Here is a 143,082-nt window from a genome sequence, read left to right on the forward strand (position 1 = left end):
TCTTCATCTGGCCTTGTGAACTCTTGTTTCTACAGTCAGTGGTTACAAAATACTGCTAAGTGTCTTTTGGAGAGAGTTGTGAAGGGACCGCGCATTTAATTAATAGTGGTTGCATATGTCTAAATAAATTCCTGCAAAAAGTGACATTTTTAAGGAGATCTCATGATAAAATTGCTCTGGAGGCAAAGTTAGGGTTTCCCAGTTTCACATTTAATTAACTTAGTCTGACTTTTATAGGGCTTTGTCTTCTGCATTTCGTTCTTCAGTAAACAAATGGCAGAAAATTAAAGCAGAACAACTGCCAATGAACAGCAAATTTAATTGAAAAATAATGAGTTGCCATGGGGTGCTCTAGGGTTCTGCAAAGATAACGTTATTTATCTTGGAAAAGATCCACTTGCGTTTGTCAAAATGTAATATATAAAAGGAACAAAAGGAAAAAATACGACATTAGATAGGAAAGGGCTAAGGCCTTATTCCTCATCCTGAATTTGGGACTGGAGTTTGGTGGAGTGAAAAACTGATTTCCTGCGCTCCGTGGCAGCTCAGAACAATTTCCATCTGATGCATCACTAAGTGAAATGTGTCAGGAAGAGAAGTGACTGGAATTTGTAAGGTCCAGATGAGCAGGAAGGAAGATGAGCATCAATATCACAGGAGGGGAGAAACATGTGAAATGATCTCGGTTCTTTCATGAAGAAACAAAAGACTAGATCTAAATGCTCTCTCTGGTTTTCACATCTATTTCAAGGGAAATTAAATGTCTGGAAAACAGAAGAGTGAGCCCTTGAATAAAGGTGCTGAATTAAGACAGCAACAGAATGTCTTAATCTTGGGTTAAAAAGATACATTTGTATCACCAGGTTTGGTCTTCTTTGTGAAATACTTGAATTTCAATCTGATTGGAAAATTCTTTGGGCAGTGAGCAGCAAGAGCAAATTAAAGTCGTTGACTGACAGTGAACTGTTCATCCAGTTGACAGAGTAAGTGGAGTTACTGTGGATTTTCAACCGAGTAGTAGATCCAAAGCCCAGGGTGCCTGCCTGTGAGTGAAGACAATGTCCTGGGCATCCAAACCTTCCTGTGAAGCTGTGGTCCATGGTGAGACCTCCTTCACCCTGCACACGTTTCTTTGATTGCAAATGCATGAAATGAGATGTGTAGCAGCTCCTTTTTGCAACATCTGTTTTCCAAGTCCATCATTTCCCAGGAGCTCCCACTATGCAGCAAAACCCACCTTATTTACAGCCTTCACATTTGGAGGGCTCAACAGAGCCCAAATTTGGCTGACATTTGCACGGTTCCTGCTTTTCATTTCGACCCATTCTTGCTTTATTTTTAGCTGTTTTAAAATGACACATGTTTCCGTCTTTTAGGTAATGAGATGCTTTCCACTTAATTCAATCACTAGTTAATTTGATCCTCTATTTAATTTGTTCCAAACGTCTGGAAGCAAAGTTCTGTATCTTAAGTATATGTATATATTACATATATAGCTTCTACCCTTTGGTCTGATCATTCTGCTTGCTCTAAACAAGCCTTATAATTCAATCTTAGGCTATTGAAACTTGCCATTTAATTAATAAGAAAAGCCAAAATCGAAGGAAGATAGAAGGAAAAGAAAAGGTTTAAGGAATGAATCCTGGTCATAAAAGATGACTATGACTGAAAGTTGCATCATGGAGTACCTGCTGTTGGCTAATAACTCTGTTACGGGCTATCAAATCTGTGAGGGTGGGGGTGAATTTATGGGTAGCAAAATCTTTTAGGAAAATGTTAAGCATAAATGTGAACAGCCCCTTGCGTGGAACTAGATTCAAGGCTCGTTGTGATATAACGGAACATAAAACCAAAAGTGTTATGTGGCAAAGTTTCATCAGTCACCCCAAGGCCTTTGGAGCTTGGGAATCAGATGGTGAGGAAAAACCACTGCTGCAGCCCGTGCCAAATCCGTGTCGTCTCCAGCGCTGTCAGGAGCGCCCGCCAGCACTCCATAAAGCTTTCACTTCCATCTGCAACAGATCCCTGAAAAACCCTCACCCACCTGGTTTAATCAAACACTCACCTCAGTGCTCAACCTCTGTGCTGACCTTTCTGGCTTTAGTATCAACAGATCGGCCCGTCTCGGTGTCACATCCAGTTGGTATTTGGTGTTTCGGCTTGCAGAGCTGTGTGTGTGTGTGCAGGAGGAGCACGCACGGCCTGGTTCTTTGGCTGCGGCGGCCACAGGATGAGCAGGTTTACATAACGCTTCCCAGTACATTGCTCTTGTGATCATCTAATGGGGTTTGCAAAGGCGAGGGAGAGCAGACGTGATGGGAACCTGGGGCTTTTCAGCCTCTGGGCCACGTGGATTGCTGGCCACGTGGTCAGAGCAGCGTAGCTGTGGGGCAGCAGAAGTCCTTGTCAATGCATCTCCATGTTATTCTGCCAGGAAGTTGCCAAAAATCTCACCATGCAACTCACTCACTTTCATAGTGCTTTGCTTGCTGGAAACACTGAGTGTGTGCCTGGGTGTGAACTTGGCTTGTGTTTCCCGTGTCTGAGCAGTCGCAAGTGTCGGGATGTCCCTGCAAGGTGCCAGTTTGCAGAGTGCCAGGGGACGGAGGCGGTGATGCCCATGTGAGACTCATTATGCCTTGGCAGGGAACCCAACTTTCACTTATTTTCTATTGAGAGGTGAAGGCAAATGAAAGCCAAGTCAGCCAGCAGCTCCAGGAGTACCAGGAGCTGTGCTGCTTCCCCTGCACACGTGCCCTCTCCCTCCTTCTGCTGTGAAAGCACAGAGCGTGCTCTTCGCTGAGGAGGCACGAAGGTTGTGTGGGGTCTGTTGGGGGTTTCGAGGCTGGAGGAATGCTATGGGTATGGCTGTAGCAGGGGTCCTCCTGCACATGCTGCTGCTGGCAAAAGAGGTTTCCCATGGGCAGCTTGGGGTGGCCTCCCCCTGCCCGCGGTCTTGCCCTGCCGTGGGTGGCTGTCCTGGCAGCAGAGGAGCACTGTTGGCAGCAGAGGAGCGTGCTGGCATGGGGTGATTGCAGTGCTGGGACAGGAGAGACTTGGATGTCGCGAGCAGCTGAGAGGCAAACCACTCAAAAGCCGAGGGAAGAAGTGAGGAGGTAATGAAACCACAGATCTGTTTAGTGAGCAGCGACACAGTGTTGGCTGGGTTTCAGTTCCCCCACGAGATGGAGACAGCGCTGCTGGTTTCAGTTACTTTCCAACTGTGGTGCAGGAACAATTTGTCTTAATAAATTGTGAAGAATAATGCAATAGGACCGAGCTCTCAAGAGGGTGTGAGGGTTTTTATGGGAACCATGGGGTGAATATTAACAAACAGATCGTGTCGTTACTGCTTACTCATGGTTTGTGACCTGGGCTCCGCGGCTCTTCATGGCCTCTGTGCCCCAAACTCTAAGCTGATGCCCTCTGATCTCCATGGACCAGTTTATTTTATGGTGTCTGTGGTTTATGTGACAGGGATCCACCACTGTGCTTGCAGCGTGGAGGTGAGCTGATCCCTCCATCTCACCAAGCAGTTACCCAGGGAAGCACACTGTTAGCATGAGCATCAGTGTAATAAAACTTGTGACAGAAGGAAGGGGCTTTTGTCCTCCTTCACAGAAATAAAACCATCATTTATGCTGCTTTCAGCTCTGTTGCTGCTTTCCTGAAGCAAAATGCTTCAGCCTTCCTCCTGTGCCACTGTCCCTAGGGACTGGGATGATAGCTTCAGGACAACTCAGGACATCCTAGGGAGAGCAATCTCAAGAGCCCAGACGTCATTACTGCCTCTGTCACTGCTCTCCTCGGTGGCCTCGGTCATGTCACTTCACCAATGTGATGTGGGGCAGTGCTTTGGTGTGCCACGCACAGACAAGCCTGGGGAAGTTGTTTCTGGCAATTGTAATGCATCTGGCAGGAGACTGGGCTTTGCTGGATGCTTTGCATGCACTTCAGTATAACTAGTAACTGGAGAAGCATAAGAGGCACAGGATCAATGTCAAAGATTGCCAACAGCGAAGGGAAATGTGCTGAGAAAAGCATGTGAATGCCAGCACTTTGGGGCCTTTATTTACAACAGTGGCCAGTCACAGTAACAGGCCAGCTTGCTCTCGTTCTGGCCTGGTTTTACCTCAATTTCAGTAATTTTTTTTTTTTTTTCCCAAACATATGCTGCGTTCCCAAGTAGCACAAATGACCTGCCACTCTTCTGAGCTGCTCTTGCTTCTGCTGTTGCTGTGATGTCGTGCACCTTGGGAGACTGGACACCCCACTGTGTTCTGGGGACTCCTCCTGCATCCACCCTCGCTCTGTGGGGCATTTTAACTGAAAATGCCATAGTGCAAGGAGAGACCCTTCCCAAAGAGCCACTTTCTGTTCATCTCTCCTGTCTTCCACACCTGCCTCATCTGCTTTCACCTGCATCTCAATCTCCCTCCTCTTCCCACCCCAAAAGAAAGCAAACCTAATAGAAAAAGTGGTGCTAATGATCACGACCCAAGTACTATTTTATTTCCAATTGGCAGCTCATGCAAGCAGCCCTATTTTCTGTTCTAATAGGAAACTTTATGATGTACCAAATTACCCTGTAATAGCCTGCGCTGAGTTGCCTCCTGAAAGGTAAACGATTTTGAATTTTTATGATCAGTTATTATTACTTTTTTGCCTATTCCATAAAAAAAGAGGGGGATTGCATTAAAGAGACCCTGAGGTTGCAAACTGGAGCCGCTGGGAGCCAGGTGGTGCCTTAGGCCTGCTGCAGGTGTAGGGCCACGCTGCTGCAGCTGCTGGCGGCACCACGTCCCCTTTTCGCTGCTGGATGTCACCTCCCAGGGGCCAGGTACAGACATGCTGCAGCTCCTGACTCGAGTAGATGCTGATGGGTGGAAGAAACTGCTTGGTAGGCACAAAAGGGAGGTTTTTGGGGCGTGCAAAGCCCAGGTGTTATTCTGCATGTTGTGGAGTGCCATCTCCTGGCTTGATACGAATTAACTGGGACTCCCGCAGCTCCATACAGTCCGTAGGGAGCCCGGGGCAGCTGCTTCTGCTCCCTTTAGGCTGGTGTCCCGGTCAGGAAATTATCCAGAGAGGTTGGCAGCAGCAGGGGATGGGAGCACTTAATCCAGAGCTGCTCTCCTGTGCTAGTTGGGGAGAGCTCATTTCCTGGTAATGGCTTTGTTTTAATTAGAGTAGCTGAGCCCTTGCGCAACCCAACTTGGAAGTGATACGACTCTAGGAAGTCCCGTTAGCATTTTCCACTGCATTTTGCAGTGGAGAAGCAGCAGGGAGGTGTGGGATGTGATCCAGGGAGGGATTAGGCAGGAAACTTCCCATGGGCATCAGGACATCCACTTTATTTTAACTGAAATTAGGTGCCTAAATGTCCTTCTGGCTTTGCATGTGGGTGACTGCAAAGACCACACTCAAATCATCTCAATGTCTGCTTGTATTTGTAAAAATATGTGATTTGGGGTTTTTGTAGCTGGACCTGGCTGATGAACTGGAGACTTAGAAGAACTGGAGCAGGGAAGGTGAAGTCCTACCTGGGAGCAATTTGTCCTGTCCCCCAGTACAGTAAGGGCTGACGTTCCTCTCCAAGGAATTGCTGTCCGTATTGCTCTGTATCAGTGCTTTTAATCATTGCCTGTAGCCATCACATTTCCATCAGTTGGTGTCAATTCTGATAAATCTGACTGCAGAATAGGGAACCATTTATGTGAAAAAGATTTAAACTCGGTCCAGTGAATGCACTTTTCATTTTTTTCATTATGCATATTTTTCCAGTAACTAAAAATTGTTCGAAAAATCTGCTGGATCTATAGAAAAAGGAGATCTGTAATGTTGAAAAAACAGTGTTGATTTTGCGAAGAAATTATCATACACTTTCCACTGAAGTGCTTGGTAAAACCTGTGATTAAAAATACTGTATAGAATTTTGCAGTAACGTTTTATCTTTGGTTGAAAAATTGACATTCAAATATGTCTATCTTTAATATCAAAAGCCATAATTAGAAGGTTGACCATCATTGCCAATTACTGTAGCTGTGTGGATAATAATGTGATTTTGATGATGATGTTTGTTTTGCCTGGTAACAGAGCTCCAGAGCAGGGCGGCCCCATTGGTGACTGCTGCTCTGCTCACTCCCCCCTTGTATATGCATCTGTGAGAGCAAGTGAGCTCAAAGACAGCTCTCCAGTCATTTGAATAACGGGGGGTTTAATGGAGCTGTATATGTATTTATAGTAACTTCTGTTGCTTGCCTGTCTCAATAGACTGTCGCTACTATCTCACAGCAAATCAGATTCCAGGTGCACTGTTTGGCACAGGTGCCAAATGGGCTGGGTGCCTGTTTGCTTACTGGGCACAGACTCCAGAGGATGCTGGGACAGTCCTTGGCTGAGCTGTACTGGGGGTGGTGGTGGCTGGTGCATGGGTGCAGGGTGGGTTGGCAGTTGGACCCTGTGGGTTATCCAGAGACTCTCTGAGGGGTGACTGAGAACAGGCAGCATTCGTTCCCAAGGGTCCCCACGTCTGCTCGGAAAGCTTTTGGGGTGGCCAGTTGGAAGGTGACAAGCTCCTTCTGCCCATCCGTCTGTCTGACTAATCCCAAAATAGCTCAGGGAAACCAGTTCTCCCTGTTGAAGCTGAAGGTCCATTTCAGCATGTCTGGTTTGAAAATCCCTGTCCTGGCTGGAGCCATCAGCCCACATCTGCCTCGGTTTTGGGAGGCTGTTGTCCATGTGGGCGTCCTCCTTCACCTCCTTCAGAGAGAGCTTTCCACGGAGCCGAGGCAAGGTGCTCTCCTCCTCTGGGAGACCAGAGGGACCTCACAGCAGAAAGAAATAGAAAGCAGATCCTTGGCCTTTTAAAATTTAGTGCTGAGGGTGATGAAAGAAAGGGCAATAATTCTCTTGGATTCACTTACTGTCCAACTTTTGGAGACAAGATTACTCACCGTTTCCCCGTGGAGAGGGCAGAAATGAACATCAGGTGCTCTGACACGGCTTAGGCAATCACCCACCCCTGGTCTGGCTGTGTAACACCAGCAAGCATCTTTTTGCAGCTATAGTTATGCAGTTCCTAAGATAGATCTCCTCCTGGTAGGGAGACTGAGTGGCAGAAAGCAGAGCAGGCTGAGAGCCGAGCCTTCCACATTCAGCGATGACTTTGCCCACTTTTAGCTCATCTTTTTCCTTAGTTCTTTACACCTACCAACACCCTGCTTTGGTTTCTTTAAAAGCTGTCTGTTTATTATATGTGGGTGAAATCTGGTTATGCTGTACTGTTTATTAGTCCAAAACTGAGGTCAGGCAGGTTGGATTTCTTTCCCGAGTGCTTTTATAATATTTGTGTTAGCTGGGCAGCTAAGTGCTGTCAGATGTAGCGGCAATGGAGCTTGCTGCTGTTGAAATTTTTATGGTTTCATGCATTTTACAGCATCACCTGTCAGACTCCAGCAATCATGATGTCACCTGTAGTGGAATATATAAATTTGAACAGAGGAGACTGGAGCTAGGGGAGTTCTTCAGTAATCTGGGCTCTCTTCTCCCCTCCTCCTCCGGCGGTGAGGCCGGGAGGTCTTAAGGCATGGCAAAAGAAAAGGAGCAGACCTCTCTTCTCCCCTGGGCTTTGCCTCAGCCGTTCTGCATGATCTGGGCAAAATCCCTGCCTTCACTCCAGCTGTAGTTTCCATACTGCCTCTTTGTTTTGTGTCTCTGGGGATATGGTCTCCCGTACTCATCCTGAGAGATGGGAAAGGCTCAGTTGGTGCTGGGGAGTCTCCAGTGGCTGTGCTGGAGTCTGGTACCTCATGTGTGGAGGATGGAAATGTTGGATCTGGCAGCAGAAGCAGGTGCCGTGGGGGCCGGCAGGGAAGGACAGGAGGAAGGGTGGCTTTACCGGGCAAGTGTTTAAGCATTTATGAAGGGAGTGATGGGAAGGGACTTGTTCTCTGTGAATAAGCAAGGACGGCACGTCTGGGGTACCCTCTGCTTGTGGTCTGTGGCCAGCGCTGGTCTCGCCATGCTCAGCTCTCTCCTCTGCTCTCTGTCTAATTTTAGTGTCATTGCCGTTTTGATTACAGTCAATTTACAACAACAGCACTGACACAGAGACTCGGCGAAGGCCCTCTGGGAGCACGAGGGCTTGTTGAGTACAAGTTGGTCACAGCCGAGCAGAAATTTGAGCCGTGTGGCTGAGGGCAGGAGGACACGCTCTGCCCGTGGCGTCAGGCACTGGGATGGATGCGACTGCGCCTTGTGTATCCTCAGATCAGCTGTGGTCCTCCTGCTGACAGAGGGGTTCAGAGATTAATGAAAAGATTCAGCAACAGGTCAAGCAGCGGCTCTGATTTGTGTTTTTTGGAAGCAGGAAAATGATTGTGTTTTTTCCTGGTTCTCATTGGTTGGTGTAGTTTTTTCCCTGCAAACACTACCTTAATTAAGTATCAAATGAGCATTAAGATGATATTCCATGTGGCTTAACAACCCTAAATGAAGACATGTAGCCCTACTGCTGAGCTATAAACCCTCGGTAAAAATGGCTTAAGAACATACTGATCGGGTTTTAAGAGCTCTGTAACCGATACGCATCTTATGGTATCGTTAGGCCTCAATAAATCTGTTTCTAATAATCGCTATTTACTGAGGTTTCGCAACTATGCCAGAGGTACATATCTGTTACCTTGTGGTCCGGCCTCAATAAATGTGTTTTTAATAATCAATTGGTACTTCAATAATAAACAATAATTGCTTTATTAAATATGAATTTGAACATGTTCTGCATTTCAGTCATACTGAAATCACCATCTTTTTTTTTTTTTTTTTTTACTCTGAAGGAGCGTTTACTGACCAGCTATTGCTACTAGTGCACACCAAGTGTTACTGTTCCTTATAGAGCATCCCTGACTTCGTCTGATTTATAACTCATGATAATATTTCAGTGCTTTGTTTCTAGCCTAGCCTAAGCAGTCTATCAGTTGCTTCCAAGCAATCTTCCTAGGAGAAATGCTGCAGTCCCTCTTATGGATCATTAACTGGAAATGAACTTGGTACCTTCAGATGTAAACACACCACCTGCTGCCATACGACCTAGCAGACCAACACTTTTAGTTGACAGGACAAGTAATAGTGGTATGGGACTCTAATCTTTTACAGAAAAACCAATAATTGAAGAGGAAAGTTGGTTTCTTGCAGTGCCATTGAGAAAGCTTTATTGTTTCTCAGTGTCTCGACCCAGAACTTCAGAGCCAGGTGCTCCCATGACACAGACACCCCAACTCTTCTGCCACTGGCCACCTTCCCGTGGTGAGTGCTCGGCTGGTCTGGGGAGAGGGTTGTGAGGGTGGCCCTGCGCCTCGCAGTGTAGGAGTGCCAAGGTGGTGGCACAGCCCCCAGCTGGGCAGCGACCCCAGGGACCGCTGCTCAGAGCAGCAGGGGAGGTGCTCTTTGGGCTTTGAAGTATGAGGAGGTTTGTCTCCTTCCCATCTGTGTCTAAAGCAAGTTTTCTTCCCAGGGCTGGTTCAGGATTGTGCTGAGCGTGATCGAGTGTGGCAACATATCCCTGGACTTCAAGAGCCCAGTCCTGGACAGGAGGTGAGGAACACAGCAATAGCCATGATTCACATCATTGTCCAAATACCCAGTTGGCTCATCTTGCGTCTTAAATCTTCTCTAATTTGAGATCTTTACAATCTTGTGTACTATCATGCTTGGAAATACTCTGCACTCCCAAGACACAGCAACTGGTTGTTCCTGTACGTGCACAGGACAGAAACGGGCGCTGCCTCTTTGGCAGTTTCTGTTTTCATTTCGCTTGAGGAAAGCTTTGAGTCCCAGTCCCATCCCCACCTTCTCAAATGACCTTTCAGTGTTGAGTCAGACCACACTCCTCTCCCCAAAATGGGACCTTCTGCGGAGTGTCTAGCCACCCAGGGCTGGTAGTGGCGCTGAGGTGGGATGAGTAATTATCCCCCAGTTTTCCACCCCACAGAGCTCACCCCAGCGGGGCGTGTGGAGGAAGCGTGCTGCAGCTGGTACACCCCCGCGAATGCCAAACTCCTTTAAGCAATGAGAACCGTATGTGTGTGTCTGCGTTCCTCACGTATGTCGAATGTCACATTGGATTAAGGCACATCAAGCCATAACGGGTGCAGAGTTTGATGCCTTTAATTAGTCCAGTCAAAGGCAGGAATTCCCTTCTGCCGGGTGAGTCTGCGCCCATGACAAGATGATTAGCGGCCTCAGCTTGTGATTGTCAAACTCAGAGTTTTCTGTCCCACTTTAAGTCATTTGCAATTTTCTGTTCCTCACACTGGTAGTTTTGAGGGGCTGGTTTCATTCCAGGAGGGCAGGGGTCAAAGTATTTTGGTGAATGGCAGGGAGCCCTGTCCCTGGTGTGTGTTTGGACAAGTCTGCTCCCTCCTGGACTCCCTCTGGTTTAGACATTCGTGTGTCTGTCTGCACCTAACAGTGGACCTAGGAGTGTACCAGGACCTCTCTGGGGAATGCTGGCACCAACAGTGGTGTCTGGTGGACACCAACTGGCCCACAGTATTGAGAGGTGCAGTAATGAACACACAGAGGAATAGAAATCCTCCTGCCTGGTAGCATACGCCAACCACGAGCTGCCTGGGAGGAGACGTGTCACCATCCTTCCGCTGTCTGCAGGAGGGTTGCTTGCTAGTAAAGCAGCTGATAGGTGGTTGTGTTTAGCAGTCCCATGTTGCTGTTTGTCCCTGCTCCTGATCGATCCTGTTCAACCACCTCTCTGTCCTCAGGGTTATAAATACCTGGGGGTGCTGCTAAACTCCAGCACTGTGGGACCAGAGACCCACCGAGAGCTACTCTGGGCTCCTGATGGCTGCTGCTGTTGCCTGACAGATAGTACTGGCTGTGGTGAATGTGGATAAGGTCTTGAATACCTGTGATGTGGTCTAAATGGTCTAAAATGTCCATTTCCAGGATGTTACTGAAAATCTCCAACCTCTGTGTCCTTCTAGTTTATTTTTTCTTATGAACATTAAGATTTCTTATGCCATTATATGTCACCCCATTACTGTAGTTAGTATCAATAGAGGGGAAATATCTTAATTCCATATTTTTTCTCCTTTTTCTATCCTTTTGGTTTAAGCTAAGCTCTACAGGAGCTTGAGTTTATTGTTTCTTTGTCAGAGCTGTAGAAAGGCTTTTGTGTCTGACTGCTTGTCCATTTTCTCAGCTGAGCACAATATTCTTCCCTTGACTCTTTGATACCCTGAAATTTTTCTCTTGCCACAGCAAAACTATTAAACTTTTGACTTAAAGTTTTTTAAGTGGATCTTTACTTCGGTAACTTAATGCTGCCTTCTCTGAAAAAGGAGTCCTACGCTTGCAAGCAATTCTACAGTATCTCACGGGTCTACATGGAAGCAGGGCAAAGGTCTGGCTAGCAAAACGTATTCCTGACATCTGCAAATAAGTTGTTTGGGAGTATACTAAATACTGTGGAAACTTCTGAGAACTAGAGATGCTTGGGTTATTGTTGGATTAACTGCAGCAAACTGGTATGTCTGGGTTGAATTCTTTATCGGAGATAAAATGATCACTTGACAGACCAGAAGTCTTAAAATTTAAGAAATTCTTGGAAGTTTGGGACCAGGATCTCAGCTGATAGAAGCGTAAATCACTGAGACCAATAAGATCTTTCTCAAAACCACTCAGGTGAGATAAACACAGGCTGCAGCTTTTAGTGAAGTGGCCGAAAGCGAAATGCTAGGGTTGGTTCTGTACAGAGTGCTAAATGACGCTTTGGGTCAGTTTCTGGAGACTCTTGTTTTGGTTATTTTGGGGCAGTTCATAACCCAAACCCCAGGTTCTCAAGCTGGGGGTTCCCACGTGCCCCTGGGGCCCTGTAGCCACAGGCAGGGAGGGGATATGAACATGGCCATGACTGATGCTTCCTGCCTGCGAAGGCAGCTCCATCTGCACTAGCCAGGATCCAAGATTTAAGGTCAGGCAGGATGAATCATTTTCGGAGGCTGGCAGGTTTCCAAGTCACCCCTATCCTGGATATTACCCCTCATAAAGACCACTGTGGTATGCTGGGTCCTTTGGTTGGAACAGTATTTTCCTAGCAAATTACTCTGTGGTGCACCTGGGATGCAGTGATTTATGAGACAGATTTGCATGAAGGATATACGCTGCATATATAAGGGGAAATCATACACGAGCTGTTTCGCTGTGAGCTGGAAGGGGCTGTACTGGCCACGGAGGAGAGGAGAGCGAGGTGGTGAAATCTTGCTCGAGCCATCCGGCCATCACCGATGGGCCCAGTGTTTAGTCAGGTGCAGCCCAGCTCGTGTGCATTACCCTCATGTTATCTTACCTTAAATAAAACTTTATTGGGACGTGTCAGAAAGAAAGGCCTTGGCTCAGACACCATGAAAGGGAAGTTTATTTAAGTAATTACCAATGAGGCAGTGGGTGCTTCCTGAGAATTAATGACTGGTGGGCTTGATGGCCTTTGCACAATCCTCAGGAAAGGTCCCAAACTGACGGCCTGGTGGTGTGTAGGAAAGTGCAAATGCACGTAAGGGTGTGGTAGGTGGGTGACACTTGTTTTGGTGACTTTGGGAGAGCAGCTCAGCAGAACAGAGTGGAGATTCTTGCACAGCCTTGGGGGAATTCTTTGGCTCATTTAATTGCAGTGACTTTGAGCTGACTTCCCGAAAGGTCTTTGGAGAGCTCAGCTTTAATATCCTCTGCCCTGGTCAGAGGGAAGTGGCCTTGGTTTTCCCCCAGCCCCTGAACTCTAGGGGACCCGCACTGGTTTACTGAAGCAGAGGATTTATTTGGCTTGGTTGTTCCGAGACTGATCTTCTTTGGTTTCCACAGCTTGTTACTGCTTCTGTTACATTCTTGTAGAGGTTGCTTGGTTTTATCCTCTTCCTTTTTCAGTTCTATATGAAAAACCACTGAGCTTTCTAGTACTATAATTGCTATCATTAATAATAATAGCTTTAAATTATTCTGTTCAGCCGTTCTAAAATGTTTTCCTGACCATCATCATCTTTGCTAATTGCCTTCCTTCAGTGTCCTGAGGAAACTTGCATTTTCAAGAAGTTATGCCAAGGAAGGACAGGGGAGTTGGCTCTGATATTTATGCATTTTTCCTAAGCAGCCTTTACCACCTGCTGGAGGAGAGATACAACTTCGATGGGCCTTCTTGTGCCCAGAATGGGGAGATAAAGGCCCCAGAACACTTGTAAGCAAGTCAGGAGATGTCTAGCCTGAGGTGGGAGATTGGAGCGAGCTCCTGCAAAGGGGGTGTAGGTCAGCTCCTGCCTCACATTTGCTCATAGGGAAAGGGGCCAAGTGGAGTAGAAAGTAATGGAGGATTCTCCATGTATTTGCACTTTTCTGTGCTTCCATTGTGCAGAAGGATCTTGGAGCCCAAACTGACAAGACTGGGGTATTGCACAGGCATGTGAGAGGGATGAGACATGCTTTGGGTTTGGGACAGGTGACCCTGCAGGTGTGGTTGGAGGAACACTAGTGGATGCAGGGCAGGGGAGTGGGAGTACAGGAACAGCAAGGGGTGCTCTGGGCTTCATTCTTAGCTGAGATGGAGCAGAAAAATTTGGAGAAGTCCTTTCTTGTAGCCCCCAGAGCTGTATGAATCCCCATTCATCTCTCCACACATGCAGTGGCTGTTCCAGCTGCTCATCCAATGGCTTTTTAACCCCAGACATAAACTGGCTTTAGGAACCCCTTGCTCTTTTGTCCGTCTAATCTGTCCCAGTCACAAGAACTGGCAAATCATTCTGGGCTTTTCAGACCATAAAAGAGGCATCTGCTGTTCCTCCCCTCTCTGATGCTGCTTGAGACTAAGTGGCCTGCCACCAGCTGGGTTAATGATGGTGGCTGAGATGAGGTGTCAATAGCCATGAACTTGAGTGGAGGGAGGGTTGCCACTTGGTTTAAGGTCTGTCTTAACCTCGCATCCTTTAGCAGTGTTTAGGACACCAGCACTATTCAGAAGTCAACTCCAGAGCAGTTTATCAAAAGCCCTGATTTCTAGAAAGTCCAGGGTGCCAGACGTGGACACCTGAGGTGAGGTGGCACACAGGGAGGCAGGTGGGACACGTCTGGGCAGGCAGATCTGGGAGGGGTTTGCTGGTGGACCCCAGCTGATGTTTCACTAGCAGGTGGTTAAAACCAAGGCATTTCTGTGACACTTTGGGTGAGAAATGATAATTTCCTGATGAATTGTAATGAAAATTTCCAACTAACTCTAAACCTAGGCTTTTCTTTCACCTAGACCCTTTCTTCTCAGTCTGTCGCTCCCCTTGGTTTTGCCCGGCCAGCAGCCTGCAGAATGCTGAGCGTCAGAGCTGAGGAATTGTTAGCGATCAGGGTGCCCTAAATGCCAACAGCAGATGCAATAAAGGACTGTTCCTTTCCACTTGAAATGCCTTTTGCGTTTGCCAGGCAGCCAACACTGTAAATTCATTCTGACTATTTAAAAAGACCTTTTAAAGCTTCTGAATGGTTTCTGGCTCATTCTGTAGCAATAAAACTATAGTGCCTGAGAGCCAGACGTTCAGGACCTTACCAAGTAACTAAATACAAGATACTTGGAAGCATTGTTGTGTGCTTAGGAACAAGATAATTATACTGACCCTTACACTGTTGTTTGCATGCTCATAATCACTGTCCTGGGCTGTGTCTAGTGACATCTGGGGTTACTACGAAACAAAGAAATAGGGTAGAGATTTGCAAAATTGGAATCCCACCTGCTGTGGGGTGGTGAAACAATTGTGTGAAGAAAACAGGCAAAGAAGGCAAGTGAGGTGGTGAGTTTTCCTTCTCATCCTGCTGCACAGAGCTAGGAGAGCAAACATTGCTTGTCTTGTCTGGTTTTGTAAGGATAGATTTCATCTTGTCCCTTCAGATGACTCTTCTGAAGGAGACAGCATATTAATACCTATTTTCTCTTCTGTCACAGTTAGGGTGGGACCAGGACTAGGACTTGCTTCCTGCTCTTCCTGCAGCAGTTATTCAGGTCTGAAGGTGTCAAGCTCCTTGCTGTTAGGGGAATCCAGCTCTTTGGAAGGGGAAGTACCATATATGTGCTATGCTGATGTTGTTTTCTCTAGGTATCTGCTCTTCTTTGGGTTGGAAATGGGATAATGAGCTAGATGGACCTTTGGTGTGACAGTTTGGTCATCCTTCTAATCTTAGGTTGAATGGAAATGGTGGATGTTGGATCTCATCCTGGAACAGGATGAGATACTGAGCTTTCCTGTTATTTTGACTGGAAGCTGTGGCTACCCAGCATAGTTGGGCCATCAGGGTGCAGAGTTGCTGCAGGTCCCATGAGATCCACAGGCTTGGTCTGATGCTGCTTGGAACTAGATGCATGGGAGGGGCTATCAGCCCAGGCCACCACAAGACTTCTTGATGCTTGTTTTCCTACCTTGGTGGTAACACCTGGCCTCCACATCTCCCTGTACACAGGAACCCATGATAGTTTGGGCTGCCTCCATCTTTGTTCTGTTGACCTGGGAATGGTGTTTCCTTCCTGAGGAGTCCAGCTATGAGACCCTGAAGAAAGTAGAGCTCAGCAGCTTTAGTTAGAGACTGCAAGACTCAATTTAGGCTCTCAGTCCACAGCATGGTTCTGCCTTTCTCTGACACCCATCATCATGGGAGCCCTGGGGACAGGCTGGTGGTCACAGAAGTCATCAAAGTGACTTGCTGGAAGGTGATTTTCCTCCAAGTGACTGAGCGCACAGTGTGCATGCTTGCCATGGTACCCAGGTTGCCAGATGGCTCTCTGGCATCCAATCCGAGCTCTTCCATGCAGCAGGGAAGAATGTAGTTGAGAAGGCTGATAAATGGTCTGTGAAGATTTCTCTGGTACTGCTTTGGTCTTCTGGGAGCGAGGACCTCATTGCAGATCAAGTGTCTGATCTTTTGCTGGCATAAATCAGCATAACTCTACCAAAGTTAATGGAGTTGTGCTGATTTACACCAGCTGAATTTATGCCATCAAAAATCATTCATTTGCTCTGTCTCTTCTCCACTTTTCCCCCCTCCTCAGATTAGAAACGAAGTCTGTAAAGCTAATATGGTCCCTGCAGCAGCATAACTTCCACAGAGTGTTTGCTTGAAGAGGTTAAAAGCCCTATAAACTGCTTTACATTCTCTAATAATAGAATGCAGATGCAAAGGGGAAGGATTTGATGGTCAATTAATGCAGAAACTATCCAGTGTTTTGCATAGATCCTACTCCCTGGCTTTGAAATACAATGCCCAATTAAAACCTTACCCAGAACTGTACCAAGATTAAAAAAGTAATAATAATCTGCAGCACTCTAGGTAGCATGCTGCATTTTTCAGGGTGCCTCTGAGCTGTTCCTCATAAACTCTTGGATAAGGTTTGTCTGGGTGTTTCCAATTGCAACTGCTCCTGGACAAAAGCCGTGAAGTAGCATTCAGCTGGTGAAGCTGGAGAGAGGGTTATTTTACAGAGGAAAAGAAGAGAGGGAGTAAGGAACGTGTTGATAATCCCTTGTGCATTCTTCTGAAAGGAAAAGAAAATGATAGTTACTGTAAATGTTCTGCCCTTCAGCTGGGTTATCCTGAGGCCTTGCTGCTGTGCTGGGCCAGGCAGTGCCCACAGAGTGGCTCTGGGGATGGGCTGGGCTGACACAGCTTCAGCATATTCCAGTAACTTATTTTGCAGTTGGGTTGAGTATCACTTGCTTCAGCTCTTAGGGGCGGATGGTATTGATGACCTGTCAGGATGTCTCTGCATGCGATAGTGGCTCCAAAGGAACGGTGCAGTTTATGAGCAGACCTTATTTGGCTGAGCGAGAGAGGTTGGGGCTGCAGTAGTGTGGATGGGATCTGGATTTAATAGTCCAGAAGGTGGAATGAAAGCCCTTCTCTTTCAGTAGTCCACACCACAAGTAGGAGCTGAAAGGGGAGAAGGCAGTTTGGGCAGCGAGAAGCACCGGCAGTAATTAATCAGGGTAACAGCCAACCCCTTCTTGGCTCTAGAGCTTACTCACTGGCAAAAGACACCAATGTGGAAATATATCATCTTCTTTTAAGGGCTCTAGTAATTTACTTGCTGTACAGAGTGACAGAAAGGTGGAAAAGCAGGGCTCTGCATCCCTGAGGTATCTGGAGACACTTTCTTCAGGACTGAGCCTAAGATCACGGGCTGCCTTAGCCAGAGAGACCTTCCCCAGGTTTTCTGGACTGAGTCTGCTCCTTGGTCAACTCTGCTGGTTAATGGTTCTCCTCTGCATTAATCAGACAGAAGGGATGGGGATCATGTCACCGACCTTAACCACCTACCCAGTTGGGTAGCTCATACAGCCATTTGTTCATCTGCCTGTGTGGTCAGTGCTCAGAAACTATCTTTTCAAAGAAAGTTAATGCATTTAATACTAGAGACCCAAGGAGGGCCAGTTTCTTTCTCATCAGCATCTCCTTTGATGTGCACAGAGCAAACTGGTGACTGAGCAAAGCCAGTGGCTTGGGCAGGGATACGTGGTGGTGGCTTCCCCTGGGCCTGAGCAGGAGGCATGGCAAGCCCATCTGTGAGACATCAAAACCCTGATGGCAGCCCAGCATGTCTTGTTATTCTCTCTCTGCCTTTCCTTTTCTCCCTTTCATGGTTTTGTACAGAGGACTGGAATATATGAAGTTTTTTTAAAAAGTCTTCAAAACAACTAATAGAAAGTATGAATCTATCACAGATGGACTAGAGCCTATTGGGGATGGGGAGTCTTCCAGGTGGGTCTTCAAGTCCAGTTTAGATTGAAGGTTTCGATGTGTTTCTGTCTGAGCTCACGCACCTTCATCAGCCCCTGATTTTAGTCTCAACTGTGTAAAATCTCAGCACAGATTGCTAAGGTCAAGGGGAATTGCCCGAGTTTGGGAAACTAAAACTAAATGAATGGAGCATGATATGAAAGCATAATGGGGCTGATGTTTTTTATTGCAGGAAGGCCTCTCGACACCATTCTGACAGCATAAAGGGTCATTTACATCTATTTTAAGCAATGTAAAAGCTTGATCCTCATTTACACATGTTGAAAAGAAAATATAATATGTACCAAGACTAAGCCCCTTCCTACTGCCAAAGTGATGGAAAGAGACTTTAGTGTAAATAAGGTTCAGGCCTGTTTTCAGTTTCAGCGCCACGAACGTGCCGGTGCAGACGCAGGAAAGATGCCAAATGTATTTATTTTGGCCCGGCAGGGTGTTTCTTCAGTTTTCTGTCTGCAGAAGAAAGTGAATGCACACGTTTTGGCTCTGCCTTCCACAAGAGCCACTGGAAGTGTCACTTCCCCCCTCTCAGACGGGGACTGGGGACGCCGTCCCGAAGGCCACCACACAGAGGATGCTCTTGTTGGGCAGGACCTGGGGGACCAGCGGCTGCTGAATGGGCACCTTTGTGGCGAGGGTTGCGAATTCTCTGTTTGCAGCTGCTAAGCTGCTCCCAAGGACTCTGCAGCAACTTTGCACCAAGCAGAAACTAAGGATGCACAAGCTGACAAACTCTGTTTGTGTCAACTAAAGAAAAGCAGCTCTCTGCCGGCTGCCGGAAATGGGCTCCAGACCTTCTCCTGGGCTGGAGGAGACTCGGAGTAGCTGCTCAAAGATGTGAGTAGTTCCCTAAACAGGATGATGATGACAATTACAGGCTGATAGGGGCTCAATATTTACATCTTAACTAGTCAGACTTTAAACCTAATCAGAGTCTGGGAGAGCATTGGTCTTCCATGAGAACATTGAAGGAGACTGTGATTTATCATGGGGCACAGGGGCAAGTGGCTGATACTCCACAGAGGTTCCATAATATGGACCATCTGCACGCAGATTGCGATGCAGCCTCTCCCCATCCTTTTTTCTCTCCATGTAGGAGAAAAGGGGCAGCCTAGATCTGAAGGGAGGTGCAATTTTAAGCAGAGCTGACGTGCCTCTGTGCCAGCGTGGGACGGATTAGAATTAGTTTCTGCTAATTTGCTCCACATGGAGCTTTCAGTTTGAATTCTGTCTCCTGAATTAACAGGCAGACCACCCTCTCGGTATCCTGACTGCTGTATTTCCTGTTGTGAGGCAAGAATTTCTCATCCATCCCACTTTTCCTGTGGTTCAATGTTGTACTTGCTGCTCCAAGGGAAGGGGTATTGGTAGCTGTGTGTATTCAGCCTCGTGGGACCCCTCAGCTGATCCAAATCTGGGCAGTCATTTCAGAAAACAGCAAACCTTGAAGCTTGGGAGCAGGAAGGATGCACGGACCAGTGATTATTGCCTCCTGATTTCTTTTGTTCCTGTCTGAATCCCAGCTTGTTTCTGTTCAGGAGGCAGTTGTTAGTAGTCTCACTGCTCTTCTTAGCACAGAAGCCAAAATAAGGCTTGCCAGAAAAGATCCACGGGCTTCGATTTCTTGCAAGTACTCTTGAAACCAACTACTTTTGCAGAGTGGCATAAAAAATTGCAAAAGGTCCTGTGGCAGGTCTCCTTCTGCTAATGAAGACCACAGCTTCTCCAGTTAGGCCAGGCCCACAGGGCTGGAAAAGCTAAAGGCTACAGTGTAGGTTTAGTTAATTTGGTTGAGGGTGATGCACTGCAGAAACACCAAAGCTTTGTAGTGAGACATAGAGAATACCTGCTCAGCCCATCAATTGGTGGGGCCCATCTGCCACCCCGTGCAAAGGGTTGCACAGGGGGTATTTTGTGGGGTTTCACTCAGCCCAAGGAAAATGCCCAAAGTCAGATGGTTCCTTCAGGAGTCTGTTCAATTAGGCTTGCATGGGTGAGGTTCTCCCTAAAGTTCAGCCTCCATGTTCCACTTCTCAGCCCATCCAGCCAAATTATTCATCCCTATGTCACCTGCTGAAATTTTCTGTTGAACGTCACAAGGAAGAGCAAACCGCTGGGCTGGCCTTGGCCAAATCTGGTTTCCTTTTTTTTCTTTCTCAGGATGTATTGACATCCTGTGTGCCTTTGCATGGGTTGTTTCAGTCTCTCTGTAGTTAGGCTCCCACCTGAAAAATGATGTTACTATAATAACAATCCCTCTCACGTCCACAATAGCTTGGGTAATTCTTAGCTACGTCATTTCTCAGCGAAGGTCTGGACATTTCCAGTAGCTTCTGAGCCATTAAGAAGCTCTTTACTTGGAACCATAACTATTCCTGATAACTTATACTGAGATCATGGAGCACTTCTAGGAGCCTTGTAGGTGTTCAGGAGCCCCATACAAGTAACACAGCTCTTGAACCAAAGACTTGCTGCCCATAGCACGAGGCAGAATGAAGCTGAACGTTGAGCTGTGCTGGCTACTTTGAGCCCAGGCAGTTGGGTACACAGTGGTGGTGTGAACCCAAAGTATTGCCACTGAGGGCTGAATTTTGCCCTGAGCCACCCCACCATGTGTAAATCTGGAGCAGCTTCACTGGATGTGAATGAATAAAGCTAAAGATACTTCTATAATATTTTTACATTTGCCTGAGGAACAGTAACATTTCTTTCTGTTTGAACTTTCAGAGGGCTCAATATTTCATCCTTGCTTTTTAAGATTTGTGTTACGTTTTGATCCCAGCCTCAGTGTAAGAGCTAACTTTATGCTCCTGAATTTTGACTATAATGAATGGTGTTTTGTGTGTTAACTGTAGTGATGTGTTTGCAGGCAAAGACTGGGGAAAGGAGGAGGAACAGAGTTTCTCTGTTTGGGCTGTTCCAAGCCGGTGTGTTGCAGAGTCCTTCCTGGTTATGGTCTACATGAAATCTTACCATTGCATCTGCAGGGGTTTTATAAAAACTGTCCACAAATTTATTACATCTTTTCAGCCAAGAAAGACTATCTCTAATGGTTCTAACTCAAAAGGTTTCATTTTGTCATTTCCAAGCTGGCATGCTTCTCTTGGTTATTTCAAAACAGGTGTCTTAGAAATTTACTTACATTTAATTTCTCAAAAGCCTTTTTCACAGCCCCAAAATGAAACTAGACAAGATTGGTGAAATATTTTATTTGATGTCTAAGCATCTTTAAAGCTTGTTTTTATTTCGAGTGAGGTGAATTCATCTCTGTGCCTTTTTGTTCAGGGCAACTTGGAATTATTTACCAGAGAAGCAAAGAAATCATTTATTCACCTAGTTCTGGGGTTTACCTCTTTCCCAGGGCCCAACAGTGAGTCAGTCTAACCTTCAGTGCTTTTACCTCTGTTTGCCCTTCCTACTAATTTTTATTGCATACTCTTGAAGTCAGCAAAATAGACTTGCTCAGTGAGGGAGTATCTGAGCCTGGGTGTTTATTGCTCTTCCATGATGACTGGCAGCAGGCGTTCCCATACAATGGGTCCAGCACGGAGGTGTCTTGGCAGATGACTGTTTCCCCTGTGGTTTTCGCTTTTTCCTGCCTGCTGGCAATAAGATGAAAATACACCTCTCGTGTACTTTGTTCTATATCAATGCAAGGGATGGGAATGCTCCTTGGGAAGAGGAGGAGAGCGAGCAGGTCATCTGCAGAGCACCCATGGTGCATGGGTGTATGCTCAAGGGCTCTGTCAGCACAGTTGTGTTGGACAAAGGCAGGGAGTGAGCCGAGTCCTGGCAGACTGGCACTGGGGAGGGCTCTCACTGGAAATGCAGAAAGCTCAGCAGAACCATGCTTCACCTGGATGTCCTGTTCTCCTCAGACCTCGTGTAAGGAGCAGCTCTGGAGGTGTTACTGGAGGTGTTCCCAGTAGGAGTGCTTGCTGATGTAGTCCTTTCCCTGTCTCTCATCTGGACCTAGCCTTGTGACTCTGAGTTTACTTGCTGAGCCTGGTGTCACCTAGCTGAGGGTGCTACCAGGAAAATGCAGGCTGCTTTGGGGCTGTGGGCTGCTCTGGAGAGTGGAAGAGTGGTTGGGCAATGACATTATTTAAGTGACCTGAATCCTGTTCCTAGTACTGTTACAGGTTCTCTGTTTAAACTCACTCTATCTCCCTTCCCCATCTTTAACTGAGCAGCATAATACTTCTTTTGTTTGTTTTTTAGAGCACAAACAACTCATGCAAGCTGGAAAGCCTTTACCAATAATTCCCAAACACAGAAATATGTGCCTGCAATGTGGTGCTTTTTTAGAACAGCATCTACTCAGATGGTGGAGAATCCATCACAGCCCGGGGTGAGTAATTCCAATGGCTCATTACTCTTTCAATTACAAACTGGCACCTTCCTTGTAGTTTGAATTTGTCTAATTTTGGCTTCCAGCCATTGGATGTTGATATGGCTTTTTCTGTTAGATTAAAGAGAGTTCTACTAGAAGAGATCTCCTCTTTAGTAAGTGCTCTTTATTGTTAATAAAGTACTTCTGCCTCTTCTTTTTGATAAGCTAAATTATTAAGCACCTTAAGCATCTCAGTGTGAGAAGCTCCTCTCCACCCCACAGCCCTCAAACTGTAATCGCAGTTCCCTCCTGAATTCCTACTCGGGTACCATTCAGTTGCCGGATAAGCCCATCATGCTGTTTGAGACATCTGTGTGGAACTGGCAGATCTGCCACATCTGCAGTGGCACTAGATGAAGGTATCTGAATTTAGGCACCAGAACTAAGCCCTCAAATTGCAGAAGAAGGGTGTGAGATCCATCTCCCCTAACTTGAACCACCTACAGGTTTAGTAGTAGACCAGATTTATCATCTAGTCTCCTGAGTACATCTTGTTTAGTCAAAGTGCTTATGTGGTTTTCTGGTATCTAAGTCAACACTCGCTAAGCTGAAGTTGCCCAGAAGGTGACTCTGGCATAACACGCCTGTTCTGCCCATTGCAGCAGCTGTGGAGCCCCTGGTATGGCTGTGAGGTTCTACTGGAGGGCAGCTTGGCAAGCTCACGTCTCCAAAGGAGACTATCTAGGCTACTGTCAATTTTACTTCTGCAGATTTGGGGGAGGATGCCATGCTCGTGGTGTAGACCCGTGTCCTGCTTTGCCAGTAAAATCTAGCAGGGTTATGTTGTTGATGCTGGTTATTGTGGCCTCATGGACAGACTTTTGTGTCATTTTCTGGTTTTTGGTCCTGGGTATCTTAGAAATTGCCCCAGTCTTTCTGTTGTGATGCAGATGTTGGCAGGGAACTTTCAAGGAGAGCCATCAGCCATGTTCTCCACCCTCATGTCTATCTCAGGGGAACCTGAAGAACACTGTCAGTTCTCTCATGGCTCTTCAGAATGTGTTGACTGGGGATGGCCTCTGTTTTAATGATGTTTTAGAGCTGTTTGACAGTATCCTGGCTTTTCTTAGTGTAATTTGGGTTTATATACAACAACTGATCATGTGCCACGAGTTTTATTATGGACAACAAATCTCATTCAATCAACAGCAGAGACCAAGCAGCCATTGTTTAACCTCACTACTTAGAACAACGTTGGATGACTCCAGGCATAGCAGATGGGACCTACCACCCTCATGCTGCTCAGTATGAGTAATCAGCAAGAGGATGAGCTGCAGATTTTCTCGTGAACTGTGCTGTGTAGGAGCTTGTTTCAGGCCCAGCTAGAGAGCTTTGCTGGTTTTTATGGGATGGTAGCATGGTCTTTAATGCAGTCTCCAGTGAGTTGGGCAAGGTGGGACTTGATATGAAGTCTTTGCCACCATGCAGCCATTAGAGTGCAGTAGCTGAGCAGAGTAACTTACTGTTTCACGAGACCATATTTTCTCTGTGCCAAAGGTGTTTTCAATTGATCCAACTGTAGAGAGGTAGTTAGTCCTCTGGGGCTTGTGAATCAAAGGCTCCAGGAGATCTCTCCCTTGTGCACTGCTGATAAACTAGTCTGTCTTCACCACCTTAGCCCAAGGCTCAGAAAGGTGTTTTGGAGATACTCTGCTTGCAAACTCTCATTTCATGAGCAGCCAAGCTCTGTGGAGCATATTTAGTGAACGCACAACTAAATGAGACATGAACAACCTGATCATGGCAGAGTAAAACACACAGATTCATTCCTCAGGTGAGAAGGAAGTGTGGCAGAGCCTGAAAGAACAACCATGAGGGTGTCTAATCCGTAGTGTGAAACCAATGCTCTCAATAACGGGCTGATGGAAACCAGATCTGTTCTGTGTATGCTTCCCATTTCTATTCCAAAGCAAGAAACTTGTTTGCAGTGAAACGCTCATACATGGCCATGTTTTGGCCTCTGTTCCTTCCCCCAAGGCATGTGCTGGTCCTTCTGAGACCTTTTAAAGAGGCTCTGGGCGTGACCTGGGAAAGGAATGTGCAGATCTTGTAAAAGATTTCCTATTGTCCACTACATGTGAGGGTAGGCCAGAATCATTCATTTTATAATAGAAATTATCTTTCTCACTTGTTCCTCCCTGCCCCACTTTTACAAAAGAAAAATGTTGGGAGCCAAACTAACTTGTCTGAGGGCAGAAGATGGCTGTAAAAATAACTACTGCTGATATCAACATCCAGGGCTCCACTATTAATATTTGATATTTTGGTCTCTTCAAGCTGCCAGTCAAGTAAAATAGAGAAGACAGGAATTGCCATATATAAATGTCCTCAGTGCTAAATCCTACTGTGAGCCATCAGAGTAAATAAGTTTGTTTCTCTCTTACCTTGTATTCATGTAAATCACCATGACCAGTGGAATTAAGCTTGTATAACGCCAGCGTGAGCGGGAAGCAGTGGTACTGCTGGCTTTGGGAGCGTAAGGAGAGCTGAACTTTGGCTACCAGTTTTCAGGGAGTTAGAGAAAGAAGCATATTCCCCAAGGCAAACAGCAGAGACCCATTTGGAATAAATCTGCTTGCTGGCTGCACTCCTCATTCTGGCAGTCAACTCATTTACAATTCAGGCCAAGTTTTGCACTATGGTCAGCTTTAACTAATAAAGATCTAGTGTGGTACCTTGCTAATCTCATTAGATGGAGAGGTATGTTTTGGTAGCAGTTTCTGGGGGAGGACAAAGAGAGAAATATGTTTAGCAATTCCAGCTCAAGCCATTTCTGTCAGATTTTTAAAAAGTATATATATATGTAGACATAGCATACATATATATATATATGTACGTTTCCTCTAACTGCTTCTACTTAAATCTCCCACCAAAAATAGTGGTACCAGAGGCCCCAATTACCAGTTCCCAGGAATAACTGCATTCCAGGCTTATAGGAACTTAGAAACTCCAGTAATGTCATTGCTTATGGCTGGGTACTAATCCACAGAGGTCTTGGGGTCCTTCTTGTGCCTTGCTTGGAGTTAGACACACTGAGCCCCCACCATCATCAAGTCCAGGAGAAGCTGTGATGTTAAAGCCTGCTGATTTCAATGCCTTGCCCAGTGCCTCATTGTCAGGTTTCTTTTCAGTGACGCCAATGGATATTTTCCCCCCTTCTGAACTAGGCTTTAAAAATACCAGGATTTGGGCCAGTATTAATAAATGGCAGTTCTCTCACTTGGAGTACGAGGCATTGCCCCACCCCGCTGAGCCAGGCTCCTCGCAGAAGGGGAGAAATGGGAAAACCTGGTTCTCTCTCCTTTTCTTTTCTGTTCCCACTGTGGCTTTGTGCTGGTTTGTGTTAGCTTTGAAGTGCTGTATGGATCGACTGGCTTTCGACACTGCTCCTTGGGATGTATCGGCAGGCTTTGCCCTACCCTCTTTCTGATGGTAGTATTTGTCAGGGGAGCCTCAGCCGCGGGTTCAAAACGGGTCCTGAACTGAACACGTCATTGCTGTCCTCCGCATTTAGGTGCTGTAACTAATGCAAAGAGGGAAACATATTGATGTCGTGGGATACGCTTGATTAATCAATTGGTCAAGGTGGTAGCGCGGAGGCTTTGTTGCCCCTTATAAGGTTGTTCCTTCCCCTTCCTTGTGTCACAACAAGGACGTTGTTGTGTTTTGCTGAATTCTTCCTTGCTTGGGGCCAGTCATTTATCAAAAGAGATTTCCATCTTGGACTAATAATTCATCTCTTATTGCAGCCCTCACTGCTCCGAGGGCCCATTTGTTTCCTCTTATCACAGTCTAATTATTTGGTGAAGGAAAATTTCTGACTATCTTGGGGCTAGTGGCCGAGAGTTCAGGAGAACCTGGCTCCCAGGTAGGGACGTGCTTGTGAGTGTGGGAGAGGGGTTTCCAGGGGGTCAGACCCCATCCATGGGACTGTTCCTGCAGAAGGGAGGATGGTGTGGGCGTCTGGGGGGGGTTTGACGTGAAACGCAAAGTCTCTTTCTTTGGCTTAACTTTCCCTTTGTGCATTTTTCACAAACGAATGCTCTCACGTGCGTCACACCCACTCATCTCCCACCACCCACTCGCTCACTTTCTCACACACAGACACACTCACATGTACTAATAAGAAATCCTGTAAATTAAGGCTTTTGGTCTTTTTTTTTTTTTCCCCTTCCCCTGGAAAACTGGGAACAAAAAGAGAGTAAGAATTTGTATTCATACATACTTGGCCAGTGCTGGGATTATAGAAGGGAGGATGGGTGGATGGATGAATAGATAGTAATCAGAGCAGCATAATTAATAATAATGACAGAAAGGCATCCTGCTCCTATTAATAGTGCATGCACAGCTTTAATCAGCTCTATCCACCATCCGATGGGAGTCTAACTAAATCAATTGCTAGTTTCTGTCAGAAAGGTTGTTCTGACCAGATTGACAGAGGGATCCCCTTGGATCTTTATTTCAAAAAAGGAGAAATTATTTATTTATTATTAATTTCTGCATCTTTATCTGACGCAGGATAATTTATTTGTTTTTTCAATGACCCCAGTGCAGCTCTGAGGCCGTGGAGGATGTGTCAGGGACTTTCCCAGTTCTCTCTCCCCTGGCTGAGCATCCTCTGCTTCTCGATCCACTGCCTCCTGAGCTCAGGGCAAAGCTCTGAGATGGCCCTGGACAGCTAAGCCAGGGAGAGCACTATTAATAAGGGCAGCGGGGCTGTCTGCTGTTGCTGTGCCACTGCTATCTCTTTGCTTTATAAAGCATTTTGGAATCACCTGGAGCATGAGAGGTGCTCTATAAAATCAAACTCTATCTCAGTCTGTTTTGCAGCCATTCCCCTACTCTGAAAGCAGCAATAAATTCAGCTGGGATAGTAACGGCCAGTTGTACCACTTCAGAAATTTTCTTTAAAGAGAAGTTCTAAAATGTCACTGGTTTATTAAGCATATCATATGTATGAATTGTCAGTTGATGTATTGCATGCAAAAGATACAGCGAATATAATAATAACCTTTCCCAACATTTCATTTTGAAGCCCCGTTTACCTGTACCGAGCTGCTTCCAATAAATATTTTACATGTTTCTCCTCCACAAGTGCGCTTACAACTTATGAAGCAAACACAAATGTTTTAATTCTGACAAAATGAGCATCTTTCATGCACCAGCCTCTATTCAGCGCATAGTTTTGTTGCTAAATGGCTTTCTGATTATCATGTCCCAGGATATTACTTCAACTGAAGTGATATGAAATGTCATTAAAAAGTAATGTTCCTCTGCTTTGACAATCATATTAGTAAACACTGGAGGCTCTGCAGGTTATATGTCAGGCGGGCCGACACTAATGGGTTTATTAACATATACAGTAGCACTTTGTCAAACCTCCTTGTTAATCTAAATTTGCAGGTGACAAAAAGAAAGGGAGAGGGGAGCAAGGAGGTGATATTTAAATACTGTTTAGGTTGGACCACAAGTTAAACAAGCCAGGAAACTCCAAGCAAGGTCAGCTACTCCCCAGGCTGCTTCCCTGGGCTCACCCAGCCCTCGCTCCCAGGTGGAGGTCTTCTCTGAGCTGATGGGGAAAAAAAAGGCACCCATCCTGGGGAAGAATGAGTGCAATGCACAGGAAAGGGCACGAGTAGATTTGGTTCAGGGTCGGGGTGAATAGGTGCATCCCCATCTGAGTCAGTGGGTTTATGGTACAGGAGCAGCCAGGGCTGGGGTCTGTGGGGCACTGTGGGAAAAGTCAGGACATCTGAGTAGCAAATAGGAGAGGGCAAATGGAGTCAGAGGGACAAACAGGTTATCACAGGGACATCAGGGTCCCAGGGACATCTACTATGAAGTGCATAAAGATATTTGTGCCACCTATAAACTAATCCTTGGGGAGGATCCAGGCAACATTGCTGTGTAGCCTGGGCATGGCACTGAGTAACGGGGCTGTGTGGCTTTTTAGAGGTGATGGAGGGCTGAGACGAGATTTCCACCAGAATTCAGGCAGAGGAAGGATGTACGTCTGAAGCTGAGGAGGAGATGTGCTCTCATGATGTCCCCAAACGATGGGACAGGAATAGGGGGGAACTTCAGTTGCTGCTTCTGGGTTAGCCAGTGCTGAGCCCAGCCCAGCTGGTACCTGGGCAGCAGCCCTGGCTGGCCTGCCAGGGGCAGAGGGGGCCACAAGCTGCCAGGGAGGCTCTGGGTACCTCTGCAGAAGCCTTGTGGTGGTGGTGATGCCAGCTGTTGGGTTTGGCTCCCAGGTGAGCGGCAATGAGGCACAGGCTGTGCTCTCGCTGCTCCCTGCAGCAGTGATGGAAAGTTGAATTTGGCCCACGGAGGGTTATTTACCCAACAGCTCCGAATGCTTCCCCTTGGGATGCTAGCTAAATACCTATTTCCAGTTTTGTTCAAATGGTACTATCTGCTCGTTAGGCCAGAAGCTCTTCCAGCATGTACCAGAGATGGCTGGAGGCACAGAGCAAGCAAACCAGGGCTGTGGGGAGCTGCCCTGAGGGGATCTTCAGGGAAAGCCTGTTTCCACGTGGGAAATGAATTGCATCCCCGCTGCTGCTGCCTCCTCCTCCTGGCTGGCAAGACTTTGGAAGGGGTAAGTAACAGCAGCGAAACTTTGTGTAGTGAAGCAGATTTCAGGGCTGCACAGATGTCTGGTTTGCTCTGGTGGTGGGGAGGTGGCACCACGCCATGTCCCAGGCCCTGGTGGGGTGCTCGAGGTGGTCCAGGCTTCCTGTGCGTGTAGGGAATAGCACTGCGTCCTTGGGCAACCCTACAATAACAAAGTGGTGTGTGCAGGGCTGGCTGCATCGCGCAGCCCTGCCCAGGCATTGAAGTGAAGTGGGAGCTGAACGGACCCTACCAGGTTTGGCAAACAAGAGGCATCTGATGTTTCAAGTTGTAGAAGACAAACCCACCTCTCTCTCCTCAAATATCCTGGCGTAGAGAACCACAAGCTGTTTAAAATCATCTCTTGAGCTAGTTGAGAAGAAGGGAAGTTGGATGCTGAAATCTGGGCGCATGGCCAGACTTCAGTCCCCGGGGACATGTAGAGCCTGGAGGGACCTGCTGGCACCTCTGGGAGCCCCAACACACCCTTAGTCTTGGCCATTGGGATCCGTCATGTATTTTTGCTCCACAGAGTGGGATGACCAGGTCTACGTGTGGCAAAGTTGTCAGGCATGTTTGTAAGGATGCTCTGAAGCAGCGATTCCCCTTCCGCCTCTGAAAAGTAACCGGACTTGATAAGGCTGCTCAAGGGCACCATTGACCGTGAGGTTCCCAGGGCTGTGCTCATCTTTTGGTTCTGCGTTAGGAGGAGGTAACAGCTGACTCGGGTGTTTCCTCGTGCCAGCTCTGTGCTCGCTACGGCGTAACCGAAGTCAATGACTTGCTGTCGTTTTTATTTTGGGAGCTGGGAAGTCTAAGTACAGTGGGACCTATTCTTGTCCGAATGACTAAGCCTCTGCCAGCCCGGAGCTCTTCATCTTGGCAAACAGATGGTGCGTGGAGGAAAAGTGATGCTATTCACTGCGCTGAAAGACCTTTTCTTTCTGGAGCGGCGCCTTAAAGGTACAATGGTTTGGTTTCTCAGGCTGAGCAGTACTGGGCATTCAGGCGCCTTTTGGGGAGTGACACAAAATAGGGCAGAGTTGCAACTGCAGCCTCGGACGGGTCCTGCCTGGAAGGGCCGGGAGGGGCCTGTCCTCCACTGGTGTAAGTTGGCCTCACGTGGATGCAGAGATCTCGGTGGTGGGGCAGAGCAGCGGGGCTTGGGGATCCTTTGGGGCACGCTAAGGAGCATCGTTTCGTAGTCCAAGAGGGAGCCTCCATTCCTGGAGCCATTTGAAGCCCCGTACGCCCCGGAGCTTGGCAAGATGCGCATTCCCGTGTGCAGATGTGCCGGCCGCAGTTGCTGTCTCTCACCAATTCTCATCGTTTTGGGAACTGGAAGCCTGAGGTTAAATGGCCAAGCTGAGACCACAGCTGCGCCCGTGGCACAAGTGCCCTTTGCAGACAGGCACAGGACTGCTAAAGCCCTCACAACCACACACGGCAGTTGCCACCCAGGCTGGCAAACCCACCTATTCCTTTCCCTGCCTGGCAGCAGCACTTCTGGATCTGCAACCACTGTCTTCACCCTTTGAGCCACTTGAGCAGCAGGCGAAGCAGAGGCTCTGGGTAAGCCGGTGCCTCTGCTGCTGGGAGTAGTGCAGAAGAAATTCAGGAGTGGAGTGGGAAATGTCACCCCGGAGAGCATCTCCTCCCCTGCTCCTTTCCCTCCAGCCCGCAACCTCCCCCTGCATTCCACTTTCCTCTGCACCCCCTCTTATGACTTCAGAAATAGACTGGTTGTGCTGCCACATGTACCTGCGACAGAGGAACGGGCGTTATAAGCCCTGGGAGTGGATCCTGCCAATCTGGTGGTTTCTGCTTCGTTGGCAGATAATTACAGCACTGCAAGAAAAAGTATTTGCTAAAAGCAGGAACTTAATGGAGTTTATAAAGGATGCTTTGTCCAGGCAGCGACCAGAGTTAATAAAACTCAGCTTGGGCTCTGTAAAGGTCTGTAGCGCTTAAAGTCTGAAGTTTTGCTGAGTGTTGCCAGGCTGGGAATTTGGGGCTGGCATTCATCATTATTGTCCAGTACTCCATGGAGAACTGTGGGGGGTGCAAAGGGTAATGAGGACTCGGGGTTGTGCAGGAACAGCTCCTGAGCATCCTGGTTCATGTGAAAGTTGGAGCCAAACAGGCACAACCATTCTTTATGTGCCAGCCGAGGAGTTTGGTTGCTGGCAAGCAGCAGGATTTCACAACGATCGGATCTGTGTTTGCGACAGCTCTGCAAACTCCCAGAGGTTTTCTGTTTTGGGGGCTTATTATTATTAAACACTTGCTGCACTTGTCTTCATTTGATCTCTTCTAGCTTAAAAGGTCAGCAAGACTCAATAACAAAGTGCTGCAGAGATGAAGAAGGGGTATGGATTTTTAATGCTGCGCTGTCATCCCTGCTGGTTGTGAGCCTATTTGTGGTGCCCAGCCAGGACATGAGCACAGGGTGCGGGTGCCGACCTGCACCCACCCAGCCCAAAATAGCCCAAAATAGCTGTGTGGCCCCAAAGGTGCTCACTTCGTGCACCGGGAACTGCTGCATGCGCTCGCAGCTGACAGTCGTATCTGACGCTTGTGAGCTTTGAATTTCTCAATGTAACATAAAGGCAGTGGGAACTGAAGAGCTGCTGAATTGGTGGTTTATTTGATGGAGGGAGTTCCTCTTTCCTTGTCTTTTTCTTCTTTCCTCTAGTAGCTGCAGCACAAAAAAAAAAGAGTTTAAGGAAAGGGAGGAAGGGCCTGGAGGCAACAGGTTAGAAAACAAATACCGGAAGAATGAGAAATGGAGTTGTTTGGAGAACAGAGTTATTTGCTTTGAGATCCAACTTCTTTTTTTCTCTGATTTTTTTCTTAAGAAAATGGAAAAAAAATAATTTTCTCAAAATATCCCCTTTTTTGTTTAAAAACTTTAGCTAAACTTCTGATGTTGCCTCTGCTCAGGATAGAGTTTGCAATTTAATAACCTTGTTATGTCACAAATCCTGAGACTTTGTGACTCCTGCACTAGTCCATCTGCCAAGCAGAGAGCATTTCTTGACCTTTTAAAGAAAGCCAGAGATAATGAACCATTTGGACTGTAGGATGCCCTAGCTGCTTGGAATAAAATCAGCGTGGCTGTGAATTTTGGAGAGGAACAAACGTGCAGCTCTGAGCCAGCAGTGCGGGCTGAGAGTTCGCAGTGATCGCCGGCTGCAGTAACAGCCATAAACTCCTTTAAAACAGTTAATAAATCAGAGGACACGGGCAGAGTGAGATCTAGGCTTCACAGGGGCTTTAGAAAGTGTCTTGAAAGGTCCAGAGGGGGAGGATTCGACTGGCTGCCATTGAATTTGAGCTTGTAACTAGCTATTTTTTCTCCTTCAAAAATCTTGTCAGCTCTTGAGAAATGCAAATGTTGAAGAGGCTGATGCTTGTTGGGGGGGGGGGGGCTGGATGTCAGAAGCTGCTTTCCCCGTTATTGACGGCGTTGGAATTGTGCAGTGTGTGCCACACTGCCGATGTTGGAGGTGCCATGGCAAAAGATGTTGCTTTCATAAGTATTTTCTGTGGCGAGTTTTAGTTCTCTGGAAATGGAAACCCGCAACATTGCAGCTTCACGGGTGTTGTCCCAGGTTAGGTGTCCTGTCTTAGGTCAGAAACGTTCCCAGGTGAGCACCTCTGACCCCTGTTAGTGAAAGGGCCGTTGTGCATCCCAGATGATGTGGCAGGGAGTGGAGACTGAGTACCCAAACCCTCCTTCCCAGGTGGGCATCTCCTGACCTAACCCTGCCACCCCTGGGTCCAGCTCCCACGGGCTCAGTGCCGAGCAGCAGCTGGGGCTCTGCCGGTGTCTGAGGGCTCCCACAGAGAATGAGAGGACTGTGGTTCTCTGGTCCTTTCTGGAGACCAGCAGATGTTTATGGGTGATCATTTCTACGTTTGTTCATGGGTGATCCTTTCTCATGGACCATCAGGTCTCTCCCACTGCCTGAGGGATTGCACCAGGGCTGTGAATTTCTTGCATCCTGCATGTGGTCACTCCTGCCAGTGCTTGCTGCTTAGCCCAAGTGGTTGTGCTCGTTTCAGCAGCTGGCTGAAAAAAGGGATAGTTACTCTGTCCCTTTTCCCTGCATTTTCCACGGTCTTCCCACCTTTGCAGCAAGCCCAGCACAGGAGCACCAAGCTCCTGCCTGTCTCTTCTCTTACTCTGCCTGCTGCAGCTGGGTGATATTCCCAGGTCCAAGGTGAGGATTTAGCACACATGTACATGAACAGGGACACACGGACACGCACACACGTGCAAATCTGGCGCAGGACAGGGCTGGCAGGCTGGCATGGACTTTGCTTCCACAACCTCCTTTCCATTGCATCCAACTCGCTCTGTTGTTCCAGCAGAAACCAAGTTGGGTGGAGCAGGAGAAGGGATGACCATCGTGGTCCAGCCCTTGGCTTGCTGGTGCCATGGAGAAATACATGATTAATTTGTTTAAAATGTCACTGAGGATACATGTGTTCTTCCTATGCTACAAAACCAGAGCCAGAGCCTTGGCCTGTAATTCTTTTAGGGAAAGATGACATAGTTGGTCTTAATTAAACCATTAGTTTAATGTTGATTAAACCATGGTTAAATTATTCATGTGTCTAGCTATTCATACAATACATAAGGAATTTATTGTAATGGGATGGGTTGCCGTGCCCAGTATTAAAAACTTGCTGTTGTGCTCACTAGCAACTAGCTGGCAAAAATAAACAAATAGGATGGTAGGGGAAGGACTTTCTACATTACCACTGTAGTATAAATGGAGCTGTCGTTTAAACTGAAATAGCATTAGTTTTATGGTGATTTTTAGCCACAGATCTCATGTCATAGCCTGCTTTCCTGCCAAGGAAACATGGGCAGGCTTGCTCTCCTCTAATGGGGGTTTCCAAAGCATTGCACAATGTGGCCACCGCCATGGTGGTGGCAAAGAGCCAGGTAGGACGGTTGCTTAGTGCCATAATAAGCAATCAATAACTACAGGAAACCTCCAAAGTCAACGCTCATAAGGGAAATTGTGGGACTGTTTTGGTGTCTGGCAGAGCAGATGAAACACCAGGCTGAAGGGGTTTCTCCGAGAGGTCTTCCACTCTCCATACAGCATTTGCTTTTTTCCTTCAAAGCTGGAAAGTTTGGCACATATATAATGCACCCCATGCTACTGGAGGCCTGTTTACACTGGTCGCTGAAGGGTCTTCTTGTTGCTGTCATCTTCAGGAATAAAACATGGACATTAGAAATGGATGTACCTCAGTCCACCCTGATGGCCAGGCTGGTTTCAGACCCAGGGCCAAGGGTGGTTGAGCCAGAGCAACTTGTGGAGGAGCATGTCAATAGAGTGCTGCCTTTGCATTCACCTGTGACTCCTTCCTTTGCCATGCAAAAGCTGAGGATGGGGAAGGAAGGAAAAAAATATCCCAGCCCTGCCCCGCTCTGTGGCTGCATGCAAAGCTGTTGCGGGGCCGGGGAGGTGGGTGGTGGGGCCCTGCAGAGAGCAGGGAGAAGCTGGCACGGAGGAGGAGCAGGCAGGTGGAGAGAGACCACTTTGAGGTGAAAGCTGGTCACAACTGGAGGGGCCTAGGCACGTTTTAGAGAAAAATAACATGACTTTTTTGCAGTGCGATGAGTTAAGAGAAAAGATGATATGGTGTGTTGGAGGAAACGATGAACCTTGATGGTCCTTCCTGTCTTGCATTGCTCTGGCCTCCAGAGGAAGCTTCAAAATTTTGACAAAGCCCCAGATTTGGAAATTTTTAAATGTTATCACAGCGCCCTGTGCACAACCCTCCTCGCTCAGTTGGGTTCCCACCGCCGTTAGGTTCCTGGGCTGCACTGGGGTGGTGCTGCCAGCGGGGGGGGCAGCAATGAGCCCTGAGGGGTTGGGCCATGCCCGGGGAGTGCCTCACCCCAGCGTGGCTCTGCCTTCATGGCTTCCCGGGGCCCCAGTTTCTGACACTCTAGTTCAGGGCACCGAGGCATGCTGGGCACTGTTATGTTGTCCTTATTATCAGTCTATAGACCGATAGATCCTACTGGCCAGGGGAGGATCAACGTCTTGAGATGTATGTGGGCCATGGCTTGATGTCACCCAGCCTGCCTGGAATCGTTGGGTAGCAGAAGGTGTTTCCTAAAATCTGTGCTACTAAAAGAGTTTGGAGGACATGGTGGGGCCCCAGGGCATGAACATCATCTTCCCATGCCCAGTGCTCACCTGGCGAGCTCAATGTACTCCTCAAGGTCATTTTTTAAGGCCAGCCTTTCCTGGGGGGGCAGAATCAGGACTCAGGTCCATGGCTTGCTCCAGCTGAGGGTCCATACAGCTCCCTTGAGACTCGGGAGAGTCTCATCCCCAGGAGGAGGATTGAACTGTCTGGGGAGCCTGTGCCTCTTACAGCTCCCATCTGCCAGCTCCAAAGCCTCAGGTTAAACCAGACTCCCCCGGGTCTTGCCTTCCCACACCCTGATCCCAGACAAGAGGCTGAACACCAGCTGGGGTCTCTCCCATCACCTTTATTTCAAATACCATTTTTCCCCCTCTGTCAGGGCTGAGTTTTCCTGCTTGCATCCCCCTGGGATACAACTCCTGACCCCAGATCTCATACCCAAGCGCAGACAGCAAGAGCTGTAATCCCCCAGGACTTATACCAGGGTTTATAAAGCCCCATCTCTTCCTTCGGCCATTGCTGGCAGGTGGGAGGACGTTAACTCAGCTCCCGTGTGGACGCCTGTAATAGGAGCGGTGCCTGGGGAGGCATTTGGTCCTCGTTAGCAGACGCTTGGTAGCTGTTTTGTCATTTTTCTTGTTTGTCATAAAAAATAAATACAGTTTAATAGATGATCTCGCGGAGCAGGTTTTGGCAACAAAATAGACCGTGTCCCATTATAAACTTGATGTGTATAATTTAAAGCAAGATGGAGTATAAAACCATTTCCAGCTCAGATGAGGGAGAAGGAGATACAGGTTTAGGTCTTGATTGTGCTGAAATGAAAAACAGCAAATTCTCAGATAGTGTATTAAATCAGGCATTCTGTTTTATGGAGTCCAAACTATAAACAGCCCTTTTCAGAATAATTAATGACATCATTATTTATTTTTTGGTGTGAAAAGTTTGGGGAGGGGATTTCTTTAATTTCTTTGTTTATTTTTAGAGATATCGTATGCAAAAGAGCATCCCTAAACACCATAGAAGATTATTTGGAGACCAGGGAGGACTTTAAGGGGATGTTCCTTTCCAAATCCCATCCATTAGCAGAGATTTAAGGAATGCCCTGAGGAGCCCTCGGGAATGCCATGTCTGATGGGGAAAGCTGAGCTCTGGAGCCAAGGGCAGGGATGCGGAGCAGCGGTGGGAAGGTGAGTGGCAGAGGCAGCTTTCCCAGCCTGTGTTACGGGCAGGTTAGCAGGGGCTGGGGGCTCAGTGGGGTGTCTGTTAGCAGAGAATTCTCCTTGTCTGACCCGCTGGCCAGCAGCATGCTCACCTTCCATCCGATGTGGACAAACCTGCCCTTTGCTCTTGCTTAAACTGGGCAGTTAATTCTTACTGGGATTAGAAACAGGTCTCTGTTATCAGCACTGTCTCCATCATCCCGCAGAGCTACGAGCAGAGGACCCAATCCCCCACCGCCAAAAATCAGCACAGCTTTACTGGAGCTGGAAGAGGGATGCGGATTTCTGCCAAGGAAAGAGATCCAAAGCGCGTTTCCTCCATCCTCCTGTTGCGTAAAGCAACACGGCTCCTCTGCTTTCGGAGCAGCGGGGCTGGCTTGCCTCAGTCTGCTCTGGCTGTTCAATTCTGATTTCAGCAGAGCCAGTGTAAATCCAAAACAGTTCTAGGGAAGTCAGTCAAGTTCCTGGAGACTCAAGGCTAGAGGAGATAGGAAACTATTCACAGCTTGTATGTAGCTGTTGACATTAGATATAAAAATCTGGCTGAATGCAGGAACAATGTGCTATAGGCAGGGTGCTAATCTCTGTTGTTATTAAATTTCCTGGCATTTCCCATTATCAGAGCTTCTTTACAGTTGTTTATAGGACTGCAAAATTTTAATCTTTTAGGTTGAAATGCATCACCTGTGTGCCATCCATGACAGAGGTAGTGCCACCGGGTGAAATTTTGCTTTTTCTTGATTTTGTTACAATCTAGGAAGCTGCACAAACCCCAGCTGTGTTAAAAATAGCAATCGATAAAGCTGCAAAGTCTTGCACCCCGGAGGAGTTCAGGCCAGCATTCCTCCTGCCTGAGCAACCCTCACTTGTACCATGCTGCCCACGTGAGTGTGAGTTTTAATAAGTGATCTCACGCCGCTTTCCCTGCGGGACCCCACCGTCCCCCTCAGTCTGCAGGAGCTGCGCCGAGGTACGCTGGGGTGAAGGCAGTGGCAGAGGCAGGACCCCATCCCCTAGGCCCAGCAGCATCCAGTCTTAACCATGCTATGTGAAATTATCTACTCACCCCTAGCAATAAATAACACACCAAGTCCTATAGGAAACCTACCCTGCTTCTGTAGCAAGAGGCTATACACTAACGTGCATGTACAAGAAGATAAACCAACCTTTTTTTGAGCTGGAAAGTGGCATGTTTTACTGGAAAACCAAACCAGTTTGCTTTGGCTGTGCTGCCGCCCGTCCTTATGGCAGCTGTACTCCTGCTGCCGTTCCTGGTTGGGATACTTAATGCTGGAGGTGTTGTGGCAATATGTTGGAGCTGAAGCGTGTCGGCTTCAGGCCAAAATAATTCACTTAGGGTTGTTTGGCTTTTTTTTCCGATGAAAAATCAAAATTTCCTCTGCAAGATGAGACATGATTTCAGTGGGGTGGGGGAGGATTGAGTGGTGGTGGTGGTGCGGGAAGAGGAAATAACTTTCTTTAAAAAAAAAAAAAAATCCTAAAAATGTCTTTTCCTTTGCAAAATAAATTTTATGACACATTTTTCTACCAGCTCTAATTTTGAACAGTATTAGCCATTTGGTGCCAGCCTGACGAGTGCTGGAGCAGCTCACGTTCCCTGTAGGAAAGATGTATAAATTCTAGCACCAAATCTGAGGCTGGCAATGGGTCTTTCTCACTGGGAGCCTGTGGACCAAGGTACCCCCTGTGAGGAGGCAGGAGAGAAGACCATCTCAGTGGGATCAGTGCACAAAGCCATGGTCTTCTCACAGGTATATTCAAAATACAAATCCTGCAATGAACCATTCAAGCATAGAAATGTATTTTGGCTATCAGATGGCTGATACAATAGTTGTGTGAATAGACAGCTGGGTTAGTGATGGGATGAGATAATCTGATTTGGAGAGAAATTGTTCCTAAAGGGTCTGGTTTGGGCTTCCACATGATGTGTTGCATCTGCTCAAGACTGGCCACCTCCTGTCACCAGAGAAGCACGTGGAGTTGCAGGACAGTGACATATGGGGCAAGGTGACCTTGCATTTCTGATGCAAGGCTTGAATTCAGTTCCTGACTCTACGCTACAGTTTCACTTGCCCACGTGTTGGCCTCCTTGTGCCACCTGCAAGGCATGGAGCCACCGGGGTGTCCAGGGGTGGGACCTCCTTGGACACGGTTGTGTTTTGTTAATAAGCCAAAAGAGAGCTGCAGGCTCCAGATGCTGTTGCAGCTGACGGATGGGGTGAGGGTGCATGTGCATGCTCTGAGCCTCTGTGAGCTCTGGCTGTTTGTCATCCCCAAACCCAAAGAGGAAAAAACACAATTTTCAGGACATAAAGAGCGGAAAAGATTTCACTGCTTGCTGGTTTGCTTGAAGCAAACGGATCAATAACACTTGATACATAACTAAATAAAACCAAGCCAGACCCCAGCTCGATGGATCTCCAGGGACATATTTTGTGGCTGAAAAGGTGGCTTTTCTCCTTGGAAATGGCACTAACTGTTTTCCTTCTTTTGTGAGTATTAAGGAAAGAAATGGGAACTTTTCTTTTCTGTTCTTCTTTCTGGTTTGATCTGGCCTTTGTTGAATGACACCCTGAACGCTGGTTATCAGCACTTGAACCCCTGCCCATTTGCAAGGCTGGTGCAGTTTTGCCATAGCTGCTTGTCCGTGAGCAGATTTGATCCTGAGGAGTGATGGTGGATAGAGGATATGCCATTTGCTTCAGAGAAGCTGGTGATTCACTGCATTCCCAAGTGAAGTCTGTGGGGAGGAAGGAGGTATTGAGCAGGTGTCTCCTGTAGAAAGCATCTGGTGAAACCGAAATTTTTTGGTAGAGCCTTACTATTTCTTAAAACATTTCATGGAGTTTTGGGCCACTGACTGGCCTTTCTCCACCACTGTGGGACTACTTTTCTTGATCAAAAAACCTAATTTTCATTTGGGCTGCTCCTTCTCAAAGTGCTGCCCAGAGCATGGCTTTCTCCTCCAACTGTGCAATGACTTCCTGATGGAAAATGATGTCCTCCAGCTCTGACAGCGAGAAGGACCTACACATTTCTTGTACAGCTGCTCCCATGGAGCGGTAAGAGGAGGATGGTTTACTACCAGGTGAGATCTCTCTAACATTGACAAACGTGGCTGTCTTTTGGTGGATCTAGAGACCTTCCTGGCCAGTGCTGTGCTAAGAGAGGTCAGCAGGGAACTGAGCACTCCACAGTGATGGAGACCTTGTGTTTGTTTTCCCTCTCGCTGGCGAGCTGTGTGTCTCCTGAGGAGCAGCACAGGACCAAACACCTGGTGGGTACTGAATGGTTTTGCTGAAGTAATAACAGTCTTTGGCGTAGGAGCTCTGAGGAGCTCCTCTGTTATGTGCTTTGCCCTCAGAATGAGTAAATAAAAGCCTCCTCATTTATTTATGATGCAAATAGCAAATGTGCATTCAGCTCTAGGATTTGTTGATTATTTATTTAGTCTCTTGTCTCAGAGGCACTGGCTGTTTGCGTGTGGGAGGCATCTGTCTGGGTTTATTATCTACAGATAGACATTTTGCTTCTTAGGCTGTGGCTGCTAATGTTTTTGAAAGCCTGCTGTGGAAACGGAAATCCTTCCAAGGAGACACAGATCCCCTGGTCCTTCCTCTTCAGAGTCAGTAGCAGCAGCTCACGGTCCCACCAGTCCCTCTAAAAATCCCAGCTGCACCGTATCGTGCTCCTATGGGACAGTTGAACACTCTGCTCCTCTGGGCATGAAGGTTTCTCCTGTGATAGCACCAAAGAGTGATGGCTAAAATCCAGTTGCTGTAGATCCTTAGCCTCAAAAAGCTAAAGGGAAGATGGGTAGGAGATGGATACAGGCAGGCATGAAAACAGTGAGACAGTATTTGGCCCAATATACTGGTGATGGTTGCTTGGGACCCCCTTCCTCTCCCCCCATGATGGGAGACAGAATGTTACTGTGTGCCAGAAGTGTTGGCTTTGTCTTGTTCCACGACCAGACACAAAAAGAAGCTTCGCTGGGTTCCCAGAGACCTGGGGAGTGAATCGGTGCTGCCTTGTGACTGTTATCCCAAGGTGCCTTTAAATACTCCTGGTTCTTCTCAGGTTGGTGGCTGATAAAGTTTTGGCACTTGGCTTTAGGAAGCTGACGACACTCATTTGATCCATCCTTCTCAGGTCACCCCCTTGGCTTTTACAGTTGATGGAGCACAAGCGTTCCTGCAGAGAGCACCCCGAGAGTGACCCGTGGCATGGACCAGACCTCAACTCCAAAGCTTTGGTGAGTACAATCCCGGACAGCATTTTCAGTGAGTGTGAAGTCAAGGAGGGAAGGGCTTGTCCCAGCAGATGGCTGAGGCCAGAAGGGTTAGATTATGATGAAGGAATTCTGTCCATCCCCGCTGGTCACAGCTGTGGCACCATCACAAGGAGGAAAGGCACCGGTGGCTGGCCCTGGCCTGCTGCCACTCTCTCATTATCCACAGAGTTATCCTTGCTGAAATGTCTGTCTTTAAGTGTCCTGTGCAGGAATGCCTTCTTTGTAAAATGATGCCACAGTCGGAGTTTTAGAGGCGGGAGTTGATTTTTTGAGATTTCTTTTCAAAAAGCTGTATTTACCCTTTTATTTGACTACCTGTCTTGCAGTCTTAGGGCCTGTGGGTAGGAATTATTTTCCTGGTACCCCCATGGTGTGTTTTTTCAGGGTAAAATCATTTACATCCATTAAGTCTCAGAACTGTGAGGTAGAAGTAGAAGAATTAATTCATACTCCATAGCACAGCTGGCCAACCTGAAACAGAGGATGATTAAATCCAGACTTGAACAATTAAACTTGGGCACCTAAATGAGTGACCAAAGGCTCTGGTCCAAGCTCAAATCATTGTAGGTCTTGGATCTCTTCTCTCACAGACGGAGAAAACGTTGCTGTTAAGCCAGATGGATTTTTCTTGGCCCCTTCGCTCATGGCGGGATTTCCAGGGCTTGCCAGGACTTCAGCCATTCTCATGGGTCTTCTCTGAATCCTCCTCCAGCTTTTCAGCCTACATCTCAAGGTGTGGAGCTGCCTAGAACCTTACAGACAGGATCCAACCTAAATTCCGGATACCTAGTGCAGGAAGACACCCCAGTGTTTAGTGGTGAAAACCACTGCTAGCTAGTGATGCTAAGTCTTTTAGAGCTGGCAAAGTTGAGAAAAGGGGTGATGTGTAGGAGCCCTTGGGCTTGGAGAAAGCATCTAGGGTTTGAAGTGTTATGGCACTCCTGGAAGGACAAAAGGGGCTAGATGCAGATAAACATCAGAGTGGTAAATGTGCCTGCTCTGTGTGTGTGCCCCCAGATGTGTACACATCTGGAGTGATTCTGGGAGGTACTCAAATACCAAAGAAACCTACAGAGATGCACCAGTGGGGCCTTGGTGACTGTTAGTGTCTCATGTGAAACACAATATCAGCTGAACGAGAGGAGAGGCTGGGGATGGGCCTGGGCTCTGCAGTGGGGTGGGATGCAGCCTGCGGCTGTTTTCCACAGGCGGCTGTGATGCACAGCCAGAAAACCCCCACCCCGGTACAGCACTGGCCACTGGGCCTGCTGTGGGTTCTCCAGCTGCTTTGGTCTCTGGGCTTGGACCCAAGTCAAGAGTGAATCTCATGGAGGGGCTGGGATGAGGAGGGGGCGACAAACTATTTAGAGGGCCATGAACAGCAGCTTTCATCAGCTGTCATTTCCCATTGCAATGGACTCAACGTGGAAGTGCAGCGTAGGGCCCTGGCAGGAGAGGTTTCCCTGCCTTCCGAGTCCCAGCCAGCTCCATCCACAGCCTCCTCTGGCTCTTTGGAGACTGAACCTTTCAGCTTGAACCTGCTACAGTGACTGCTAAAGGGCTGCCTGGACCCAGCAGCTGCACGGCACTAGCTCAGCTCTCTCTTGATGGCATGGAGAGGGAGTCAGAAGTGACCAGGACCTTGCTGTGCTTGATGTGAGTTGATGTGGATGATGCACAAATACAAAGCCTTGCAGACTTGAAGGAGTTCTGTGGCACTTAACCTGAGGGCAAGGATGCCAAGGGCATGAATCTTCAAACAAGACCTTATGTATAGAGAGCCTTCTGCCAAAAGGTAGCAGAGAATTTGATGTAAAAACAGAAATATGCTTCAGTTGCCTTGGAATACAATATCCTCCTGAGCTGGCTTGCATATCACTTCACAGAGATCTGCTGTCCACCAAACTACCAATACCTCCCAAACTTGGCTGCATTTCAGTGCTTGTGGGATGTAGTATAAAAGGAAAGGAGGATGATTGAGTGTCTCTGTTTCCAATTGACCATGGTGCACAGTGCCTAAATCTAAGTCTGAGGATGGAGTTACACCCTGTGTGTACAGATGGCTGCAGGAGTTCTTGGTGTCATTTCTGGTTGGAGATGGGTGTGGTGGTGCTGGAGAGGAAAGAGAGCTTGGAAAAGGAGTTTCCAACGGGAAGTAGCCAAAGGAAACTGATATTTTTAATGCTGATAAATTGGAACTGGGATTACAGAGGCAGAGAGTAATTCTTATGTTCTGAAGCTCATTCATTTGCTTAATTCTGGGTTCGGGTGGTTGGTATGGGAAAGGATGGTGGCCAAGGGTTGAGCATGGAAATCCCCAAAACCCAGATCTGACAAGTACTCACTTCTCCTTACTGAGCAGTGTGTGCGGGCAGCTCTGAGCAAGCAATGCACTGAGCGCCATGGCTGGTGCTTGCCAGTGCCCAGAGACGCTGTGGGTGTGCGTGGGGGCAGAGGGAGGGAGGAAGGAGGCAGTGGAAAAGCTGCATTGCTCCAAGGCCGAGCTGGGGCTGGAGCAGAGAAGGGATGTGAAGGACAAATAACACTTCTGCAAGAGTGAGCCTTATAGGAACAGCTGCTGCACTCCAGTGACTTGGTGTCTCCCCACCTGCAGCTCCCTTGAACCTTCCCTTTCATCCCTTCAATCTTTATTTCATTTGATTAATAAAAACCTTCTTTCCTTCTCTCAGCAGAGATACTGGAGCTCAGCCCACGGGTTGGAAGCGGAGGGAGGGAATAACTGCAGCTTGGCTTCTCCTCTCCGACCACCAGCCAGCTCCCTATCTCGGGATGGATCCAGCAGGAGCACGGGAGCTCACATCCAAGAATCCCCGGTGCTCTGCCAGGGCCACACAGGTAGCAAAGAGCCTGATAGAAAGTTGAGTGCAACATCTGGGAGTCCTTTTTTTCTGTTGCTTCCTCTGTATTTCAGAGCAGTAACTCTGATGTGCACGGAGGGCTTGCCAAAGCTCAAAACGCTTCAGTCTCACACGCGAACACCCCTGTGTGTGAACAAACGCGCGCCTGTGTCTGTCTAAGAAATCTGGATCAGAGAACAACTACTATATTCTGGAGTAGTATGTTGCCTGTGAGAACCTGAGGTCCTTTGTAGGAGAGCAAGTAGAGTCTGTTCTGTTCAGCTCTTTGTTCAGCCTTGGTGCTGCTGCCCCAGGGCATGACTGATTCTTGTCCTTCTCCTGCTTCTGCATCCTCTCCCAAGAGTCTAAAACTGCAGCTGGTAGATAAAGGAAGATGTGCCAACACACTCCTGTGAGAACGGGATGGATCCAGGCAAGGGGGAATTGGCCTCCCTTGCTGTTCATCAGTGGTGCCCCACAGACTGCCAATTAATTTGCTTTACCATCTGCATCCCGGATGGCCTCGGCAGCAGACAGCTTTGCAAGGGGTGGGAATATGCAGTCCTGCTCTTCATGAGCAGCACAGCTCTGGTCTGGAAACAGGCAGCATCGGCAAAGGGCTGCGCAGTCTAACAGCTTGCTTGCAGTGGTTTTTCCTGGTGTGAGTACAAGCTAGCGAGGGCCTTGTAGAGATGGAGACAAGCAGAAACCTTCCTGATAGCCAGTGCTCAGGCAGGGAAGCAGGATGCTGCTGGGAAGCAAATGGGAAAACAGAGCCCCTGGGAGAGGAAGGAAAAGGCCAAGGCAGGCTCCAGATCCAGAGCACATTTAGGGCAACAGAGTTGGGCATCATGGTCAAGGATAGACAGGTTGGCTTCCTGAGCCCATAGAGCCCATCCCCGTAACTGGGCATTTTGGACCATATTTACTTATGCCCTACATAGCAGCAAAAAATTATTTAGTTCCCACTTGTTCTGTGTTGAAAATCAAATACCTTCCTAGGAGCCACAAGCTTGGAGAAGGGGTTTAACTCTTATTTTCTTGTCCAAAGTCTGGTCTGGTCATAAAAGTGTTTATTGAAGCTTCATTAGTCTGGCAGGGATGAGGCTGCCTGGCACAGGGCTCCCTTGCTGCCTGCTGGGCAGTTTGCAGGACTGCAAGTACCCAATTTTGTTGTCTTTCGGGACATTCAGGAAGAAAAATGCAGAATCCCTTCTTTGTGCATTCAGAGGGCAAGGACTTGATGCCAAGGACAGACTCATACAAAACTTGGCTTCAATTTTGGTCACGGTCTATGAATTCTGCTCTCATGAAACCATCGGTACTAGTGAGCCTCTGCCACCAGGCAAACACAGCCGTGGATTTCACGAGTGGATTTGGGGCTAACAGTTGCAAACCTCTATCCAGATGCTGCATGGTTTGGTGTTTGCATTTCTTACTGGTGCTCTTCCTCTTCTTGGTCTTACTTTGCATTATTTATCCCAGTCTTTGGTGGCTGTACTTAGGAATGGTTACAGAGGTGACTTCCACATTTTTAAAAGTCCAGATCTGCAAATATTTTCATGAATGCAATCCCAAAGTAGAGTTTGGTGGTTGCAAAGTGTTAACAATAAACACTGGTTCAAGAAACCATCAGATCTGATGCGTTTTAGGAGGGGCAGTGAAGCATCCAAAATGCATCCAGTAAAGTTTGTTAGTAACTATTTTCTCATTCTTTCTTCCTGAGAGATGTCTTATCCAGCCTGGGAATGGGAGTACTGCCATGTAACTTGATTGAGTAATCACTAATACCAACAAATGGCTTAAACAGATAATTTCCTAACAACAGAAATACTAAATAATGTTCCTGTGAGCCATACGGCTCAGACAGTGACAGAAGTGAAAAAAATTATTTCGGGAATTAACTGTGAGCAGAGAAGGAGTCCAGTGTCAGTGGTGCAGGAAAGGCACAGGAAAAACAAAAAACCCTACAGGAAAATATAATTTAAACATCCACAGAAGACATGCAAATGCAACCGTTTGCTCAGTGAGGGGCCTCTGGATTTTTCCTAATGAACTCTAATGCAAAGAGGAAATTAAAGAACTCTGTTTTCCACTCTGCCCAGTTGCAAAGCGTCTGCGCAGGGAGCAGGGGCCGGTGCCAGGGAGGGATGCTGTAGTGCCTGCTGACGGGGAAGGACTGGGCCAAGGAGGAAAGTTTTTGCTCTCAGGCTGACAAAGAGTACTTGTCAGGATTTTTTTTTTCTTTTTTTGGACAGTATTTTTGTTTGTTAAGCAAAGCAAATAAGTAATTCAACAAAACTGAAACTTCAAGCAGGAGAAGATCAGCCTGGATAAACTTCTTGACTGAGTGTTTTTGGTTTTTCTTGTTCTGACTTGTTCTGAATCTAAGATGGTCCAATATCTGAGCACACTTCTTTTTTGAAATAGAAACATCCGGTTTTCTAGTCCATAATACTTTTCATTTTGAATTGTAAGCGAAGTATGACATGAATGGGGCTTCTTCACTGAACGTTTGGGAGAATTGAAACCAAATGTTTAAAAATTATCTATCCAAACTGCTTGGCTTGACTGAACTCAAACAACTGTTGTTTTTTAAAAGCTATAAACAATATTGAAATTCTGACTGTTTATCCCCATGTGACTTGAGAATTGTTTACAATTTTTAGACATTTTTCAGGAACTAAAAACCTGTTTCTCATGTATATTTATGCTGACAGCTGCTATATAAAGGACAGCTCAGCTCCTCAAAAAGTAGAAGCATGTGACAATTTTCTCTTTAGTAAAGCTGGTAAAATATGGGGTGTCAAACCAGGATGAATGCCCCTTGGCCAGCCGGGCAGCGGTGGCGTCTGAGCAGGCTTCTCTGCGGCATGTCCCTCAGGAGCGCTGGTGTCGAGGGTCCAACATGCACCATGAACCCCACATTCCCTCCGTGAACTTCCCAGCTCCGGGGCGTGTTGGGTCTGAGAGGGGTTTGGGTGGTTGAAACATGAGACTCTGACTTTGGACAGACATTCCTGTGCTGCCTGGAAAACGACCCGTGGCTTCTGTCTGACAGAGGCAGGATCCGCGCTGTGGATCTGGCAGCGCAGGGCGCTGCGGCCAGGGCTGCGCTCCGGCTGGAGACTGGTCAACTCTTCCATTAATAAGCTTTTCTGAGGCAGTGAAAACTCAGATATGATCCTGATGGCAGATGTGATGATTTATATGTGCAGTCCATTACTACACCAGCAGCATCTTCCAGACGCCACTTACGTGAGTGTCTACTCCGGGTGACATGGCTTGTGCCAGCCGGGGTAACTGCGGACCAGGGAGAGCTCGTATGGCACCTCTTGCTCACCAAGCCATACAGGGGCGATATCCCATTTGTACAGGCAGAGCTGGCCATGTCCTGAGCCCCAGCCCTGCCAGCAGCTCACATGGGTAGACACACAAATAATTTCTTTATTTAACCTTGAATCTTCTCATTGTGGAAAATGGAGGAGTTTGGTCTCAGGCCAATACTGGTTTTGAGTTACAGGGAATCACAGTGAGGTTTTTTTTAAAAAATCATAGTGCAGTGATGCCATTGCTTATCTCTTTATAATTCCCATGGCAGGTGGCTAGAGACGTGTCTGTGGAAGTGCCCCTGAATTGGGGTCCTTGGACTGTGGCTTCACTTTGGACAACAGACCCTGTCTGGGCTTAGCAGATGTGCTCTTTTGGTCAGAAGAGCTGATAAAAAAGAACAGTAGGAAATGGCTCCTGGCAATCCAGAAACCCTGTGATGCTGCTGAACTGATAATGTGCTTGGAGGGCCCTGGCTGGATGCTTTCCTCTGCCTCCACCAGCCCTGCCCAGCCCTCCACCTCGCTGGAGCCTGCCCCGATTGCAGGGGGAGCCTGTGCTCACACACAGACCCCTGCCCACCCTGAGGCTGTGGGTCCCGGGAAGCCGCTGAGGCTGTTTTGCACTGGCAGAGCCCCGGTGAGCTGCAGACGAGGCAGCGTGCAGCTGCAGGCGTGCACAGAGGCAGGTGATGAGATTCGTGACTCTGTTCGCCCTGTCGATATGATGCATTTGGCTCCTTTCCTCTGTGCTCTTAAACTTGTCCTTCTCAGGAGAATTTTTTCACTCCGTTGCCATCTCCCCCAGCCACGGGGGGGTCTCCAGCAGTGAGCACTATAGAAAAATCTATTGATTCTGTTCCATAAGCCCTGTACAAGGGAAGGTAAGTGCTCCCCAGCCAATACCTCTCAGTCATTTCCTTTAGATGTTGCTCACATGCCCTAAATCACAGCTGTTGGTGAAAGAACAAAAGAAATGAGCTGGAGAAACTGTGGCCAAGCAGGTCTAATCCTGTCTACAACATCACCATTGCCCCAGCGCTAATGGAGGAACTCGCAGAGGCCAGATGCTGGTGTGTCTGAGAAGAAGGGCTCTCCGTTACCAGGACTGTTCCAAGTTGCAGGAGAGGAAATAGCGAAGAGGTTTGGCAAGGAAGATGTACTTGTGGCTGATAAGCTGCATTTGAAGTTCCTCTGCTGCGCTGAGGACCTCGGGTAACACTCACACAGTGAATTTGGCCTCCAGAAGTTACATAGTTGTCTTAAGAACCATGAGATGATGATTACCATCATTATTCCTACTTAACGATGCTGAGATGCAGGTGCCGAGTCTGTCTTGAAGAGCTCTGCTTGGCTCCCAGCAGCTTTCACCATGAGCTGGGCTGTCCGTAGGACATTTCTTGGTCATCAGATTAGGAAGCTCCCTGGCCAAGCGGTGTGCTCGAGGCTCAGCACAGTGTTGGCCTTCGCTAGCAGCTTCACACCCGGATAGATGATGCATCCAAAGCTGCGTTCATAGAGCACAGTACTGAGCCTGAGGGCAGCGTCAGACCTGGATTAATGAGAGCTTTCCCCACGGAGCAGTGAGCCGCACTGCCTCCGGGATGAAGCGAGCTCGAGCAGCGCGCCAGCCCCCGCGCAGCCGTGTGGACAGGCCTAAGATGAAGGAGGTATAATTTTGTTCAAAAGCCATGGCTGGCCAATGTCTTAGGTAATAAATGCTATGAATTGAGGAATGTGGCCTTGTTATTGCCTGGCGGAGGGGAATTCATTCTGCACACTGGCTTCTCTAGAGTTTTCCGCCCAGGCATCGTTGACTTCTTACCACCACATAGATATTTCTGTATTTCAGCAAAATTCTCCACTTCTAATCTGGATAGTCCTTGCTGGGTGGAGTGCAAAACCCACATTGTTAACTCCGGATAACAGTAATTAAAAGAAAATAAAATCAAAGGTGCTTAGAAAAGAAATGGAAAATTTTTCTGTGGAAGCCAAAAGATTATATTAAACTTCAGTGGTTTAATAAAATATTATGAAGTTTGGGAGCATATTTTCCCTGGGACTTAATCTGTTTATACATCTAAAAAAGTAAATAGAATATCACTTTACTTGACCACACAGAAAACCTGATATACGGGGGCTGCTCTGCTGTATATATTTCTTGGTGAATTGCTTCCACATCGGGTTTCACGCAATGCACCGTGAGTTGGGTCTGTTCCTCTCCCACCAGGTTGGGGGAAAACCAGGAATTTGTCAAACTCGGTGGTGAAGTGCTGTGGACGTGGCATGGCCAGCCACGGCTAAGGGGTCAACGGCGGGGGGAGCCGTGAAGACCTGACTTTTCAAGGTTTTTTGCAATCCAAAGAAAGGAGTATGACATTAAGCTTGCTGGAGAAACATGAAGTGGAAGATAAGAGGTTATGGAAACGATGCCGATGATGTCTCTGGGGAGTTCACAGCAGGCAGAGCCCCCCCAGCCGCTGGGCTGTGCGTTAGGTTTAGGACACTAATATCAGACACAAGTGGGTAATTCTGTTTTCCCCTTTTTTCATAAACCTGCCCACTCTTTCCAGGTTGCTGCCGCCAGCAAAAAGAGAGCACAGCCTCTCAGTACCCGTAAACTTTATTAAATGTGTGCTTTTTCATTCTTAAATTAAATTAAAATTAGTCTGTTTCATACTGAAATAGCACCAAAGGGAGAAGGATGACAGTATCACCAAGCAAAGGGGAGGGAGGAGAGAAAACCCAGAAACTGTTATATACGAACAAGAATTTTTTTAATGGTTAAGAAAATGGGCAATTTTTTGTCTTTTCCTAATCCGGAGACCTAACATTGTGTATGCTAGTGTGTCTGTGGGAGAACCGAGGAGGCCAAGGGTCGGTGTTAGTCAAAATCACTCAATGCAGGGTAGGCACGGCCAAGTCATTGCTGGAAATTTAACTTCTTAGTGCTGCACCCCAAAGACCACCCTGAATACCACATAGAGGAGTCTCATACGCTGATCTTCACGGCATGTTGGTGTTTATATTCCGTTTAACTGTGTAAATTATTGGGTGGCAGCATTTCCTTAGGAGTTGATTAAATTTCCCACGGCACAAAATCAGCGCCAGCTACAACGTGGATGCAGCAGCCCTTGCCCTTCCAGAAATCGCAGCAATGCGAATCACAGCAGCAGAGGGACCAGGTTTTGTCTTGCCAAACTGCACTGGTAAAGAAAAACCCATTTCTCTCAAATTTTCCAGGTGTGGCTGGTTGAAACAGTGCAAAGAGCCTTCCCACAGTTCAGGTTTGGCTTAAAGCTGCTGCTGCAGTGGGCTAAAGGGAGGTCTCAGGTTCAGCTGCCTTTCTGAATTGGGCTGTACAAGCCTGTGCCAAAGCATGTCACCATCAGTGGAGAAAACCCGATTTTTGAAGACTTTGGGGGCAATACTTGTGCTCAGCACCCCTGCGCCAGAGCTCCTGGTGGTTTCTGTGCACCAGGGCTGGGTGAGGTGCTGTGCAAACCCCCCCGAGATGCGCTGCCTGCCTGCGCATACCTCAGACGGGGGGTGTAGATGTGTCTGTCTGCTCAAAGATCTTGGAATCAGAGTGGGTTGGGTTGGAAGGGACCTTTAAAGGTCATCCAGTCCAACCCCCTGCCATGAGCAGGGACATCTTCAACTAGATCAGGTTGCTCAGAGCCCCGTCCAACCTGACACTGAACGTTTCCAGGGATGGAGCATCTACCACCTCTCTGGGCAACCTGTGCCAGTGTTTCACCACCCTCATTGTAAACAGCTTCCTCCTTATGATACAGCTGGCACTTGACATTGATAGGATGCTTTATAAAGGTTTTTTTTTCCTTTTAAAACAAAAGTTCTAAAATCCAAATGTTGCATGGCATATAAGCCTAAGCTTCATCAGTGCCTAATGGCACATCTGATTATTGAAACCAGAAGAATTTTAATATACCTAATTAGTTTCTCATCGTTAACATAGATTTTTCTGCTTTAAAAAAAAAATCAAACTTTATAGGTCACTTTCTTTTTTATTTATAGCTACTTTTACTTTCCCCTCCTAATACACATGCTCAATACTGTAGCCTTAGGAAGGGTGCGGTTTTCAATAGTTTACTTCCAGTTCTTCTTAGGTTAAAATAATCTAAACTTCATGGCCGGATTTTAAAATAAGCCTAAAGAGTTTAGAGGCTTAAATGTTATTAGAGTTCAAAGCAATTTGATTGCATGACCTCTTTTTTAAAGCCATCGTTCATATGTGGAGGGATTTTCAAAAATACTTATGGCCCAGATCAAAAAAATCACTTAACAGTCTCAGATCCCTAAATAGTTTTACTAGGTGTGCAGCAAGGGATTCAAACCCTCAGAAATTAGTGGAAGTAAAACACTGAAGCATTTTTGGGAAAGTATGCCTGTGTAGCTGAGTTCAATGTGCTGGGCAGGGTCTTTTAAAGGCACGTATGATAGTAGGCTTGTGTACACACCGCAGCTCTGCTGATTTAATGACAGTGATTTGGTGGCAGTTGTAGAAACTCATTGGTATGAAGGTGGTTTAGGTGCTGCTATAGCGAGTTCAATATGGGAAGAACAATCTGTAGCGCTATAAAGCTGCTTTATACTAGTCTAAATGTGACCATATGAAAGACAATAGCAATGCAATTATATTGATTTTTTTTAAATCATACTCTTAAGTGATATTTATACTTGTCAAAGGCCTGTACAGATTAGCCCAACCTTAAGTCTTCTTGAAATACCAAAGATACGCTATGCTTAAATCTTCTTTTCAGCTTGGAAAAACCTCAGACTTGGTGCCTGGGTAGTGCTGACTGTTCAATTGTGCCCATGAGTGAGTGATGCCTTGTCCTCGCCGCCAGCTTGGCTTTCACACTTGGATGGAAAAGCACAACGTGGGAGGGATGGTGACCATCTCCCATTCCTGCCCCAACAAGCCTTGCTGTTAGAAAGGTTTTCCCAGTAATTAACCCCCATCCTTTTGCTGCACCTTAAGCCCATTTTGATCTGGACGGCATGGGCAGAGAGCAGACTGCTGACACTTTGGGGAGCCCAGTGCTCTTCCAGCTTCTGATTTGGGAGCTTTGAGCTGCAGAGGTGCTGGGAGGGATCACAACCCCATGAAGCCAAAGCTGCTTGACCATCTCTGATTTTCTCATGTCATCTCTTGCATGAACATTGAGGGGCTGGAGGGAGGCAGGTAAGAGGGGCGCTGTTGGGGGTCTGTGTGATCCCTCACCTGCCTTTCTGCTGTAAGGTGTTTGCAGGAGTCCCAGGACTCCACATCCTCGGGAACGGAGGGAGGTGTGTAGGGATGGGTAGGCAGGAGGCGGCTCAGGGCAGCCAGGAGGGGATGTGGCTCCACACCCGCTGTGGAACTTGGTGCCATGAAGCTGAGGAGGCACCAAGCTGTTTTCCTAACCTGTGAAGCAAGACAGCCCAAGGTGGAAATGACTCCCTCTTGGGTTCAGTGGAAATTTCAGATACAATTCTCTTCAGACTCCTTGAAATCTCTGCTCTGCTGTGATTAATTATTAAGAACTTGGCTGGTGTGCAGGCAGCCAGTGAGCTTGGTCCCCAGGCTTCTTCCTAACCAGATTACCAGGTGATCCCCCACTTAGTTTGTTTTACCCCATCAGGGGCTTTTTAGAGTCAGGAGAGGGAGCATCATCATGTGGTGTTTATACAGCACCAAGTGATAATTAGGTGCTTCTATAGTCCAGAAAATGCTGAAGATACAGAGCCAGCAGATAAATGAGCCCATGGTAATACAAGATCCTGCTTCACTAATAGATTTCTGTTGCTGAGACATTTCTACCATCCAAAAAAGGTGATAAGGATCAAACCAAAGAATTTATAGCTCCTGGTTATTACAAACAGGAGATTCGTTTTGCCTGACAATTTTTAAAGCCCTGCACAACCAATGCTCTTTTTCCCGTTTCCCCCTCGGTTCTCCTTTGGTAAAGGACAAGAAAACTTCCATCATCTTCTCCTCATTCTCTCCCCTTTCTGGACGTGATTTTTGTTCATTATTTCCCAAACCACCCTTTCTCCACTGTTTTTTTTTTAAGACTGGCCCAACTTAAAACATTCTCATTATGGCTTAAATAGCATCCGCCAGACACTGTGAACTTGCTTCTTGCATAGAGTGGTGGGATGGTGGGTCCCCCATCACCTTCAAGACAGGTGTACCACAAGCATCATCTCAGTGTGGACCTTCCTTGCCCATCACCCAAATCCCTTCAGATGGGCCCCCCTGGGAAAAGCACTCTGTTGTCAGTGTAGCAAAAGGGGTACACGTTGTTGGCAATGGGGAGCACTGGTTTAGAGCCAACTCCTGTGAATGAGGCCTTTTGACTACCTGGCAATTTTTGTCAGAGAGTCAAAAGAATCATTTGTTTTCTTTCACTTTTGGCTACCAAAATTGTTTTGTCTCAAAACAAAACAAAGGATTATTGGTTTTGGCTTCTGTAAGATGAAAAATAAGTTTGGTTGATGAAAAGAGCTTGATTTAGGAGGGGCAAAATTCAAATAAAAAATTGGATGAATGAAAAAAATGTCACCAAAGGTTTCATGCAATAAAAAAATCCCCTACGGTAAGGTTTTGAAAGCCAATTAGATACTAAGCCTCCTTTGTTTCATTGTCAAAAGTGATGAGGTCTGGTCTAAAATGGCGTTTGCAAGCCAAAATCTGGCTGACCTTCCAGTGAGGCTTTGACCTCTTCTGAGCATCCTTGTCATTTCTGAAGGTGGACTTAAGGACATCTAAAAACCTTGCACCTGCATTTTTTTTTTTACAGAGACAGTGCTAAACCCTGGGCCCATCGAAGGAAGCAGCCAAGCGGCAGGTGATGTCAGTAGGACCAGGTTGCTGTTCACAGCCTCCTTTTCTGGACGGACAAATCACCTCATCGCTGAGAGAAGAAAGAAAACAAAGCAATGTCAAAAGAAAAAAATCAGAACAAATCATGTTTCAGCACAACTATTTTTTTTTTTCTGCATTTTTCCCCTCTCTACTGATATGTAAAAAAAATATATATTATATTATATTTTCCTTTTCTTAAATTATTTTTTTTCAGCCTCAGTCCCAGCCGAAGTCCTGCCCCGTCATCTGGTAGAACTTCATGTTGAAGGGCCGGTAGAAGTCCCGCAGTCTCTGCACCACCTCCTGGTCTATGTCGGGGTGGGTCCTGCCTTTCGTCTTCCCCAGGCAGTGGGGTTTGCTGCTGCCTTCCGCCTTCTTCAGGCACGGGAACCCCTTGGTTTTGTTGAAGTAGAAGTGTTTGTCGGTGATGATCCTCTTGAGGCCCAGAAAGTCCTGGACCCTGCCCAGCTCCCCCGCGGGGTCGCTGATCAGCCTCTCCCCGCTGACGAAGAGGATCTGCCCGATGGGGAAGTAGAGGAGCCAGTTCTCCAGGTGCTTGGCGTAGATGCCAATCTGGATGGCGCTCCACGAGGTGTCGATCAGGCCCGTAGTCCTGTTTTTGAAGGTCAGGCTCTCAAAGGTGGGGATGTCGGGCTTCTTGGAGAGCGTCTGGGTGTAATCCGAGATGGCTCTGGTCACAGGGTCCCGCACCACCACGATGAGCTTTGTGCCCTTGGACATGGAGGAGATGCGGGCTGGGGCCTCCTTGGTGACAAAGTAGCTGGGGGTCTTCTCCATGGTGATCTGCCCCTCCAGCGTCCTGGGCATGAGGTCCCTGAGAGAGGGGGAGAGAGGGACACGTTAAGTGCCGAATGCCCCTGGGCAGGGTGGGGGGGGCTGAGCGCAGGCACCGCTCTGGGGATGTCCCGGGTACCGAGGGCAGGATGCTCCTGGGCCTCATGCCTCCAGCCCAGGTGCTTTCCTCCTTGCATGGATTGTCAGGAGGCCCATAATGCTCTGATTTAGCAAAGCACCTAAATACACTCCCGATTTCCCACTGCCTTTGGCTGCCTATTTACCTAGAATCAGACCTAAATCCATTTTGCCTATTCAAGGCCTCTAAGGAGCTTCTTGAGGGGGATTCCAGCTTCCTTCTTGCAATGGCACTGTAAGAACAGAGCACATCTCTACAATCCTCATGTCCTATCCCTTTAAATTCCTCTCTGCCCACACTGGGGTTTCCTGCACATTGGCTTAAATTCCCTGGAATAACAGTGAATTTCTCGAGTAACAACACTCCCTTCCTGCAGGACACAAGGGATTTTCAAGGGCCAGGATGTAAGACTCTATCTTCTGGTATTTTCAAGGTGGCAGCAAGCTGATGTCACATAAAAATGTGCAATATCAGCCCCCTGACCTCAGCAATTTCCTTCTTCCACCCAAAGAAATCCTACACGGAGGCTGCTTTGGGAAGCTCTCCCAGCCGGGAGCGGGAAGGGGCTTGGGGCTCGGACCAGGGCCCATCCTGCTCCATGGTCTCCTTGAGAATTCAAAGCCCTTCTGGGCCAGGCACTGGGTGTGATTTGCTAAAGGGCGGCAGGGAAACCTGAGCTCCTGTGTTAAGGCAAGCCAGAAGGGTGTAGGAGCCGTATGAGCGGCCGTTTGTCTGCTCCTCCTGGGTGCTCCCAGCTCCTCTCCTTGCTCCCCGTTTCCTGCCACACCACATCCCATCCCCTCACATTTGCATCACCCCGTGTATCACCCCCGGACAGGAGCCAGCATCTGCAAAAACCCCGCGATTCACACGATCATCGTCTGGTTACACAAACCCATCCCTCCTTCCAGGCTCTCAGCAGTTTTCCTCTGCAGCTTGGTCTCCTTCCAACAGTCTGGTCCTTCCCGGGGGGAACGGGAGATGGATGGGAGGTGGCTGCAGCGCCGGTGAGGTTCACCGCCGTGCCACCAGCAGTTCTCATGGCAACTGCGGCCCCAGGTCCCGCGGAGCAGGGACCCGCGTCCCCCCCATGCCCTGACCCCTCGTCTTTGACCTTGCCGCAGTTGCGACACCCGTGTGCCGTGATGAACGGCTCCCTCCCTGCCTTATTGTTACCGTCTTGCAGCAGCAACATCTGGTTTGCAAACCTGTGCAATATGCCAGCAAAATTAAACTCATCTATCAAAAAAGCAACAATGAAAAGCCAACAACAGCTAAAAACACCAATAACAACCAAACCCCAGGCTGAGTCATTATGTTACAAATGAGGCAGCGAGGACTGACCCTTCCTAAAGCAATTCTATTTGCAACCACATTACAAAGAAGCTGAGCAAAGACATGGTCCTAGAGAAGCCAAATCTTTGCTGGTCTCTGCTGAGGGCTTCTGGTTGGGGGAAACTCCATGAATTTGTGACATTCAGGCTGGAGAAGAAACAAGCCGAGGGGTATGGGAGAGCGCTTGTGCATCCTGAAGGATGTGGAGACGTAAAGGCAATTGATGCTAAGGATGGAGACGTGTTCAAAACCAGCATGAGTATGGCCTTTGCTGAGCAAACACATAATTTTACGGTGGGATTTGCCATCGTGTGATGCTGCAAAGGCCCAAAGTGTAAATGGTTCAGAAACAAACGGGCCAAATTCATGGTGGATGAAACGAGTTGGTGGTAATGAAAGGTGAGAGTCCCTGAGCTGCTTCAGCCACAGGCAGCTCCCAGCCCTGACTGCCCTCACTGGGAGGAGACAGCAGGAGAAGGAGCCCCACAAACCACCAGCTTTTGTGTGTTCCTCTGTAGATACCTGATACCAGCCACCATCTGGAAGAAGCTCTGGGCTGGACGGCTCTTTGCTCTGCCCCGGTGCAGCGGTTCAGCTGTTATTTTGCTCAGGGCAGTCTCATGAACCACCTTTTTTCCCCCATGTGCACGAAGCCCACATTGCTCAGATGTCGTGTTGTTGCCCTTTGCTTTGGAAACCCTGCGACGACTGAGCCATCTGAAAGCACCTGCACCCCAAAAGGGTGAAGGAACCAGGCTGTACCCCCTTCCCTGCTGCCTGCTGCTCAATCCCGGCTGATCCCTGCCCCTGTAACACAACCTCCTGCAACTGCACGTGGCTGTTGAGCACGAGCGGGAGCCGCTGAACCGGCAGCAGGGCAAGGGCAGCGGGAAGGCGCGCTGACTTCTGTTTGTGTTTTGAGAAGTGTGGAAATCTCCACTGTGTCTTCCCAAGGAGAAGATTAACCCTTCTCGTGGCGAGGCTGCAACACAAAAGCTTTCTTCAGCGCCCAGGAATGAGCATGCACCTCCACTGCCAGGGCCGGCGGGCAGGGACACGCCAGGAGCCACGGGGAATGTGCTACCACAGCTTTTGGGAGATTAATTAATTACAAAGGGCATCTTTCATGGATGTAAACAGTTGCCTGGAGGCCTCCCTGGACTAATGGCATCTGGGTTTTATTGCAAAAGAGCCACTTGAAAAGACAAGAACCACAAAAATGTTTTTGGCAAGAGCAGCCACCAGTGGGCCCTGCCAGAATAAATGGATTCTGTTATTTTAATTTTAGTAGAGCTTGGGGCTTTATTTAATTACTTAATAGGGGAGGAAGACTTTCCTCAAAGGGAGCATTTTGGCTATGTGTGCATATTCATACCTGGCCTTTTCCAGGTCCGTACTTTCTTCCCAGCAGTGGTGGCCGAGACGGCCGTTCCTGTGTCCGGACAAAGCCCCCCCGAGGTGGCTCCCATGGCTGCTCTCGCAGAGGCTGTGGCCTCTTTCCCACCCCAATGGGCTTTGCGGGACTTCACTTTGGTAATGCAACAGTTTGGATTCATCTTCCCTGTGAGCCGCTGCAGCAAACCCTCCAGCACCGGGCCAGGGGGAAGAGGTGCAGCTGCGGGGTCGGCTGCCTCGGAAGGCCGGGCTGGGGGGTGAAGCACCAGGCGGTTACGGGTCCTCTCGCGGTGCTGCTCTGGGATTTCCTGATGCACCCGGCCGTGTCTGTCCTTGACATTGGCACTTTAGTGCTGGGGTCACATTAGGACGTCCCAGTAACAGGCTCCCAAGCCCCAGACACTCCTGGTGTGGGAACTGCTCTTTGGTGTCATGTTTATTATGGCTGTTATCTCTCTTTATGGATGCACAATGATGCCTTTAAAAAGCTTGACTTTTAAGTCTCCCAGGGCAAGCAGGGTGTTGGCTCAACCCTCACCCTGGAGATCAGAGTCCACCTGATCTTAGCAAGAGCATAACTCTGGGGAAGAAAGCATCACTTTATGTCAAGAAACCAGAATAACATACCAGTCCTTACAAGACTGAGCACCCGAGGGTTGTGTTTCTGGAAATTCAGCTTGAAGGAAGGGATGCAGTGGTACGTGTCAGTGTTTGCTGCCATCCCATGATGGGTACCCGCCTCAGATTCGTCAGGGGCTGGGAAATGGGTTAAAACATCTGGTTTGCTTCAGCTGACCTGTGCTGCTGTCCAACCAACTCGAAACAGCAAGAGAAGCTGGTGATTAGCGAGAAAACAAGCACTGGTTGTTCCAGAAATGAGATTTTTGGGAGGGAACAGCCTGTTCCATGTAGGAGGAGCAGCCCTGTGCTGCTGGTTCCCACAGAGGCAGGAGCAGCTTTTGGTCACTGGATCCAGAAAACTCAAGATGAGTTTGCTGTTTGAAGTCCATCTGGTGCTTTGCTCCCAGCTGGACCAAGCCATGTCCTGCTCAGGACCTCCTGGGCTCCTTGGCAGCATGCAAGGCATTAAAGGCAACTGTGGATGGACTTGCTGCAAGCCTTTCCCACATAAATCTAGTCCAGATCTCTCTCGAAGGGAGGCTGGTGTCGGCAGATAAGGGCAGCTCTTCACCAGGCCTCATGCCATCACAACCCAGAGCGATAAATAAAGCTGCCGTGATTACAGCGACCAGCCCCACATGCCCTCTGGCCTCCGGCAAAACCTGCCCCCATCATGTGCTAAGGGCAGGACTCATCTCTTAACCCCAGAAGGTGAGCTCCTGCTCCCTCGCAATCCTAGTTTGACTTTTAAAAATTGTCAGAGCCCGGGTATCCATGCTGGATGGATTGAAATGATCATCCTGAACAAAGAGTGCCAAGCCTGATGCCGCAGAGAGGACTGATGGTGTCCTCCCCGCCCTGTGTGGCCAGGGTCAGCACTGCCCTGTGGCGAAGCAGCGCCTCAGCTGCAGGCTCCTGCACGCCCTTCTCCACCGGTGTGCGTGGCCAGGTCTACCCTGAGCTCACCTGCAGCAGAAAAATGAGTCTGTACACTGCCTGACATGGCCATTGCAATGTGACCGAGGAGGAGGAGGATGCAGAGAATGGGCTGGGACCAGCACTGGGGTTTGCAGCTGGCAGCAACGCAGCTCCTTGGTGCTGGAGCAGGGAACAACCCAGAGTGGATGAACAGCGAAGGAGGAAGATCAGTCCCTGCTCACCAAATGCTGATGTCCTGGTCCCAGCACCAGCCAAGGGGGAAAGGCTGAGCTGTGTCACCCCAACGGGCTCTGCTGTCCCTGGGGCAGCCACAGCTTCGCTCAGGGCAGGAGAGGAGAGCAGATGGTCTGCAAGCACCCCAGCAAACATGGCAGGGGTACAGCCCAAACGTGCAAAACCACTGTAAACTGAGTCCTGAGATGTAGAAAAACCCAAAGCCAGGGCATCCGCACGGCAGTGACAGCTCAGGGACATTGTTTGTGGCCCTGGACCCCTTCAGTGTGCTGCTGGGCCAACTCAGTGCTCTCCCACCCGTCTGCAGCAGCAGCGAGGCAGCGAAGGAGGAGCTGCTGCTGCACAGCCCCTTCTCCAGCACACTGATGTTTACCCTTATCTTTGGCCACGTTCCCGCTGACCTGGCCACAGCCCCGAAAGGGCACACAGGCCACTGGATAAAGGCTGGGAATGAAGCAGAAACATGAAACCAGAGTTTTGTACAGCCTGTTTACGCAGAGCTGGGCTTTCCCAAAGGTGCTGGTGACTTTTAGCTATCAGGATCTTTCCATTACACAGCCTGCAAGTTGCAGCGGGGTTATGAGACACAGCAGAAGCAGAAGGACATCGCTTACCCCTGCGCTGCACCCCAAGACACCTTCCCTGGACAGCCTGGGCCGGGGAGAACCTTGCTCCAGCCTCCACGTGCTTTTTCCATCTTTGCCACTAGCCTGAGCTACTGGTTCAAGCAGTGGGATACACACAAAGGAATGGGGAAGAAAAATTCCCAGGCAGATATTAGAGCAACCAAGGAGCCTCTCTGCTTTCATGGCTCCAGATGAGTTGTCAATGAATGTGATAATAAACACCTTAGAGCAATCTTCAAAGAAAAAAAATCTTCCCTCTGATACTTTTTGCCCCACTCGGCTTAAACCAGCTGCAGTTTGGTTTTGCTCCAGATTCAATGGCCAGGGTTTGCCTGGGGTTTGGAGCACCCCAGCCCGCAGCAGTGGTGGGAAAGGAAGTCTCTTGTGGTGGCAAGTGCTGTTTTTAAGGAAGTGCCACCAAAGAGGTCATCGCAGGAAAACTGTATCAAAGAAATGCTGCTCTTTCTGAAAGAGCCCAAAAGCTCTGCAATTAGCTGCGGGACCTTGAATCCCACGGAAGAGCCTTTCTGGCAAAGAAGGGCCAAATCAGCTCCCAGAAATGTAACACGGGGTCACAGGGAGGATGGGACACTCTCCCACCAGCAAACACCCATCCCGAGTCCAGCCTCTGCACTGCAAAGCGGCAGTGTATTAAAAATGAAAATGGCTTGTCTGTGCAAAATTATCTGGTCTTTGTGTATTGCAGGAAGAGAAGGAGGTGAAAAATATGCATTCATTTCATCTCTGGGAGCCATCAGTGTCCAAGGCCTGAGGGAAACCCCCCTCCATCAAACACCCGAAAAAACAAGAAGCAACCCAAGATGGGTACTGGCACTCTTGTGCCCTTTAGTCCCACTTGACAGTGTTTTCTGCCTCTCTCCCTTGTGTGCTGCCTTCTGTATGTCAAGTGACTGGTGAGATGGCGGATGCTATGGCAGGGCAGAGCAGAGATGGAAAATTAACTCTGAGGGGGCTTATTTCACCTCTCACTTCTCTATATGCTGCCAGAATTTCTGTCTCCAGGAAGGGGCCAGACACTGCGGTGATGGCACATAACGCAGCTGGCAGTCCTGGGGGAAACATGGAGCCTTCTCCAGCGTGAAGGTATCGAACAAGGAGGATGGGGAAGCTGAGGCAGAGCAACCACTGTGACTTGATGCAGCCTCATGCTCCCGAAGCAGTGCGCATTGCTCCCTGTGCTACTGCAGCCACCAGCAAGTTGTCTTCTCCTCTCCCCCCACCATTTCTCTTCTTCCTCCAAATCATTTTAAGTAGTGCCTCTGCAGCAGAAATTTATTAAAAAAAACAAAACTTGCTATCACAAGCACTTGCCTTTCCCCCACCCTTGAGCCCACACTCCCAGAAGTACCGTTACAGCGTGTACAGGAGACTGCTGAAAAGAAAGATGCTCTGGCGAGAGTGATAACTTGATGTAATCAGTACCATGTATGTATATAAAATAAAAAACACTGCCTAAAGAGATGAATGTGTCCCTGCTATGAGGCCAGTGTCTCAGATCAGGGGCTGTGCTGCCCTGGCAGCTCTAGCAAGGCTCTAAATTTGCTTTGATGAGCTGTGAGGGCACGTTGGAGTTAGTTGAGCCTCCTGCTTTGCCTTCCTTTAGATGTCAGGTGAAATCAATAAATGGAAAGATGCATTTCAGGAAACTGATAAAACAACTTTTAAAAAAACAAGAAAAGCTGTGGGCCTGAGGAAGCTGAAAGGAGAGTGGCAACAGATCAGAGAGGACTGGAAGAAAAAAAGAAAATCAGTCATTGCTGATGTAAAAATCAAGTCCAACTGACATTAGTATCAAAAGGACACTCTTGCCATTGGCTTTAATGGAGGATGGATTGGGCTGAGGTTGAAGGAAAATAAGAGGCAGGAATAGCCCTGGGAGAGGACAAGGAAGACCGTGGGTCTGTCCCATCCCTACCTATGCCAAGGCATTTCCTCTGGGTAAAGAGAACACACAGGGAAATCGAGGTGTTATTGGGGGGATCTACAATACAACCATCACCTCCCAGAGGATGCCTGCACCCTTGCAAAGCACTTGTGGTAGAGTCAGGCGCCTTGAGTTTTCTTCTGGCTCTGCTCTTCTGTCCCCACTGAATCATTGCAAACCATGCAGGACGGTTGGGGGACGTGGTGTAGGGGAGAACTTTGTAGAGTCGGGCTGATGGTTGGACTCGATGATCCTGAGGGTCTTTTCTAACCTGAATGACTCTGTGATTCTGTGATGCGTGCATCACCTGCTGGGATACTCGTGGTTCTGTTCCTGTGGCTGTGGTCAGAGAGGCGTCCCACAGGACTGCTTCATTTCTACGAGCAGTAAATGGTCCCTGGGTTATTTGCTCCCCTGAGATGTGCTGAGGAGCCTCCTGCCACCTTGGCACGCTCCCTTGTGCCCAGCTCAGCTCCCAGGACACAGCTTTTTTACTATCCCAAATACTCCAGAGGGGTTTAAAATCAATCATAGAATCACAGAATCATAGAATACCAGGTTGGAAGGGACCTCAACGATCATCTGGTCCAACCTTTTTTGTAAAAGCACAAGTCTAGACAAGATGGCCCAGCACCCTGTCCAGCTGCATCTTAGAAATCAAAGCGTACATGAAAACAGGGCCTCGTTGCTTTGAGCTGTGCTGGGATGAAAGGGCAGTTCTCAAAGCACACGGGGTGTATCATCACTTTTAGACACTTAAAAAATACCCCAAAACCCAGACCTGGTGTCAGGCAGACACCCCTGAGCATGGGCACCTTCACCTGGGCTGGAGCCCAGGCTGCAGGGACGGTCACTGCTGGGTGCTACAGGCACAGCCCTGGCTGCTGATATCGCTGCAGGGGATAAAGCGCCCCGTTAGTGTGCCTCCTTCCCGAATAAAATGATCTCCCAGAGGCAGGGCCTCTCGTCCCCCCACCCCCCAAACCTGGCTGCTCCATGCTCACTGCTGACGCACAGTTATCAGCATCGGGAGCTCCCCAGCCCATCCTTATGGCGGATGCCGGCGTTTATTTGAGCAAGTCTCGGTATTTATGTATCTCATTACATCTGCAGCCAGTAGCATCTGTTTCCATGGTACAGCTGTCAAGCAGCATCTTATCAGCGGAGCTGCCTTCCCGTCCCTGCCTCCTCTCCTTCCAGTTAAGTTCCCTCTGAAGTTTCGGCAATGCCCGACAGCCCGACACAGGATGCAGCCGGCACCCATGGTGCAAACCCCCTGCTACACTGCAGCCCACAGGGCCACAGGGACCCCCCGCAGCTGTCTGTCCAGGGCAGGGTGAGACAGAGGGACAAGACAGGCAGCTGTGCCCATCACATGAGTCCACCCAAGGGCTGGTGTCAGGCTCGGGGGGGTCCTCAGCAGATGACCCCCCCCCCCGCCCCTAGTTCAACCCACACTGCACGCCAAGCGCCGTGGGCAGCTCTCTTTCCTGCCACCAGTGGGTTTAACCACTTCAGCATTTAAGAAAAAACCCTCCAGAACGCTGACTGCCTCCAAAACAGGGACTTGGGCAGTCAGCTTCCAGTGCAGCATTCATGGGGTAAGAGCCGGTGTCACCCCAGCCCGAGGTCACAGCCAGGAAGCCGCCTCCTTCCCGAGGAGCTGGGAAACCCATCAAAGAAACGCCGCAGAGAAAGTGGCTTGTTTGCACGGGGCCGTTGATACTCCGCAGGTGGCTACTCTCTTCCTGGATCTCAGGGCCGTGACCTTGCTCAGGAAGAGCAGGAACAATCCCTGGCCAAGGGCAGGGTGGCCGAGCCCCGTGACCCCGGGCCGAGGTGACCTGTCAGGAAGAGGCAGTGTCCCCAAGATAAGGGGTTCACGCTGCCCCCGAGAGCCCCCCTGTATGAGCAGCCACACGCGTAACTTCACGTTGGCTTCCTCAGCCCTGGAGCGACGGGGCCGTGGGGTGTTTTCGAGGGGCAGGGAGGCGTTTGCAGGCGAAGAGGGGCTGCACGGGGGTCTTTGCTCAACAGCACTGTCCCCCCACTGTGCTTCCAGTGCCTCCTGTCTCGCTGCCCGCCCCCCCGGAAGGGAGATTGCAGTGATCAGAGCTAATTACGGTGTGCAAGCCCTCTGTCTAATTGCTCTGATTAATTATTGACGAGCGGAGCTGCTGCTTTGAAGGCAGCAGGTAAGCGGGGAGCCCTGTGCTCAGGCAGGTGCCCGGTGGGCTCCTGGCTCCCGGTGAAGGCGAGAGGCGATGCTGCTATCCTGGCACACCAGTGTGGGAGAAGGAACTGTGCCGAGAGGCTCCCGAAAATCCACTGTGCTGGGAAGCACATCTGGGCATCTCCCGGAGACCACCAGTGCCTAAGTGCTATCGACAAGCAGAAACTCTCTGATGCCATTAGCTGTGCAAGCTATTGATTTTCTTTGCTGGAACAAGCAACTCATCAGAGCTGAGGCAACCACGGGTGGCACTGCCGCTTCCTTTGGGCTGACCAGATGGGGTTTGGAAAAGGGGCATTTTGTAGTTGTTTTCTTTCCAATGGTTAAAAAGCCAAGTCATCGTGGCGTATTTCTGCAGCCATCTGGGAGGACGCTGGGTCCTGTCTGGTGGCGTTGCTGGTAAATCCCAGCCGTCTGCCTAGCAGAAGAGGATGAGGATCTCCAGAGCCCTTGGCCACAGCCCCTTTACCATGTCTCCATCCTTTGTACGGGAATGGAGACACCACTAGGCACCACCTAAAGGAGCTTTCTCTGCTGGGGTTGGGGTTCATCAGCCATCTCTGCCACTGAGGAGTCCTGCAGTGGTTCCCCTTCAGCCTGGTCACGAGCTGCTCATTAACCCAGCCTTAGAGCTCCTCTCTAGGCACTCCCAGCAGTTGTGGGGTACGCACTGGGGAGCACAAACCCTGCCCTTCCTCATCAGATGACCCAGTTCTCATCACCTCTGGTAGTGGCCACATGCATTGTTTGATTCCACCGTGTTTTTACACCACAGTGGCCTCTCCAGCAGCATGCACCTTCCCCAGCAAGAGCTTAACCCTGGCAGCAGTTGGGGCTCCAAGCATAAGGCACAAGCCATTTGCCAAATCCCTGCAGCACCAGTTAATTCTTGCAAGGGAGTAAATCAGGCCCACAGTGATTTCATCATATTTCTGATGTAGCTCCCAAATGAAAAGTGATTCCTCATTTCCCCGATGGATTTGCTTAGGTAAATTCAGGCTTCTGGTGGCTGGTTCTGTTGGCTTTTTGGTGCTGTTTTTTATTGTAATTGTGGTGCCTCTTTAATGAAAATAGACACTACTTCTGCTCTCTTCTACAGATGCCTCTATTATTCTGCAACCTAATTCCCCTCTATGCCATATCATGCCAAAGGAGGATTTTCCAGCTGAGACGATGGGCACAATCCTTTCACAGCCTTGCACCCTGCCTTTCTCCTTGCAAGTGCACAAAGTGCAAATCGAGAGCTCCCAGTCCCACTCCCAGTGTGCACAGGAGTAAGTCACCTCTGGAGGTGGATGGCAGAGGACAGTCAGTGCCTGCCTGGACATGAATCCTGTGAACCCAATGCTCACCCAAAGCACAGATTTGCTGAGAAGTGCATACCCATCTGCCCACGGCACGGCTGCACCATGGGGAGGGAGCTCACAATCTCTTTCCATCACACAGAAGGATGTGGAAGAGTCACAGAATCACAGCATCATTTCAGTTGGAAAAGCCCTTGAAGCTCCTCCAGTCCAACCATTAACCTCACACTGACCGTTCCCAACTCCACCAGATCCCTCAGCGCTGGGTCAACCCGACTCTTCAACCCCTCCAGGGATGGGGACTCCCCCCCTGCCCTGGGCAGCCCATTCCAACGCCCAACAACCCCTTCTGCAAAGAAATCCTTCCTAAGAGCCAGTCTGACCCTGCCCTGGCGCAGCTTGAGGCCATTCCCTCTTGTTCTGGCGCTTGCTCCTTGGTTCCAGAGACTCATCCCCCCTCTCTGCACCCTCCTTTCAGGGAGCTGTAGAGGGCCATGAGGTCTCCTCTCAGCCTCCTCTTCTCCACACTAAACCCCCCCAGTTCCCTCAGCCGCTCCCCATCAGACCTGTCCTCCAGACCCTTCACCAGGTCACAGCCTTCACAGGGACCGGCCTTCAGCCTGGACCTCACCCTCCTCAATTATGATGTTAAAATACCCAGTTTTGGGACCTACATCACAATTCTGAAAGTCCACTGCATTTTTTTGTTCGTATTAATGATGTGCCTATATGGGCTGATCTTTATCCCCAGCTAGTATGTGAACAGAGCAGGAGGTGGCATGTGCTCTGAAAAGCTTACAGAGTAAAGAGAAAAGACTGAGGGATGAGGGGAAAAAAAGGGCATAAGTGACCCAGGATCTGATATAATTATATCTCAAGCCTGTTCTTCTTCCCTAAGGGTGCCCCTGAAGTCTTACACCTGTACACCCCCCAGACATCCTCCCAGGTGCTGCTGGTGGCCTCAGAGGGACCAGAGCTGCACCTCCCCACCCCTGGACTTGGGTGAACCCCCTTGGTGGGCTCAGCCTTGGGGTCCCAGGGCAGAGGGGTTCATACTGGGGAGAACATGGAAAAACCTCCACCTCAAACCAATAACCATCTCATGTCTCTCTCACTCGAGGATCTTCCAGACCGCACATTTCAGCCCTGACTAAGCAAATCATCTTAAAGAGGAAGGTTAAAGAACTGTTTATTATTGGAAGTGTCTCCCTTTCTAGGACTCATTTTTTGATAAATTAGCTTCAGCTTCATTACTTCATGATATATTTCCCTTGACATTTAATTATACTTACCCCAAACACATTAAGCCAATCAGTCTGAACAGCTTCTTATTAATATGCAAATTTCTCCTTTGAAAAGCCATGAATCTGTGAAAAATCTCTTTAGGCTTCAATTAGGCCCATTTGGGAAGTTGGGAACCCCCTGAAACACCCTCCTGGTCCATGGCCGGAGGGGACCAGGGCAGGCCAGACCCACACGGGTGCCTGGTGTTGGGGTGGGAGAAGGGGACCCTGTCATCCACTAAAGCACCTTCACCGGCCTGGAGCCATGAAGGCGGGAGGTTGAATCCTGCAGACCAGCACGGTGTTGGCAGCTGATCCCCATCCCAGCCCTTCTCCACGGGAGCTGATGTTTCTCCTCTCCACCAGCCCTGGAGACACGGTGATCCTCCACTGCGGATGACAAAGCCTTCTCGCTGCGGGGGAGCTTCACGTGGGAGCTGCGGAAGATGCAGTGAAATCTCAGCCCAATTTTTAGCAAAACAAACAGGAATCCGGTTCCCCCAGCGCCATGGGCAAACGGGATGTGATTTGCATTAGGCAAATAAATTGATCCATACAATTAACCATCTGCCCTGGAACAGATTTAGGTTTGGCTTTAAAGCATCACTTCCAGCCTCCCTCTGCTCTCGTATCTGCCTGAACGCCACAGGATTTTCTACTCAGAAACCAAAGGGGAATAAATTCACTGAATCATTCCTATAAGTAATTGGAGCAAAACATCAGTGTAGGTACTACAGCTCCGGTGGCCTTTGGCCTCCCGGATGTGTTTCCCGTGGATTATGCCAATGGGCAAACCGCAAAACTGCTTCAAAACCTTCCAGAGTCTCCAGTTCCCACCAAAAGACTTTACTTACTAAAACACGATGATTTCCTGGGAGCTGCTGAGTGCCACAACATCTTCTCGAGAAAAAGTTACTCGTTTCATCTTATTTCAAAAGAGGTTGCAGTTTTAAAAAAAATACGATTCAGTATAAGTTTTTTTATTCCCTACAGTTAGACGTTAAGATCGGAAATACATTGCAATCAGTGTACTATATAAATAGTCCAATTTTGGAAAACAGCTCTCATGAGCAATAAAGAAACCCAATTTACTATGCACTATAATAAAAATATCTCTTTTAGCATATAAATCAAACCAAAGTGAACAGATAAAAAAAAAATAAACTCAACCCCCCTGGTTTCTGCCCAAGAGCGCAGGCAGCCGGCCCTGGGGAAGGGCTCGCCTGCCCTATATAAATATATGCAAGAGCAAATCTGTTAAAAATTGTAGCCACCACTTTGTTTTCTAAAGGTCCCAGTTTATTCTTCAGCAGAAGAAGGAGGGCTGGGGAGAGGTCGGCAAGAAACACAATCCTTTCCTGTATAAACAGTATAGCCTGTGCTGATTTTAAGTGCATCATATGGCATATATTTTATGTGTGTATATATATAGACAGAAAGAGAGATTTTTCAAGGCAGTCAGAGACATAAAGTGATCTTATATCATCTAAAACCAACAATCATACTTGGACTTCTGGCAGTTTTCCTTGCAGTCGTCCCTGCCACCCCCCCTGCCCCTTCCCCCACGGGCTGCTGGTGCACACTGCCGTCTGCCCCCATTATTTTTCACAAAGGCATATAAATCACTGTGGAAACTCTTATTATCTTATTTTCCCTCTGCTTCCCTCTTGTCTGTTTTGAGAAAAATTAATGCATTTGTCTCCAGAAAAATGTGCAGTCTCTATAATTCAGTTTTAAAACAAGCACAACTAGCAAATGGATAGACCTCGGTTAGGAGACTCATTTTTCATGCGAGTAATTGAACCCTTCCCTTCGATTTTTCCTTTGGGTGTTAAAGACAACTGATGCCTTCCTGGAATTTGCTGAGGTCTAAGAAAGGTGGAAAGACAGACAGACAAAGTGCAAGAGAGAAAGAAAAAAACAGAGAGAAAGGAAAAGAAGGAAGAAAAAGATGAAAAAAGAAAGAAGAGAAAGAAAAAAGAGAAGGAAGGAAGGTGAAGGAAAGAAGGAAAAAGAAAAAATGGGGAAAGGGAGGAAAGAAGGAAAGAAGAAGGAAAGTCTGAGGCACATCTCAAAGCACTGTCTGCCTCTGTAGAAGGAACTTTGGGTAGCCCTCGGAGAGATCCCAGCTGGAATTTTTCCAAAAGCCAGTGGTGCTTTGGTCTGGAAGGCTCCTCGCGCCCAGGCTGGTGAGGAAAGCCATCCCCACCACGCACCCCAACAGCCTCTGCCTTAACCTTGCCCTGCGCCCCCCGCTCAGCTGCCTGCAAACCTGGGGAGTAACAGCCCCGTTGTGCCCCCCAAGCACGCCAAGCCCCAGCTGTGGGGCGGGGGGAAGCACTCTGCATGGTTCATGCCAGCAGCTTCATCCTGATGCCTCTTTTTGCATCCGAAACTCAGGGAATCTCTGCTGCACCCCCCCACTGCTAATGGCCCGCCTGCCCCACGCCCCAGCACCCACCCCTCAATGGGAGTGCAAATCAACACAGTTCTCTGGACGAAGTCCCTCAGACAGCGGCATGTTTTTCCAAACCACAAAAATCACAGCCAGCTTTAAAATAATCCCCATCCCTTGTGCTGCGGGACTCCTGTGCAGAGCAAGAACCGCCCCCCCCCCAAGAGCAATATGTACAATAAGGGCTCCTGTACAAAACAATGCTCATCCCCGCCACAGCCCCTGGACCGCATCCTGATCTCTTATCAGCTCCGAGGCCCGATTCACCACTCCCGCAGAGGAAGTCAAGCATCATTCCAGAAAAGCCACAATCAACTGAGTGCTCAGGCCAGCAAAGTCTATTGTTCCTTTGTCTCTCACTATATTATCTCTGTCCCCTGGGAGCTACATTATTGCCTGCAATATATAATGTGATTTGCTTGTTTTCCATGTCTGCCTCATTTTTCTTAGGCACAAACACAGGCACACCTTCAGCCATGCAGACTCACAGCAATGCATGCGTTCTCCTCATGAAAGAAGAGAAGGATAGGAGAGGAGCTAGGGTGGGAACTGGAGAAGGAGAGAGGGGCAGTGGTTGAGAAGCTGCAGACAACATGAAAGGGAACAAAACACTGCCTGGAAATTGGAAGTACACAGAAAACTACTGAACAGAGGTGACTGAGGAAAAAAAGGTGTTCCTCCATCCTCCTTGCCTCTGGAGGAGGAGAAATCCCACCAGATTGCAGAGACCAAAAATTAGGACCTAGTGAGTGCAGGAACTAAAGCAGCTACATTAAAGCAGCTGAAGCCGGAGGCAGGACAATGATACTGGACAGTGGGCGCAGGAGGCTGAGACCCACTCTTGGGAGTTCTGGACACTCTTGTGGCCCTCCAGGTTAATGGACCGACTGCCAGAGTCTGTTGGGAGCGAGGAGATGGATTTTCTCCCTTCTCTGCAGAGATAAAAGGATCCGTCCTCCAAGATAATGTTGTAGAGTCCTAAACAATTCAACAGAGATTATTAAGTTTTGGAAAATACTGTGACATGCCCTATACTGCTGGAGATGCTTCATGTATGTTTGTGTGTGTGTGTACGTGCACGTGAACGTCCACGGAGAGCTTTATGAAAGAGCCAGACACCTCAAGGGATCCCCCTTTTGAGCACAGAGGTTGTTTCCTAAGTTATGTTGAGAAGTGACTTCTTTATATATCTCACTACACATTTCCTTCTGCTGCAAGGCCAAAAAATCCTCTATCTGTACTACAAAAAAAGAGAGCCTGACCTCAGGCTATGATCTAAAATACATGGAGTCACACAAGTTTACCCGTGCAGTCATTCTTCATCCTTCCCGCACCAATTCTTTGTCCTTTTGCTAAATGAAACTTTAATGGCTGGGAAAGGGCTCCCTACTTTCATTCCTGGAGCAAAGCAGTCAAGTGCAAAGAGGGCAAAAGTCTCCAGAAAACAGAAAGCTTAAAAAGATTCTTCCTAGCCTAATTTGCAAGTTCTGGGCAAGGCAGGGGCTGGTGCTGAAGAACTGTGCTGAGCAATCGCACCCTGGCCTCCTCCAGCCCCCCAGTCTATTAAAGGATTTTAGCCAGAGCTCACAAGGACGCACATCAAGAGCTCTTTTCTGCGCTCAGCTATTCCACCTCCTCCCAGGGAATGCATCACTGTCTAACCCGCTATCAAACAGAGTCATCTGACATATTTCAGGAAGTTTTAGTTGATAGTAGATCTAAATGTCATGAGTAAATGGTACAGCATCCGGCTCAGGTCCAGCTGGTCCGTAGGTTTGTACCATGGTCACCTTCACCTCGCTGCACCAGGAGGCGGGGGGACATGGAGGCTGTTGGTTGGGCATTAGAGTGACACCAAGGTTCCTAAGAGTGACTCCAGCTCATTAATGTAAAAAAGAGGAAAGTGCTCTCCAGAATACGAATGGATGAAAAACCCCCAAACAATTAGTGACCTCAGCTTCATGAGTCAACTTGAGTCATTTGGATCCAGGCCAATAAACCCTCATCTTCCTCACTCAGCACTGAACTGGCATGGGCTGGGCGTTTCAGGTCGGTTCCTGAAGATGACCCTCAGCCGCTCATTTTCCAGGGCTGCCCTGCTTATCAAGACCAACCCTCCTTCCCCCTTCATTTCTCAGCATCCACAAAGAGGAGAAAACCCAGCCTGAGTGTGCTCCCTCTTTTATGTGCTTTCCTGGGAAAATGCAAGAAAATGCAGGAAAAACTGGCTAAATCCACACTGATACTCTTAACAGCAGCAAGATTTCAAATCCATGCTGACACCACGGCCCACCACAACAGTCGGGCATCACCCCATGGTCAGGGCATGGGAGTCTCACCCTGCAGGGCAGCAGCACTGCTGGGAGCCTTGGCATGGTGTGATCTTTCCATCCCCACATGGAGAGCCACAGCGGGGCTTTGAAAAGTGAGTCTGTGTCTTAGGAGCCCAGGTCTCCCCGAGAAGCAGCGAGTTGTCTGCTCTTAAGCCACTCTGGAAAGCCCAGAGAGGACCCCTGGAGATGAAGATTTTGAAGTGTGATCAAAGAGACTCGTGGAGATAGCACGGAGGATTAATGCTTTTGCAAAAGCACAGTGAAAGCTTCTTAGTTATTCCAGTGGGGCTTTTTTCAAAGGGGCCTAAGGGAGTTAGGCACTTAAATCTCACTCGGATCCTTTATTTAGTTTGCAAATCCTGTGCTGGAGTAGTGCAGAAGTGTGACCCCTGAAGCATTACTTCCCAAGCGTGTCTGCTTGAGTGAAAAGCTGAATTGATTCTGGCTGTGTTGGTGGCCTCCTGCAGCTGCTCCTTCTCCGTATCAGAAGGAGCAAGCTTGCTGGTGGAAACAGGTGAGGGTACAATGTATTTAAAGAAATAAATAAGGGACCAACAGCACAGTGAAACCATGTGGGCTATGTGTTCAGGGGAAGTCACTGCGAGCGGATCCAGGTCTGATTCCCTCCTCAGGGGTTAATGCTGGACATTATGTGCTGGAAGATGTTACTGGCAGCAGATCCAGACTGCAAGAGTGACCTCCAGCTGGGTGAGCAGCATCACTAGTCTCCTCTGGCTGGTTTCTCCATGATCTCTAAGAAAACTACAGGAATCACTTATTTCATGAGTTTGGTTATTCTTCACTGTTCATGTCTCCCTGTACTTTTTTTTTTTTTTTCTCCATCACCAGCCTTTTACAGTTAAAGAATGTAGAAAGAAGACCCAGGGGTGTTTGTTCTCCAGATGGTTGCATGTTCATGGTGTCTTAATCATTCCCACCACCACTGCTAATGCTACCGTGGAGGGTTACAGCTCTGGGAAAGCAATATGAGGAAGCCGGAAAAAAGGCACAAACAATAAACAAAGAACCTGTTCTCATGCAAATGTTTCTCACAACAACAATAATAAAAATAATAATTTTTAAAAGGGCAGATGAGAAACGCACACCATGGTCTGGCCCCAGTGAATGCTTTCCAAACCCTCCCGCTTGGTCCCTGGGCTTTCATTCTGTCTCCCCAACACCACAAACTGGATGGGGCCCCGTCCGCTGAGCCCCCAGCACAACGCAAACAGGTTTGGTATTGTTGGGAAACATGGCACACAAGTGACGTGCTATTGTCCCTAATTTGATTAATGAAGCGATCACGCTAACGGGGCATTCCACATCCCCCCAGCACCTTGTTACTAACCCACGCCAGGAACTTCCCATCAGAGCATTAATTCCCCAGTACTTGCCTTTCCCAACCTTGTCAGGTAATTGTTTATGAAAAGATGAATGTATACAATAATACTGGGTGAAGGGAGCTGATGTATGTGGCGTTAATGAATGAAATAATCAGTTTGGTAATAACTGGCATGTGTATTTGTCAAAAGGGAACCAGCAGGACATTAGCATTCTGCAGCCACCGAACCTTTATCTCCTGGTCTTGTGTTTGACAACCGCCCCCAGATAGTCCATGAATAAAATACAGAGTAGTACCCAGACATAATTAAACTGCCAATGTGGATGTACCTAAATGAACTTGATATCTTAATGACACTAGATAGCACGCGAATAATGAAGGCGGCATGAAAGGGATGTGCATAATGAACACAGACATCCCGGCTGTCGCTGAGGAGCTGCCCGTAGGGACTGTCCTCGCCAACGGCAGCTCCCGGACCTCCTCGTTAGCAGCGGAGCATCGCCTGCGCTCCCACGCCACGCCGAGGGGACCCACGCAGTGGCTCATCCACACCGGCCTTGAGGACAGAGGGGGCAAGGGCTGACGTCCTGCAGAGCTGGCCGGGCTGTGGTCACAGAGGATGGGACTCTCAGACCTGCCTGCTGGCACCTCTCACCCTCCCTCCTCCAGAAATCCCTCCTTTGCCCCATCTCTCTGCACCTAATCCTCACCGGTCCTGCTGCATCTGCTCCTCCAGAGACCTCTGGCATGCTGTTGTGCAGCGTAGACGTGATTTTAGGAACACTTAATATGATTAAATTACCAGACATGTTCCTTTTTATTTTTTTTCAGCATGGAAATTGTTTTCCAGGGGAGAAGCCACTCCTTGGGGACGGGCTGGTCAGAGAGTGTGGCCGCTGGGTGGGTAACGTGTCCTGAGATAACTCAGCAGCATGTGCAGAGCCACAACCCCTCCTCATCCCCCTCATCCCCAGATGTCAAGCCAGATGCGTCCTCTCCCAGCACCCATGGGTGCAATCCTCCCTCCGGAGGATGCTGGGCACCCCTGAGAGCCATCCCAGCCGTCCTCACAAAGCTGCTCCAGCGTTACGCGGCCGCTTGCGGGCGTTTACTCCCAAAAGGCAGGTTTCAGCCTCCTCCTTCACGGAGTCAGCGTGCTGGGTTCACACGCCACACCGCTCAGAAGGTAATTGCCACTTATTGCTCTAATGGCTCCAATTTTAGCAGCAAATGAGCGATGTACAGTAAGTATCAGTCTTATTAAAGAAATAATAATGGGAAACTAGAGCACGCGCTACAGGGGAGGAACACTCCCCCGTTACACAGGATACAGCCGTGCTGGCATTGACAGCAGCAGAGTCCCTGCCTGCTGCTGATATAACTCCAATATATTCGAATACAATAAGTTCAGTGCGTAGGAAAGCAACCGGCTCAATATGGCTCGGCTTGCTCCGTAATGACTGAATTGACGGGTGGCTCAGGAATTGCTGTGAAGCCAGCATGGGAAATGTGAACTGGAACAGGTCCTATCTCCCTCTAAGAAGGGGATAAGGAAAAAATGCTTAATGAAAATGCAAAAACTACAGCAGGTTTGGGGGAAAAACATCTTAAAAACCAGCAGACAATACAGCCTGGACCACCACAGGGAGAGCCAACGCAGAGAGCAACCCGCTGGGGGTAGCACAGCAAGTCGTGACACAGGATGGAGATGGGTTAAAAACCATAACTCCTGCTTGGGCCAGAAAAAGGGAAAAGGCGGCACTGGTGTGGTCCAGCCTGCCCAGGGAGGTGACCGGAGGAACCTGGGCACGTGCTCACCACCAACATGTCTTGAGCAATGAGCTACCATTAGAAAGATGCAGCCAAAGAGCTCTGGGTACCTACCAGGTGAAACCTTCAACTTACTGCACTCTGTTGTTTACCCCCCCTGAATATTTGGCCCTGACTGCCAATTATTTAACCATTGCTTTCCTTCCCAGGAAAGACATCCCCATGGTGCACCCTCATTAGACAGTAATGGTGATTTCATTAGATTAAATAACTCCAATGATCTCCAGAGACCAACAGCACTTTAAACACAGCCTTGGAGTTAGAATTACTGTTATTTAACATTGATTAGATTACAAGGCAAATCCAATTTTTCCCCTAAACATATCATGGCTATGATTTGCCTAGCGGGAGATGTTAAGGGCGGAATTCCTGGAAATCTGTGCTGAGGAGGGGACCGTGCCTGAGTCAGCAACGTCGGAGTGACCCACGGGTTTGTGTCTGAAAGCCCATCTGCGGAGAGCGTGAACGGGGCTCAGGGGGTGTCCCCATTGTCCCTGCCCTCGCTTTGCTCCGAAGCCGGGGGTCAGGTGGACCTGTATCTGCCCTGTTGGCTTATCATTCCCTCCAGCAGGAATATCACCAGGAAATAATTGGGTCTCTTTGACCCATGGCCCTGCTGTGGCTGAGGCCGTTAATCACTCCTTAAAGCTCCCTCCCGACTCTTTTCCCCCCGGGTCCCCCATGGCCCACGGCTCCCAACAAGGAACGTGCCTCTTCGCTGTGGCTCTGCCCACTGCTGCTCTGCCAGGGGTGCCTGCAGGGAGAGGAGGGAGGGAGAGCCCGTGTCTCTCCCTTCTCCTCATCCCCAGGATTCCGTTGGAATCCGTTTTATGGCTCTGGGGACCTGAGGGCTTGGAGTGGGCTGGGAAAGGCCAGTCAGGGCAGGAGCAGGACCATCGCAGGGCTCCACTCCCAAGTACAGGGGTGTGGTAAGTGCCCCCTCCCTGAGGACAGCGCAGGGACGGGATGGCTTTCAGCACATGGTGCACTCTCCTTCCAAGCCCTTTCCTAGGGTACACTGTGCATTTAATGCCTGGCTTCGGAGATCAGCTAGGACAGAGCTTCCTCTGGACCCCTTTGCTGATGCATCTTCAGGAAGTCAAGGGGTCAAACAACTCCTAAATGCATTCCCCAAACTGGGCAGAGCCACCTGCAGATCCAGGGATGCCGGGAAACCCCAGCAGCCGCAGGCAGGCAAGAGCACAGCCCGCTCGGATAGACAGACAGACTCCCATGAGAGCAGGCTCAGCTGCAAAACTCACTGGTCTGACAAATCTGGCTTTATTCTGGGGATGTGCAAGGAAAAGGGGGGCTCCAGGAAGACCTGGCTCCCAGTAAGCAAGGTGATCACAAAGGTGCCCATAAGCGGAGGCCAGACCCACCAGGGCACCCACCCAAAAGCTCCCAGGGATGGAGGGGAGAAGAAGGATGCATGTCCCATCCCTGCTGAAACACCCAGTGGGCTCCCGTCTGGGTCCAGACTCCTCCACCCCACTCACCCCTGGATGTCCCCAGGGGGGTGATGGCCAGGAAAGGCCCTGAGAGCAGCCAGGGTTGAGGATGACTCTGCAGGTCACCCAGGCTCAGGCTCCTTCATTTTGGTGTGGGCTTACACCAGCTTTTACAATGCTGCTGGATTTGGTCAACGAAGCCAAGTGCTGCTTTCAGGGCTTTAATAAAATCCAGAGCCACTCATAATTTTAAACCAGATTTAGTCCAGAGGAAACACACTCAAATTCCTTCCTCACCTCTGCGATCACCACCCCAGTGCTGTTCCCATCTACCTTCCCAGGGCTATAATGTGACTGAGCCCAGGCAGCTTCCGAGTGAGCGTGGGGCCAGGGGCACTGCTCTGGGGTGACAGCCGAGAAAGCAGCAGAACCATGTGCTGGGGAGATGCTTATATTGTCCAAAAATAAATACTAATTGAAAAATCCAGTGCTGAAATAGCGTATTTCTCATGTACCAAAGAATCCAGAGGAATTCCACTAGGAAACCAGAAGTTTTATGTCTGGCCTGGGAAGGCTGGTGGGTCCCAAGGGATAAATCAAGCCCATGGATTCTCCTCTTAGCTGCTGCAGGAAGCTGCCTGTGATGCCAGGGTCTGGCTCTGGTGGCCAGGGAGGCAAGCTGCTGCCCCACTGCACCACCCAGCAGAGGCAGGTGGTGAGGGGGAAGCACCGATTTCTTCCTCCCACCTCTGTTTTGGGGCAGGCTGAAAGGGAGGGCAACAAATGCTGGATTTTACTGTCATAAAGCTCCTTGAATAGCCAGGCTACAGGGATGGGAGTGCCAGAAATGGGGACACACCCAGGCATCAGCTGCCACCCGGCAGTTCGCTGTCACTTGGCCAAAAAACTCAACAGCAATTAGGAAGCAATGAGCAGATGAAGCTGTAAAACTCCGAGGCGCAGCCCCCTTGAAACCCGCAGCTCAGAGCTTGGCTCGCCGACCCTGCTGCATCGTGCCGTGGAGGCAGCGGGTCCCCGCAATGTGACAGAGGGCCACGACCCCCCGCTCAGGCAGGGCAGAGCTCAGCCCATCCACGAACCAAACGAAGTGGCTCCAGCGCCTCGATGGGCTTCGCTGCCGGGGCTGACCCCGACCCGTGGCACTGGAGCTGGTCAAACTCAATTAAATGCTGTGCACTGCATCTGGGTCAGGCCATGAAGTCCTTCCCCCTGTCTCGGCCCCTTCGGAGGCTCCCGGGCTAACTGCTTGCATGTCCTACTAAATTCTTTCTTTCTGAGGCTGTTGTGGTGGATCTGCTGCTGCTGGAAGGGAGGACGCTGGAGCCAGGAGCACACAGGCAGAGCAGCATCACAACTCATGGCAAAGGCAGCACTGGGGCCGAGCTCTTCTGCCCCAAGCCCGGCTCCCATGCTAGGCTGAGCAGGGATCACACCATCTGCACGTTTAAATCTGATGTGATACTGCTGTTTGACTCTGTGCATCCTCTGCATCTGCCTGTGGTCGGTGCAAAGGCAAGACGGAGAAGGCAGTGTTGGAGGGAGGGATCCTGGTGCTCACTGACTGCAGAAAAGCCAAGTCCCTGTCCCTCTAGAAGCACCTTTTGCAATGATCTTAATATTTTTTTACAAGCTCAGCAGCATAACCCCATTTCGCAGATGGGGAAACTGAGGCACAGGACAGACCAGCACCCAGCCCAGCTGCGTGTGTCCCAAAGCCTCCTCAGCTGCCCTGGACACAACACAGGAGACAGGCAGCACGTGCTGTGTGTGCCATGGCGATGTCCGCACCGTCCCTGGGAGCTCAGCTCTCCTGTCACCGCAGGGGAACAACAAAATCCCATCTCCTGCCCTAAGAAGGGTCCAGCCCAAGCCAGACCCTGCTACACTTGGGAACAGTGAGGTGGGAACCGGCCACCCTAGCTCAAACAAGGAGCAGCTGGACAAGGAACTCCTTGGTGTTTGGTGCGAGACATTTGATGTCCAGGCCTTCATACCTTCACCTCTTTGCTATCACATTGAGAGATTGCTCCTGGCAAGCTGACGTTGCTGGTCTCCTTGGAAAGACAACTGTTGGCAGAAAGTTTTCCTTCCAGCAGCCCCAGCACACAGCTCTGCACTCCCCCTCCTCCAGCCTGCCCCGCGCCTGCTCCCCAGGATGATGCTTCCCCCTCTGCTATGTGACCTCATGCCACAGAAAGTGGGACGGGGCGATGCAGCCGTCCCCACTGCATCTCTCCTGGGGCACGTATCACCTTCCAGCCATCCAAACCCAAGGAAGGGCTGGGGCTTTTTCTGTGCTTGCTCAGAAACCTCCAGCAGCCCTTTAAACCCAGGCAGGTTTGCCCAGAGCAGAGGAGCGGGGCTCACGCCCTCTATCCAGGCACCAAAACTCTCCAGCAGACGGGCAGAAATGAAGAGCTGGGGCGGCAGTTGGACCTTAAACCACTCCAGATGTTTACAAAGCAAACATCAGTCCCAGCAGGGCTGCAGAAGGTGAGGGTCACTGCCCGCCCCTGCCTGCTGCTGCTGCACGGAGGGACCAGCCTCGGGTACCTCAGAAGTGCAGAAATCTGAAGGGATACTTCAGAAAGTTCAGCCGTGCTTACCCAGCTCTCACTAGCCTGTAAGTGATAAGAGATATCTTTATTTTTTTCTTTGCACCTAGTATGAACTACTACACTTACACACACATCCAGGCTCTTCAGCATGAGAGCTGATGGGGTGCAGCTGTTTGATGGTCATTTATACCAAAATTCCCCAGGCCATGGGTGCAAAGTGCAACGCTCCCTTCTTCGCTATCAACCACTGGCCATTTGATGCCAACTGAAAAATGCATCCCCTTCCAGAAAGGGTATTTCTAACCAAGTAACACCAACGATACTTTCCCCCCCCCCCCCATAATAGTTATGGGAAGATAAGCCTCCCTGGGTGACCCTGGGGTCCCCCTGACCCATGAGCTAATTCCTGTGCCAGCAGCAGGAGCAAACCCCTGGGTCCCCAGCCAAGGCCTGGGGACCCCCTCAGTGGGACTTTGCTTCTGGTCCCTCACGCTTGACAGTTCCTGATGCATCTTTCTTTGCTAAACACTTCTGCAGCCTTTTTAGAGTTTTAGCCAAAAACCTCCCATGGCAGCCAGTTCCACAATTTAGTCAGACTGTTTGAAAAAGTCCCTATTTCTGCTTCTTCCCAACCTGTTGCTGACAGTATAGATGGAGAAGCAAGAGGGATGGCCGCTGCCTTCTCAGCCACCCCGTGCAGGTGCAGGGCGGAGGGTCCCAGCCACGTCCTGACCCGCTGCCCGTGCACTGAGGTGGCTTTGCCCTGTGCACCTGCCCCCGGCAGCACCCGTCCCCAGCAGCACCCGCAGCCTGGCTGCCTCAGCTCGTGGGAGACCCCAGCTCTGTGCACCCAGCAGGAAACCAAAAGCCTGTGCTAGGCAGCTGCTCTGCAGCCCTCATCCCACTGTGCTGGGGCTTCCTCCCCACGGTCGCTAGGAAAGCTCCTCTCAGCAGCTTCTGGACCCAGGCTGCGGGGAGAGTCTTTAGCGGAGCTCCAGAGCATCCTTCCTGGGAGATTTTCACAGCTCACAGCCACTCAATAACACAGCGCATCAGTGCGGGGGAGGAGGAAACATAAGAGGGACCATGAGCACCCAAGGAGATAAAGATGCAACTAAGCAGACTTCCAGGCACAGCCAGCCCTGCGACAGCAGGGGAGCTGGAGGAGCGATGGCCCCCAGCCCAGAAGCAGGTGGAAAGGACTTTCCCAGCGCATGGTAAAGCTGTGTCATCTCTAACGTGTTGGCGGAGCAAGAAACCCAGTAAACCCCCCATGAGCTAAGGCTGCAGGGAGCTGGTCACTGCCCCTGCTGCCCCTAACACAGCCAGGCTGGGGAGGAGCGAGCGCCGAGGCACCAGTGCATCCGCATGCACACGTGTCTGAGCTCAGTATCTTCCTCTTCCTCTTCTTCCTCCATGTGGCCCTGCCCTGCTGGGGAAGCTGGCTGGGACAGGGCACACAGACTTTGGTGGAACCAACACACACAAGCTGGGCCTCACCAAGCCCTGCATGGAGGCGGCTGAAAGAGCCACTGACCCCAAACCACCCAGCTCTGCATGTCGCTACCTGTGCTCTGGTTGCTGCGTGCAGGGAGATTGGGCTTTTGGTTTTTTTCCTTCTCTAGAGATGATGAAGGAGCTAACAACCATTGTCACCCAGGTACAAGACTGAGAAATACCAGGCAAACATTTATAAGAAAATATTAATATTCACACAGCACAGTTCAGCAGTGCAAGAGGGCAGGGTTATTACACAACATTAGCTTTATCCCTTGCCGTGACATGCAGCTTTTGCACAGAAAAAAATCCAAATCATCTTGCAAGCCAGAAGAAAGACCACTCCCCAGTCATCAAACACCAACCACCCTGAGCCCCGTGGTGGGTCCCTGCCAGCAGCACAGTGCCCAGCAGGTCCGTGGACAGGGAACAAAGACAACTGGAGCCAGTTTAAACTGCAGAGTTAATTTTTAGGGGCAGAAACTAGAATTACCTGAGCTGGAAGTTAGCCCGGACACGGGGATTAGCACCCTCAACCTTTGTAAGAGGAGTCAGGGGAACTTTCCATGACCTTAAGCACAAGGAGCAGGTCGAGGAGCAGAGCAGCACCAGGAGGTGATGCCGAGGGAAACCCAGCACAAGCTGAACGCCGATCACCGATGCTTGTACCAACCAGTCTCCCTTTCTACCACAGTTTGAGAAAAATCAACAGCACCATGGAGCTAGACACCAAGAGGTTCCACGTGCTAAGCCTTGCTCTGCCAGAGGCTCTGGGTGCTTTTCTGCCTGTTTTCCTCCTGGTAGAGTGGAGCATCCTCCATTCCACCAATGCTGCTGCTGGCCCTGGCGCTGCACTAACCCGGGGACCAGCTGCCAGAGCCGGGGAAGCCGGCCGTGCTGTGGCTCTGCCAGCACCTCCCAACAGTGTGGCTTTGGAAAGAGAAACACCACGGCCGAGGCCACTGACCCAGCGCTTGTGTCTCAGAGGAGGGAGATCTCTCCCACTTCTGGCTTCTGCACATCATACAACCTCCTCCTCCCGTTACCAGTTTTACCTATGCAAATCACAGCGTGTTAATGGCACAGTACTAATTGCACCTGGGGTAACCCATTGCTCCCCGAATCCAGGCCTGGGGACCCCCCCATGGGCACAGGTCCAGCAGGAGCAGTGGAAAGCCATACCTCACTGCGCCAGGTGACCCGGGGTCCTCCCAAACGCCTTTTGATTGAGGCTTAAAGCAAAACTTGGCAAGGCACAACCCGGAGTCCAGCAATGTTTGAGACCAAAGGGATTTAAGGAGCAAATTTCCAGCTGGGGGAAGGACTCCAGAGCCAACAAAGTCCAGGCACAAAATGGAGAAAGCGGCATCTCCAGCTGGCACGTTACAGGAGCACGTCAACACCGTGGGGTCGCTGATGGTGGAGTGTGGTTTTGGGGGTCTCAGCCGAGCCAGGCCACCTCCTCGGGCTCTCTGCACACCACTTCTCTGGGGCCATTGCATCTCCTGCCTTTCAGTCGCTAACCCTGTGCCAGAGGGGTCAGGACACAGAGCTTCCCCCAGGTGGGAAATCCAGATGTTTCTTCACTTGTTTTACTCCGAGCTGGAACATGCCAACGCTTGGGAATTTCTCCCCAAAAAGGGCTTCCCAAACAGTCCAGATCAGACAGTGCAGAAGTGTTTAAATAACGTTGAAAGATGCTGATACATGGTACTCAATGTTACAACAATACCATGAAAGCAGAAATGAAATGTTAACGACAAAAACGCAACACTTGAGAGCCCAGAGATGCACACGTGAGCATACACACACAAAACATCAGATAAACACAGAAGTCAAAACAATTGGATTTGATATTTTCCCATAAAAGGCTTCCCCAGAGAGTACAGGCTGCGGGAGGGAGCCCTTTTCCAACAGGCGATGTCAGAACAAATCAGCCTGGCTTTTTGAAAATTTCAGCAAAAAAAGATCTTGCTGGAGAGAGATATAAACAAATAAATAAATAAATAAGTAGCCAGCTTCCTATCACCATGTTGTGCTTGAACCTGAACATCTCTCACCAGGGGAAGGTGTGGGAAGGGTGGTTGTGGTCAGACCTGATCCAGTGGTTCACATCCCAGTTTCCAGGCACTGGCTGTGCTCGGGAACTGGAGCCGAGCAGCATGGCTGGGGCAGGGGAGGCTGCTCCATCTCCCACTCGGAGCCGGGAGCTAGGCAGGATCCTGCTGAAGCTGCTGTGCTGGCACCCACGATCTGCACAGCTTTGTGCAAGGAAGGTGTCCGGATTCCTGGAGTTGCCCAGGTGGGATTTTCTTACACAACGCTTGGGCACGGCTGCTTGACAGTTGGGAAAAACAACAACACGAGGTTTCCAAAGCTCCCCTGGGGCAGCAATGGGAAGTTTCTCTGTCTCCCACCAGGGATGTACCCGGCAGCAGCCTTGAGCCTGGGGGAGTTGGAGCAGGGATCTTTATATCTGCAACAGATGGCGTTGCAACAGAAAGAGCACGTTATGAATCTCCTCACTTCCAGGAAGCAAGAAGGATGGTCTTGCCATGCATGAAGGGAACCGGCGATTTCTTTTGCTGAAAGATTTCCTCCTGCAGAATCACATCATTCGATGAAAGAAATGCCAAGAATAATTCACTTCCTCGAGCAACTCTATTTATATTCTCACTGCAGGCACCGTCCTGCTCACGTACCCGCCCCAGGGAGTCACAAGGGCTCAGGAGGGCGCAGTTTGGAAGTTAACATGTTTAACTCCAAACTATGAAAAACTGAATTTCCCAGGAGGTGGGTTATACAGGAGACAGGCAGAGACACTGGCCACTGTCAAGAGTCCCGGGGATGGCCCCGGTCCTACAGACCTTGCATGAACAGTCCCAGTGACCCACACGGGGCTCTGTAATGGGCTAAGACCCCCGTATCCAACTCCAGCAACACAACTTTAACTGCAACTTAATCCACTTCCCTTCCAGAATACCTGCATGTAATGAGAATTTGGAAAGATTTATGGCTACAACCACCGCCCCTGCTCCCCCTCGCCAGCCTCTGCTGTTTCCCTGAGAAAGCAGTTTGGGTTACCTCGATATTCTCCAGGGGAAAAGCATAATTAGCAGCTCAGGAGTTTTAATGCCTACGTCAGGGAGGGGGCTCACAGGGGGTTATTCTCAGGTTTTCTGATCACTTGTTGTTTGCTCTGAACTCTTTGGAAAGGCACCAGCTCCCTTCCCCCTCCCCAGACCTAACTGCTCTTATTATAGACTTCAAAAGGTCGGGGTGAAATCCTACCTCGGCTGTGGTGAACACACATATTGGTGGTGATGGTGCGGCCAGAGCACGGCCCCGGACCCCAGACTCGATGTAATTACTCCCAGGAGCCCCCCCCAAAGGCAGCAGAGCTGATGGCAGGCTACGTGCATAGGTGGTGATTTGCAAGATCCGACCTTAAAGGAGGACTAGTGATTTAAGCGAGGTGAATCTACTGCTTCTCTAAAGAGTATCACAATTTTTGCCATAAATGGGCTCTTGCCCCAGCCAGCTGGAGCTTTGCGCTGCTTTTCACGAGACCCGGCTCTATGAATTTAACTGACAAAATCTTGGACAGTCGAGGCAATATTTTCAAGATTGCTCAGCACCAGCAGGCAGGGCCAGGGGAGCCCTGGTTTCCAAGCATCCCAGGCCCAGGCAGAGCCATGGGGTGGACGAGGATGGTGCCAATTGCCTCCAGGCTCCCACATCCCAGAGACGGGGGCGTAAGGCAGTACTGACGAGGAGGACGGGGTCTACTGACTTCTGAACCTCCCCAGTATATCCCCGTACAGACCAAGGATCTGCCGAGAGGAGAGTCCACGAAAACTCTAAGTATTTCTTTTGAATGGGAATGGGTTTGACTTCTCCTTATACTCCAACTCAGGAGCTCACCCCATCACCAGGATCGGACATGAACCCTGGATATGAACTACTCTATTAACAGAAAACAGAAGGGATCCGTGTAGATGCAAAATGCTTAAAAGAACCCCAAAAATAACAACCCTTTGGGGTTTATTTAAAGAGTAAGGGGAAAGATCCCTCCCCAGCTCTTAGCAGTTAGCTCTTGCTGGGGGTGTGTGGCTGGTCAGTGCCATCCCTCAGGTGTGTGCACTAGCTGGCACTTCACCTTGCCACGAGAGGACAGTGCCAAGGCTGCAGGACCCCTGCCAGCAGCTCTGGTGGGGTTCACCCACTTTGGGTGTTATTTAACCCACAGCATAGCCCAACAAGCTCCGACTCCATACAGCACCTCATCTCTGCACTGGAGAGAGGTGCCACAGAGTCACAACCCTGCAGCACAAGGCAGTGACTTCCCTCCCACTTTACAGATGGGCAAACTGAGGCACACCAAGACATCTCCCCAGCAGTAGGGTGCCAACATTCAAACTCTTTCAAATCTTTACCAAAATGCCTTGAAGTATCCAAATCCAGATCACACATAACAGCAGCAGCAAACCACATGAGCACCAGAACCAGTTAGTGTTTTTATAACAGACTCAGTGACCCCAGCCCTGATCTCATCAGCATTTCCAACGAGCATCTTCTCCCCCCCTGCTCTTCCCCCCTAAGGAGAAGTCCCTTCAACCACCTCATCCTCCACCTCCAATGACTCCTTGGCCAGGAGACCCACGCTGCCCAACCAACCAACACGCTCTCCACCATCTTTGTCTCAGCCTATCGCCAGCTGTTGTTCACAGTGAATTACCTGCGCTTTGGGGCCAAGACCATCTTTTGTTCCCTTTTTATACAGCACCATGAGCTCAGTACGGGGAGGTATCTGATTACACAGCTAATAAATAAACAAGGACCTTGATCCTCTTCAGCACATGGTTGTCCAAGTCTGCAATTTCCAGAGGAACTGCTGCAGGCTGGGCTTGATGCTATTAGTAATTTAGGTGTGTTTGGAAGATGTTCCCAGGACAAGGAGCAGGTGCTGCTAAACCAGACCTTCCTACAAACAGGCGGGCATGCAGCAGGGAGTGGAAAACCCAAACCAGCTCAAACTCGATGTCCAACAGCAAAACACGTGTTCTGGGCTGGGCACACTGTGAACACAAAGACCTGGTGTTTCTTGCAGAGGCTGCAAGGATGGCTGAAAAAAAGTGGTGGAGAAGAGCACTTTAAGGCAACTACTGCTACACCATCTTCCCCCTGCAGGGAGTTTTACAACAAGGTCTTTCCTCCTGATGGCCATCTAGTCCTGCTCCACCTTTCACGGATTGTACTCGCTCCCCCCAAGTCTCCCCTGGCATCACACACACCCGCCTGCTCCCCATGCCTACGCTCCCATCCTCACTTTCACGCTTCCACAGCACTCACAGACTGCGCTGCTGAATTACAGCAACCACAAAAGCCCACAGACCTCCAGGCCACCCGCTGCTACAGGAGTGGCCTGACTCCTCCATCCCCAGGGCTCCGATGTCACCATGATCTGAGGCACAGAGGATGGGAAACGGCACAAGGTGGGATGCAGCTGCTGTAAGCACATCCCCCTCTAAACAAACCTCCTTTTCCTCCATCCCAGACCTCTTCAGCAACTGAGACGTTCCCTTTTACTCAGAATCGTCAGTGGCTGCCCAGATTAGAAAGAAGAAAAAAAAAAGAAAGCCTTGGAGAAAAATCCCAAGAGGACATTAATTAGGAGATGGCACTTCCCAGCTCTAGAAGCATCAGGGAGGAGCAATACTTAAATTCCCAACCTGACGGAGTAACTTTGAATCATCTTTCATCTTCCCGTGGATCGGGTGTAATCTAATGACATTAGCTTGGCTTCGCTCTAGTGAAATTGGCATCGGTGCTACAGAGGCAGAGAGATTAAAACATATGAAATAAGTGTTCCTGGGGTGACTGACAGTATAATGACATTCCAACAGGCAGCTCAATCAGCGCGAGACTAACAAAGGATCAGAGGGAACCAGCCAGACTTGCAATATCACCCGCAAATACAGATTTTTTTTTTTTAAATCCTTTTTTTTTTTTTTTTACTTGACTAGCTTAGCCCCTATTCTTGGGAGTTTTCCCCAGGCTGTATACAGCTGTATTCAGGGTGGGGGATGGCAGTTGAACTCTATTAAAACCCATGCTCACCTGCTATTGAACTCTGTTAGCTCAATAGCCTTGTTCAGGGCTGGAGCAGAGGTTTCTGCGCTGGGAAGTCAATGCGAGCATTGTGGGCTGCCCTCCCTCCTTTTGTCCCTGTACGAAGAGAGGACTTGTAAACCCGAAACGGAGAAAGCTGCTTTCGGCACACAACTTCCCTTGATACTCAACCCACACACGAGCACACACGGAGGTGTCACACTTACTAAATTAAATCACTCAGATTGTTTTTTATAAAATCAGCCTCTTGGTAGGGCAGCTGCCTTCGTACCCAGGCTCAGCTCAGGCTACAAGAGCCGAGTGATTATTCCACCTGATTTAACAGACAGCCTTTTCGTGCATTGTGTGGCACCCCAGCAGGCGACAGGACCTTCACGTGCCAAGCCCGTGCCTCCAAGCCGCTGCCCTACAGGTACCACCCAACTGGCCCTCTGGGAGCATCACCCTGCTGCTGCAGCCACAGCTCAGCCCCCCGTTTATCCCCCCTCACCCGTATAACAAGCAGCTGTTACCGGAGCCGCTCTTTTGTTTCTGAGAGGAACCGGGGTCCCCCTCATGCCCGAGACCCCAGAGCCACCCTGCCACCGCCCTGGCATGGCATCCTTGTGACAGCGGCACCGACCATCAGCCATGAAGGCTGGCTGGCTCTTCTGCCTTTGCAAGCCTGTGTCACTGCAAACAGCCAAGAGCTTTTTATTCCCTTGGACAGGGCGCTCGCTGCCCGCGCCGGCTTCCTGCGGGCGCTGAAAGCAAACCCAAGTGTTTATACCTTGTAATGATGCTGTTTAGTCTGACTGCTGGGAAACATAAATGCACGTGAAACCTAAGCCTCTGATGCCAAAGATAAGAAATCAGGACCCCTGGCAAACATCTGGCCATTTCTCCGGCACTGAACCCTCATCAAAGATTACAGCAAACCCATGGAGAGAGACAGATATTTTTTTTTAAATGAGTATTTATAACAGGCTGGTAACTGGTTACCAGCGGGCTGACACTGCAGCTCTGCCATCACGCCGGGACTCTGTGTGTTAGTAAAGATTACTCATACAAGCAAAGCTGGCAAGATTAGGTCTCAAAGGAATAATCCTATACAAAGAATTCACTGTACCTCAGCCTCCACAGGGCTAATAAAAAAAAAAAAAAAGGTGAAATTCAGTACATCAAATACCAGAACAAACAAACTGCAGCAATTAATGGGAGAGCTCATGTACCAAATGCTAAAACATAACGATTACACAAATAGCGTGCAGGGCAGCACCTCGAATGAGTACGAGCTGCGAGACCAAGACCAAACCCCTGGAAAATCAAATCCCCTACACTGAGGACTGTGCTATGCCCTAAATGCCTGTGGCTCCTCCTCTGTCTAGGTCTGCACTCCTCGCTTGGGCACAGTTTCCAGAAGCGGGTCTATCCCATTGCCATCTGCTCCTCAAGGCTTCGGGAGCATCTTTGATAAACGAGCTTTTCTGCATATCCACCATAAATTTCAGTAGATGCCACCCCAGCGCCATGTGTTTATTTTTCAAAGTCAAGACTTGATTAAAGTTCCTGAGGTTTTTCAGATTCGTTTTTAATGTTTCCTTTCTGATACAGGGTCAGCATGTGGAAATTGGCTAAGTGCACACTAAAAATATAATTTTGTAGACAGCTTCAGCCCACACAAAAGGAAAGCTTTCTTCTCGGAGAACCCACACTCTGCTGCCTGCAAAAACCCGGCGTGTTTCTGACACCAGCGGATACACAAGGAAGCTCATTACTTCCACGTGTTAAGACTTTTACATAAACACTTGGACTGTCAGTACTATCCTACTCCACATTTCAATACTGTCACCGCAAGCTGAGCCAAAATCATCCTCTTCTCTCTGCTAATAGCTGGGCTTAACATGAAAGTAAACCAAGCACCGGGGGTACCCGAAATCCTCTCCTTTTTGCTTGTTCATTCAGGAAAGCCACAAACACAGACACACTCTGCGAAAGAGCAGTTTCGCCCCCACCCTAACCAATCCTTTCCACAGGAATCTGCCAGAAGACGCTCATCTATTAACTTTAAAACACACAAGGAAAACATCTAAACAACATTAGTAAGAATCCTGCCCCTTAGCTTTAATGTTTACTGTCTCATTTTAAAGGGGATACCTTTTATTTGGTTTAATGAAACACTAATTAATTGAAAGAAGAACCCCATCTACCTTTTTGCTCGTTTCTCGGGCAAGGTGAGCGTGTGGGTTGCGGTCCTGGAACTGACATTTTGGGTTACTCGTTCCTGGGCTGCTGAAACGTTTGCACGGGAAATATGTTTTTTCTCCACACTGAATATGGGAAAGCTGCTTTTATCGGCTGGGCGGGAGGTGACGGTACGATGCTTTGCCAGGGGAGGCAGCTGGGGCTGCGGGGCGGCTCGGCTGGGAGTTAGATCAGCCACAGGTTTGGCAAAGCCACCCCCCCCCCCCCCCCCCCGAAAAGCTGAGGAGCAGCAAGATGTTGGGGGGCCTGGGATCCCTGGGGCAGGTGGGGTTAGCTCTGCCTCAGCATCCCCATGAGGTCCCCAGGGCGATGGGGGCACCCACTGCTCTTCCCATTGCCTCCCCCTCCGCGGGCAGCACCCCGGGCTGGGGGGAGGCACCCCCGGGGGCGCCCTGCAGCGGGGCAGGAGGGCTGGGGGATGCGCGGGCAGCGGGGGAGAGGAGGGGTGGGGGGTTAGGGGATGGGGTGACGGGCAGGCAGGAGGATGTGGGGAGAGAGAGGGGCTGGGGGATCTGGGAGCAGGAACGGGAGAACGGGGTGAGAGCGGATGGGGAAGGAGTGCCCGGGGAACGGGGGAATGGAGAGGGGGCTGGGGGAAGCGAGGCTGGGGGAGCTGGGGAGCGAGAGCAGCATCGGCGGGAGGGTCTGGAGAGCGGGGACGGGGCTGGCGGGGTGGAGGGCTTGGGGCAGGGGGCCCGGGAGAGGCGGGAGAGCGGTGGAGGGGCTCCGCGGCCAGCGGGGGGCACTGCCGGCCCGGCCACGGCCCCGGCCCCGCCGCCGAGCCGCCGCCCGCCGCAGCCCGTCCCGTACCTGTACCAGGCGAGTCCCCGCTCGTAGTTGCGGTCGAAGAAGTGGGGCTCGGCGCCGACGGCGCGGACGTCGGGGTGCACCCGCAGGAACTCCAGCAGCGCCCGCGTCCCCCCTTTCTTCACGCCGATGATGATGGCCTGCGGCAGCCGCTTGCTGCCCTCGCCCAACAGCAGCGCCAGGGTGCCGGGCGTGCCCGCCGCGCTGCCCCCGCCGCCGCCCGAGCCGCCGGCCCGGCTCCCGCCGCCCCCGGCCGGCACCTCCTGGCCCGGCGCCGCCTCCTGCCGCCGCCGCCGCTGCTTGAGCCGCTGCAGCAGCCGCTTCCGCCGCGCCGCCGCCGCCTGCCAGGGGGGCAGCTCGGCCGAGCCCCCCAGGTACCCGCCGCCGCCGCCCTCCTCCTCCTCCGAGGCGGCGCCGGCGGCGATGATGGGTCCGGGCAGGGTCTGGCAGCGGTCGGCCAGGCAGTAGAAGACGTAGAGGGACATGAGGAGGGAGCAGAGCATCACCAGGAACTTCTTGAAGATGCTGCGGGGCAGCGGCTCGGCGGCGGGGGCGGCCGCCGCGCTCACGGCCATGCTACCCCGAGGCGGCGGCCGGGCGCCTTGGCCATGCTCCGCGGCCGCCCCCCGGCGCGGCCCCTCCGCGCAGCGCTCAGCGGTGGCGGGGGGCTGCGCGCTGCCGCATCCCCGGCGCGGGGGCCAGGCGGCGGCGGCGGCGCCTCAGGGGGGCATCCCCCGCGGGGAAATGGCGGGGGGGGGGGGGGGAACCGGCGCCGCCGCTGCGGGGCCGGGCGGGAGGACGCGGGGCCGCCAGCGCTGAGGGCTCGGCGCGAGGCTCCCACGTGCGGCGGCCGCCGCGGCAAACTTCGGCGGAGACATCGCCGTGCGGGGAGGGGCGGGGCCGCGGCGGGAGGGGCGGGGCCGAGGCGGGAGGGGCGGGGGGCAGAGCCGCGGGGAGGCCGCTTCCCACCCCCTCGGGTGGAGCGGGGTGCGGGGGTGCCCCTGGAGGCTCTGCCGGGGGGTAGAGGGGTGTTCCGGAGGATGCGGGGATGCTCCGGAGGCTGTCCCGAGGGTAGAGGAGTGCCGGGGAGGGTGCGGGGGTGCCCCGGAGGCTGTCCCGGGGGGGGCGGGTGTGCCGCGGGGAGGCTCTTACGGGGGTAGAGGGGTGTCCAGGAGGATGCGGGGATGCTCCGGAGGCTGTCCCGAGGGTAGAGAGGTGTCGAGGAGCGTGCGGGAGTGCCCGGGAGCTCTCCCGGGGGGTAGAGGGGTGTCTAGGAGGATGCGGGGGTACCCCGGAGGCTCTCCCAGGGCGTAGAGGGGTGTCCCGGAGGCTGTCCCGGGGGTGCGGAGGTGCCCCGGAGGGGTAGAGGGAGGTCCAGGAGGGTGCGGGGGTGCCCTGGAGGCTCTCCCGGGCGGTAGAGGGGTGCCCCGGAGGCTGTCCCAGGGGTGCAGGCGTGCCCCGGAGGCTCTCCCGGGGCGTAGAGGGGTGCGCCGGAGGCTGTCCCGGGGGGTAGAGGGGTGTCTAGGAGGATGTGGGCGTGCCCGGGAGGCTCTCCCGGGGGTAGAGGGTTGTCTAGGAGGATGCGGGGTGCCCGGGAGGCTCTCCCGGGGGGTAGAGGGGTGCCCCGGAGGGTGCCCCGGAGGGGTAGAGGGGCGTCCAGGAGGGTGCGGGGGTGCCCCGGAGGCTCTCCCGGGCGGTAGAGGGGAGTGTCCCGGAGGCTGGCCCGGGGGTGCGGGCGTGCCCCGGAGGGCAGAGAGGCGATCTCGGGCCCCTCCAGCGTTTCTCTGGATGCGGACTGACCTTCCAGCCGCCCGCGGGAGCTGGAGCGGGGATGCAGCCGGCTGCCCGCCGGCCGACGGGCTCACGGGGCTCCGCAGGACCTTCCCGCAAGGCCTGGGCCGTGGCATGGGAGCGTGGGGGCCGTCTGGCCCCGCACTGGCCACCCGTCTGTCCATCCACCCCCACCATCCCTCTGGCACCTGAGCACAAATTCCTGATTTGCCCGTCGATCATACCCGCCCTTACATACACAAATATCTGTACAGGGAAGAACAGTCCCCCTTAAAACGGGTGAAACCACTGACACGGGTGTAAAATACACTCGCAGTATGACAGCCGACAGCTACACTAAGCACTCTACTGAATACAGCCCAGAAAGACCTGAAATCGGACTTTTCCCCACTCACTTGAAGCAATTCCCCCTAGGCTGGCTGCAGAATCTGGCCCGCAGTTGGTAAGAAATATCTACAAACACAACATGCTATTGCTCTCAGAATTTGCTCTTCTCCTTTGAGAGCGCATAAAATGTGGAAATAGCTATCAGCTTCATGCCTTGGCTGCCTGATTCTAAGGGCTTCATTATTTCATTGCCTGTGGGAATGTCCTTTTAATTTGAAATGTTTGTCATAGATTATAGAATTTTTAAACAAACTTGCACATGAAACACTTAGATTTTTTTTTTTCCCCCTTGTTTGGTGTGGACCTAGCTGAGGAATTAAACTTCAACTACTTGGAAATAAAGCTGGTGTATCCACAAATTATTCAATGAAAAGGGGGGGCGGGAATTTCAATGAATAATTATCAGCCATCTGCAGAGCTGGCTGGCTAATAAAAATGTGTTTCCAAATAGTAAACAGGCCAAAATTAATAACAAATGTTATTTGCAATGGATTTTTCTATTAGATCTTCTCCCAACTTTATGACGTTTTTCCTCTCTAAGCATAGAAACTTACTGTGAATATACGGATTTCCAAATCCATACCCGCCCCAGCTGCAACGCAGCCAGATCACTTTATCTAAAATTAGTGAGCGTAATTCCAACTCGGTGTGTTTGGTGACTTCAAGACACTGTAGCGTTTCAGGTATTTCAATGCTTCAACATGTAAGTAGATGCCTGGTGTGATTTACAAAAGGCTATAAGCAGGTTAGGCCCCTAACACCTCTAGGCAACTACTTACATCATTAGGAACCTAAATGCCTTTATAAATCTGCGCTGTGATCCAGAGCTCATTGAAGTCAATGAAAAGACTTTGCTGACATCAATGGGCTTTGGAGTGGGCCCTGTAGAAGGAGCATGATCAATGCAGAGTGGCTTGGCTTCTTTATGCTAGTTATTACGATACTTTTTTCCTAGACGCTTAGAATAATGCTACATTTTCTGTTTGAATAAATGATCATTTCAAGCAAGAGAAAACAAGAAAAGAGAAGTGAAATCAGTGTGAAAGAGTGCAGAGTGGTGTGTGTGTGTCTGCTGTGATTGTAGAGCCGGACTCACATTTGCTGCTTTTTCCCTGGAAATGTTGGTGAGAATCTCGGCTTTCCTTTAAAAAGTCACTAGTTGCCTAGGGAAAATATGACCAGAGTCTATTTAAAAAGTTTCAGTGTCTAGAAAGCAATAAGCCAAATATATCTGTATTTAAACCAGCCTTACGATATTTAAGGCAATCTTGTGATTTTTTTCAGAACCTGACTCATCGTTTCAGCCTGCTGGGGCTGAAGGCACCGGGGGCTCCGGCAGCCAGCAACAGCACTCCGAGAAGGAAGGTGTCTTACCTGGTAGAAAGGGCAATACGGGGAAATAAAATAGTGAATAGTTTCACCCCTCTGTACCCCATGTTGCTGTGGACTCTGCTAGTACAGCTGCAAATGTAAGATTCCACAGAGGTTTATTAACAGACTGGTTTTGTCCTTATTTTTAGATGAGTTTCTCTCGGTACAAAGACTGTTGGGTGAACGCTGTAGTATAAAGCCAGAAAAATTGGGTGGCTGACGTCATGACATCCAGTTCTGAGAATTTACACCTCTTATCTGTTTTAGCCCTAATACAAAAATAACCCTTCCCAGGGATAACACGGGGGTTTTTTAATGACTTAGAGACTTGGAGCAAAAGGTGCTTCTCATTTTACTCAGCCTATTACACAACTGACAACATTTTTGGTGCTGCCTCTTCCTTTTCCCCTTAAATTTCTGCCGCGTTGATCAATCTACCTATTTCGAAGCATTTCACTACAGCCCTTCACAGACACCGGCGTGCCTTCTCCAAAGCGTGGCAGCAGCAGGGTGCCTCGGGGTGCCCAGGGGAGCTCCATGTGCTGTGGCAGGCACAGGGGCATGCGATCACCCTCCTTGGGGGGCTGACAGGGTGGAGGTGACTGCGACCATCCCAGCTTGCGGGGCTGCATGTGGAGGTGAGCATGGCCATCCCAGCTTGTGGAGGTGAGCGTGGCCATCCCAGCTTGTGGAGGTGAGCGTGGCCATCCCAGCTTGTGGAGGTGAGCGTGGCCAACCCAGCTTGTGGAGGTGAGCGTGGCCATCCCAGCTCACAGGGCTGTATGTGGAGGTGAGCATGGTCATCCCAGCTTGTGGAGGTGAGCACGGCCATCCCAGCTCGCAGGGCTGCATGTCATGACCATGACTCACGGCTCCCTGGCACCAGCCCCGCTGCTGGCGTGGGCTCAGCCCCGGGATGGTCCTGGCAGGCTCTCCTCCGGGGTCCTGTCTGCACTTGTTCCTTACCTTGCTTGGTTGTTCCTTTCTCCTTTTATCTATTTATTATTTTATTTGTTGCCCCTATCCTGTCTCCCCCCCCGAGGAATGCTCTGCTGCACAAGCGATTTCTGATGCTACTTCTGAGAGCGAGCATGGCTGCTGCCAAAATCCTCCTCCACCGCCAGTGGCAGCCCATTAACAAGGTTTTCTATGCCAAATAGGCTGCTTTGGGATCCCCTTCTTCTGGGGTCCCTTCATGGGGCACTGAGAAACAGACCTGCTTACCAGGAAAGCCTCTGGCAAGCGAGTCTTCAAAGGCTTAAACTCAGCAACCCAAATCCTCTGTCGTTCTGGCAAACAACAGCTGAAGACTTTGCTTCCACCACCTGATATTTCCAGGTGATCCCGTACAATTGGGAAAGGGGAAGGCCTCTAGCTCAACGCCTCGTGCATGCACAGCCCGTGCCAGCCCCACTGGGACAGCTGTATTTTTTCCCCTTTCCCGGTGACCCGTAGCATAGATGGGATCAGGGGTTAAACTAGGAGTATGGTGGAAAAGGGACCCGGGAGCCTGAGGCTAGCGCAGCTTAACAAGTGATTATAAGGTCTGAAGGCAAAGGGGACCGCTGCCTGTCAGGAAGCTGCTGCTGAAGAAAACATCCCATTGTACCAGGGAGATGGAGTATGGGACAGAGGAGAGAGAAACAGATTGATAACCGAGGGGCGATGTGACCCCGCATGGGCTCCTACAACAAAAGCCCCTTCATCTAAAATGAATAGGAACAATAGCTAATGGGGACAGGCCAGCAGCAGCCCAGGATTTGAGAGCCCGGAGGAGAGGGAGGAGTCAATGGTGGGTCCTGTTTTACCCAAATCCTCTATTGATCTCGGTAATCTCCTGGGCCTTCCCCCTCCTTGAAATCACACAGAAAGTTCAAGGACTTGTTGCCTTTGGATTGTAGGGACACGCATTGTCCTCAAGGGCCGGCGGGACCAGCAGCCAGCGAGGTGTGACATGGGGCAGGCTGGTGGGAAGTGCCCTGGAGTGGGGCCGGGATGCCAGGGATGAGCTGCTGCTGTCACCTGGACAGTGCTGGGATGTCCCCAGCCCCAGGCTGGCAGCGGTGGCAGGAGGACTGTGGCTGCTGGTCTTGTCCTGGCACTTCTGGGTGAGTTCTGGTTCCACCGAGCTTTTTGGGGCAGAGTATGTGTGGACGTACAGAGCCTGGCACAGCGAGGTCCCAGCCAAATGTTCCCATGTTATTAAAAAAGGGACTGTGGTCTTTCTCTTATGGGATCTGCAGGGCCCTGACTAGGAGCAGCATGTGCCGAGGCTGTACAGAGCAGCAGCGGAACCATGTGAGCACTGGGAACGGGAACTGCATCCCCACAGAGCATCACCGCAGGGCCGAGCACGTAGGGGCAGGTGCTGGAGACGTGTTGGAGAGCTGAGCAGCATCTCCAGTGCTGGGGGGTTTGTTGAAAAGGTTTCCTGAAATGTTGAGCCATAGAGACTAGAAATGTAGGGACAGGATTTTTCTTTCGTTTTTAATATAATTTTTTTTGAAAGGAAAAGAGTATCCACAGGCAACATCACATAGACCAGGGGGAAAAAAAAAAAGGTTTGAGGGAGTATTTTCAGCCTGCACTCACTTAAACTGACAGAATGACCTGTCCTGTTGCAGAATATGCAGTGCCTGCACCCAGAAGGCAAACAGTCCTGTGAGCAGAAAGCAGATGAAATCTTAGTCCTGCTTTGGCTGAGGCAGGAGGCAACATATCTCTGTACCTGCTGTCTGGCCATGGCACTCTGTCCACCTTGTATCTGATACCTCCTGCCCAGTGGGGAGGGAGAACGGACCAACTTGATTAGAGAGCTGGCATAAGATGTGAGGACATCTGGGAGGCCTCAGATCGGGAGCATGAATTAATAAGAACCAGTAAGAGGAGGAGACTGAATGGGATTCAAAGCCTTGATGGGAGATCGGAGCTGCTGGCTGCGGCTGCCCGGCTGCGGCTGGCAGGGTCCTGATTTCTGGACCTGCCCTTCCCAACGTGTCCACCACGCTCAGGGTGGTGCCTCTGCCATAAAGGAGCGGAGAGAGTGGCCTGGAGCGGGGCACTTTGTCATGCGCAATATAATCTCGGGGGCAAAAGGGCTGATGTTTAAATGATCCTTGTTTGTCCTTCCCTGAGGTATATGGGCTGATGATTTATCTGGAGGGTCTCTGCGCCTTGTTAATGGCTCAGCCTCCCGTGAAAGGAGCTGCCTCAGTGTTTCCCAAAGACTGGGGTGGGCTACGGACCCTCCAGGGCCAGTGGAACAGATCTTGCCTCTCCCTTGTTTCCTGAAGCCACAGCTCCCAGTTGTGGTTCTGGTGGGCTACCACTGCTTCAGGCTGCTGTGATGGGGAGCCAGGCAGGGCGAATTGGGCAGCCTCGGTGGTTCACTGAAATGCTCAGCTGGATGTCTGCTCACCTCAGCTCCTTCGGCAGCCCATGAACTGAGCTGGGGCCTTGCGAGTGCACTGAGCCCACCTCTGGTGCTCAGCCAGGGGCAGGTCCGGACAAGGAGCAGCCCATGGACCTCAGCTAGTGGCACTCACTGCAACCAGCAACCTCAGGGGACTGGCACTGCATCCAGTGGACTCCTTAGCCATCTAAAACACACAAGGCATGTGGGGTATGTTGCCAGTCACAGGCAATGTACTCCATGGGCACGCACCCACCCACCCTGTCCGCATAAGGGAGGCTGTTTGCACCATGACAATGGCTGCAGCCCCCCCCGTGCACCCCAAGAGCAGGTAAGGACCCCTTACCCCAGGCAGGCTGGTACTGTGGGGCCATGATGGGAGTTGCTTTTCTGCAAAGGGCTGTGAGCCTGAAGAGCAAGTGCACGGAGAGGTCTGAGAGGGGTCTGGGAGCAACAATGAGGGGCCTGGGTGCTACACTGAGGGGCCTGAGAACTACATTGAGAGGTCTAGGTACTACACTGAGGGGTCTGGATGATGAGCCCAGCTCTCATCTTGGCTTTTACGAGATGGGGAAAGGCATTGTGTCATTTTGGGTTGACTAGAACAACATCCACCCCTCCCCAGGTAGCGAGGGGCTGCAGGAAGCGATAGATTTCCACCTGGAGACCTGGGGCAGGGGTTAGAGATGGGGATGCACTGTGCTCAGCACAAATCCCCACACAGGGCAGTTGCACACCCAAAGCGAGCTGTTACACCCCAGAGTGCTTATGCACCAGCAGCTCTCATCTGGGGAAAAATCACTCTTGGAGTAACCGAGCATCAGGCATGTCCTGAGAATAACGGCGTGACGCCCTGCCTACACATCCATGCCCACAGGCCGTGTGCAGGGTGCACTATACGGGCACCCCAAACAGTGGGTTTGTTAGCTGGGCTGGCAAACTGAAATGATGAACATCTCCCCTGCATTCCCAATGGTCCTCAGCCACTGCAGGCAAATATTTACAAGAGCTCTCCAAGGGAAACCCATAAACTGCTCCCTGGTATAGCTTTCTGAGGATCACTCCAGACAGCTATATTAGCTGGAACACGAAGTAGTTACACTCCTGCTGCTCTTCCAGTGCTTTTGAAACAGATACTTGTCTCTTTTATTACCTTTGTTTGTGTCTCGTTTTATTTGTGCGCTGCGTGCTTCATTGTGCTGGGTTTGATACAGTTGTGACTGGCTACGGGTTGGAACAACAATAAATACCTTCCAGGCCTTTTGTACTTTTTAATATTATTCTCCATTTTTAAAAAAAGTGCCAAGCCAGACAATGAAAACAGTACAGGGAAAATTAAACCCTAAATCTGCATTTATGGTTCTATATTAAACACACAGAGAAGGCCCGTTTCAAACTGTTGATAAAACTTTTCTGTTAAAAATGTGCTTTTGGGGAAAGTGGCGTGTTTCGTGGAGAAGAGTTGGCTTTGATGAAGAGAGATACTTGGTAAGGTTTCCCAGTCCAGTATGGACGTGCCAGCTGGAGAAAATGACCCCAAGGACCGGGCTGGAGACACGGTGCACCCTATGTGGAGGTGTGAGCTGCCTGTGCTCCTGTCCTGGTTCACTTCTTGCCTCATGAGAGACTGTACAAAGCCTTGGCTCTCTGCAAAGTCTTAACCAAGCAGCTCCGAAGTTAAGGGCAGTCTTTTAATTGACTTTATTGGATATCAAGCAATGCTTGGAGAGCACTGAGCGCTGAATCAGGCTGCCAAAGGGCTGGGACAGGGCAGCTGTGCTGGACAGAAGAGTCAGAGACCCACTGACAAAGGGCTGGCTGAAGTCCATGAGCTTCTCCCTTCAGAGCAGGTTTTAAGGGAATAACTTGTCCTTTGTACAGCAATGGTACGTGTGGGGGTTGAAAGCAGAGGCACCGATTTGAGCCTCATGGCTTTCTCTTTCCATGAGATCCCTTTGAAATACCCCACCCCCCTCAGGAGGGCTGAAACCACAGCTGGAAACAACTGGCTCAGTGACAGGACCTGAGCCCAGAGCCCCACGGTACTCCCGGGGTGTTTATAGCACCCAGAAAACACCGAGCCCTACGGTGAAACCAGCAGGCAGAGAGGGGTAATGATGCACCCCCAGCAAACCAGCGTCAGAGCCAGTGAATCCCTGGGTGCTGCCGAGGGGAAGGGCACAGGCTTTGCCCCCCTCTCCGGGAGACCCTGCGCTGCTGCTCCCGCTCCGTCCCGGCTGAGCGGAGCTGGTGACAGCTCTGCTTATTGGCTTTGCTGGGCTGAAGAGAGCACTTTAAAAGGAAGCAAAGCAGCAACACAGCATTAGTTCCTGCTGGAAGGGGGAATGAGAGACACACATTCCTGCCTTGTATGGGAAATTTGGCCTGCTTGCATCACCCCAGGAGTTTGGGCTGAATACTATATTCTTAGCACCCCATCCTCAGACAGCCCGCGCTCCTGCTAGGCGATGCTGAAAAATGCTGCCAGCTCTAAGATGGTTGTGCTTCAGCAGCGGGTGAAGTCATGCCTGGATAACTCACTGAGGCTTCAGGATAGGGCTGGGTGATGGCCGAGCAGTGGCGACGGCCGTGTTAAACCCACCAGAAAAATCCTGGGAAGGGAGAAACCTGCCCTGTTGTGCACTCGGCACCGTGTCCGCACCCGCCTGCTGGTGTGCACCGGGGGATTTACAGGGATTCACACCCACTCGCCAGCTTGCGGATAAGCCCTTCGCCCCACTGGGATGAGGTCTGGGTGCGATCGGAGCGGGGTGCGACTCACAGCCCCCCTGGGGACCGCCCGCCGGTGAGTGCATCCCAGACACTGGAGGGTTTTGGAGGCAATCCCAGGACTGAGCTTTGGACAATTTGGGAGCACAACATCCCGGTGTCAATTTAGGCCTAATTTGCATGTACAGCATGGTGCAGAGTGTGTAATTACTGAGCTGCACAGGCAGTCGTCGGCTTGGCTGTTTCAAAACACAATCTTTAGTGCTTCACAAAACATAAGCAGACACCTTTCCCTTGATGCAGCTGCATGCGAGGTTTGGCTAAGAGGAGCAGTGGGGTTGGGTGGAGTTAGACAGGTCCACCTGACCAGCCTCAGTTGGACGTGCCCAGGGAGATGTGGTCACCTCCTCTACATAGGGAAGAGGACTGACCTGAAGAGGTCACGTTAGTCTGAACACGTTGATAGGCAGCAACGGCTCTTCTTGGCCTCCACATCTGCCATACGCTAACCAGATCTGTCATTTCTCAGCCCCCCCCCAGTCCTCAGGCTCCCCCTTCTCAGTCTTTACTCCCTTCTTGGCCTCCATGTTCACCCATGAGCCCTTCCCTCCCTCCTGAGAGCTTCAGAGGCACCTGCAGCAATACGCTGGGAGGGTTTAGTCACTACTGAAGGAGAGAAAAGCTCAGCCTTGAGGTTCTCCTTCATTTTGTGAGCTTGTGTCCCAGCTTAGAGGTATCCAGATAGATAAAGAAGGGAAAAGTCAAGCTCAGGATCCAGTGTATGTATGTGTGAAGGAGTGCTCTTGATGCATATAAGAGTTTGCGTTGCATGCACGCACAGGAGAGCAGACAGAAGTATGGGCGTGCATATGGTTGGGGGGAGCATCTGCGTGTTTGCAATGTGCAAGCTCTATGAATCTGCATGTTGTGTATTTTTCACTGAAGGCTGTGTGTCTTCATAGGTTTCTCTACATGGATGTTCACAGAAAAAAGGGCCTCATACACATTTTTGAAGACACGTCTATGTCCAGATGGACTTCCCATGCCGACAGACAGCAGTAACTCTGTAGTTACAGAGCCATGATGAAAAACAGCAGCAAAGATGGACCATCACCATGTATCTGTGTCACTACTAGATTTCCTCTCCCACCAGCCCCTTTTCCCCATCCCGTGTGCTGAACAAGGGTGTGGGAAGGGAGGTGATGGACACCCCATGCTCCTTCCAGCCGGGGGTCAGCTGGAGCGTGGGTTGTGTTTTCAGCTTGCCTGTTTCTTTGCACCAGTGGATTTTTTGCTTTCCTTCCCTTCTGCTAATATTAACAAAACCTGCCAGGGCACCTCATCACCGGAGCTCCCTGAGAGCAAACGCGACATACTTGGAGCATGCAGTCAGCTTTTCCAGCCAGTCCACACGGCCGGCGTAAACTGTCTAAGTACTGTCAGAAACCACTTTATAAACTCAGGACGGGAAGGAGATGATTGATGCCTCCACACTGGACATGACACAGTTTCTACACTTCCCTGTATTTATAATATTTGTGTATTGCCCCTACCTCAAAGCTTGACAGGACTAGTCCCATTCACTTAGAGATATGAATTTGGCAAAGCCTGACATAAACTCCATTGCTTCAGGCCACCAAGGGAGAACCATTGTTATAAACTTTCTCCCCCGCACCCTGCTTGGCCCCTTTTTTCCCCCCTTCCAGTCGCATTATTTCTTTACAAGCCAACAAGAACAGAACCAAATGTTTCACATCTGTTCTCGCCGTCCAGCCATTTGCATGAGAATCGCGGTCAGTGTTTCAATGAGCACAGCTCGCTGGCTGACGGTGGGGATGGAGCCGGCCACCACCCGCCCCTCGTGCTTCTGCCAGATGTCCGGGCTCCGCATAAAAGAGACGGACCTGCGGCATTAACAAATCACCTTCTTTTGGGATCTAATTGCTCTATAGATATGTCAGGTGATTCTTCTTTCTGGATGGTGTTGTGGAGCTGATCCTCACCCCTGGGTCAACCCTTCTGAACCTCCTGTTTAAGGGGTTTGGTGGCGACATTCTGGTTTTCTGACATCACCATCACCAAGGAAAGGTGGTGCATCAGCGAGGCTTAAGGCAGGGGCATTTTTTATCTAATCAACCAGTAATGGTAATTTTGATGGCAGATCATCTCCCGTGATATGGCACCACTGGGAAAGGTCCTTGTAAAATATGCCCATGTTTCACAGGGAGTTGCCATTTTAAAAAAGTAACAAAATCTCCACTAATCTGCTCTTTTTCTGCTGCCAAAAGCATGTTCCTCCCTGCCTGCTCTTCCCCTGCATCCCCTGCCTGCTCTTCCCCTGCATCCCCTGCCCTGCCCCTTCTCCAGGCCTGTTCAGCTCCTGCCCCTGCCCTGAGCACGGGGGCTGGTGGCGAGACTCGGGGCTGCAAATTTTGGAAGCTGCTTGTTGTCTTTCCAGCCGGGCTGGGTATTATGAGCTGCTGGTTGACTGACACAGTGGCAGATGAAAGACTTAAGCTGTTGACGTAAGCTGGCAAAAACGCCTTGAAAATTGTAGCAGGGAAGTGTAGCACTGAAGCCCCTCTGTGCCATCCATCTCCATCCCCATTTAGCCGATCCTCTTATTAACTCTTCAAGCTATGGGGTTCTCCCTGGAAAATTAATGTGTAAAGAGAAGTTTTTAAGGCATTGTGGTCTGCAGGGCTTCTCGGGTTCAGGGCTGTGGTTCTGACCTCCAAGCAGCTCTGTACAGCAAGGGCAGCTCAGCCTTGACATGGGGGATGTTGGGTGGCTTAGTGCTTTCAGCTCTGCTGGGACACTTGGAAAGGCTTCAAGGTTGGAATCACACTCCAAAATGAAGATTATTCCAGGTGGTAGTTACTGGGTACAGCCCACTGGGTCTGTGCCCCAGGCTGTCCTGCCTCAGATGGTAAGCTGATAGCCATGTGCTGGCATCCGAGCCCAGCCTGTGCGGTTCACAGTCATTCCCATGAGCTGGGAATCACCCCATGGGGATATTTGGGAAAGGCAGTGTGGCCCCACGGGAGCAGGCATCTGCTGGGGTCACGATCCCCAGCTGCAACATCCTCCTTTGGGCCTGTCCAAGCATTTAACTGTGTTTTGGAGGATTCCCAACCACAAAGGCCGTACAGATTGTGTATCGATCCAGCTCCCTTCAATCAATAGTCACAAACCACCCACAGCCATGGCAAGGTCCTTGCAAGCAGAAAGGGCTGATCAGTGTTATTGAGAGGGCTGGGTTGGGGTGCAGCTGCACCAGAGGGGTAGCAAAGCCACATGGGCTACAGTGTGCCACAGCCCCTGGCTCAGCCTCAGCCCCATCAGGGTGGGCTGGACGCAGTTGGCCCATCTGAGCTACTTGCACTGACTCTGTGCCCACCTCCACCTCCAATCCAAGGCACAGGATTTGAGAAAGGGCATTTTAGCAGCATGGAGGGCTGCGTTACCCAGTCTGCACACCAGGAGTAAAACAAACAACAGCTGAAGGTCTGTCGCTGTGCTGCTCCCCCAGGCTCTGCGAGTGAGGGCTGCTGTGTCCACACCCTCCCCTTGCCTGCAGCAAAGCCCCAGCAGCTGTGGATGTGCTGCCCTGGGGAAATGGCGATGGGAAAAGGGGCAGTCCCAGTACCTGCCAGTTCAGGGGCAGCTGGCAGCAGAGATGGATGCCCTCAGCATGCCCGGGAGCATCTCCACCAGCATGACAGTGGTCTGGGCAGAGGAGAAGGAGCACAGACCTGGCTTCTCTGCCAGCATGCAGAGCTGCCTGTCCCAGTGCTGCCATGGCTGTACAGACCCACCAGAGCCAGGGCTTGTGTTGCAGGACATGGAGGGTGGTGCAGATTTCCCTGCTTGGACATTGTCTCCATAGAGCACAGCTGGATCGGTAGGTCAGAGCAAACGCTAACATGGGTCCCTGTGAGCACTCCCTCACTTCAGTGTCACCACATAGGAAGGACAGCGCTGGGAACGCCAAGCACTCTGCCTGTGTGTTCAACTGTAAGATGTGGGACAGGCAAGAGGGCAATTGGCATTGGAGACACAAGGTTTATGGCAGGGAAGGAGAAAATTTCAGAAGAGAGCATAGGTTGTTGGCTGTGTAAGGGACAGGGGACAGGGCAGGGATGCAGGCCACCTCCTTGTCACAGCCAGGGCTCATCAAGCACCTAAGATCCACCCCGCAGGGTTCAGATGAGCAGGTCCACAGCACTCAGACACCAGACACAGAGGCAGTGGCATCTCTCCCAAGGTTTCCCCCTCCATCACAGGGAGCAAGGTCTCACTGCCATCAGCACTGCCATCAGCACTCCTGCCCTTGGAGCCCTCTCTGTTCTGCGGGCAGGGTGTCACTGGCAGATGCGGGTGTGCAGCACAGCCAGGGACAGGGCTTTCTGTCCCAGCTCAAATGCGAAGGGGAATGAAAACAGGGTACCCCAAGGCAGCAGAGGCATTTTGGCAGGGGATTGCTGGTGTGTGGCACCTGTGGCCAGTGGCAGGACCTTCCGGGCATGTCCCTCAGCTGTGCCCTTCACTCCCAGGCCGGGCCACCGCTGCGAAGCATGCTGACCTTTAGGGACCAAGTATTTTTTCAGGCTGCCACCTAATGGGCCAAGGGTCTGGAATGCACCAGGGGAATCCCTTTGAAGCCGACATTTTTCAGCAAGCCATGTTTCCTGCCTTTTGTCAGCGAGACGTGTTCAGAAAGGCTCATCTGTGCTGCCAGTGTCTTGGACAGTCCTCAGCTCACGTGCAAAACATTGCCAGCTCCAAAGGTTTGTGTGCACGTTCATTTGGGCATAAACGATAGCATCAAGCTCAGCGCATGGGAGAGTCAGTGTCTGGTCTGTTTTGCATCTTTGTTTTGCAGCGATGCCATGGGACTGAACCTTCTCCGTGTAGCTGCCCTGGGGTGATGCTCGAAAGGATACGGGCAGGTGTATGGCAGCACAAAAGCAAGTCCCTGGCACATCTAGAAAACCGTGAGGAAGAAGACAACAATGTGGGCATTTCCACTAGTGTCTCAGAGCTTGGGGCAAATGTTTTTGCTGTTTGGGCTCTGTGGTCCCACCTAGCAATTCAGAGTCTGTTTTGTCACTTTGCAGCTCGGGCATTTGGAGAGAGGAGGCTGTGGGTGATGAGTCTGCAGCTGTCCTGGGTCTTTACCTCCCTCTGCACAACTGCTGGAAACACCCTGTGCATTGCATCTCCCTTGCCAAGAAAACAGCTCCATCCCCTCCCCAACCCAGTTCTTTCTCTTTCAGATGGTCTGCATTTAAGAAGTCCTCCTTGTCTTAAAATAAAAGTAGTAAAAGCAGCTACAAGAGTCATGTACTCCATATTCATGCCGATGGTGACGCCTTGGATGGTCTCCTGGTACCTAAACTCCCCTCTCTTGAGCCTTCAGTGAGAGTAGATACAGCAGACTGGGAGGTTGCTGAATATCATGATAATATCTGTCTGTATTTATGTTAAAAAAATAAATAAGGTAAGTTCATTGTAACTGATGCTGGCTGGAAGCAGGGAAGAGGACGTGCAGTATATACTTGTGAGCACAAGAGGGAGAGCAAGGAAGGAAGAGAGGAAGGACAGGAATGAAGGAAATGGACTTGATACCTGTTTGTAAACTAGGTCAAGATTAATAATGATTTCGATAGTCTCGGCTCCAGGCCCAATTTTACAGGTTTTGCAAAGGCATATAAAGAAAAGACAATTCCTGCCTGGAAGAAGAAGCAGTTGATGGCTCCACTCCGGTGGTGATTTACACAGTCTTCACTTTACACACGCCAGGAGCCCAATTTCCACCTGCATAAACCTAACCACATGAGTGAGGATTTGCAGGCTCTGGGCTCAGCAGGTTAAGTCAAGGCTCTGGTTTAATCCTACTTATGACAGTCAAGGCAAGTCTTACCCAAGGAAAAAGACAAACCAAACCCTGGCTTGTGAACTGACTATTTTTATTTCACTGCTTTATATTTTATCTGCTTTGCTCTGCCGTTCCCTCTCATTGCTGTATTCAAGCAGACATGAGAAAACAATTGCTCCAGTGGTTCAACTGATTTAACAGACGTGACATGAAAGAGAAGAAAAATTGAATGCTGGGGTTGGTATTTTGCAAGACCAGCTCGGCATTTTCTCCCTGGACAGAAGATAGTTTAGAGTAACTGAGCAGAAAGTCTTGTAAGAGTCCTCTAGAAAAGAGGGAGCAATGGTGCAAACACGACCGGTGTCTGCCAGTGACAGGGGGCTGGCGTCGGGCAGAGCCGGGCAGGAGCGCGCCGGCAGGAATGCGCTCCCCGGGCAGCGTTCACCAGCCAGCGGAGTGCTGGGTAGCATGATGTGAGGGCTGGAGAGCTATTTAGCAACACTGAATTGGGACTTGAAGCAGAATTAATTGAGCTCAAATTGCATCCTCCTAGCAATCCTCTAATCTGCTCCAGCAGGAGGATAATGACATCTCAAGAAACTAGCTTCAAAAATTGAAACTTGCTGAGTTTTAATAAACGGGCTGCTTAAAAAGAGGATTAATACTTGCATATAAAATATTGCCACACCAAGACTTATGTTCATATGGGAGTCTTTCGCCTCCAAATGGAAGGGGGATCTCAGGAGAATTTGTGAACTACATGCGCTTGTACACAAACACACACACACATACCCACAATTACATGCCCAAAAGCACACAGAACCAAGCTGCTGTCATGTCCCCAAATTACTTTTCTTAAACCGTGTTTATTAGTCCTAGGCAGTTCTTATCATGCAGGAACTTTAATAAAAGCTCCTTTCAAGCAAAGACCTCAAAATGCTCTGCAAACAGCAACAAATCAAGTGTCACATCATCCCTGGTGACATGGGGACAGCATGGCAGCCTCTGGGAAATAAATGGTGTGTGGCAAATACACAGCAGAACCAGGAAAAGTCTTTTTGAGTCCTGCACCCACTCCCTCTTCATTTCATTTCTCCCATTTTCTGAGATCTCTGTCACTGGGAGACAGTTGAGAAAATGGGATTTTTGCTCTGGTTGCAGTAGGAGCCCTTTGGGAAAATGTCTGTTTGCAGCATCCACGTGTGGCATGGGAGGGTTTCAGGACTCCTGTTCAATCCAATGGCAAACAGGTTCGATTTCTGGAAAATATTCCTTTACCCTCCTCACTCTGTGGCTCCTGTTGGGTGCAGCTGGCTGAAAGCATCGAATGCCTTAATGCCAAGTGACTCCCTTTGCACTTCTGCCTGCACCTCAGAGCAGCGCTCCTCTCCACAGGCTTCACCTCCTTCCCTAACGTCGCCCTCTTTGCTTAGGTTTCTGTGGTAATCTAATAAGATGGAGAAGAAGCTCTCCACAAAGTCTTAACCCTCACTGTCAATTTACATTTTATTAGCATGGGTACCCACAGCAAAGCAAATAAACTGTAGTGGGTTGTTCTCCCTTTTGCTGTCCATAATATTGTCATTGCCACCAACCCAATTAGAAGCATTTGTTGGTGTTCAGTAATAAGCTCAGAGCCGGCTCTGAGGTCTCCGTCTTTCACCGGGTGGCTCACAGGCCACTATGAAATATTTATGAATGATCTTGGATGACATCTGTTATTTTGCTGGTGATGTTCCCAGCAAGTGGCCGTCCTGGGGAGCACACGCCGGTCCTGGCAGCACGGGCATCAGGTGAGCTCTTGCTGGTGGATCAGCAGGAAAATGAACTAAACCAGGGCTCAGCTGCTCCATCCCGGACAGGTCCTGGCTGCAGTGTTGGAGCATGGCCCCAGGCTGGTCCAGCCACACGTGGCTGGAGAAGCATCACCCGGAATGGTGTGTCTGAGGCTCAGCAGGCAGCACTGGGGACACTGGGGCTCCAGCCCAGCCCAGGGCTGGTTTCCTCTGCAGCAATGTGCTTTTGACTACTTCTGGTTGTGTGCGCGAGATGTGTCTCCTCATCAGATGGTTGTAGGAGAGGAAGAAACTTTATCTAAGAAGCAACTATGTGAAGGATGAGCTACTTCAGGTTTGGCCAAGGTGGTGAAATATCATGGCCAAACACCAAAGCATTTGGGGCAGGAATGACAGCTACACTGCTGGCACAAATCTGTGCCCCGTGTTTCCATGTATGGTGGCCCTGGCAAGGGGAGGGGGTGGTTGGACCTTGGGCCCATAAGAACTGGACCCATCGCTGTGGCTGGTACAGCACGGGCTGAACAAGAAGTAGCCATGGAGTAGACACTGCGCCTCCACTGAGCTCAGCAAATCACCTTGCTGGCCATGGATTAAACGTCTCCACAGCAAATCACAAAATTCCCTGAATCATCCAATGCCCCCTGAGCACTATCACTTAGAAAGGATTCAGCTCACCTCATTTCAAGCACTTCACTGAGACCCCTAAGTAGGCATTTATTGATGTGGCCCTTCTCTACTATCTGCAATGGGCAATTTGCACCTAAATCTGTGCCTGAGATGGGACTTACACTTTAGAAATGTCAGTGTCTCTCTGGGGAGCTGTGCTCCCCGCAACTTCCCCGGTGTACAACAAACCCCTGCAATGTTAGTAGGATCCACATCTTGCCATATCAGTGTTGTTAGATATCCAATGTCTGTTCAAAGGCTTCCTACTTATTCTTTGGTGGCCTGTCCATCACGGGATGACTGGCAGCTGCCTGGTGTGGGCCAGAGCTGTGCTGTCAGGATGCTCCTGTGGTCCTGCCTCCCCAGCACCCTTTGACTCCACCGTCCCCCTCCGTCACGCAGAGCCCACCAGTGACCATGTGCCAAGCTCCCACCCTCAGCTGTGTTGTGGGGAGGGGAGGAGGGCGGTGGGGGAGGATCGGTGCTCTGGCTGGAGGGGCAAGGTGGATGCATGTTGTGCCCCGAGAGCCACACTCACGGGACTAAAGGGCTGCCCAGCAGGGAGGCTGGCTGGACACATGGTTGGGTAAAAGCCTAGCAAATTCCCCAAATTATACCCTTCCCACTACAAGGAGAAAACAGAGGCTGGACCGAAGCTGTAATTTGCACAAGAATAGCAGGGTGGTTGTATTTATATCATATCATGATCTGAGTGCAGCTTGTTCCCCAGAGCTCTTGGTAGCCACCAGAAGTTTCTCCTGAGACCCCATCCACACCCCCTAAGCCTCCAACCCACCCTCAAACCTTCCCTGAGGTCATGCTGGAGCTGTCAGCAGCAATACTCATTAAAAGGGGTGTTAACAACAGAGGTCTGTGTTCCCAGTCTGATGTGCTGGTGACACTTTGAGGGAGGTGTTAGCTTGCCGTCAGATAACCTTGTCACCACCATGCCTTGGAGAGATGCTTTCCTGCCGGACAAGCCCTGGAAAACCCCACGATGCTGCAAGTGTCTGAGGTAGAGGTGGTGCTGGGGTATCAATGTGGGCACTGAGGCACTGCAGGGATATGCCAAAGGCCATGCCAAGGGCCATAGAGTCAGTTGGTGTCAGAGCCAGGACTGGTCTCAGCTCTGGGGACCTCAGGTGGGGCAGTCCTGCACACCGTGGGGCATGTGGAGTGATGCAGGGCAATTTCCTCTGGCAATATAAAGCCCAGGGTCTTCTTTATGTTTATCTCAACCATCATCAAGCTGCATCTCAAGTGTAGAAGGAGCAAATGGACAATGCTGGAACTAGGATCAAGTGAAATGACCTTCAAAGAGGTGCCCATCTGGCTATTCCTTGGACTGAATCTCCCCTGGGAGCCAGAAAGACTCTTGGTTAAAGACCTCCTCAAAGCACCTCTCCATGGTCACTTTTCTACCCAGGACCGTGCTGTCAAAGATGCTCTTCCCCTCACTCCTGAGCATTATTTATCCACATATGAGTTTTAGGCTTTGACAGACCCAGGGACTCGTGTAGATCCTGTCTGTCTGCATGTGGAGGCTTTACCTGGAAAGTCTTTGGCAATGCCTCTAGGGGCTTCTGTGTTTTGAGCACCCACCACTGCAAGCTCTTCCAGTATCAGTCAAAAAGTCAGGAAAAGCAAAATAAAAAGAGCAAAGGGGAGACCCTTTCCAGCAAAGCCGCTCTGGGCATTTTCCCAGCTTGGCAGGAAGGACCCACTGGCTCCTCCTACCCCCCAGCCATTCCATGGAGCTGTTTTCATTTTAAAGCCTGCACAGACACCTTTTCATGTCTGCTCTCCAGCCAGGCACTTCCTTGTGGTGACTTTGCTCGCAGTGGAGGGTATCTTGTTCTACCTGAAGTATATGAGGATGAAAGATAAGTGGAAATAATTTTCCACTGAAGGACATCAGTAAAATGTATGTAAACTGCCTGTCTCTGGACCATCTGGCTGCTGATAATACAATATTAATAACCACAGTCAATTAAGCTGAGCCTCCCTTGGGGAGCAGGGTTTCAGTTGGGCAATGTCACAAGAATCGATGTAATCCAAGTTCTGATGCCATCGATAGCAGCTGGCCCGGGAGCCAGGGTGCCCAGGGAGGTGTCCAGGAACACTCTCAGCTCTCCTGGGAGAGCTGCTGCCACCGGCAGATGCTTTGCAAGGATTACTGAGAGAAGTGTACAAGATGATCTGCAGGTCCTTTGGGAGCCCAAGCTGGGGCACCAAAAGCTTCACGTCTTAAGAAAGTCTGGAGTGGGAAAAACTACTGAGAGATGATGGTTGGCACTCTGTGAGATGCTGGAAGGAGACTTGGATAAATACGCAGGCAGATGGGAAGGGTTTTCCACTCCCTGAGATTACATGAGCTGAAGGGGACGCCTGTTGTGGACATGCCTAGTGGTGTGTCAGAGGAGACCCACTTTTCTGTCCTGCCATCACTTGTAAAAATCCTTTCTTTCCTCTGAGCCAAAGCTCCTTCTTGTTTCCTTTGAGGTTTTTAAGGGGTTGAGGCTTGGCAGGGTTTTGCAGGCAGGGGAGAAGCAGCCCAAGGAAAAGCTCTCTTCATGGTAAGGACATTTGTCACCTCTGTTACCACCCAGCAGTGTCCCAGCTGAGCTTTGGCACACAGCCTGTCCCTTTGCAGGGCTCCTGCTTTCCGTGCAAAGCTCTTCAGGACTCCAGAAGCCTATCTTGGGGCAAGATAGATTTTTTTTTTTTTGCAGCTCTGGAAGAGATTCACCAAAAAAACCCATGGGAAATACCAAGGTGAGAGGCAGGTCGTGCTGAGGATGAATGAACACTAAGATACTTTATTCACTAGATCAACCAAGATAACCCACAAATATCCAGGATATATATGTGTGAGCAGTATAATGCCCAGGTTCCCCAGTAAAACAACCTCAGTCCAACAGCAGCTCCCCAGAGAGGTGGTTCTTTGTCTTGTCACAGCTTGAGATTTCACTTTGGGAAGCACCTCTGCTGAGGAAGACGGTGTTTTCCAGCAGAACATCCCTCCAGGATTTTGCACACAGACTCCAGGAACACGTTTGTAGTACCAAAAAAAATCTCCTTACCACCTCCCAGGCAAACTCCTCATAATCTGAGATACTTGCTATAAATTTGACATGAAAAGGAGAGTAATTTAGCATTTTAAAGGAGATGTAGCCTCTGAGAAAATTTGTGGCTTTCAAATAATACCTTTCCCAGCAGCAAAATATTCATTGTGATTGACAAACAGTGTCACATGTTAGTTTTCCTCAAACTTTTGATGCCTAAATTTTTACCAGGTTTGACCCAGTTCCAAAAGTACTGCAAAAAATGTGAATTCTGAGGGGCACAGGAGACCCTCAAAACTGGAAGGGGTGAGGAAAACTCTGAGTAATAGAGCAGCAACCGTGCTGGCATTTTAATGCAATTCAACCTATAACTTTTCTCATTGCTTCTACTCAGTTTAGCACTGAGAAGTAATGCTGCAGAGAGGCAGGAGCTGACACAACTGGGATTTATGGAATGGGTGACAACTCCTCCCAATGCACTGCCCATAGGGGAGCCAAGGGGGACCCTGTTTTGGGAAGAGCCAGAGGCTTCCCGCCAGCAAGAGGGCCAGACAGCTCGTGTCCAGCCTCAGCTTGGCAGCTGACCCTGTGCAGGTCAGCCTTCTCCCTCTTGCCTAATTAGGCTGTAATTACACACTTCCAAACAGAGGTGCCTTCGTGTGAGCGTGTACAGCATCCACTGCAAGGAAGCTCTAGGCACAGCTGGGGCCATGTAATAAAAACAACATTCATAGTCAACAAGAGGAAACAAAAGAGCAAAACCAGTTCAGGTGAGTCTTCATGTACACCAGTTTCTCAGCAGTACTTTCCAAGGCAGCTGAACCACCTACTGAAGTCAGGTCAAAGAGCTGTTAAAAAGAAAAAAAAAAAAAAAAAAAAATTGCTTACATTGAAAATATATTGTGTGGTTCATTTCACAACAGTAAAAGCAATTTAGAGCAATCAGCAGGATCAGAGCGAGGGATTTGCTCTGTTTGATCTGACAAATAAGCCATGACGTTGGATGTCTCTGCCTGCAGAAGTTCAAATGCTGAGCTGGTTCTGAGACCCCCTCTCTGCTCCGCTGAGAGCCTGGACACGTCCCATGCGGGGACAAGCGTTTCTTTCCCAACCACCACAGGCAATCTGCTGCCACTATGTTGGTACTCTAAAGCATAAGATTGGATTAGGCTTTTCTTAGCTTGCCTCACTCCAAATGTAGTGTTGCAAATTTGTATGATTTTATGCCAAGCCTTGTGATACTTGGGATTTTTCTTAGAGAGTCAGTTCCTGGAATAAAGTGATTACAGAAGAACCTCATCGCTGCCTCGGTTATAAAAGTACATTCCTGTCCCACATTGTTACCAGAAGGGTTGAAACGGGGAAAGAAGGTCATATGAGGGGGAGCTAAAGACTCCTCTTCCACCACCCAACTTTGGGGATTAGTGTTAAAGCTCCTGAATGTTTTAAGTAGTGATCTCTGATCTCTGAGCCTCTGGAACAGTCCTGGTCAAACTTACCTTGGAATTGCAGACAAATTTTCTGCCTATCAGGTGCATTTACAGGGGACCCTCATTTCTGGAGTGGTAACAAAAGATCATCAAAATGACCCTGCTGGTCCTGACCAGGCTGAGCTGGTCCAGTGTCCTGTCCCGAGGACAGTGGCGCTTCCCCTGGGTGCTCTCACAGCCTCAGTGATCTCTGGCTTGGAGACAACCTGAGCTTTCACCTTAGACCATCTCCTACAAGGACTAATGGTACAATGACAGATACAACTGTGCTCAGCAGATCTGGGTGACAATCCCACATCTGCTGAAGGCTCTTTGCCATGGCTGTTCCAGGAGGGTAAGGACTGCCCAGAGGTGACCTTGGTCTTCTGCCATGAGGGTGACTTCCACGTAGTTAGGAAGATGCTGAACCACTGGGTAAGCTTTATTTCTGATTAATTCACTTCAGCGCCTCCTTTCAGACATCTGCTCTTTTTCCATGTCTCACTGTAAAATGAAACACTCCCTATCCTTTCAAGATGAATGTGTTTTTCCTTGATTCAGAATCACTTGAGCTAGTTTTGGGGGCCACTGAGTTAGGATTTTAGCTGATCACTGCAAGCTTGCCTCTCCTGGCCCTGTCACTGGTGTCCCAAGTCACGATGTCATGCAGCAAATGGACAATGGCAACTGTGGAATCCCATTTAGAGATGAGTCTTGTTATTTTTATACCAATTACGACGTTATGGATCAGGCTAAAAGGTGTTTAATATGTTGTAATATTTAGGCACGCTTGGCTCCCACGTTTATTGGGGCTGTTTGTAGCAACATGTAATATGTGCTCACTGTGGAAGTATGTGGCACGCACATAAAACCGGCACAGATGTGCTAAGAAATGCCAGGGAAGACAGGCTGGCCCGTGGTGTAAGGAGCAAGCACTCCTGCCTGTGGTGAGGGCAGCAGGAGAAGCAAAGAGAGGGGAGGAAAAGAGATAAACTCATACCTGCTGGGCTTGCTCCACTCAGCTGCATCTTACTTTTACATAGTGTTTTCTTTTGAGGTCTCGAAATCCCATTGCACAATATTGTAAAAATGTCATAAAATGTTTTATTGCATTGTACAACTGAAATGCTGCCAAGAGCCTTAACCCCCAAGCTGCCTCCTTCCTGCAGATGCCCAGCATGTCACTGATCAGTAACTGACTCCCTTTGTTTTGTGGCTGAACTTTGAGCAGGATGGAGGGGGTTTAGGGGCTCGGAGGTGGGAGTTGCCAGATCACTGCTCTGGGACAGTTAGTCTCTAAGACTGATGTTAGCTAATTCAGGGCCTTCCCGTGCCTCTGTTTGGGGATTTCAGCTGAATCAGAATTAGAGGCGAGATCGGTTCTGATGCTTTCACTCCTCACTTTCCCCCTCAGTGACAGTCCTGCGAATACAAATGGAAATGCAGCCACTGCTCTGCTGGTACCCTGGGTGTGTCCCACTGTCTTGTTTTATGCCGAAGCCATCAATCAGCCATAAAAGGACTTTTGGAAGCGTCTGGAGTCAAATCACAAACATATGAGAGGTGAAGGACCAGCCCTTCCAGCAAGGCCATGGCTATACATTGGCCCTTAGGAGGTTGATGGTGCTGCTGGACGGGAGAGTTTATGAAGTCAGTTCTCAACACTGGGCCTCATTTTCCCAAAGTGTGCACGAGGATAAACAGCTTTATTGACCTGCTGTGTAAAGCTCTTGGAAATTTTCTGGTGAGGAGACCATGGTATCAGTGTTTACAAGACTGATGGTGGATCTTTTGAGGTCAGTGGTGACGCAGGAGTGACCCTTCCCTTATACTGGTCCCCTAAATCAAGGAACAAACTGGACAAGGCCAACATGAGATTAGGAGGCTCCTGTTCCTCAGAGCAGCCCCAGGAAGAGAACCTGACCCCTTGGAGCATGGTTGTGTAGTCCAGCTCTGCACAAGTTTGGGTTTTCCTTCAGTCACTTGCCCTGTGAAACTTCGCAGCTATGTATCAAAAAAATGACACCTGGCTACCCTATCCCTGCCTCAAGACACTGCCATTAACTTGGGAAATATTTCACATCAGCTGGAAAATTCCAGCAAGATGGGGAGGCCAGAGGCCTCTCCTTCTGCAGATGTTGGGTCTGTGCTTGCCAGCAAATCAGATCTTGGCCTGAGTTTGTGATAAAGAAAGAGCGAAAATTAGCCAGCTGTTCTCAGTGGAGATTTTCATCCCTTTTTCTGCCCCTTTAATGAAAGAAATAATAACTTCATGAAAGGGTCAGGCAGAATTATTCAGGCCCAGGGGAAATTCACCCTGCTCAGAGGTATAGATGCCAATTAATTCTCACTTAAAGCCTATTTTGAGTGGTACTTCATGGGTGTAAATCTTTCTGCTGGTGTTCATACAGAGGTGAATTTTCAACCTAGTTGTAGCCCTGAAGGGCAAAATCCAAACTATCTCTTCTTTCATAGTTCCCAGGAACACCATATAAGCAATACCACATTTTCTAGCCTTCCTGGGTTGTAAGCAGTCTGTGGTATTGAGTCATGGGCTAGAAGAGTCCTTAGGAGAAGCATTTGTATGCTGTAATGAATCTCAGGGTAACTCTCGATTTTCAGGCTGCATTGCCAATGGTGCCTCCCACCCTCTCCCAGCTCCTAAGCCAGCCTCTGGTGCTTCATGTCCCACAAAGACACCACTGGGATTTTAATAAGGGACTCTTAACGCAAATTTCCCCTGAGTTTGTGCTAAATCTCCCATCTCAGAGGCCAGCAAGCTGTCTGAGTTGTGCCGGGGAGGAATGTGGGGATCTGCTCGTTTGCTTTTCTATCTAAACAAAATGCTTTCCCATAAACACGGAGGAGGAAACCCCACTTGGCTGAGCCCCTTGGAAGAAGTGTCTTCACTGGGAATGTTTATATGTTGCTTCTGAAATCTAAACTAAATCAAACTGAGGCTTCGAGCAGAAACTGCCCCACTTGTGACCAGTGCTGGGGCTTTGTGCCATGCAGCGTCAGTGCAGCCGGGGCTGAGCCGTGCACCCAGCATAGGGTGCTGCCTGCCCTGCCAGCCTCACTGCAGGCAGCAGCATGGACCCTACCCTGGGACCTGAGCTGGGGTTTCCTTAAATGAAGTTCACCAGTGGCTCCTGCTGTGACGCAGACCTTCCTCGTGCTGGGGACAGCAATAACAGTGCCTGGAGGAGGAAGCTGCTAGCTCCTGCTTGCTCTTGTTTAGTGTTCATGAGCAGTCATCACACAGTGTCTTCCTGGTAAACCCAGGGTAGCCAAGCCCATCGTCTTCTCCACAGGGACCCCAGGACATTTTGGGAGCTTTAGGGTTTGCTCGCCATGTCCCTGAGTGCAGGCAAAGAAAGCAAAGTGCCCATGTCCCTGCCTCCTGTCAGCCCTGGGTACACCACGGACGCCTCTCCTTTGGAGAACCAGACAATCCATCTGTGTTTCCTTCATTTTAAATCATCCGGGGGTTGTTACCTGAGGGTACTCCAAGCTCCATGGACTGGTGTGTTGTGCAGTCTGGGTTTGCCATGGCAATGCCTGTTTCCCTGGTGCAGAGCAGAGATAACTGCTGCATGGACCACCTGGAGGGAGCACGGCAGCCAGTCTGGCTGGAGAGCACAAAAAGATTTTTATTACACCCCAAAGCAAAGTCCTTTAGTATTATTTGCTGCTGGGCCACTGCTGTGTGTCACACTTCGTGTTAATGACCTTTCAGCTGCCCAATGGTCACTACAGCAGCAAGAGTGCCATTGGCACTCTTTGCCCTCTCCCAAAATCTATTTCTTCTCCCCAGAGCTACCAGGAAGGAGAAGAGGGAGACGACTGAGGATTTTCTGCCTCAGACCTTGGGAACTCACCAGCCTTTTGCTGCTGGACATGACCAACGGACAGGACTGTGTCCGCTCAAGTCCCAGCACATGGAGGGCTATATCGGCAAAGCTGCAGTTCCCATATGGTCCCTTATAGCACAGGGAGTGGTTTGACTCTACAAGCACGAAGCATAGCTGGACCAGAATAGCACATTAGGAGAGCTCTGCTAGTACTCCCACACCATTTTTGCTAAGCTGAATGCAGACGTAATCCACTGAGCTGGGAGGCTGGGTTCCCATTAGCATTAAAGGGGATGGGCACCCCAACTTTAACGCCCATCTGCTGCTAGGTCCTTCACAAAAGGGCTGGAAGGTTTTTGCAATAACACTTTCCTCTATCAGAGCTGAATGTGTTGTCTAGAACAGCATAGAAATCAGCACGGATTCCAGTCAACTCCTTGGTATTGTTTTCTCCTCTTAGCTCAGCCAGAACAGGGTATCTGAAATACATTTGCCTATCTCCAGCATTTTAAGAAAATTTAACCCCCCACATTAACAGCCCCACTCCTGCTCCCTTCAAAATTGCTGAGAAACAATGCTTGGATATTACAAGGACAAGAAATCATTTCTGGGGGTTGGAGCAGTTAGGGCAGCTCCTACTCATGCTGCAAAGAAGTGGCTAAAATCGTAATAAATGGTGTAATCACCTGCTCAGCTTGCCATCCCCGCAGCTGGGCAGAGCTGAGACCCGCTGCGCCGCTCGGACTGGCAGTGCCTCTGCACACGGGTGACAGACGCTGCTGCCAACCCCGCCTGCTTGTACAAATGCAAAGTACAACTGGGTGATATAAAGATGCTCTAATTTCCAGCAGGAACAGGCACAAATCCATATATAACACCATGGGAAATTAGCACACAAATCCACCCCGCGTGCCTGAAGTGCTGTTTACAGTCTCAGAAGCGTATTACAGGTATGTCTGTACTCACAAAGCAACGCAAGCTGTCGCAGGGTTGGGATGCATGATGCACTAACAAATTGCCTGGTGCAGGGTTAATCCATTTGTAACCGCTGCAGGAAGGCACTTTCAGGTATTACTGCAAGCTCTTTGCAGCAGAGGTTGCCTTTCTGGCATGTGTAAGACTTAGGAGGACAAGGTGATACAGATGCACATTTGTTAGCAGTGTCTAAAAATGATCTCTGCCTGAGCAGTGCGAAGTCAGTGCTGTGATGCAGAAGTCAGGGCCACAGGACAGTGAGGGACATCTCCCACCAGGAGGTTTGGTCCCTGTGTCATACAGGGTACGTGTAGTACAACCCCCGCAGCAGTAACAGCACAAAACGAGACAAAAAGAACAGCTATGTACTATTTTGCACTTGGGCTGTGGTACAGCGTGTTCTGTCACATCCCACACAAACGCACATGCACGTCCTCCCGAGCACATCTGCTTACAAAAGCAAACACCTCTGCAGCCACCGAATCAGCCACAAACACTTCAGTGTATGGAAAAAAAAACTATAGGGACAGCAGCTTCAAAAGGTGAGCAAGAAGAAAATAAAGCAGCTAAAGAAGCACATAGGCTCCTCCACATCAGACACTGATGGAGTGAGACATTGTAGTCAGCATCAGTTCCCATCTCCTTTTTATTTTGTAAAGTTTATTTATGAAATCTGGGGATGAAAGCAGGGTCCGATACGGGATTCGCAGCACAACCCACACAGGTGAAACCAGATGGTGGCAGTTAACACAGGCAAACAGCAACCAGCAACACTGAAATATAAATAAACTCGTGTTTTTTAGGAATTCATCAGGGATTCATGTAGGCACAAAAAGGACGGACCTTCAAGGGGAGCTAAAGCAAAAAGCAACGTAGCTTTTTTGGTCTCTTGCTGTTAACTGCTATGAAATGACACTGTTTTACACCATTCAGTTCTTTATTTCCTTTCTGGAGGTGCTGCCACATGGAAGCAAAGCTGATCAGCAGGCTCTTCTGAGCCTGTGAATTAAAACCTGCTCTCTGATTAAAACGCCACTGCACTTTGCTCTCCCTCTGTCTGGGTCTCTGCTCATACTGATGCTGCGCCAGGACCAAACACGCGCTCGTCTTTTGTAAAGAATTGCATCTCCTGTTCAGCCCAGCACTGTGTTACTGGTGAGCGGTTCCCATCTTCCATCATGCAAAGTGAAATGTTTAAAAGAGAATTACTGGAATTCCCTACATCTCCATCAGAGATCAGGCTTGGTCATTTGGAAAATAAGTAATGAACATCATTTGTTAATGTCACTGTTAAGTGATGAATTTTTTTATGCTTTACATGCCAGGCCTATTTTCTCTTCATTTCCACGTTTGTTTTTGAACCTGCTAATTTAATTAAATCTCTACTGTTGAGGAGCCATTAAAGGTGACCAACCATGCAAGATACCTGCTGTGGTGCACCAGATAATTAAAGTGAATGGGAGGCAGCGTGGGGGAGAGGGGAGCAGGTCCCTGCGCTGTACCAGGGCAACACCTGGGTTTATGGGGTTATGTTTCTGCAGAAGGAGTTAAAGGATATTTTAACTCATTGCACAGGATATTCCAATCTCCTCCTGGTCCTAGGGCAATGCTCTGAAAATGTGCCCTGGATGGTTTTGGCCTTAAATACATCTCTGTGGAACTTTTTTATTTAATATGTAAGACCATTAAGTGTCTTGCTATATGCTAAGGGCTTTTTGTCTTCCCATCCAAAGGGAAAACATCTGGAAAGAACCAGAAATATAAATGTATGCCCTTTGCTTTGAGGATCCTCTCCATGCAAAGGTGGGGAAAAGAGCAGGGAGGGAAGGGGAGGCATCAGATAGAGCAGCAGAGTGCCCTCTTCCTCTTCTGCTGACCAGGTATCTCAATTAGCTGCAGCTTCAAGACAATTTGTTAGCAAAACTCAGAAAACACTGGGTTCCCAAAACCAGTCTCAACAGCCTCATGTGTTTTATATTTTGTAAAGAGGAAAGTGCTCACCTTGTAGACAGCATCCATGCCTCCCCCACAACCTTTGGTTTTGCCTTTCAGAAGGAATTTAATCCAGGACATGACACAGCACCGCAGGTCGGGGCTCAGGGGAATTTCCCTTCAACGCCCCACGAGAGACTGACTGCCGTCGGGTCACGTCTGTCCCCGCAGGCTGTGTCACCGCTCTGACGAGGGCTGCGTCCCTTGAGACCTGGCTGGGGGGTGCTGCTGCTCTGGGTGGGGTGCTGAGGGCGCTTTAGTCCCCACATCTCAGCCCAGCACAGACCAGCCTTTCCAACAGCACTTTCCCGAGGGAGGGGATGCTCCTGCACTGACATCCCACCGAGAAGACCCACGGGCAATTTTAATGCAAGGTGCACCTGATGCTGGGAGGAGTGAGATGGCTGGAGGCAGCTCGCCTGGCGATGTCCCACGGGGGAGAGCGGGGACAGGCATCCTGGCAGCGTGCAGCCTTCCCAAGGTGAGCGTTATCCCAGGAGGACACTCATAACTGCCTGTCTTTTTTTTTCCCCCTTGGCAAAATTGTTTCTCTGGGCAATAAGACCTCATCCGAATGAACAGTTCGTAGGGAATGAGATGGGGTTTGTACTGCTCCGAGACAACATTAAGCAGGGAAAGACTGAAATTATCACATGCTGTCTGACAAAAATACTGTTCTCCAGAGCCCAACATGGAGCTGCTGATAGCATTTCTTTCCTCACAGCCTGTGTTTGGTTGCCGCTTCATTGCTTCTCAGAAGAACCCGGTAAGAGCCGAGCCATGGCTCCTGCTGAGGAGAAAGCCAGACCCTCTCCTGCGGCCCTTCCGTGGTGGGTCTGTGCTCGTTGCTGGAGCCGGCATAATTTATCCAGCTATAAAAGACTGCTCCAATGTCCATGCTCCAATATAAAAGCAGAGGAGCTGTAGTGCTGCCACGCTCGTTTGCTGGTGAAGCTGGGACGTCCAGGGTGGTTTCCAACGGCTGCCAGCCTTGAGCTGCCCTGACTTACACGATGCGCTCAGGGCAGCGTGTGTTGGCAGTGTCCCTGCCTGTGTGGGCAAGAGGCGGGGAAGCCCCAGGGCGATGGTGAGAGCTCAGGTGGTGCTGTGGGTGGTCACGAGGTATCAGCCTGACAGAGTCCTCCAGCACGGACCACGGCCCGGGCACTCCAGCAAGGCTGCAAAGTGTCAGTGCCTGTTTCTGTAAGGACAAGCAAAGCAGGAGACCCATGTGTGTATCGTGGAAAGAGAAAACAGCCACCCTCCCACCCGGTGAAAGGAGTGCGGCCGTGCTGCTGTCAGAGCAATGCCCCCACTTTGCACCAGTGCTGCATTTGGCCAACTCTCCTCAGGAAGTGAAGAGGGATCCAAAATGCAAATGTAAATAGATGCTTTAAAAAGCACTGGAATATATACAAGCTCCATCAGGAATGCGGGGAGCAGCTGCTGTTTTTCTCCTTGGCCCTCTGTTGAACGTACACATGCACATTTTGTTGGTTGTAAATGTTTAGAGAAAACAGTTACAATTACACTGTTTGAGGACCACTTTATATCAGCTGGGCACTTGCATGAGAACCGTGGTGGTGATGAGCTGCACACGTACAGCCCAGGCTATCCAAGTCTTTATCCTGAAGCATGCTAGGCACGGCTCCTTTGCTCTTACATGCTGTATTTCAGCATAGGTTACAAAGAGCAAACACAAAGAAAGCTGTTGAAACGATTGCTCTTACCTCTAGCAAGAATATCCCTAAGCTACTTATGAATTCAGTGATCACCCCACAGAGCTGGTCCAGCATCAGGGGAAAAGTCTGCTGGCCCCACTGGCAGCAGTCTTAGCCCTTACACTGATCCCTGGTTGCTTTCATCTTACCAGCTTTTGCTTAGTAGTTGGAAGAAAGCAGAGGTGGGCTGAAAGCAAAATCTCCGGGTCCAAGCAGCCTTGGATGCTGCTGCAAAAAACCCTCTTTTCTTTTGTTCCCTTATGTCCTTCTCACCCACTGAAGGATTACCAGCCAGCTTAGGATAACGTAGCAATTTAAGTCAGTGAGATAGGGAGGTGGGGAGGAAAGTCAATGGGCTGATCTCCATAAAGGTAATGGAGAAAGGCAGGCACACCTTTAGCCCTGCCTTAGACTCCTGTCTCCCCCCAGTGACTTGTGTCCCTTGCTTAGACATCTAACAGATCTGAAGCTAGATGAGATCATCCCATTGAACGAATTGAGAAGTAGTTGAAGATGTGAATTTGGGACAAAAGGAAAGGAAATGAGAGAAGCAAGAGAAGAGAGGCAAAGAAAAGCCACCAGAGCTGTTGCAGAGCCTGGCTGAAAACCTGTGCAGCCCTCCCTGTGCCCCCAAGCAGCTCTCTGTCCTCCTGTGCAGAGGGGCAGAAGGCACTCCAGCCCTTTTGGCCAAGGCTCTCCACAAAGAGCTTTGCTCACATCTCACCCTGGCTCAGGCTGGGGCTCTCCTCCAGCTGGGAGAAAGTCAGGCAAGGGAGAAAACAAACACGTCCTAATTGCAAGTGGCATCTCCTGCTGCGGGTGGTCTCTGGCCACAGAAGCGTGACATTGTCTGGGAGCCCCGCTGCATGGTGGGCAGCGGCGCGGAGGGGTGGCGTGTCCCTGCCTGTGGTTTTCGTCCTGCTGCTGGGTAATAAGGCCTTAATGCGGGAAGGGACGCACTGGGCTGTGCAGCAATCAGCCAGGAGCTGGCTGCAATAGTCATCATTAAAGGTGCACAACTGGCTCCCCGAGAACAAAACCCTCGTCTCTTCCACCAGCCCTCCCAGTACAGCTTTGGTGCTGGGCCAGGGCGTTGCAATTGTTGTTTTGATGGATGCTGATTCAAAACAAGCCCTCAGTCAGTAATGAGGCTTGTTCAAATTGCCTGGGACTCCGTTTGTTCTCCTCTCAATTAATGCTTTCAGAGGAAAAATGCAAATTATTTCCCAAACTGGGGGACAGGGAGGGGGTGGGGATGGAGACAGTGCTGAGAGGGGGTGACTGCTTCACTGGAGGCAAGGATGAACCTCCAGCTCTTTGCATCCAACCCAGCTTTGCCTCTTGAACAGTAAAACAGTTTAATGTCGACAAGCGAGTTCATAATTAATAACCTTTAACTGCATGTCATTAATGAGGAAGGTTATGGCAAATTCTAACCCCACCACGCTACATTACAGTGGTGTTCATCGGTCATTAACTGCGTGTGCTGAGTGCTGCTCCCTGGGTTGTAGCTCTCTTCCAGCCTCTGCATCGGCAAAGGGGAAGGCAGAAAGCTGCCTCCATGGGGACAACTAGGTGACACCTCATGGCACTGTGATGCCCTGGATGTGTCAGCAGAGAGGCTGACTGGTCCTGATACAGAAGTGGGTCATGGGAGAAATGTTTCTGTGGTTAGACAGGGTCTGAGATATGCCAAAATTGGGTTTCTCCTGCTGGCATTCAGTCTGGAACAAACTGGCATAAATCTGTGCATACCCACTGAGGGCCACGCCAATTGGTGCCCACAGGGCGCCTCCTCTCATCCATATCACCGTTCACTTACTGTCCCCTATGTACCACATCTGGGCCACAGCATAAGGCCATTTCTCACTCCTTCCCTTTTCCTGGGGGCAAATTTCTACCCATAGTTTGCCTATAAGTTACACTTGTGCCAAGGCAGACCACACTGTGTGCTGGCCAAACTTATTTGTCATGTGAGAAGACACCAAGAATTGTTTTTGCACATTTTACCTCTTTCATTGGTAGCTTCGCTCTGACAAAACACATCTCCTTTCCCCTGTTTTCACTTATTTCAGATTCTTTTTCCCAGTCCCCCTTCCACTCCCTCCAAGCTGAGCCAAGAGACCCTGAGACCTTTGTGGAATGCAGGGCAGGAGGCTGGATGCTCTGGCACAGACAGAAGCACTTCAGAGCGTTTACGTTTAAGGAAAAGGACATTTTTGGACAGCAGGGACTGAGTAGAGAGTCCTAGGATTGCAGTTTGAAGTTGGGTCCTCAAATTTTTTTTTGCCCTGGGCTGAGTGCGCAGGGCAAAAGGCAGGCAAGTGTGCTGCGAGGTGCATGGCTGGGATGGCAGGATGATGACGTGCAATTGGGAGCCAGGCAGGGCTCAGTCCAGCAATTGGGGCCCAGAAAGAAAGTGGTATTGAAAGGAAAGTATAAGAAGCACCATTTTGCTTTTGAGGTGAAAGATAAATGAGTATGAATGAACCTCAATCTGTTCATTTCTTAAAACTGAGCCTCTTTGAAGGAAAAATAAACAGTTCTGGATTTTTTAAGTTTGTGCTTGGTTCTCTATGTGCTCAGTTCTCTCCTTCAGAAAAGTTCTCTGCACTCTGTGCTTGATGGTAATTTTCAAATTGGACAAATGCTTTTTTTTTTTCCCCCCCCAAAAATGAAAGCTCAGTTCTCCTGGATAATTTAATTTCTTATAAAATATTGAGAATTAAGACCTAATGGAAAAAAAACTAAAATAAATATTTTATGGCTCTGAAAAGCTCCAAAACTCCAGCATGGAAAGCTGTTAGATACTGCTGTGTTTCTTTAGGAAAAAAAAAAATTTAAAAGAAAGTTTACTGCTTGGAAAAACTCATAACTAATTTATTTATGCCCCCGGTGGCCAGGGGCAGCAGACTGTGATAAGGGGAGGGGATGGGCTTTGAGCAGTTTCTAGGAGAAAAGCAGAAAGAATGAACTTTATCGCCTTAAAAATATTAAGTGCTGATCTCTCTTTATTGACACTTCTGCTACACAAGCCACTTTTAAAGACCCGGTCCTGTGAAAGCCCCGCTGTCAGTAAGATGCTTGAAGGGGGTCAGGCTCCTTGCAGGAGAAGGCTGAGTGCTGGGCACAGGCCAGGAGAGCTGTTGCTTGCACGAGGCCTGGCGTCACTGGAAAATCACTGAGTTACCTGCTGCTGGCATCTACATGTCCCTGCTGGGGACAGGGAGTGAAGGTCACGGCCATTGCCTTGGGTTCCCCAGTGAAATGTCTGCAGCTCAGTGGGGTGAATCCATCCACATGCATTTGAACGTAGAGCTTCAGGGATGTTTTCCTGCTTGAACTGGTTAGGGCTGCTATGGGTTTTCCACTAGATTTTAAAAAATGCAGAAAAGACAGCTTTTGTGAAAAATCCCCTTCCTGCACTTCTTGGTTAACACCAGCCCAGCCTGGTCCTCGTTACAGGCTGGGCAAGGGAGCGGCTCCGAGAGGCGACAGCGTCAGGGAGAGGTCAAGAAAAGTTTAAGAAGTTCTATAATTAGGATTAGCCCATTTTTCTTTCTGTGTAATCAATGAGGTTCTCTACATGGACGCATACGAACCCATTTCCTAGGAGGGAGACTGTAACTGTACGGGGACCGTGGGTTTTGATGGATCATCCTGCACGAGGGCGGCCTCTTCATTGGCCCCTAATAACATCCTCACGGTATGGCAGCTGACTGATAGATGGCAGCTTGGAAATCCCAGGAGAGGAAAAGTGAAGGATATTCCTATTATCTGCAGGCATGTTCAGTAGACAGGATTCCTTTTTTTTTTAATTATTATTTTGAATCTCTATCCAGAGAGGGTTGGTTATAAAGGGGAAAACTGTTCGGCTCATTATCCTTTAATTATTGAAGTGAACGATTTGGGTAAGATGGAGGAAACTGAAAACATGGAGATTATATTCCAGTCCATTAGGCAACCTTAGATTTCCTAAAGCAGTATCTTTAAGGCTGGCAGAAATATTTTTTAATTTATTCTGTCATCTGTGGACGGAGAGAACTGTGTCATTATGGAAAGGACTTTTCAACAGCTAGACATTTTATTCCCTTGTTTTGCTCTTCTTAGGAATAATCTCTCCATGTCTCCCACCCCATAGCTGCTGGTTTCTGTTTTAGTTGGGCTTTTAACTGTAAAATAGCAATCGGTCTGGCATTTGAAAAGACTTGCCTGACTGCCTGTTTCACTAGTGATCATACCTCACCCCTCCAGAAAAGTGAAATACTAAAAACCAAGAAGGATACAAGGAAAGAAAAAGTTTCATTGTGTTTTGAAAACATTCAATAAGAAATAATATTGTGAGAAAAATTAAAATGTTTTCATTAAAAATAAATTGGTATTATGAAAACACCCTGCATGAAGAATACGGATGCTTGCCAGTCAGGAAGAGGGCTGTGACATTAGATATGTACCTCTTACTACAGTCCCATTTTTTTCTTGCAAAAACGGACCAGGATAGCTCTGGGATTGCCCTTTCCCTGCTGATGTGGGTGGACGGGAGCTGGGCAGCTGCAGAGCCGTGTCCCTCGCTGCTGGTTGCACCTCGCAGCCCTTGCTGGGACCTTACTGCTGCCAGGGCCAGAGCCAGGACCCCACATCTCCCCACTGCTGCCCAACTGGGAAATGGCACTGGTGATGAACTTTATAATGAGGTTTTCTAAGAAGATTTCCAGAGAAAAGGAAGAGTTTCAGCCACTCACTTCATAACTCCTCTGCCGGGCCTCAGAAAACCCAGTAATGCTGCTGTTTGTGTCCTGCTCCTCTCCTCTGGACAAAACACCTTGACCTTCCTTGGCTGCTCTCTGCAGCTGGTCCTTCCTGCACCTCACATTGCTCACCTCCAGCCTCTAACTTGTCTATGTCTTTTTTGACAGTGCTGGATTCAAAGTGGGACACGATGTTTTGGACAAGACCTCAAATGTGCTAAGAAAGCAAAGAAATTATCTTCGTACATCCCCAAATGAGATTTGACTGAGAATTGGCATTATATTGCATTATTGGTCCATGTTTAGCTTGCGATCCACTTTTATGCCATGCTGTTCTTTGGTCAATTAATTTTGATGTGGTACTTGCACATTGGTATTCCTCTTAAACATACTGTTTTACAGTTTTTACTGAATGTTACATTGCTAGATTCCTCATCAGATACTTGGCTTGTTCAGATTGATTTTGTTCTGATAAGGGTTTTCAACCAAGTGTATATCCAAATTACACCTTTCAGACAGTGATTACCTCCAGACAGCACTGTCCTAAGTTATGAGAGCATCAATCCAAACATTGTCAAAACCCTCCTTACTCAAAAGCCATCACATGTATCACTTGGCTCTTATTCCAAAGGAGTAAGTGAAATTAATTTGACATGTCAGCATACATTTAGGTAAAACTGAGGAGTATTTTTAGCATGGGAGAGTTATTGTTGGGTTGTTCTGGAGGTTTTTAGCACAGAGCGCCACTTTTTAAGTAGATCTACTCCACAAGACTCCAAAAGTTGGGATAACTCAACAGACTTGATACATCAGTGAGTTTGTCTGACGAAGATAAGATCTAAATATGTCTTAAATAAAGAGATAAGCTCTTGGTAGAACTCAGCTGCCTTCAGAGTCTGTCAGACTCAAACACCAGAAAGTTTTCAACAAACCTCTTCAGCTGCTCTCCCTCCATAGTTTACCTCGGCCCTTTCCATTTATCTCTGAAATCCAAACAGCTTGATATTTATCTCCTGTGAAAGCTAATAGAGAGTTTACGCTGTTTTTTTTTTTTTTTCTAAGAGAGACTTAAGTTCATCAATCCTGTTGCTATTTTTCAGACACTTTCCTAAGTGGCTTCAATAACGGACTTGAGTTATGGACATAATGTTACTATATTTGTGGTTACCTTAAAGTGTATATTGCTGATGTTTGGCCTTATTTTGCTTTCTTTCCTCTTTATCTGAAATATCATATCCTTCTTATTTCTGTTTATTACATCTTACACCATTATTCTCAACTTGCACATGCATTTGTGGGGGTGGGTTTTTTCATGTGTAGTCTGAATCAAATTCAGTTTGAAGAAAGTTGTTTTATGTCTTTGGAAACCCATGAAAGATTTCTGAAAGCCAGACTTGTCCCTTATTAGCTGTATTACTGACTGATCAAACATAATGATACTAAAAATAAAAAACTGTTCTTAACAGCTCTGATGGGTGGTTGAAGATTGAAAACTTAAAAGTGTTGTCTCTCAATAATTACTTTCAATTAACGCATTTGCCTTTTGCTGAAGACAACCGAGGTGCAAATGGCTCCTGGAGCTGATTCTACCATTGTGCCTGAGAAATTTCACTCTAAGAAGAAAAGTTGTTTCTTTGCAAAGACACAATGCAGTGTCCATGGGATTTTGTTTCTATCAACAGTAAATCATGTGTTTCAATCTTAACAAGTATTTTTACAAAGTAAATTCTTAAAAAATATGATGGACCAGCTCCAAAAGTTGTGAAAGGACCCTTAGTTTCCCTTGTGCTAGCAAACCACTGTAAAAATATATACAGAGTTGAGACAAAGTTGACAATTTTTCCTAACAAGTAAAGAAAACACACTGCACTCAAATCCAGCAATAAGAAATGCAGAAGTTTCATAAAGGTTTTGGATCTGTTCCACAGCTGGTAAATTAAAAAAAAATATTTTAAACCTACTTCTTCCTATAAGAAGGTACAGACTTTTAAGATCTATTTTTACACAGCTAAATTAGGATGATAATAGTTTCACAACTGTTTCTCATGAAGGGGAACTGACAGCGAGTCCCCCAAAATACCTGCTGAAATGCTGCAAGTTCCAAATTTGGGTGCAAAAGACTGATGGAAGCATTTGACCTCCTTTTCAAAAGAAGTGGGGGAGGCTTCTTGCGAATCTTTCAAACAATGTCAGTCTGTCAATTTTCAGACTCTTTAATTTTTTCCAGCTGTAAATCAATCATCTTATTAACTCTTCTCTAATGTCTCCCACCAAGTTATCTGGGACTGGCAGCTTGACAAGCCATTTTTGCAAAGCTGGGAGAATAAAGTTTCTCTTGTGCATTGCCGTGATGTCATGAGCACTCACTCCTGGCTTTCACTGATCCTCTTTCACAAAAGCCTCCTTCTTTGCTCATAGCAATTATTCAGCTATTAAAGCACATTACGTTAGGTTTCTTATTTTAAGAGTGATATCACTCCTTGCTTTAATGTCCAGCCGATGGAGCAATTTGCACTAACTTCCCCTGACACCGTGTTGGTGCTCGAGTCCCCAGGTTATGTTCCTGCCTGCATAAAGCTGCTATTGATGTGATCTACATGTGGAGAAGGAAGAGGGGCTGTGACTAGTTTAAACATGTAAGTATGCAATATTATGTACTCATTCCTATGAAACAACATTACCAGAGCCACCATTGAGCCCTGCTTGATGAATCTTTAAACCTTTCCTCCATGCCTCTTCATCTTGTCTTCTGAAGAGGATGAAGCTCATGAGCTTTCATGTGTGTGGGCACATGCATACGTGTGAATGTCTCCTCCCCACTCCTGGCCCATCACCTATGTCAGACCGGACCAAGACATTGTTGCTCCAGGTATGCAGCTCCTACCAGTCCTGCAAAACCAGGTGCCCAGGTTGGAGAGGAAAACATGCAAAGAGGAGCTTGGCCCTCCTAGCAGAGAGCTGCTATGGAAAAGATGCTCCACAGAAAGTTTCACTTGGAGCCTGCAGTTCCTTATGAACCAAAGCATGCATACATAATGCTTTGGTGATCTGTCTCTTGTCTATCTCCAGCCCATCACCATCCAACTGCATTCAGGGATCTTCTTTCCAGAGGGAGCCAGAAAAAAGTGAACCCTGGGGTTGTGGGGACATGGGAGCCCACCTGGTGAAGGACCTGGTGAGGGCAGAGCCTGCTGGAGTCCATCCATCTCCAAGGAGTCACAGAAAACCACATGGCCTGAGCCCTAGGGCTCTGAGGACCAGCTGCTGGCATCCCCCCACCTTTGTTACACTCACTCTTCCTCCTTCCCTGCAAAATCAATTTCCTCCTCCCACTCGACACATTTATCACTGGCTTTCAACCTTCCATCCAAAGCTCTCTTCCTTTCTCCCCTTTGCTGCAGCGTGACAGGGGGTGACTGCAGCTGCTGGAGCCCAGGCTGGGTACCGAGGGACTGCATGCACGGGGCTCGGCTCAGGCTGGGCAGGCTCATGTCTGCAACAAAACCAGCTTCTGTTCTCCCAGTTCAAAACCAGAATGACTGTAGCCTCCAACTTCTACCCAGGAAATGCTGATTTCAGCTAAGCCTTGGTTTCCATTTCTGTCCCCAGTTTGGGACTAGCACAGGGAAAGGACTGATGCACGAGAGCTCCCTGCCTGTTCCAGCCCATAGGTCCTCTCCTGCTCCCCTGAGCACCTTGTAGCAAGATGGCAAGTTAGGGCAACCCAAAACTGTTCTAGTTGTGGGGGGACTGACACCACAGAGGCAGCCACGGGGGCTGGCTGTCACCAAGCCACTTGTAAGCCTCAGCACATCTATGGGTACACCCTCCTCCTGCCCAGAGGATGCTGCCAGCAGCTGTATCCCAACAGGCAGCACCCAGCTCCTGCCTGCCCACAGAGCCTGTCAGGCACCTATGGCCCTTTCTGGGGGTAGGGAAGGGAGGGATGACTACTTTGCCCTGATTACGGTGTCCCTTCAGAGGGGCTGAAGGTGTTCAGCTCTAGCTCTGGTTTCCTCACAGGTGGTCCAATGCTCAGGAGGCTCTGGTGTATATATAAGACCTGCTATTTATAGGTCCGTTTAATTTCCCAGTTCCACTGTGTATTAACCACAAACCAAGCAAAATGTGCAGCAGTCTGTTATTGCTGCTACATCTTGCATGCAAGGTGTGGAGCTTAGAGGCCACTGAAGGACTTTCCACTGACAATTGCCTATCCAGTGCGGCAAGTAGTGCTTTGGGTTTAAAGAACCAACGAGGGCTTAAAAATCTGTTTTCATGACCTGATGTAAATGTCAAATGAATACAGGTATGCTCAGGGTTTGATTTGGAATTTATTGTGGTATAACCAGGGAACAAGTACCTACCACACAATGCAACTCTCAAAAGTCTCTCCAAAGCCTGAGCTTGTGACCTGATCAGCCTAAATTCATATGATCAGCTGATCAGATCAGCTTGTGATCAGCCTAAATTAATCATTACCATCTTGTCTAGTCTTAATTAAGAGTTAGCAAGGTGTTATCACTATTAACATCCCTGTTCAAGGCACAATTCATGATGTACATGTGTATGTCAAATAGAGATGTCAGTGTTTGAAGACTACACTGAAGACTGCACTTTAAGTCCCAGCAGGCCGAAAATAGTAGAAGCCAAAGAGAAACAAGTACTTTTCAAAAAGTGATTCATCCAGACCTAAAATATTTGGGATGAATTGCTCTCTGGAGATCCCTTTTCTCTTCACTACCAAGAGAAATGATATGACCAACTGACTCCATTAGCCTCTGCTAAGCTACACAGGCCAGTTTGGGTCCCAGTAATGCAAAGAGTCAGTTTTGTATAACCGTTTTTTTTTCAGACTATCTTGGCATGCAGCAAGACAGTGGAGAGAGCTTGAAATGTAAGGGTTTCCCCTCAAGTATGCAGAAGTATGCAGAGAAGAAAATGCATTAGGTGCTACTAAGTACTTGGACAATATCTTGATGCATAGTGAGAAAGCCAGCTCAGACTTCACAGGAAATAGAGCAGAAGCAGCAGAATGGATGATGAAACCTGGGAAGGATTTAAGCTGTGGTTACATGTAAAAGAAGCTCAGAGAGGAAATCACAAAAAGGGAAAAGGTGTTGTAAGAGAAAGTGGCAAAGAAAAGCTTGACAAGCTGCAAGAACATGGGTTGGAAGTAGGCTCATGGGACGTGATGTTATGAAGCAGCTCTGGCATAACAGGATTACGAAACGTAACCTGAATGTTGGAGCAATCACATGACAAGGGAAATCCAAGCAGAAGACTTTGGTCTGTGTTAGCTCCCAATAAAACACTTTAACACAATGCTCTTAAGTCTGAGGATCCATGTTACTCGTTCCTTTTGGGGTAGGACATGAGGCAGCCATCTAGCAGCACATGACAGTGGTGCAGAAGGGATCTAAGCAGGCTGTAAAGTGGAATAACACATCAGCTGTAACTATCTGGAGAACATGGACTCATGGCATGTAACTGCTGCCCTGCGTAGGCTGCTCTGATGGGAATGCTAATGACCACACATGGTCAGGAATTTGCAGTTGATCCCCAGAAATGAGATTAAATGGAATGAAGTGACACATCAGTGGTAGTGACTTTGTCTTTGGCAAAAAAATCCAAAGGACTTTGGGTTGTAGAGTCTTCTCTGAGGTTTCCATCTGTATGAGCATTATCTGCTGTAGGATCTCTTCTGCATGACAGCTATGGGACTCTGGCTTCTGTCACCACCGGGCTAAACAGACCCTTTGCAACACACACCTTTTTACTAATTGTGTGACTCACTTAATGAAGGCCCTGCAAATTCACATAAATTTTCATTTGAGAAGAGTCCCATCAAGGAAGAGAAGCCTCCTGCCAGACTGGTTCTCATGCTTCTTGGCTCTGGGCAACAGCCAGCCCTGCCAGCTCCTTTCAGCTCAAAGTGAAAGAAAAAGAGGAGTGGGAGAAAAACTTGCAACTAAAGAGGCTTTAGTGGCAAAAATGTGCTTCAGACAAACTTTTATGGGGTCCCTCTAGACAGCACTTGTTAAAATCAGATAATCACTCACAAAAAAAATCCTATCAAACTGGCAAAAGGGGAAAGCTGAATAAGGAAAAAATTGCATGAGATGGGTCATATATAATCATCATCATCATCAAGATTTAATGTAGTTCAGAAATGCACTATGGTGAGGGAAGATATTCTCTGCTTTCACTTTGGTGCAGGCTGGGCTGGAGTGAAATACCAATGGTCCCAGTAAAGCCACCCTGGACATAATCTCCGTGACTGCCATCAGAGGTGGCTGATGGCTGTACAAGAGAGCTGTCTGGCAGCTCAGCACTGCTTCATGCTCTCTGCTCCTACGTGCAAACCTCTGTAGGGAGCTGAAGCTTTTTAACTGCCCCAGGCAGCTGCTTATCGTACCTGGCACCCACTGCAGCCCTGCAAGGGGCTCCAGCCAAAACCAGCCAAGGGTGGGGAGAGTTACGAGGGATGGATGGATGGCTGGAGCACCAAATTACAAACCACTCCTTACGCAATGGCAAATGACATGACAACTACAGATGCTAGTCACTGAGTCCTAAACCCTTCATTTAAGACTTCTTGTATTTGCTGGGTTTATGGCACACTAAGACCTGAGTGATCTTTCTCTCTCTGGGCACCCCTGTTATTTCAAGGACATTATGGGTCAGTTACGGACTTGAGAACTGGCAGCCACTTGTAGCTGCTCTGGGAATTTTTCTTTTGTTAGCAGATGTTTTCTGCATTGTGCATCTCTGCTGATAGCCTCCAGCTCATGAGAAATGTGAACACTCATGGTTTTAACCTGATTTGGACTGGAAGCAAAATTAATGCTGAAAGAGTCCCATGAAAAGGAAATCCTGCTTCTTGACCTGCTGGAACAGCAGCAGAGCTGATCTCTCAGAGTGGGGCATAAGGCAGCTACTCCTGTTTGTAAGTTTGTATTTCAGAACTGGCTGCAGTTGGGTGGACAATGAAAGCCAAACACAAAATAAATCTCTTGCAAAGGGAATACCTGATCCAGACACACTGGTGGGCCCTTCTGCTAAGACAATCCACAAATGAGGATGCCCTGGGGACCTGGCCTGGGAGATGACCAGAAACAGGGCGTTTTGCTCAGAATGCCAAAGGCCAAGCAGAATGCTGCACACACCCAGACAGACTTCCAACAGGAGGACACGGACACACGGCAGGGTATCTACAGCACAGGGAGGTCTCACACACTGTATTAATGTAGGCACATATGTTTCCTTAGCATTGGCAGAGGCCTCTCTGTTGCACACTTTCTGACCTGGCAGTGTCAGCAAGTGTTGAAGCAGAAAGTCCAGTATTTCTTAAACATCACTGTTCATGCATACATCACCTTTATAATTATCAGTCTGACAAAGTGTTTGTAGTATGCACCTATATGCTGCAAAGAGCAGAATTTCTCTGTGTAGGGGGAATTTCCCCATGTATGGGAATTTCCCATGATTTTTGAGGTCCAATAGCCTGGACTGTTGGATATCCAGAAGTCAGGTACACCACAGCCCACATTAGTACGGTAGTAAATCTGCACCCAAATTGGTAGTTCGCGGACCAAGTTGTTAAAGTCAGCAAGTCTGTGTATTAAGCATGTTGATGACTAGAGGACATCAGGTTTTTCACTAGGACCTCAACACCTTTTGCCTGCTGTGATATTCAGGAGTTCTGAAAATCTGGACCTCAATCTCAAAAGGTTTTTTAACTTGCTCTAACATATTGGAACACATCAAGCAGAGGGGTTCACGATAAGGCAAGTGATCATCACTGGATGCCATGTAAAGTAAGTTTTTCCATCAGATAAAAAGAAATAAAAACATGCATTTAAATGAAATAAAATAGTTACTTTTGAAGTTCTGAGAAATCCAGGTAGTAATTTACACAGTGAATGAAGGTTTCTGTACAAACAATGTTTTCAGAGTATTGTTTGTCTTGGAGAAGAAGCGCTCATAAATCTATGGCCTATGCCATTGCAAAAATTATCTCAGCTAATTTCAGGCCCAAACTAATTAATCAGCACTTGTTGCCATGTTAATTAGCCAAAAGTGACCTCAGATGTATTTGGCCTTTTCCGGCTATTTAGCCCTAATGGGAGAGTATGCACCTGAGGCAAAACCTAGGAATAAATAGATGTGAAGGCTGCTTCCAGCTGGGTAAATACAGCCCAGACTTCCCGGTTCCTATGCTTGTGAAATAAACTGTGCCCCAACATTGCCTCTCTCTGCTTTCTGGCCTTGTGGAACATCGACGACTCTGGGCTTTAAATCGAGCCTTTGCAATGTGTTATTTATGCAGCGGTGGCCTTGGAAAACTTTACAGCTTGGTCGTGGCCACTCGTAAGGTTATTGCTGCAGTATTTCCTGCTGGAAAGGCTTGCTCTGTTAGCCATAAACCATGTGCCAGGCATACATGACTGCAGCAAAGCCACCTTCGCAGAGGGAATGTGGAGGGTTGCGTGCTGAGCACCCGCTGCCTGCACCAAGCTCATGAGCCTGATGCCAGCTACTGCCAGGAGCGGGGTCCCTCCTCCACATAACCCTCCTTCTCCAGTCTCACTCCTTGCATTACAACTAGCACTCAGGATTCACCCCTTAATCTCCAGCTTGTTCTTGAGACTAGAGTTGCAAGGCCAACTTTATCACAAGAGAAATGGCCCAAGTGCCTCTCCAGCTGTGGTGGTGAAGAGGGGAAAGCCAATGACACATCCCCATTTGAAACGTACACAGCCAATTCCTGTTGGTTCTCCTAAATTTGATGATCTTTTTCAGACTGAAATGAAGGAATCTGGCTTTCCCCTTCAGAAAGCCTCTTCCAGATTAGGGCATGAAGATATATTATGTGAGCTAGCTTGAGATAAATCATTGGTTAAGACAAAGCACTTGAGAATACACAAAGCTAACCAGGTCAAGAATATTATTCCTACAGATCTGTTATTGTATATAAGTCTATTATGTATTATTATAGAACCTTTTATTCAGTCTTGTTATTCTTAGTGCACTTAACTTTGCAATTCTCTGACAAGAAGAGAAATGCAATTATCCCCATTTCACAGATGAGGTGACTTGCCCAAGATCTTGAGTGAGAAACCAAACCCTTCCCATCAACATGAACTCAGCCCTTCCAGCTGCTGCGTGCAGAGGAGTCTGGACTTCACACTGCAAGCCAGTATCATCACGTGCAGCTGGATCAAGCAGGCTAACAAAATACAAATACAAACTCTCTTTTCTATCAGAGCCCATGATGGGACTCCCAAAGACAGTGCAACCATCACTGCATGCCTCCCTCAATCACAGGGATAAAGCTGCACCACCTCCAGCCACTGCTCCCCATCCTGCTTATGTGCAAGCAAGTTACTTTGGAAAGTTTCTGGTCTTAAGAAAGTCTCTGGATTTGAAAGTGTTTTTTAATCTATGGGAATATTTTTCCTCCTAAAGAAGTTGTGATTCTGACTCTGAACTGTTTTAGCAAAACACCAGTTTTCCTATTTTCCCTGAGTCTGACTCCTACCAACTCGCTTTAAGAACCTTTTCAACAATCATCCCTAGCTGAAATTGCTTGTTGTTGCTCTTAAACAGCCATTAACATTTCAAAAAACTGTTTGAAAATCCCAAATCTCTCTTGAGCCACTTCCAAGGGACTTTTATGAATCATGGTTTGTATCATATCACACCATTCAGCAAGACATGGGCTGGAACAAAGATGTTAATGGGCATGACCAATCTTTAAAATATCCAAGTGAGGAATATCAGTTAAATGTTGTGAAGGTTACAGCTGGGGATGTAGGAAGCCATAGGTGAGCGTATGACTGCTACTTAAAGGCTGTTTCATTTTCTTCAGCTCTTTTGAGCCTGAAAAGAATGAAACATTCAGTGTAGGAAAGGGAATTATTTTCCAAAATTGAAGTCATGCATCTTAGAGTGGTCTTATCTTTGGAACATGACCTTATTATGCATAACAACTCAAAATAAGAACAAATGGATGTTGGTCTCTCTTGGGATCACGTCAGAGCATGTTATGTTTTGAACTGAAGCTAGTTTGAAATCAGTCACTAAGGCATCTGTAGGAATTCTTTAAGGACTTCTTCAAATGTGGTGAATTTAAAAGCAGCATTACTTTTAACTACTTCACTCTTTTAACCCACTTCAGCTCATTATTCTGGCACCATGAGTTGCAAAGGGAAGGCTTCTTGCATTTCACATATTCTTTCTAAATATGTGGAGATGTCTTGCTGCCTTTGGAAAGGATGATTATTTTGTTTATAAATTAAAAAAATGCTAGCTTAACTGCCTCTGAGACCCTATTCCTCTAAGTTTAATGGCAGAACTGGGGAATGAGCAAAATGGCACCTTCCCCAAATCATCTCATCTGTCCCCATGCAGTGATGAGCCCACATTCACTGTACAAAGCTCCAAGGGATGTTCTCAGGCTCAGACCTGGCGTCTGGGGCAGGGGCTGTGGGAGAGGAACACCTGAAGAAACCCCACTCCCATATCTGCAATCTCCAGTACGTGACCAGAACATCCCTGGGAGACTTCAAGAGCGAGTCAGGTCAGCTGAAGGCAGCAGAGGATAACTACTTCCTCTGCTCCCTGTTTTACCTTGCTCACGTGTACTACACTTTGGTGCCTTTCACTGCAGATTAGTAAAGATGCATTATACATGAGCAGCTACTGGTTGGTGTTGTTAATGTGGGGTAGGGTTACCCAGGAGCAGCAGGTAGAGCTGAAAGCTAAAATTGATCCCAGCCTTTGTTATTTGACCATCTAATACAGAGTGCTCAAACTGTCCTGTGATGGCTCTATCTTTTGTTTTGGGCTGCCCTGGTGTATCCCTGTAGGCTCTGATACCCTTTCATCATCTTCACTGAAGTTTCTTTTTTTTACTGAGAAGTGCTACTGAATCTTTCCAAGCAATGGGTTAAGGTTGAAATTTAAATTCTAGGTCAACAGGGACCTGTTCATTTAATGGCAAGTTGTTGGTTCAATATTGACATATAGAGAGAAAGCAGAAAAAATAACCTGACAATGATGCTCAAACGAGGTCGCTGGGAGCAAATCTGGTCAGGCTCTGCTGCAAACTAAACATGAGCAATCATCTCTGTCTGAAATAGTGCTAAATACATAAAAGACATTTCAAGGTTATTTCTTTTTAAATTGGTGAGTTGAATTCAGCACTAGAGTAAAAGGGAGGTATGAATATCCCCTTTGGAGGCAAGGATTTTACAGGAGATGGTTCTTTTTCCCTGGAGTTGGAAGCGCTTTCACTAAAAGGATGTTTCCTCTGCTGAGGGGCACAAAGGTGCTGCTGAAATAAAATGAGGAGGAAAAACTCCCTCCAAGGGGATTATTGTAAAGGGAAGGAAAGAGTTTATGTGCACAGCTTTTCCTAGCCCTGGTCATGGTCATAAGATAAAGTTTGAAAACTTGTCCCTCAAAACCTACAACCCAAAAGGGAAATAAAAAGAAGTCAAAGATACAGATGTATTTTCTACTGTCTCAACATTTAGGAGATTGACACGTGATTTTTGAACACTCTGAGCTGGCAATATTAATAAAGCTGCTTTCATTGTCAGCTTTTCAATGTCAGGTTCATTGAAGCAAGGACTGGAACTGAGCGATTCTCTTTCCCAAATGCATGCCCTAACCACCAGGCTGGAGAACCTGCCGTATGCTCGCGTTCTAGCTGAGTGACTACTGAAATAGCCCATGCAAGAGAAACGTCGCAGTAGGAGGGACCGAGGGGTTGGTCTCGCTCTCTCGCATGGTGATCAAGAAACTCTCCTATAGACTGGAGCTCAAATCCCCTAACATTTGACAAGTGAGCATTAATTACTGATTTAATGTTGGGAAAAAGGCAGTAGCAGTGATAACTTAAACCTTCAATTACTAAGGCATGAAAACAAAAGGTTGCATTTCAGTTTGCAGCAAAACACGATTTTCTGGGGTTTCACTTTGGGGAGAAAAAAAGCAAACAGGCAAACAAACAAATTAGCGCAGACTAATCACAGGCATTAAAAAAAAAATCACATCCTCTCTCCAGATGGAAAATAGAGTATTTGTACAGCCCATTTTCAGAGTGTTTCTTCCCTTTGAAAGGCCATCAGAGAACTAACGAAAAATACAAAGGCAAAAGCTGTATATGGTAGTATCCTGAAGATCTACTGCAATCCTCAGAGAGTCTGGGGCAGCAAAAATATACTGTTCCTGGAGACTGCCAGACTCCCCCACCTGCTTCTCCCCCATGATTTATGCAACGTCTTGTGGAAATGCCATAATAGGAAGAATGAGCAATAGGAAGGAAAAAAAGCTTATTTCCAGGTCTAGGTATTCGTATGTACCTAGATGTATTTTCCAAAGTCCCAAACCAATGAACTGGGCATGTTACCCATCAGTATCAGTGAAAACATCCTGTGTGTTGTATAAAGTCCACATTAGCTCCTGCCCTGAGAGTTGAAGTTAAATCAGAATTGGGTATAAAGTCCATTCACATCAATAGGAATCTTGACTTTATTTTCTGGATCTGGTCCTTAAAACAACAGGAACTGAGCAGAAACCAAAACCTCAGCTATCTTCTCATCCCCTGCCTTTCCCTGTCCCCTCATCTTCTGTGAGAGGGGAGGAGATCACTGGGTGCGGCGGTGGGAAGCCATCTGCTCAGCATTCATCCCCCTGCGCGTGCATTTGAGTTTTGAGGGTTTAATGTGAGCATGACTCAAAGGAGAAGTCCTGCCAACCCTGAACAAGGGTTTTGATCCCTTCCCTACCAGATTCTGTCTGACATCCTTCCTGCCAATGTCATGAAGAAAAATAATGAAGGTGGACAGCACAGGCAACATCTGAAATTACCCAGTTTAACGCATCTCCCCATTTCTTTCAAGCTCTGGAGAACCAACAACCCAGACAATGAGCTCTGAAATGGTTTCACCCCTGTGCAGCACACATCATGCTACAATCTCATGTTCCCTTCTCTGAAATACATAAACCATATGTTCACCCTCAGCACAAAGGTGACTTTAATCCACCGGTGCACACGTACAGGCACACAAAGCAGCTCACTGTTTTTGTGCACTATCTGGAGGGAGGTATGCATGTGCCAAACACATCAATCCTCTGAGAAGCGAGTGTGCACAGAAACACTTGGTAACACAGGCAGTTAACTATTTAGTGCACACTGCTGCAAATGTCTGCAGGACTGAAGGGCTCACAAGTGCTCCGGACTCCGTGTTTGTTCCACATCCCTTTGGTGCACTGTGCAGGGCTTCATCCCAGTACAGGATGGGCAGCATCCTCCTTATTTAAGTATTAAAGCTTGCATCTCCTCTCACCTCTGCTTCTGACCTCATCACCCAACTGCCCCAACCAGACAGTCAGCAAATATACCCACCCGCAGTCCCACAGCCCCAAGCTGGTGCTCAGCCCTGTGTTGTCTTTCCCAGTGAATCTGTGGCTCAGGCAGGGTGCACCAAAAGGATATCGGGTCATTCTGCATCTGAGAGCCAGGGTACGACCCGATCCAGCTTCGAGTAGCCCAGAGGAATCCTGCTTCATAGCAGTTGCCATCTCTGGGCTATTTTAAGCCAATGTAACTGCTGCCCATCCCATATTATGCTGCAGAGTGAGTATGAATGATGACAGTTGATTATATCAAGCTGTGTGGCGCTGTACAAGGGAGAGTGGCCTCAGCTGCGTCCCTTCCTGCCCCCTCTGCAAGATGAAATATTCCATTTTTATCCCTCTTAATTAAAGCGGGTAGCACACTTACAAGGGAAGCAAGAGGTTATGCTCAGCAAACAATGGTCCACTCAATTAAAAGAAAATGCTCCTAGGAAACCTGGAGCAGAAGAGTCAAATGTTTTCATTTATCCTCTGCTGCCTTTTTTATCCAGACTTGATTCTGCTTCCACAAGACAAGTCACATCTTTCTCTCACTCCTCTTTCTTGCTTACACTCACCCGCTGCAGAGACCAAACCTTGCCCAGAGCATATGCCTTGATGTAATAAACTAGTGCACTGGCAAATGCTTCCTGAAATTGTCCCAGCAAGGCAGGAGCCTGTAGCAAGTAACAAGTCTGACAAGTAGCTGACCATAGTTTAATGAGGTTTCTGTGCACAAAGAAGGAATTACTGAATATGCAAAGTTTTATGGTAAAGGCATTCCTATTCAAGAGTCACTTTTGAAGTGGGAGCTGTGTACTGCTTTCCCTCTTACCTGCGGGTGCTTAATAACAACTTTGGGTTATTAGATGAGAAAGAATTTTTAAATTCTAAGCTGCTCTTCCCCAGTGTTGCAATTCTCTTGCGCAAGCAGGCAGGATTGCTTTTCAACGGCTTCTTCAGCCATGTATCAGGATCATCTTTCATTTAAACAAAATAATAGGTTTCTAGCCAGGTTGAACAAAAAAGCCAAGTTGAACAGGCTCAAAAGACAAGAGGCAAATGGAAATCTCTTGTTATCAGTTTCCCAAAAATAACATGATTTTTAAGATTTTTTTTTTTTTCCCCTTGGCTCACAGTTCTCATTCACTTGAATTGGCAACACTGCTCTGTTATTTAGTCAATTTATTTACTTTCTACACTCACTGAAAGTAGAAAAACCCAAGCTGGCTGGTTTCACATGTCATTTATAGGCAGATGTAAGTGGGCTGGAAGTGATGTTTGGGTCTGTCACCATTCCAGAAGGATGAACTTCACCAATCTCCAACCAGTTCCTACAGAAACCAGTGGCCAAGCCCTGGTGGGACCAGCTCATGCTCACACCACCCAGGTTTCTCCATAGCCCTTGGGTCCTGCCTCTACCACCCACACCACAGCTGCTGGGAACCTGGTGGCTCTTCCCTGGGAACTTCTGGGGCAGAGAGGCTGAAGCTCATGGGCAAAGCAGCTGCCCACACTGAGCTTCTGCCTCCGTCCCCCGCAGCCCTGTGGAAGAGAGGGACACACAAAGCACCAAAACCTGGAGGGGATCTGCCAAGAACTGAGGCTCTGGCCAAAACAAAACGTGGGCACCCAGCTCCCCCAGGGTCTTTAGGAGTGATTTCCATAGCTTGTGTAATATATGATGACTATTATCATGACCAGGATAACTTATTTGTCCTTCAAAGCACACGTTCTACATGTCAGGTACTGAGCACAAAGAGCACAAACCAGAAAATAATAGACAATTGAAAACCTGTAAAACGTCAAGTTAAAAGTCTGAGAGGAGTCTCTGGGGATGTCCTTTGACATCTGCATCGGAAGGAGCCACATCCCCAACTCCCTGGCCAGGGGACAGAACCTTTGGAGAAGCTGTTTGTCATTCTGGGAGGCAGCAGGGACAACACAGTTTGGCAGCATCCAGCAGCCTTGCCAAAACTCCCCATCCCAGCCCTGGTGGCAACAGCAACTTTCCTTGGACACAAGGTCACTGTAGCACCAACTGGAGCAAAGATGCAAAAAATGCATTAAAAAACACAAAGAATGTAACAAGTGAACTTAGACCACCACGAAGTAGAAAGCAGATACAAAACTCATTGAATTTTGCTCCATTTCACATAACAGACTGTTCAATGGCAGATGTCAAGTGTATTTATGTTGTGGGAACATTTCCAGATACTTCCTGGGGTCTCGGTAAGATCTCTGCAATTTGCCCTAGAGAAACTGTTGTTGCCAGGTTAGAAATGAGAGTTTTCATATTTATAACTCTAGTTTCCATCTTCCATAAACCATCCTGTGCTGCCAGAGGAAGACACGCAAAATTCTGCTCTGCCACAAACGTCCTTCATTGCTTTTCACCCTCTGCCTCTGCTCCCTGCTGTACCACAGGAAAAGCAATCTTTGCTTTTACCCATCGGCTATGGGCTCTTTGCAACAATGCAAATTCCTTCCTGTGCCTATACAGCACCTGCAATAGGTCGGTGTATGTGTTACCAAACATCCCTCCACTCTCAGACAACCGGTTTGGTATTTTCAAGGGAAAGCATTTCTTCGTTAAACAATGGTATTACAGTTGACTGAAACTAATAGCAAGCTCACATTAAATTGGGTTGTTTGGCAACAAAATCAGGAAAAAAAATGAAACATCAAACCACTTTTTTCTTGATATTTTCAAGTAAAAAATTTCTGACATTTCATTTGGAAACAAAGGTCTGTTTCAAACGATAACCATATTTAATAATTAAAAGGGGAAACAAAAACAATCAAGCACTGCATTCTGAGACAAATGACATGTTTTCCTGACCCCCAAAAAACCTTACAAAAATATATATTTACAGTTTTCTTGTGGGAAGCAAATTAATTTAAGATAAACTCAGAATGAATCTTATCTTGGGAAGAGGGTTATGCCGTGAAATGAAAAAAGTCATCTGTTTGCACAGTCCTTGTCTCCAACATTTGCTGTAAGTGGGGCTGCTTCTGCTAGTAAAGTTTTGATAAGCTACAAATTGGGAGAAAGCAAGTAAACAGGGCAGAGATGGACTCAGCTGACACAAACCCATATGAGAAGCCAGCCAGAACCTCATCAAGCACCAGACGGAGAAAGAAGAGATGGTGTTGGGACAGTGGCCCAAATCAAATTGTTCACAGGAGGAAGCAGCCTGTAAGAGAAGACCTTCAGTGCCAACGCTCATCGGATCGAAACTGCCTTTTTTTGGCTGGCTGCTGCTCCCAAGGCTGGAGTGAGAGCTAAATCCAGGGGAAAACCTTCTCCTGCCACCTCCCCCAGTACTGCTGGCAGAGTCATTGCCTTTTTAGCAAATTAGGGATGGGGTCGATGAGCTCAAGAGTGATTGATATCGCTTCCTGGAAGTCTGGTCTTCCAGGTCATCTCGCCTACCTTGGGGCTGGCAGTTCATTATTATGCTAACAGCATGAAAGCCCCAAATCTCACTCTTTCAAACGGTAATCCTTTGTTACCCGATGTCTGAAGTACCCTGGGCCAGCTTCAGTTCCTCCCACCTGCTCCCCATTTCCAGCTCTGCCTGGGAAACACTGGGCAAAACCCAGCCCAAGGTACAAGTCCCATTCTTTTGTCTGTGCTGGTGCAAACTGGGTATTCCTGGTGGTGTCAACATCGGGTGGGCTTTTTAGTTATAGGAGGTGCTAGCTGATACCCAGACCTATGATATTTTAACGTGTATACAAAGTGCTGCCCCCCCCCATCTAGGGATTTTATCCCCGCTCTTCAGCTCAGAAAACTGATGAGGGTGCAGTGAATGGGGGTGTCTCCTGGGGCCAATTAGCAGAGATTTGGGTAGCATCCAGGCACTGCTGGGGGATCACTGAAAAGGTTCTGCCTTGAATTTACAGCCTGCTCTCCTCAATACGCTGTTCGCTTACAAACAGACGCACACACAGCGGATGCAGGGGGACTTTGATCCAAAATAGATTTTTGTTTATCCAGACAGCAGGGCTCGGGCACAAGTGGTGGCAACTTGCATGTGTGTTTGCATCCGAATATATTTCAAGCTGTAAAAGCAGCCCCAGCCTCACGGATGGAATGCAAACAAAACACCAAGATTGCCTTTGGGACAAAGCCGGGGTGCTGCCGATGACTGCTGCAATAACCTTGTCGCCTCAAAAGCTGTATGCCAGGGGTGTTACCAACTGCATTATCGCCTTGCTAGGATGCATTTTGCATTTCTTTGCCTATGCAAACAAAAGCAGGAAGCGATGAACGTTGAACAGCGCTCTCCCTGCGATGGCAGCTCGGCAGCAGGGTGGAGGGAGGTCTGCCAGGGGCATTGCTGGAGATTGGGACTGCGGCAAGGGCACAACGAAGGAGAGTAACTGGGTATTGCCCTCTCCTCCGGAAAGAAGGGGATGCTCTTACATGAAATCTGGATGGAGAACAAGCTGGAAGTGCTGGAAGACTGACTCCAGTAAAAGCTGATGGTGCCCCATGTGCTGCCCGAAACTTCCCTGGAAAACCAGACAATCTTTTTCCTCTTTGTTTTTCCCCTTGCAGTGATGCTCAGGTGCTTCTTATAACTGCAGAGCAGAAAACATTTTCCTCCAGAAGCATGATATTTTAAAGGTGATGGTATGTTTTTATGAGGCCAGGAGGGAAACGCTTC

The 143,082-nt window shown here is 49.0% G+C and overlaps 1 protein-coding gene and 1 long non-coding RNA gene across 2 annotated transcripts; one reads left to right on the forward strand and one right to left on the reverse strand.

Annotated features, from left to right (window-relative positions):
* Window positions 1–22,099: 22,099 nt before the first annotated feature.
* On the forward strand, window positions 22,100–53,659 carry LOC141952201 (uncharacterized). The gene is made up of 4 exons (XR_012631579.1): window positions 22,100–22,177; window positions 40,414–40,516; window positions 43,246–43,411; window positions 53,552–53,659. It is a non-coding gene; the product is annotated as an uncharacterized LOC141952201 (long non-coding RNA).
* LOC141952200 (heparan sulfate glucosamine 3-O-sulfotransferase 3A1-like) lies at window positions 49,997–89,713 on the reverse strand. The gene is made up of 2 exons (XM_074889382.1): window positions 89,139–89,713; window positions 49,997–54,451 (listed from the first exon to the last, which is right to left on the reverse strand). The coding sequence occupies exons 1-2, from the start codon at window positions 89,708–89,710 to the stop codon at window positions 53,833–53,835; spliced, it is 1,191 nt and encodes a 396-aa protein (XP_074745483.1). The 5' UTR covers window positions 89,711–89,713; the 3' UTR covers window positions 49,997–53,832.
* Window positions 89,714–143,082: the final 53,369 nt, after the last annotated feature.

This window comes from Strix uralensis, chromosome 19 (assembly GCF_047716275.1).
Source record: "Strix uralensis isolate ZFMK-TIS-50842 chromosome 19, bStrUra1, whole genome shotgun sequence".
NCBI classification, from domain to species: Eukaryota; Metazoa; Chordata; class Aves; order Strigiformes; family Strigidae; genus Strix; species Strix uralensis.

What these genes read in the sequence shown, in the direction of transcription:
- LOC141952200 (XM_074889382.1), bottom strand. Translation starts at nt 89,710, where the DNA reads ATGGCCGTGAGCGCGGCGGCCGCCCCCGCCGCCGAGCCGCTGCCCCGC. An exon ending in CGGGGACTCGCCTGGTACAG is followed by an intron (nt 54,452 to 89,138) that starts GTACGGGACGGG and finishes CCCCTCTCTCAG; the next exon opens with GGACCTCATGCCCAGGACGC.